This window comes from Pseudopodoces humilis, chromosome 1 (assembly GCF_049639895.1).
Source record: "Pseudopodoces humilis isolate 2021_Gansu_Grassland_sample_001 chromosome 1, ASM4963989v1, whole genome shotgun sequence".
Lineage (NCBI taxonomy): Eukaryota > Metazoa > Chordata > Aves > Passeriformes > Paridae > Pseudopodoces > Pseudopodoces humilis.
The window spans coordinates 81,675,094-81,806,414 of NC_142200.1; the positions used below are offsets into that span (position 1 = coordinate 81,675,094).

The 131,321-nt window shown below is 39.5% G+C and overlaps 1 protein-coding gene across 1 annotated transcript; it reads left to right on the forward strand.

Moving 5' to 3' along the window:
• The first annotated feature begins 6,802 nt into the window (after positions 1-6,802).
• Positions 6,803-105,182, forward strand: LOC102114740 (cadherin-6). The gene is made up of 12 exons (XM_005526476.3): positions 6,803-6,980; positions 59,186-59,541; positions 81,069-81,363; positions 82,790-82,909; positions 84,866-85,033; positions 86,578-86,765; positions 88,186-88,439; positions 94,211-94,347; positions 98,717-98,838; positions 99,637-99,754; positions 99,842-100,093; positions 103,794-105,182. Exons 2-12 carry the CDS (start codon positions 59,314-59,316, stop codon positions 104,282-104,284), a joined length of 2,373 nt encoding a protein of 790 aa, XP_005526533.2. The 5' UTR covers positions 6,803-6,980; positions 59,186-59,313; the 3' UTR covers positions 104,285-105,182.
• Positions 105,183-131,321: the final 26,139 nt, after the last annotated feature.

Genomic DNA, 131,321 nt, shown 5'->3' on the forward strand with positions numbered 1-131,321 from the left:
TAGCCTAACAGACAGAAAAGTGTATGTGTCAACATTGTTATCAGGAAAGATGAAGCTTTGGACTTAGTCCTAATCCTGAGAAGAAGGAACTGATCAGCCTGGGGTAAAAGAGTGACCTGTGGTTCTCAGCAATACTTATCTGAAAAAATTAGAAAGATACATCTGGATTGAAACCTTGGTAAGGACCAGCCATGACAGGAACACTGAATAAGAGGATAAAATTCTGGTTTGAGCTAGAGCAGAGTAGGAGTCAGGTTTGAATTTTATCCCCAGATCTAAATTGATCCACTGCATGAATCCTAACTCACTTCATCTCTTCATTTTCCTTTTCAGCATCTGCCTTTCATCTCTATTTAGGTGACAAATCCTCTGGGCCCGGAAATCTGCAAATGAATGCGTGTATGTGTGCACAACTGAAAAATACACTGTGATTTTGATGTATTAATTATTTGCATGACTTTTTTAGTGCTTTTTCTCCCATTGAACTAGGTACTGTGCAAGCTGAGGTAGAAAAGACAGTTATTTCTCCAGAGGTTATTAAAATACAAAGTATGTTCATGTCAGACTCACAAGCAAGTTATTACTGCACAGTGAGTAGCCTACATCAGCTGAAGCATAGTACCTGTTCATAGAGACACTCTTAGCCAGGAACAAATGGAAGATAATTCTTTTTAGCCCAGTCCACAGTGAAAAGGGATTGACAAAATCAAATTACATGGGGTTCTCTACCATATGAGAGTACATACAGACAGTCACTGTGGCTCGGGCAGTGAGAATTAACTGGTTAAACCATGGTAAATTACAAAGAAACTCAGCCCTTAGAGAAGAGAGAATCGATGGATACAAACAGACATGGGACTGGTAAGAACGTTAGCTTTGCACAAATAAATAATAGGTTTCATGGCCAAAGTGGGGCTTTGTGACAATAAATGCAATCATGTAGAAGAGTTCTGCAGGTTATGCAATAAATTAAAGGGTATTTTGTACATAAAATTAAGTATTTCTTGAAAAATGTTTTTATATATCTTGTAAAATATTCCCAAAGCATACAAAATTTTGACTGATATGGAAAAATGCATTATCTTCTAATTTTGCTACCATAACATTGCATGTGGAAATGGGTGGTATCTCCAGATTTTGACTAGTGCCCATGACTAAAAACTCCTACAACAGTGGCATCAGATTATCACTGATAACCTTTTGTATCAGCTCCATGGAAGCTATCAAGATTCTGACTGCAGCAGGATGATGTACAGTGAAATTTGGTCATAGACTGATTCTATTGTATAATGATTATTCAGCTAGAGGGATAAAATCTGATTTTTCATTTGCTGCCATCCCACGCATGCAGGTGTGTGTTGGCTCCTCATTTATCCTAATGATGTCAGCTTTCATTTTTAAAGACCATACTGGTTGAGGTTTAGTTGATCTCCATGGTGTTTTGCATGGAAGAAGTCTCTGTCCTTTCAAGCCTTTTCTATGGCAAGTAGAAGTGGTGGCTGCTTGTAGGAACGCTGATTAGTGCAATTATAACTTCATGTACCTGTTGAGGCAATGAAACTCCCCAGGCATTAGATGCTATTTACCCATCTTATTTGTTACACTGACATTTTTATGCTTCTGTCAGGAATGATCAATCTGACATATTGGGAATGCAAAAGGTGAAGGATGTTGTTACATTATTTTTAACAGGAGAGTTTCTTGGTTGCTTGCCATGAGTGAGGGGTGAACCCTGAAATACAAAGGTTTGGTTCAGCAGAATCTATTTAAACTATCTGTGTGTGAAACTCACCTGCCACCCTTCAGCTTGTTACTTTCACAACACAATTCTGTAATTACTGACTCCACAAGCAACACAACAACAGCTGTTCTTGTGATATTTTAATACCACTGGAATTAGGAGAGCTAAGAAATTCAGAGGTATATGACAGTTTTGAAAATATCTGTTTCAGTATGAGTTTAATGCAAAATGAAATTGTTTTTGCCATCCCTAGGCAAAAAAGGCATGGACTAAACACTGAGGGAAAAACTGGCGAGAGACCACGATGATCAGGTTTATTAATTTCAGAAGTAAAGCCATTCCTTAGAGAAAACATGCATTTCTTTGAAACAGTTTACATGTACCCAGAGAAGCAGAGGAATAGCTACCATGGCAGTTTATTGGAAAATCAAATTTCCAGAATAATTTTGAAAATAAATTTTCATATTCAACCTAGACAAGAAGACTGAAGTTCCAGTTTGCTCAGAGGAACTGCATTATTAGTGAATAAATACAACTACTTCAAGGATAAACCAAAAATCTTATTACTATTTTCTAATTACCATCATTCCTTGACTTTCACCACTGAAATGGGGAAAGACAGACACTCAAGAAACCATGAAACTGCAAGAATTTGCAGTATCAAGTTCCCTACTTGGGAAGCAGCTGAGAGGTTCAGACAGAAAGCTAAGAAAAAACAGGCAGATTTCATAATGTTTCCACAAAATCAGCAAGCTCTGATTCACATTTTGCTTCTTTGTTCTTTTGTATCTTGCAGCAGGAATCTTTTCACCCTAAAATGTCTATGGAATAGGCAGACATGGAGTAGCTCCTCATGTGGCTTATGAAGGAACCAATCAAACCATCTGCTGCTTTTCTTCATCCTTTCTAGAAAGGGCTAAAACATGTAACAAATTCAAGTTAGAACAAGGCATTCAGATTCATTGGAATAATCTCCTACAATTTTGGGGGCCTCACTGGAAGAAGGACACTGACAAAGAACAAAACTATTCAGAGACTGAGAACAAATATGCTATGCAAGGCTGCATGCAATCACTGGAATCCATGAGGCAAACCATTGTGCTTCCAGTGGCCAAGCAGACCAGAAGGAATTGACAGAAAATGAAAAAGTAGTTTGTGCTACCCTGTTTCTTTTAGGTATTTGCAGCAGACCAGGACTAGGAAGGCACCAGGGCTGTTTCAGTGCTATGGGAAGCACATCTTGCTTGAAGAATGGTAAAATGTGACATTATCTCAGCCCTTACAATTGCCTGGCTAGTCCTTGATCACTGCATACATATCTACAGGACTGGGCTTAAAGAACTGAAAGATGTGGCATTCCAGCTTGAGAAAGCAAGGCTCCCCACCTCTAGGGAAAAAAAAAACAAAAAAAAAGCAGAAAAGAGTGAAGAGAAATTCTCTTAGATTGAGGTTCCCCTTTATGAATTCAGAGTAAGGTCCCTCTTTTTTATTTGGAAGAGGCTGGGAAAACTCCGAAATGTGGAGTTACAAAGTGAGACATTCAGATTGTTTCCTAGATACTGCAGCTTGTAGTGAACCCTAAGCAGCTGTTTAGTCTTTAAATCCCACACAGACATCTTCTATTGTTTGGAAATAGTATTTCACCTGAATAGCATAGAGAATATCACCATATGTTCCTAGCTCACACTGTATTTTATTTTTGTGCTGGTGACTGAGATTCATGGACATTTTGATCACAGTTGGAAGGGTTTGGGCATTCCACAGAAACTGCAGATGTAGAAGTTGCCACTTGGGATCTTCATTCTGGCTAATTCTTGTCAGTCCATGGGCAGGATTTTTTGCTTAAGAGAAAAGCCACAGACAAGATAGGCGTTGAGACTGTATGTTTTACCTTGAGTAGTCATTCTGATTTCCAAATACGAGATTGGTTCAAGAGCTGAAAACAATGTTTGTCTCCTTTCTGGTCTTGGAGTCTTAGACTCGTGAACACCCAGTTCTTCTCTGAACCTTTTTATATTCTCCACCTCATGGCAGGGAAGTTGTTTTCAGCCAGTCTTGATCAATTTTCACAATCCTAGCTGAGCCTTTCACTCAGCTAATGTATCAGGTATACAGGACTCTTCATTGGCTAATGATGTGATCTAACCTACTAATTCTATTATCATTATAGCTGTCAATAGAAGAGGGCTGAGGAAGAAAACTGCCATCCTAACAATATTTAAAAAAAAAAATGAAAGAAGTTTTCTTCATACAGCTGTGGACTTCAAATTGTGAACCACAAATTCATATAATTGATTGGAAGATAAATATCTTTTGCACACATTATGGAGAACACAAGAGTTCCTGCACTTTTCCTTTTTAACAAAAATGCAGAAGTCTTTCTTGGATATTATTAGTTCCACTCTGGCTGACAAAATCAAAATTAAAATAAAATAAAATAAAATAAGCAGCCTTACTAAAACTAATCAGAATATGATGCATCTAGGAATGAATAATGCCCAAGGAGACCTCAGGGTTAGAGTGGGCAGTGAATCGACAATGTAATATAGCAGGGAACAAGAAAGTCTGTAAATGTGGTCTGTCATAAAGAGAGATAGACTGTGTCCAGAAAGCTCCTGTGGGAATACTCCACAAATATTCACTGAGTTCCTGACCTGTCATTGCTGAAAAAAAAATAAAATAATGAGGGAACTAGGGTAAATTCAAAGAAGAGCGACCAGAATGATCTGCAGGCTGGAAAAACTCAGCTGTGGAAAGACTAATATGGCCAGATAATGGCAGTGGTACCTAAGTGGGTTTTCAGGGTGATTTGCTCGAGTTCACAAACATATGCAAAGCAGAATCCAGTTTCTTTACACTGCTTTGCCTCTTGTACTATCATACAGAGTCCTTAAAAGAAGAATTTTTAAGAATTTAGAAGAACCAGCACAGTGGTTCTGTGAAACAGATTGAAGATTTTCTTAAGGAACCTGTTCTCTACAAAAATCAGATTCATTACCTGGTGTGCAACAAGCCAATAATTGCACACTCAAGAGAGACATTATTTATTTTGCAGTTGCACAAGCCTGGGCGCTTGGTGGTATTCCACAAATCAAGCACACAAGCTGTCAAATTTTTACTATTTATACATTTCAGCAAACAAAGGAATTAGTGTTCATTGGTGACAAGTTATATAGTTCTCTGTTAGTATCCTGTCTTCTATTGGTTAATGATTCTCTTGCTTCTCATGCTAATTAATCTTTATGCTCAACCTTTCTCTTGAGTTGTTTGGTTTCTTGGGTCGGTGGTCATGATCTCTCCCTGCCAGAATTACCTTTAACCCAGTTGGAGCTGATTTCAGCACAGTTGCTGAGTTAGCTTTTTCCTTACCTTGGGAGTTCTGCCAGTTGTCCTTGTGGCCTGCAAATTCTGCATTTGCTGTGTCCACTGTCAATGGAACATCCTTCTTCCCAAGCTCTGGTAAACTCCCCCTAGGTCCAAGATCACTGTAGCATGTCAGGCTCTAACCCTTAACAAGGCAATTCTCCCAGCAAGTAATTTGTTTTTCTAACACCTGGACATCACTTAGAGTGTGCTTGTTAGCTGTGGTTTCATGGATTAGATCTCCCTTCTTGTTGACTAGTCTTGAGAGTACACAAAGATCAAATATTAAAGAACATTCTTCCTTACAAAAATTTTACATATTCCAAATTTTACAACAAGCCCAGCACCAGTTTCAGCTGTGCTGTGGACATGATGCTGCAGCACTGTAGAAATTACAGCACAAGCAGCAAGATTGCTACCTGAATTTCTAGCGCTCAGGGTATTTAAATTACACTAAAAGCCTTGAAATAGTCCAGAAACAGGACACAAAGATGGCTTAGAGCCAGCACAGACCCATCCTTAAGACATACAACATGCAAAAATTGTGAAAGGTGGGTAGAAGCAAGGGAAGAAAAAAGGAATAGAAAAAGAAAGTAAAACAAGATGACTAGATTTACTAGCAGGGAAAAAAAATCATAAAGGTCAGACCTAAGGCTGTGGAGATGCGAGAGGCGAATGGCAGAAAGCTTCGCTTCTTGCAACATTTGCCATGAATCTTAAGGGGACACCGTGCAGCTGAATTGGAGAGGACTCTTGTCAGGTAAATAATAAACTAGCTGGCAATTTCCATCTTGTAATTTAATATACAGACGAAGAAAATGCAAAGCCTTATTTCAGGCTGTATTTAGGCAGTTGGGGGGTGGAGGGAGAGATTGTAAAAACGCATGTGTGCAGAGGGGCTCCATGAGTCCCACAGCAAAATCTGAGATTTCAGCCCGTTCTGCGTTAAGGTTAGTCACAGCCTCCTGAGTGGGGAGCCCTCTGGGAAGAGAGGGACCAAGCAAAGGCAGGCGCCTAGAAAGTGCCCCTCTGCGGCTTTCCCTTCACATAGAAACCGCCACATGCGACCACGAAGTGTCATCTCCATTAATAATTCACCGAAATATCTTGATTCATCAAGTCCATGAACTTCCTGGGAAGTGTGGGAAAAGACCAGCGGGGCATCTCAGATATCGAGAGAAGGACTTACGACCAGCTCGGAGGATGAGAAGCCGCACAGCACAAACACACAGCTCCCAACAGCGGAGCGCGCCTCTGCCTCCTCTTATTCCCCCTCCCCCGATTTTATTCCGCTTTAGCTATCGCTACCAAGCGATTGGGAAGAAGCTGGCTGCTCTCCACCTCAAGCGCGGAGCTGCTCTCGGGGGGGAAGGGGGGCTCCCTGGCACAACCCACCCCCTCTGCCCTCCCACCGCATTCAGTTGCAAATCCCTGCCCGCCCGGAGGAATCGGCTCCGCGCCCGCTCCGCGCCCCCCCGGCCCCAGTGCGGCAGCTCCGGCGGCCCCGGCAGCCGCAGCGCCGGCGCCAGGGGTGCGGGTGCGCGTATGTGCGGGTGTGTGTGCGCGCCTGCCAGGGAGCCAAGCCGAGAGGGAGGAGTTTGGCTTTTTTTTTTTTTTTTCCCTCCCCCTCCTCCTTTTTTTTTTTTTTTTTTTTTTTTTTTTTTTTTTTATTAATCAGGAGCAGTGAATGGAAACCAATCAGATAGAGAGCCCCCTCGGCTCGGGCTGCCTGCATGCCGGAGTTAAAAAGTGCTGCTGGCCGAGCGGGAGCCCTAGTGCGAGGCGGGGAGGCTGAGCGGCGGGAGAAGGGGCCGGGGAGCTGCGCTGCCGCGCCGCCGACCCGGGCGAGGCTCGGCCGCGTCGTCCCTGCGTGCCGGTAAGGAGATGCGGCTCTGCACCTCTGGAGGGGCAAGTTGTAGCTCTCACCAGCCAGCCGCCTTCTGCTTTTCCCCCCCCACCTTTCTTTCGTATTCTTTCTGCCGTGCTTATTGGGAATGCTAATTAAGGGGGGGGGGGGGGGGTGCGGACGGAGGAGGGGGACAGCACTTATTTTGCAAAGTTGGCAGCTGTCTTGCGGAGGGGTCTGTCCCCGCCGCCGCGCCGGGGTGACCCCCTCTGGGGCTCCGCGCCCTGCCCGACGCTCAGGGGCGTGTGGGGACCACGTTTGCTGGCGTTGTAAGTCAGGCGAAAGGATGCAGCGTTGTCCTGGGGACTGTCATCGCCAGCAAGACACTTCGGGCGAGGAGAGGTGGTGAGAGCGGGAGAAGGGTCGTGTGTGCTTGGAAGAGAATAACAGTAATAATTAATAATAACAACAGCAAAAGGATTAATAGCTAGAAAGTAATATTTTTTAAAGTCTGTCTCAGTTTCTTGATACTGCCGAGTTGCTGTGAAATGAATACAGGGCAAAACCCTTCGGATCATGAGCGAAATCCGAGGCAAAGTGCAGAACTGAATGTAGAGCACAGTTGAAATGAGGCGCTCCCTCAGTGAAAAGAAGGGGGCAGAGCGAGCAGATCTGGGGACGTTACAGGAATTGACAAATGTGAAGTCTTTTATTTGATAAAAGAACGGGTTGGGGAGTACTGGAGGAGGTGGAAGTAAGAGGGTAGGCGTATAGGCATTTTTACAGGAAAGAAGTTGGGTAATTGCAGAAAGCATCACTGAATTTGGTGATGTAGTAAATGTTTCTAAGGAGCTGGTAACATACTTTCTGTGTCAGCTAGGTTGAGCTATTTATGTATTCATATGTATGTAACACTACTTACATGCACACACAGGGAAAACAGTTTGCTTACTACATCTGTGTATTCTTATGCAAAAGGTTGAGTCAAGAGATAAGCAATGGCAGTAGAGGTCAGTGGCTGTGGAAAGGAGTCCTGTCACTGCTGCAATAAAATACATATTTTACGGAGAGTTAAATGCAGTACTTTTTAAGTGCAAGTGGATAGTCACCTAAGTAACTCCTGATGACATTCAAGGTTCGGGAAGTTTAACGACCGAAATTACTGCCAGCACGATGGCACAGCCACTACTTTTATACAAATCGAGAAGATAGGGCACCTTTTTCCTTTTACTTGTGTGTGGTGGGGGATTTTAAAGTTCTGTTTGCAGTGCATGAGAGATTGAATAGCACAAATTGCTTACAGAGTGTAAGGTCAGGCCTTTCTCCAAATTTACTGTTCTTCTAGCACAGCTGGAATAGAGAGTACAGTTCTTGTCTATTCAAAAATCTCTGAGGCTGGAATGCACATCCTACATGTGTACCTCATGAGCTACATGCATGAACATTAGCGCAAGGAGAACATTACAATCAAGAGCAAGGTTATTTCCATTCCCTTTTGTCACAGGACCGTGTGTAGTAGCATTCTGGAAATGACATAATTCCAAGGGAATAAAATTGCTTGATCGTGCAGACCTCTTTGGTTTTAATCAAAATAGACATAGCTCTCCCAGTCAAGATAAAGGCTTATCTCCTGTATTTGCTGGGCTGAAATCTCTATTATGCAGACAGTTCTTTGCAAAAGTACTTAAAACATTCCATAAAACTGATTAACATCTGTTCCTGAGCAATATAATGCTATGGGTAATGGTGCATCCCTATTCATTTCTTTTTTTCTAATTTCTGTTTAAAGGCAATAAGTTTGCATGTCACAGGAGAGACGGGTAGGGCTCGAAGGCTTGTGATCAAGATTAAGTAGATTCCTTTATCATGGATATATACAGTTTTAAAGGCCTGGCAGCAATGACACAATTGGATAGCTCCTTTAAAGAGCCCAAACATGCTAATAAAGACTGAAATCCTGAATCTCTTTTCCCTCTCCTCTCAGATATTATCTGACACAGCACCAGTAAATATATAATCTCGTATGCTTCTGCTGCACCATAATCTTTCTGGACATATTTCTAGTGGTTTGCAGTTGACTTCTGAGCTGGGGGAGGGAAGAGGAAAGCAGCCAGTCTTTTCAGAATAACGTAATCAGAGCAGCAATACTTTTTTTTGCCTTTTTTTTTTTTTTTTCCCAGGGAAAATGGCATTGATTCAGTCCTGTTGTAGCCCTCTGCAATTATCCTTTGCAGTCATTTAAGTAACTGGGGTCCCCGTAGGGACTTATTAGTCCCTCTAGGTATTTTAGTTTTCACACCAGTTCACAGCTCTTGCATATCTCCATGCCAGCGCTGTAAAGATTACATTTATAGACACGGTCATCATTCTCTAACCAAGTTGTTCAGCTAGAAATGTGCATCTTAACTTCTGACTCTTCTCTCCCTCCTTCCCTCCCTTCTTCCTTTGCACAGCTCTTCCATGCAAACAGTAACCTGCCGCTCTTCCATAAAGTTTGCATTTTGCCATCTGCTGTTTCAATAATATTTAGTTGAGAGACTTCCTTCAAAGCAAAACATACACGTGTTAAAAAAATGTGTTTTTTTTTTCCCCCCCTGCTTTCTGCAGAAGATCTCAAAACTAATGTGAACTTGATAGAAGTTAGGACTGTGTCTGTGCTCTCACCAGCTGAGATCATTCTCTAAATGAGCAGCCCTCTTCTCAAGGGCACATTGAGTTCCTCTGGGCAGGAGCCTCCTTCCAGATCGCTGTCCCCTCAAGTGTGCTACATCATTTTTGCTTTGACTGAAGAAGTTTTCAGCACACTGATATGCTGCTTATTAATAGAATCCTGCAGTATTTTGGGGTTTGGAAGGAATCACTGCTGGTTTTTCTAGTGGATGCTTGTGTGCTGTGTCAAGCAACATATCTGTAGTTAAATGAAATGATGGTCTCTGTCTCATGTTTAACTGAACTTTTCAGTGTGTCACCTGCCCTTTGTTGACTACTTTTAAATTGTGCTACCTTTCTAGTACAATCTTGCACCATTATGGCTCAAGATGTGCAGGAAATTACTTATGGATCTCCTTGGAAATGGTGGCTAATTACTAAAATGAAAGGTAGCTGAAATCTATAAAAAAGAGTGGGTAGAATGCATTTGAAGCAGCAGGCCCCACTGTGATGGTGCCTCATCTTACATAATGGTTACAATTCCTCTAGTGGCTCTGCTGCAATTATACCAGAATGAAGTCGAATTGGTTTTCAGTATCTTTTGATTATCATAAGCATGCGGGAAAGGCTTTGCCTTGGAAGCTGGGTGTTAGGGAGACTTCTCCATTAACCCCTTGAAGACCTAGTAAGCTGCAGTAACTGTTCATGTGTCTTCAAATGCTTTGCATCGTTTGCGGTTTACTCCTTTTTTTAATTTTTCTTTTTCCTATATAATTTCTTGGGTTCATAGCTCTTAGAAGCAGGGCTGATAAACTCAGTTGTGGTTATCCTGACTGACATGGTGGGGCCAAATTCAGGATCTTTTCAATGTAAATCTTTAAAATGAGTCCTCCATCCTGTGCACAAAGTGAAGAGTTCTGTGGCACACAGAGTGAATCTCTTCTGCTGGCTTTATGTAGGATTCAGTTTGCCATATAAACATCATTCTCAAGTTTAAATGTGTTCTGGTTGAGATAAAAATCCAGTAGCAGGTTTGCTCATGCTGCATGCTTAGTCATGGCAGACCTTTCCAAGGGGTCTGAAAAAAACTATGCTGTGTGAGGAAAAAGGTATGGCATCTTGCCTTGTTTCATTTGGGATGGGGAGAAATGAGATGTAACATGAACATTTAGTATTAAATGCAGCTTTTAGTTGTCTTTATTGCTTAAGAAAAGCTACTGGACAGATTATTAGTCTCTGTTTTAAAATCACCCTTGAAGAATGCATAATTAATACAAAACATCAGCAGAAAAAGTCATCCTCTCTGAGTTGTGCTGAGTGTTGCTGCAGTGGAATTAGGTGAGGAAAGTGCTGGATAAAAACATTTTGAAGCTTTGAGTGTGAGTACTTCATATCCAGTTGGGCTTTCTATGCCGTAAATCTCAGCCTAAGAACCACTTTTTGGTTTTTCCCCAGTGACTGGCTGTAAGTCCACCCAGGCTTAGGTTCCTGAGCTTCCCTAGAGCACTGCTGTGTGTCCTAATCCTGATCACCCCATTTCAGGCAGGCTTATCCCCCTTTGTACCCATGACCATCTCCTTATTCCAGGTGGGGCTGGTTGCCACCATTGTCTTTCACTTAATTTATTTTCCTAATTGTGCATTTGGCACTGAATGGCCCAAACAAAGACTGTAAATATTTGAGTTTATGCTTTTGTTTGTTTGTTAGCAAGAGCATTCCCAGAAGAAAATAGGATGACTGAATTTCAGGAGTGTTTATAGAGTGGTGTGAATTAATGTTACCAGTTGGTACATCCAGTCTCCTGGAGCTGACTGCTCCTTGAGTATTTTTCTCTCTCAAAACAAACCAGAAAGGATAGTTTCCTCTGCAGCGGCAACCCTCTGAGCAGCAGTGAGGATCAATGCTGATGGGGAGAGGTGAGGGGAGACTGTGAGCCCTGTCAGGATGGAAAAGGCTCAATTGGCATGGTGTCCTGCCTGAGTTAGGATGCTGGACCTCCAAAAAGAGTCTTTAAGCAAAGAAATGATTGCTTAACTGTGATGGTGCCAGAGCACTTGATAGCACCATGCTGAAACATCCAAGACAGAGCGATCTTTCTTCACACCCAGCCACAAGACACCCTCTCCATACCCTCCTCTGCACCAGGTGCACAGACAAAAAGTGCATATACATTTCCATCTGGTCTCATTCAAGAGCACTGCCAGCCTTGTTATGTTTTAAGTAACCTGTTCAATAAGGGCTTTATTCTGGCATTGTGGGCAAATATTTTATGGGTTAATTAGCCTGTCCTGTCAGGATATGTGTATATGTTTATATATAGTCAGAAAATGCTTAATTCTAGCCAGAATGTGACTATTAGATTTCATTTGCAGCATAAATACCCACTGTACCCCTCAGCTCTTCCCTAGTGACACACCGCAGTGCACAGAGGAGAGCACTTTATGAATGAGATCCGTCCTGTACTATCTGGGTACCGTAATTCCTCTCAGCTAAACTAATTTCATTATCGTGCTGCAATGTTTACAGCTGCCTCTGAGATAATAGGTAGTGTATCTTTCCAGCATTCCCACTTCTGCATCTAATCACAGAGCCAGAGCAGGAGGACCTAGGAGAAGGGTCAGCAGGAATTGAAAATTAGCACAAAAATTAAACACTAGTCAAGTTTCCCCAGGTACTGCAGGTTCGTGCCTGTCTGGTGGAAAGCAGAGCTGCCTGTTCCCTCATTGCAATTGTCAGCTAATAGCTTCTATAAGCACAAAGGCTGCTTAATCAACACGATCATTAGCATGTAGCTCTGCTTTGTTGTGAGGGTAACACCAAACTCAAAGAGAGTACTTGCCTCTGATGCTAACTCCGCTTAGCACTGAAGGTCACGGTGGTCCAGACTTGCTTGAGAGGCTGTGGAGTGGTGGCAGAACCACTTGTGCCTGTGGGCCGCAGCTGGCACTGCGGTACTGGGACCAGCCTTCCTACTGACCTCTCACTCCAGGGAAAACCCTCTCTCTTAGAAAGATGTGTTCTTCTCCCTCATCCTCTTAGATCCAATACCATAGCAAAAATAATTAAAAGCACGGTTGCTTTTAGTTTTGCCCTGAGGACTCAGGTGAAATCTGTTTCCTCACTGAATTGATTCGCTTTGAGTGCCTGTTGGTTTGTAACTTTAGGGTGTCATTAGCCTGGCAATCATTATTTGACAAAAGTATCCTCATGGACAAATAGGAAATGATACAGCTCATAGTAGTCAGCAAACCCCTCTCCCAAGAACCCACAGATACTCTGTGGACATTTGGGAGTCTCGCTTCAAGTAAGGGACAAGGTGAAGTTCATTGGCATGGCGCCTTCACTCAAAAGCTGTTCAAGTATTCCACAATTCCACATCTTCACCACTTGGCCCCTCTGTGAGGCTGGCCTGTATAATTGGCTGTGTTTTACAGCAGGGGAAGCGAATCACCGCGGAGGTGAGTGACTTGCCCAAGGTCACAGAAGGAGATCATAGCACAGCAGGGATGCTGAACCAGGCTCTTATAGCAAGTACAGCTTGCAGTCAACCCACCTGCCTCTCTCCTGCTCTCTTTAGTTGTTGTAGCTGATCAAAGAATGGATGAGGGGCGAAAAGTCAGATTTGGGTCTCTTCATCCAAAAGAAAGCCAATTATTTTTCTCAAGGACTCCTTGCATCTGCTTTGACACTCTCTCCCCAAAGGATTTTCTGGATGTTTTTTGCTTGCTTGTTCAGCCATGTTTTCTGTGGAGGGGAAGGGGGAAGCTAGGTAGCTCCAGAGCTGTCTGAGACAAGACTGAGTATCTTATTCCCAGGAGAAAGTAATCTGAGCTGTCCCCAAGCAAGGCGGCAATGACCTTACTCTCTGCATTGGCTGAGTTGGACTGGCCTCAGAGTTTCTTTACCCTTCCCTGCCTCATACATTCCCACCTACTTATGCCTGTGGGAGAGAAGGGGATAAAAAAAAAAAATCTCATAAAAGGCTGCCTATTCTGCATGCTGCTCCCTGTGGTTTGGGGCAGCCAGAGGTCATGCCACACTATCTCTTGTTCATGTTCATGCCTGCATGAATTCATTTCAAAGCACCCCTGCTTTGTAAACATCTAAGGAGTAGTATTCCTAGCACATAGATATGAAGGTGAGTCAAAGGGAAGTTACTTGAATAAGGACATGGTGTACACCAATAACCCTGACACGGGTATTGATCTTAGTGTAAATAAAATAGAGGGAGAAGTAGAAAAAGACTCATAAAAAAGACACATTAAATTTACAAGTTATGTGGCCAGTTTAGATCGAAGTAGTACCAGGTCCTGAGCTCTGTACCACCTACTATGACCTAATGCTTTTGGAGCTGGCCTGACAAACTGATCAAGCTCTACAAGAATTCAGGAGAACCTATTTCCTCACTTTCATAGTGTGGAGAGTGCCCTGGCAGATCACAGAGCAGGAATATATAGAGGTAGAATCTCTTTCAGGGAGCAAATTTCTTTTGTGAAATTGGTGCTCAATTTAGCTGTCAGGGCTGAAAGGGAAAAAGATGCAGAAGCAACTCTTAAGTCCACCAGCCGCATCCCTTTAAGCAATTCATGCTGTGCCAACCAGTTTTATAAAACCCTGTATTTCATCTAAACTCCATATAAGTCTAAATAATATGAATGCTCTTCTATGATGTTTTCCTCCTCACTGCTGATAATTACCAAGTTATTTCTGCCATAAACAAAGCATGTTCTTCTCTCTGACTTATACCTGGTCCCAGAGTTTATTTTTAAAAGTACCAATAAACTGCACTAAAGTCCACAAGCCTGATTGAATACTTAAGTGTCGTTCTGGATCAAGATGTCAGGCTTTGTAATAAAGTGTTTACAAATTTGTAATTATTTTCATGGTGACCACAACATGACCACCAAATGTTTGGATAATTTGTATCCCTAAATAATAGAAAATGGGGATGGAAAGAAAAATTGTTTAAGGAATAACCATCATTTCCCATTGATGCCACTTCAACAGTATAGCCCTGGATCATCTGTACAGTGTGGAGAAGGATTCTCTGCTGTCTGCTAGCTCCCATCAGCAGTTGCAGAGGGGATAGAGAGGACTGGACTGAGATTTTCACTTCCTGGCTGTTTCTGCTGGCATGTAATGGGAACATCCTTCCTTTGTGCAAGTGTCACTATGTGTTGCATCTCTAAAACCAATTCTTAGCTCAGATTCTTCCTCCTGGTGCTTGTGTCTCCGAGTCATCTGCACTTAAGAGGAAGCAGAGCATAAGCATCTGAAGAAAAAGCTGGCCCAGTGCATCATATTTATTAATATTTACAGCTATCAGCACAATTCTGCAGACAATCTAATCTCAGGCAGCTTTGAAATTCTGTGCTTTTCAGGACGATGTTTCCCATCAGAAACAGAAGTGTGCACTCTGACTTATAGGGAAGGATTTCTGTTCTCTTGGGGAAAAAAAGCAAACTCAATAAAACAACACAAAAATAGCCTCCCACTTTTCTCAGCACATAATTTATATTGCTATTAAATGAAATGTATTACCATATTGTAACATGTAAGGGACTCTTTTGCAGTATTTCTGAAGCAGCTCCTCATTAATCCACTGTAATTCATTTGTCAGATATCTCAAAGCTACTTGATATCGGAGTTACTTTAAAGTATGACAGAGTTTTCCTTAGCATCAGGTTGTAATTTCAACCAGGCTGGTAAATGGGAGGTCAGGGGCTGGTTGCTGCAAATCTAGAAGGTTAAAATAGGCTGCACATCCTTCTTCCCTGTTGCAATAACATCCTGAGTCCTGGATGAGCAAAAGTAAATACTGGAATTATTTAGGAAAAACAGTTTTCTTCCTCTTGGAATGGTCACTTAACATTGCGTGTTTTGTGTTTATTACAAAAGTATTTATATTTGTCAAGCTAGCATTAAAACCAGCCTTCATGTGTTGCAGACACCTCAGGCTCAGATTTAGTTTCGAGCCCTGACCCGAGCAAGTATCTGTTTCGTCTCGGAGGCTGTGGGTCTCTATGGACAGAGCTGCTGGAGCCGTGGCGGTGCCTGGGGGGTTGCAGTGTTAACAACAGATATCCTGACATGGGCAGGCAGGCATCCCAGCACTAGGAGCAGCCAGAAAACTTACTTCTGAAGGCTGAACTGAGCAAGGCAAGTGCAGAAACTAGCATGTATGAGCAACTGCAGCTTCAGTAAGTGTCTGACTGGGGCCAGCTTGGTGCAATCCAAAACACCAGAGGTCTTTTGTTAAGTCCCAGAATTAGTGTGCTTTGCTGCTGGTGATAGAACGTATCAGATTATGGCAGCAGCAGCAGTTTCCAGCTCTGGGAATGGTGGGGTCAGCATAAGTAGGAGATACTCAGCCAGATGGTGTTCAAGTCCTATTCTTCACTTGCTTCAAATGTGATTTGGTGGAGTGTTTGTTACTTTTGTATATACACTGCTGATGGTAGTGCAGGACTCATGCTTATTGCAGCTTTATTTCCAGAGTATGTTGCATTAGCGAGGACATGTTTTCAGATACCACCTGATTTTCCAAATTCTCCTTCCTTTACAGATTTCTCTTCTTCCATAGGAATGTTTCATGCTCATGTTCATCTGTTGTTTTTTAAAATAATAATTCTTTGCTCAGCTCTGTGCATATTCTAATCATAGAATGTTTTAGGTTAGAAAAGATCGCTAAGATCACCAAGTCCAAGAGTTAACCTAGCACTGTCAAGTCCATCACTAAACCATGTCTCTAGTGCCATGTTGCCTCAGGAAGGACAAGGCACACCAGGAAGCCAATAGTTCAGAAGACTTCAGTGTGTTGGAAGTAGGTGTTTGTCATCATGTAGTAGGGATAAATGATGCCTCCCTATCACAATGTTGGATTAGCTTGTTCTTGCAATTGCTGTTTTACCATAGGCTCCAAGCTGCCCAAAACAAAACAACTAAGGAGAATTCATCTGCAAACTGGGATAGGATAAATTATGACAGCATGTTCCAAGTTGGAAGGGATCCATAAGGATCTTCAAGTCCAGCTCTTAAGTGAATGGCCCATACAGGGATTGAACCTGCAACCGTGGCATTATTAACACCGTGCTCCAACCAAATAATTGAACTAAGCCATTAGAAATAAGTTGCTAATGTAAGCAAGATTAACTTGATGTGCTGCCTGAAATGAGATGTTAGAGATGATAGGCAAGAGAGAAAACTTTTCATTTAGATGGAAACAGGACTGATTAATTAAGCAGTAACGAACAGGGAACCTTGCCTAGAATTGATATGAGGCTTGCAGTGCTAATTTAACACAAAATACAGCTCCCAATTTGTTATTAAATTAAAATGGCTTTTAAAATTGTTTACTTTTTTTTTTCCTTTTCTGCTTCTGTGTGGCAAAATGATTATTCTGGCTAGTTAGAGAAACCAATCAGAGCAGCAGAAAGTGTGGGTTGAAAGAGGAAAGATTGTTCTGTTGTGTAATTAAGAAATATACACTAATATCCATGACATCATGAATAAGCACTTCAAAGTAGTAAGTATGCTCTGTATTGCATATTAAATGAAACAATTAGTATGCTAACAAGCTGCTCTGGACATACACTAAAAAGACATCACACTTCAGGAAATGACTGTTTCTTATTTTTCACTCTAAAGATCTGCTCACTTGACTGACAAATAGTATTAAGAAATAATGAGGAAGACACATTCTACCTTTTTCTCCTTTCCCCCTTTCTTGCAATTTTCAGAGCAGTTTTAACCTCAGAGACTTTGTGGTTACTCCATACAAAGGAACTTCTTCTGCCCCAATCAAATTATATGGTGGAAGTGTGCAATATTGTGTGTGATAGACAAATCCTATAGAACAAGAGGGAAAGCAACCTTGTAGCGACATTGCTTTTTTTAGTCTCAAACAAAATACACTCTTGACAGGAATGATTCCTTGTAATTTATTGTAGGATAGCTCAACAGTAGCAATTTGTCATGCGTAGTTATGTAATTTGATGGGTTCATTTCTTAAATGAATTATGGATTATGGATTACCTCTGTATATCAACAACAGAGCTGCATCTTTTATGTAAATATTCCCTCAACTTTTCCTTCCTCTTCCAATCCATTTTCCATCATACAGAGATGACTTTTTTCCATCTAATCTTTCAACTAATAAGGTGTTTAATAATTTAGCAACCTAAAAAATGAGCATATTTCAAAGGAGTTAGTATCAATGGTAGTGTAAGAGCCTCAGGCTACAAAAAAGTGGATGAGGTTACCAAAGTTTTAGAGTCAGGATCCCAACTGTCTTTCTGCTTCAGGCAGCTATTTTATTAAAGTTGGTATTAAACAACACTGCCTAAGGTCTGATTAACAATTTATGACTTCCTAAGAAGGATTAACAGAAGCCTATCATTTTTATATTTAAATCTTGATTTGCATCTAAGAGAAATCATACCCAGTTTTATATTTTCATTATTTATTATTTTTATTATTATTATTATTGCTGTCTCTCAAATGTTGCTTATGTGAATATTGAAGGCACCAATTTGTTGTGCTGATCTGTTGGTACTTCATCCCCTCACATGTGTCAGAGGGACAGCTTGCTTCTTGCATCCTGTGATGGGCTGGATCCTGCAAAAGTGATGGCTTTTTGTCTCACGCTGGGCACAGTTGCTCTTGACTGCCCCTGAAGTTAGGATAGAGGGTAATCTGCAGTTGGCAGTCAGGCTGAGACCTGCAAGACCAGGAGCTGAATGTCGTCCAGCTAACATTACTTTGGGGAGTAAAATCCATCATACAGGAGTACAGGACTAAGGCTCACCTGACATACCTTCCCCGTGGGGAATTTCCCTGTTTGACATTTACTTTGTGCAACCAGTAGCAATTCTGTCTCAGTGCCTCAGTTTTTTACAAGCCTCCCAGTCCTGCTTATGAGGTTGCTTCTGGCCCATCTCCACTAGGAGAGGAGCAGAGGGTGAGTCTGCTGCTGTGTTCTGGGATGTAACAGAGCAGGAGCTGTTACTCTTTGCTCTTACGGAGGCAGCCCAGGAAGAAGCATGCTACCAGGTGGGAAAAACGTGAGATGTAGATACCAAAATCTGATGGCCGAACTTAGCTCACTCTCCTGTACAAGGAATCAAGCCAAAGGCATGCAGCTTAGTGGAACATAGTGGAATTTATTCTACTTCTGGCTAAGATATTTTTTATTATTTTTGTTTTAATGTTCAAATAGAAAATAATAACAATGGCCTGTTCTGCTACCTCTTTTCAAACTGTCCTAATTCCCCACTGACTGTCTTTTCCAAGTTCAGCTGCTTAAGAAAGTCATGTGCCTTTTTTTTTTTTGGCTTTTTTTTTTTTTTTTCTGGCTTTTTTTTTTTCCCTTGTGTATTTCCATTTCTGATACTCTTCAGTGAATTTAACACTCATTTTACAAAGGACTGGATGTGGTGGTCATAGTGTGTAGAGCTAAAGGAAAAGATTGTCAGCTAGGGGCTATCAGCTCCACTGGCTCACAGCAAGGGAGACATTATTTTATTTTTTCTGAGCTTCTCTAGTCAGTAAGATACTATAGGCTCTGCAGAAATGTTGATATTTAAGGATCTTTACTACTTTATTTGAACTCTGTGTGTCCATGGTTTTCCTTATAATCAATAGCATGGTTTTTGTCTTAAGGGCTTTTAAGTTTAAGAATACTAGAGCCATAATCTGAAAACTGCTGGTTCTTCAGAGCAAAAACCAGCATTACCACATTCAGAGAAAGATTTCTCATTTTCCTGGCTTTTCAGGATGTGCTAAACTGAATTTAAGTTTCAAGCTGCATTCACATTTCAATAATTTGCTGTTAGAAAGACTCCAAGAACTGCAGTCAGAATATTTTCTTGTGACACTTGCCTTCAGCCTGTGCTTGTGGGTCATTATTGACAGAGGGATTTAAACAAATGCTCAAAAGATTGTGCTGAATCAGGGAGCAGTACCTGTGAAGAATAAGCCCTTTAGATGCTGGATTAACAACGTTCAAGGTTTCTAGTTTATTCTTCAGTCCTGACTAAAATTTTATCCAGTCATATTCTCAGTCAAAAGAGGACAAATTAATATTATTCCATTGACTTCCAAGGAACTGTAATGATAAATATGTGCTGAAAAACCAGACCAAGGAAGCAGAAGAAAATGCATGAATAAATTATCAACAGTGGACATGCCCAGGAATTTAGAGCAGTCAGCTCTACCCACTTTCTCTTCTCTCTCTCCTACTAAAAAATCCTCGACCATGTATCCAGAGAGCAGGAGCAATATCATGGGACTTCTGTGGCCAGAGACACAGAAATCAACAGTGCAAGTGGATAGTTCATACTTAATCTGTACAGTGAATTAGTTATCAAAACTATTCTACGGCAACACATTTATTTGTATGACATTAATGTCCACAGGTCCTAATTGTGGGAAACAGTGCTCTAACCTAATAGAGTCCCAGCTGGCAAATATGTTCAGAGAAATCAGTCTTAGCTGCAGGATTATTTGACCAAAATATGGCTAACTTCACAGGAAATCATATTATAAGAGAGTGGTTGAGTTCTATCCTATAATAGATGTGTAAGTTAAACGTGTCATCTACGCTTCTGTCCAATTAAAGCATACTTATTAAAAAAGGTAGCTGAATACCTGCTGTATTGTGATTCATTCTGTAGCCACTGGAATGGTTTTAAAGTCTTCTGTGCACAGAATTTGCAGGTGAGGTCAGTGTGATTTTTCACTCACAAAAATGGCTTCCTGGTTTCCTTAAATGAAATCAGAAATAGAAAAAAGCCCAGGTGTGACCATAACACACAATAATGTCTTATGTGAAGGAACAGCATGGTATCAGGCATAACACGGAATATCACAATTCTTTAAAGAAATTAACAGAAAGAAGTAAGAAATAAAAAATGAGGTACAAAACATTTGCTGGGAATCACAGGAGACATTACCAACTTCAGTTGTCTTCAGGATAAATTTTGCTCTGAGAATGACACATCCTTCCCCTGTATTCGTAGATAGGAGTGTTGCCAGGAAAATAACCCCTTCTTTGAGCTTTGATTTTCATTTTATTCCTATTCTGTGACTACACTGTCAGAACTACATAAGCTGTTCAACCTTGGTCAATAGCTATTTTGTGGTTATCTCAGGTTGCTTTCTGCAGCAAGGTTAACAGAGTTTGGAGGGAAAGGTTGTCTGTGTCATCACAGTTTGCAGATATGGATATGGTGTATCCATCAAAAGAACTGCAAGGTGAAAACAGTCTGTCAGGACCTGTAAACATCTCTCAACATCTGCTTTTGGATGCTCATTACTAGCTGATTTCCACCACAAGCCAGTGCTCTAAAATGTTCTCATGTGCACATCCTTTCCAGGAGAACATGTGAATAGGCTTGCAGTGTCAGCTAGCCTGAATCCAAACGTAAGGCCAAGTACCTTCCCATTTTGAAAGTTTTGCAACTGGTCTCATCTTGACATGACTGAATGAGGGAAATATATAAAGTTGTGATCTCTTAACATCTGCTCCTGCCTTATTTTCTGAATCTTCAGAACGAGCAGACACCCAACCCTACATTCACACACCCAGTTTTAAATGGGTTGCTGGTATTCTGCACTTTGCTGCTTGAGTCTTTCTGCGGCTTCAACCCAGCTCTGAAATGTGTCCCTCCAGGTTAGCTTGCATAAACATAAAGCCCCAAATTAGCATTGCAAGCAACCATTGCCCTCAAAAACCAGTGGTTTTTCTGTTCTCAGTGCATATTTGCCATCTGCTAATGCATTAAAAAAAAAAAGAAAAAAAAATAATCTCGGCCAAGTCCTTAATTTGGAGTAAATCCATGTCTAACTCTAGTAACTTTAAGGAACTGTCATTGCCTTTACCAGCTAATGAACAGGCTTCTGCAGCTGCAAAGCAGAGGATGCTTTGGAGCATTTGGGCTATGCATTGTTTCTGCCTGCCTGAAAGGATGCCAAAAAGATGGAATACGTTTACAGGAGGCAGCCTTCTGGTTATCCACTGTGCAGAATGGGGTGTGTACCTATACACTGCAAGTCTTCCTGTACTGCTTGGCTCTAGGCACAGCTCACATACCTATGTGATATAAATACTCAGCTTTGCTTTCTCAGCTCTAACCCTTCCCATGCAAAGTCAGAAGTGTGGACACTGTGCCAAAAATAGGATGCTGAATCCTAGCTCCTTGCAGAAATGATCTCTTTAAAAACCACAAGCAAAGAGGGAAAATGATCTGGAACCATCTCACCTCGTAAAGGATATTCTGGTTGTCTAGTGACTTTTTTTTCTTCTATGAGGGAAAAAAGCCCCAAACACAATTAAAAGATTAATATTATAGCACCAGTTCCCGTAGACACAGAAATGAGCATTTTACCCAGAGTCCTGCTCAGGACAAGTAGTGTGTGACTGTCTGGCTTGTGCTACACCATTACTATTCAGGCCACTGGCACTGGGAAAAAAAATACACAATGTCAACACAAGAAATATAGAAGAACAAGAATTTATAGAGAATATGATTGTATTTTACATCTAAAATTCTGTCTATTTTCAAAAAGAAAAAGAGAGACTCCTAGAATTATTTTTTTTCCCCACAGTATGGTGGGTTGATAAATCACTTTGGAGGGGCAATACTTTTGGACAGAATAAGATCCTCTCCAAAAGTTTTTATACAATACTACCTGGACAAGGTAGAGCAGTAGGTGTGTTTTAAAAGGTCTCACAAGAAATTCTGCATCTTTATTTCACAGCTCGCCCTCACATGCCTGTCTCTTTCGATAAAGTGTTACTCTGCCATTGAGAGTACCTGGCGTGCTGGCTAGTGTCACATGTATTTCAGTATGTTGATACCAATGTAGCTGTTATTCCGCAGGGGATTGGCAATCAAATGGGTGTTTGAAAGCCCTCTACCTTCAAGGCCCCTACTCGAACCCCATCTAGAGCAGATGCCAGCAGTCAAAAGCACCATTAGTACCACCTAATGGCTCTTCACAGGACTGTGTAAGCAAAACAAGTATTTTATTCCCTTTCATACAGGAAAAAAAAGATAAATAGTAGTGGGTTGTACTAATAGCATCTGTTGAGAACTTCAGTGGCACTGGCCCATGAACTAGAAGCAGAAGTGGTACGGAGCACTTAGCACTGCCAAGTGATATCTAGGCTCCTTGGTGAGGTGAGCTGAACAAACTCTTATTGCTGCTGTTTATCCATTATCTGTTCTGTGGTCAAATAAACCTTCAGCCTCTGAAGCTGACAGTGTCTACACTGCAGAAACATTGCACCAATAAAAAGATTTAAAAGGGGAAAAAAAGTGCATTCTAAGGTAGCTGACTTACCATGGGAAGATGTCCTGTGCCCTGAGTTGCTCAAAGAGTAACTGTGTTTGGCCTGTATTTTCTCATATCTGTAGAGAACTACAGGGGAGTCTCTAATCTCAGGGTGGAATTCACTTGTCTCACATTGTAGTCACACAGTGAAAGATCTGCAGTATATAAATATATACCTGATCCATTCAGGCTACGTTTTTAAATTGTAGAACTCTGACTTGTGAACATCTCCTCTTATGGAGGAGGAACAGGAAAGGAGCACAAAAGATACAGTTTTGCAACCACCCATTAAAGATACCACTTTTTAAAGAAGGAATTGGATAACTCGAGGTTTGAGTGTCAGTGCCCTTCCTTTCATGAGTGATCTCATGCTGAGTTCAATTTTTTTCCCCCCTAAAGTACATTTTATCACTGCCTTTTAAGGGCTTTATACCCCAGAGCAGATCACTTGCAAGTTTACAATGGAAAATTATTTCATGAAGCTGGTGATGACTCACTGGAATAGGTATTTGCAGACCTGGACACTGGAGTCTGAAGACTGTCTGAGTGCACAAGCCTTTTAGATATGCACCCTAACAGAAGCACAGGCATGTAAAAAAAAAAAAAGATTATATGGCATGTAATTGTAAATAGAACTGATTCCTGCCCACACACAAATAAATGTGTATACAACTAGAATGCATGTATCTATTCATCCCATACAGACATCTTTTTCTTCTACTTAAATCCAAGTCTGATCTAAAACTCAGCCTTAAGTTTCAGTTAATCAAACAAGCACATCAGTATTCTTCCAAGGAAAAAACAAAGCCAAACCCAAAGAAATTTATAACAGGACATGATCCTGTTTTCTGTCATTTAGATTGTCTGGCCAAATGACAAGACCTACAATCACTCTTAGTTAAATTGAATTATTGGTCCTTCCTCTCTGCTGGAGATCCTGGTGACATTTTCAGTGGACTTCTATGAGTTTGCAAGGTTGAGATTTCATCTCATAGATTTTAAGGAAATGTTCAGCTTATGTGACTAGAATTAATTAATATTTTATATTTTAGGGTTTTGGTGGTGTTTGTTTCTTCTGAAGTTTTATTGTGTATGTTACTCCTTGTTGTCCACTCTTAGCATTGATTTCCTTAAAGATCTGACCTGTTAAGGTAAGGATGTTATTATACATGGATTTTACTAAAAAAGTTGAAAGTGTAGCTCTTGCATGTAAAGAAGGCCTTGAAAACATGAAATCTATACTGAAGGAAAAAAATATAAAAGACTAATCTTAAGCCATCCAGCTAACGATTAATTTGGAGACTTGGAGTTGGCAATACAGTGAATTTAATTGCAAACATTTATAGCTTCCTTGCTAACTAGTTGTTTATTACATTACCAACAAACTTATCTCTCAGCTTTCTGGAGCAAGATGTATTTCAGGACTCCACTTTTCCATTCCTGTGGTCTCACTAGTTCACACATGTGCAGCCTGGTGAAAGACATTGGATGCCTTTGTCACAAGTAGTTAAATAAAACAGAAATGTATTAAGTAAAGGTGAATGATAATGACTGTAACACTTAACACTTGCATGTTCCTCTGTGTCCAAGAGCTTCACAAGCAGGAACTAATTACAATACATTCAGTTATAATGGTGTGTTCAAAGAGATGCTAAACTGTGCTCTTCTTGAAATAAACTGCTGTGCTGGGAAAGGAAATCACTAGATTACAAGATAGAAGGCAGCATTTTTAGGATAATCCCTCTGTAGCCTCATGCACCCAGGTCCCTTCCATGAGATGGCACACATCCACATTTCCCTTCTAATACCTACTCCGCAGAGATTTGTACCTTGCCTGCATTGCCTTTGCTTCAGCTTTGTTGGTGCAAAGGGGCTGCAGGGCTACAGGAACTTCTGCCTTTGTCTGTTTTAGATAGGACACAGAAAAAGGATTGGGAAAACATTTTTTAATGGCCACGGCTTTAAAGAAAGCTGACTAACCCCTAAAGCATTTTCAGTTACATATTGCAGAGCAAGACAAAAAAAAAAAAATCTCTTTGCTGCTCTGCTGTACTGCTATAGCAGAGTCATCCTGTGTTTTCTCCTTGAAGTATGTGATGTCACCAAAAATTGATTGCTTGGGCAAAAAGAAATAGGATTGCAGGGAAAAAACAGATTTGTTATGCTAACCTGATTATAGCTTCAGGTAATAGATAACCTTATGCTTTATCCTGTGGGGAAAAAAGATAGCTTTTTTAAACACTTAAAAAATTCCCATTTTTAATGAGGTGTCTAGAAACAAAATAAAAAAAGCTTTTTTTTTTTTTTTTGCTTACTTGTAAAAAACCTTCAAGGGACAATTCACATTTCAATATAATGTTTTTTTAACTTTAGCCAGTAACCCTTTCCAGGAATTAAGTCCACTGCATGGGAGAGGTGGTGGCAGATACTTTCTAAGGGGTAACTAAATTGTGCATGTTGTGCTTTCTCAGTACTGAACTCCAGGCTTTGTGCAGCTGCCCTGGAGCTGCTCCTTGGGCTCCAGGACATGGTGATGTAATTTCTGTGGCACCTCAGGGACCAAAGTCATGTTCGATAAGAGGGGCCCTACAAAGTTTTGGGCATTAAATGAACTTTGGAAATGAACAGGAGTTTCTGTTGTTTTGCCCATGCTCCCAAGCAACATGTTCATGGCATTTCTGAGCTTGTCCAGCACACATCACTGCAGGCAATTTTGCTTTTCCTTGTAAGGGATGGTGTGGAGATGAGCTTTGCTATCCATGGATGCTTCAGGCATGGATGTTCTTAAAAAAATATACAGCCACTAAACAGCAGTGGTGGGTATCTTGGTTACTGGAAATGTCCAGGGTTATGGAAGAACACCCACCCCCAACTTTAGTTTCTTGACATTAAAAATTGATCTTGAAATACCAGCCCTGTAAAATCCATTGATCTTCTAATGCAAGAGATAAGGAATTCCTGAACCTCTTCAGTGTTTATAATATAGATTTAATGAAGGTGGATGTTGCAACCTACATGGGTGGTAACAGCTTGGGTTGTATTCTTTCTGCTTCTCGTTCTTAAAGCAGCATTCAATGGCTGTTTCCCTGAGCTAAGATGCTGAATGTCTTTTGCTCCTCTCAGCTTTCTAAAAATTAAGTGTAATTCAACTCCTGTGAATGATAGCCTGCAGATAACAACCTAGCCAAAATTCCAACTGGATCTCATTTAAAGAGGTCATTATTCCTTTTAATTAAAGAAAAAATAGGAAGTTGGTCCTTTCATATTGGCAAGGAGCATGAATAATTTTCTCATTGATCTATGTTCAGTAAATCCTATAACTTACATGAATTCTAAAAGCCATTTTAAAGGTATTACAACACAATTTTTCAACAAATAACATACATGCTGAAACCTTATCCTTTTTACATATTTTTTGGTTTTGGGTTTGGTTTTTTTTTTTTTTTTAAAAAAAAAAAACCTCCTTAAACCAGTATCTATTTGACCTGAGCTATCATGGGTATCAAAGCACTAAAAACATGGAGGTTATTAGATTAATGCATGAGCTAGCATAGCTCATGATCTATTTAACTAGAAGTTAATTTTCTAAAATGCTGATTTAGGTAAACAATAGCAAACAGAAGGTGTTTACACTCAGACGAGAGTAATACATTAAAAAGAAAAAAAAACCCAACAAAACAGGGTCAAAAGCAAACAAACAAAAAAATCCCCAGCTACCCAAATAGACTGTGGAAAATGGAAATGATTAAAAAAAAAATCTCTGATAAAAAAAAACATCTGCATGCTAATCTTGGTGTTTTCAAGTGGAACAACAGAGTAAGAGGAAAAAACCCACACATTTAAAAAGAAATGTGAGAAGCAAACAAAAATATAATGATGAATGGAAAAATAAGACCAAGTCAGAAAAATTCAGAGAAAGAAACAGATTGAATCTGCGTGTTCCTTCACAATAGAGCTTCTGCTGGTGTGCCTGCATATTCAGCAGTGTGAATATTATAATTAAAGAATGTCAGCTCAAGCAAAATGTTTTAAAACCTTCCTATTAATAAGCAGATAAACTGCTTAAAAATACTGATTACATTAGGAAAAAAGGGAAGTGTTTGGGTTTTATGTTTCCATTCCTTTCATCTGCTAGAATACATTTAAATAGCAGATGTCTCTCCCAGGCAGTGTTTGATAGCGGTAGTGTTGATTTTGATGCCGAGGTGATAAGACCATCTTTGCGGAGGGGCTGAGCGCTGTACTGCAGATCCCGGCGCCGGCTGGTACCTGTGCAAGGGGCCGGGCAGAGATCCCCCAGCCCGTCAGCAGGATGGATGGGGCGCTGGTCCGGCGGGGCTGCTGGCAGCGCCGGGGAGGGCTGGGCGCTCTTGGCTGCGCAGCCCCTTGGGCTGGCCCTTATGGGTGCTGCAGACAAGGAGCACGGCTGCTGGGGAGGGCAGGCAGCGCCTTATCCCGGGCTGGGAGCCGAGCAGGAACGCGTCATTGCGAGCTCCCCGGCGCTGGGAGCTGCGGATGCGAGCTCAATGCAAATCTCTCTCATCTCAGGAGTTTGGGAATTTTTTCTCCAACCGCGTTGCAATTCAAGTCGCTGCTTCTTTCTGTACTGGCAAGGCAAAGCTATGAAGGTCTCGGAAGAGCTCAAAAAAAAAAAAAAAATTAATTTAAGCTAGAATGAGAATTAACTCTGGTTCCTGCAAGTTAGCCTAGGCAAGCCCAATCTTGTAAATAGTTACGCACATAGATAAAGACACAGATAGTCTGAAGCCCTTGCATGTATAGCCAGTTGTTTATCATTCAGAGATTTAAGGAAGATTTAATCATTACATGCAATGATGTCAAGGAAGACCATGATGATGATAGTGTAGCTTAAATCTACACCTTTTTATGTCTTTTTAAGATATTATTGCAACACAAACAATTCAAAGTTGGCTGAACTGTGAAAAAATAGCAGTTGAAAAATGCTGCTGATGTATATATTCATCCTAGGCTCGAAGAAAAACATTTGTCATTTGGAAAGCCACTCTGAGCTTGCCTTTTTAGCACCGAAAAGTATCAGAGTACCTTAAGGTCTTTGTCAGGTTCTGCATGTGAGGCTGCAATGCACTTTTTTCCCTATTGTGACCAAGTTCTGTGTTGTGAGCAAGACAGTTTACCTGAGGTGTCATTACAAAGCGTGAGAAAATTGTCATCATAAATCACCAGTGTGAAAATAAAGACAGCCTCTCGGATTGCAGGATTTCTTCCAAAATTTTCTCCTAGATATGAGGACAACTGTAAGTTAGCACTAGGTTTCAGTCTTTTTTAGTTGCTAGTGCTGTTCTGCATTTCCAGGTTTCCAGAGAGTCACCATGGCAGTTACGCTGTTAACCCAACCTTGAAGAGCAAATAACAGCACCAGCAACAGCCTGGTTATGAGTCTGTAAACATTACCTCATCCATTTCAGAGAAATTTTAACACTCTTCCCCATTCCAGACAATGACATACAAACTGCCCACTCCAGTCTCAACTGTCAAAACTAAAATATTATTAAAAAAAAGGTAATATTTAGAAATCCAGAGTAATAAAAATGCAGATAATCACAGTCTGGTGACACCCTGATTAGGCACTTTTTGAGTCAAAGACAAAACTAAATAATTGTTTCTCACTGTGTAGTGTATTTAACTTTCTTTCATACAGAAATCTCAACAAAAACGATGGAAGTTTGGAGTTTGGCAGATGAGTAGAAAGGAATGCACTCCACTACACATTTGTGTAGCAGAGCTATGCAATGCAATATGATGCACATCTAGATGAACAAAAGCTTCACATTTAATGGGTAAGATTTGGAGAGAACAGTGTTTAGCAGTGTCAGTTCTGAGCATAATTTTCCCTTCTCATCCTTTCATCCAGTCGTAGCCTTTCCATGCTGTAGTAGTTTCATGGTTTTGTATCAGAAGTTTATTTACCTCATGTTCGCAGCAAGTCTCTCTTCCTTCTAGTTTGGTCATCACTGTTTGGTCACTATTTCTTGCTGTGTGCTATTCTGTTTTAGGCTGCGTAATTAGAAATGCTCAATTTGCCCCAGTGTCCTATGTCAGGGAAAAAAACAATATTTTAGCTGTATTAAACTCCCACAAATATTTCACTTCATTCTAATTTCCCTGCTTCCAGCTGAGCTGTTCAAAATGCTAAAAAAAACCCACCCTTTTTTGTCACAGTTAGTTTACTGGGAAACGGTGTCAAGATTAGCTGTTTGTAGTTCAAAATGTGTATCAGTGAAGGAGATAGAGGGGTTTTGTTTGTTTGTTTGGGGGTTTTTGTTTATTTGTTTGTTTTACACTGGCGATCCTTTCCCTTTTACTCTCACATAGTTTGCCGGTAGCCCATCAAAGCACGGATTTAATTGTTTTTTCCCCAGTGCCGGCGGGCCGAGCCCGAGGCCGAGGCCCGCTGCAAGGCCTGGAGCTCCCCCGCGTGGCGGCCGCGGCCTGAGCCGGGCCCGGGAGTGGGGCCGGGCCCGCGCCTCCCGCCTGGGAATGCTGCACCGTCCCCCAGAATTCCAGCCCTGCCATCAAACGCCAGCGGGCCTTGTTAAAAGTGCACCGAAGCGCCGCTTTTAATTTTTTTTTTATTATTATTATTTTTTAATTTAAAAAAAACAACTTCTCATTTCATTGTTTTCCGCTGTGCCTCGTCTTGCAAGGTTTTCTCCTAGAGCACTGAGGAAGGAGAACTACTCCAGAGCGTAGTGCAGTCACACTTTGGAGGTGTGAGCATCCCCTCGGGCTGTGCCTCTTCTCCAGCCGCGGGGGCCCTGCTACCACAGCCCGTAGGTGTGATCCAGGGATGCCATGGCAATTGTAAGGTCACATCCCCTAACACAAGAGGAGCCTGCATGCACGGAGAGCTGATGGAGCAAACACAGCACGGGCAGATAGTGGGGGGCTGAAAATACCCCATCTTTCCATTGAGCATGGGCGGGGGTGGCACTCAGCCATGGGACAGGACAGCAACAAGGAAGCGGCTTAAAAGGTTTTTGACACCTGCTGAATGTTGCCCTGCTGCTACCGGCAATTGCAAGTGATAGAGCACAGTATTAAGTCCTGTTCCTGGACAAACTCAAACTATTCTCCACTGACATGTAAATGAAGTGTGCTTTGCGGCTCAGTGGCACCTGTGTGGACCTCTCTGTGTTTGAGTGTGGGGACAAAGACTTATCCATCTAAGGTCCTGTAACTGACCTGGTCTGAGCCCTGCAGAGGTGCCTCCAGCATCTGACTACAGCCTGTGCCTGAGCGAGCTCCTGAGCCTATGTGTTGGGTCAGCCTGGCACACCTTGAGTAGTGAAGAGGGTACATTTGGCCCTTCTTCACCACTTATATTAGCAATGTGCAGGCCATGGAAGATGAATTTTATTTATTTTTTTTTTTATATCAAACAGAAAAAAAAGCAAGCTAAGATGCACAAGTAGTCTCAAGAGCTGATACCATCAAACTCTTCATCGAGTTTTTCAGTGTTATTTTTTCAATGCATGTAACAAGGCAGCATACATTTACCTCGACACACTACTTCTTCTTGCAGCTTCAATTTACAGCTGGCTAGCGTCATTTCAAAATCTTGGCTTTTGAATCACACATAAAGCTCAGAACTTAGAGATTCTCCCTCAAACATCCCAACGTTTCTTCACTTTTTACTACCCCCAGTGAGAGTATTGAAGGAGCACTATATCATGCTCAGTACATTATGCCCATGTTCAGAGTCAAAGTGCAGTAATATGGACACAATTTTATCTACCCATTTCTATATGATAGTTTCTTTAACAGCTTGTTAAAGCACTGATGCAATTGAGTTGCATTAACAGGGACTGAAAATGGGTTAACAGTTTAATGAATGGAAGATCAAATACCCAAAAAAAGCCCAGCCTCCAGCCAGCTAGGTCTGAAATATCAATCTTTGGCTTTAAATGATTCTATTGTTACTCCCTTTCCACATTCAGACCCTGTTTGCATTACTGCAGATTTGTACCATTCGTCTAGTATGAATCTGCCCTCACTCAGCCCTGGAATGCTTATCCCAAAATAGGTGAATTCTCAGACTGAGCAGAGCATTCCTAGCAATTTTTGTATTACCTCCCTGCAGAGAGTGTAAGTCAGGACTTGGTCTAAAATGTCCTTTATCACCCTGTTGAATCCCTGCTGTGTTTAGCAGCTGGCACAACTTAAAATAGCCTTCAGAGTACACTAAATATTGCTGAATTTCTAGTGAATTTCTAGTGCTGTGTTCCCATAGCACTAGAAGGAATAACTTGGGACACTGAGTCCAGCTCTTCCTTATGCACAAGTCTCCACATAGTACACGTTTAGTTTGTGGGAGTGCACAGCACAGATCCCCCTTCATTACATCCTGTAATCCACCTGAGACCTGAAGTACAAGTTGCAGAAGCAGTTTAAAAATGGCAGAAACATTGCAGTAAAGGAAAGGAAGTGATCAAGGGTATGACCTGGCAGAAACTGACAGAGAACTAGTAGATATAAGGATGTCATAAAGCCACCTTTAACCTTACCTTTGCTCCCCAAGCCGCTCTTAAGCCACAATTTGGCATGAGTCAGGCTCCTCTATACTGCTTTTGTGCAGTGCTAACTTTGTAATCCTTTCTAGAAGTCCAAGGCATTGACAAAAAGATTTGTGGGACTCATTTTGATGCCAGAATGCTTTGCAACCGTGTAGGAGTTCGTACTGTGTGGTTTCTGCTGAATCATGTAACGTCGTACTGGAGAGCTGAAAAATGCATGATAAAATAGGTTGGTTTGATACTGGCCAAAAGCAAGATCTTTTTCACCATGGTGATATACTGCCCAAGTTGTACATCCCTGTCAAGATACTCCCTTCTGAAATACAGGAAATACATTGTTCTAGTCTTTGAGATGTCAATAATGACTTAGGAGTGCATTCCCTCAAACTGTAACTATAGTTTCCTTGCTTTCTTGCTACATTTCCACTAAAAAAAAAACCACAGGCTTAGTTAATATCTGATTAATTTTTAGGGCCCACTGAGAAGGATTGTGATTCTTTCAGTCATTCTGGTTTCTTTTAATGAATAATTAAATATGTGAATGTGAATTGGATTCAGAAATTATTTTCAGGAGCTTGAATTTTGCTTGCCAGCTTTTCTGTTGCTTATTAGTTCGATTGACAATGACATGTTATTGCTCACCCAATAAACTTCTATGCAATACTGACACAGTGGCAGTGTTTTTTTCATTTCTCATTTTTCCCAAGAAAGGAGCAGTGCAAAAGCAATAACAATTTATCTTCTTCAGAAGTCTAGTTGTTTGCAAAAGTCTAGAAAAGTTTATGTCCTCATTTAGCAGTATGCCTACAGCTTTGTGTTGCAGTGGAGCCAAAATAGGCAAATGGAAAGACATGTTTAAGAGCACTAATAGAAATATGCCCAAGAAAATAGTCTCATCAGGGCACACATAGCTGTTAGAACTAGTGATAACAAGGGAAAGATCTTGAAATTTTCTGCTCTAGGAAATACAGCAACCAGAAGGTCTTAAGGAAAGACTAAAAAAAAAAACCTGTTAGCAGTATCTGTAACATGCAGGAATCCTGCCCCCGCTTCCATTTCCTTCTTTCCCTCATGTGCATGCAATATGTTGTAAGGGTGCAAGTGTGAAAAAGAACACATACAGAGTTACTTGTAGGCAGTGCAGAGACACTTGTGGTTTTTCTTGGTGTATGTATTTATTTCTGATTGCCAAACATCATAATATACCCATTTTCATGGGGTTAATTGGGCTATAGGGTTTGCATCTGATATGACTTTTTTCCCCCTGAAATCCTGCGGGCGTATTACAAGTTATGGTCTCACTTGAGGTGGATCACTGGGACCTAATTTTCCCTGTAATCTAAATTACTTTACAGTGAAAGCACTCCTTATATGTATTTTTATATCCCCATATACTGTCACCATTCACTCAAATAAAACCTTGTAAAAATCAGTTTTATAAGAATATGGATAATTTCCATATGGATATGGATTTGTTGGCTTTTGTAATAGGGCAAAAGGGCTTATACTGCTTTGTTTGCTGGACAGGGAGCGAGCAGTGCAGTAGGATTTTATTAGGAGCGTTCTGACAAGTTTATATTGTTTCACATTGTATGGGCTCGGCTTGTCTTGCATGTTTGTGCAACTCTGTGGGATCAGAGACAAGCAACATTTGTCAGGTATCTGCGTTTCATTTGTTCTCATTCACATTGCTGTTGTTATTCCTGCTGTGTTATAGTCTTACAGCTGCTTTGCAGAACCTTCCACTTCTCTAAGCTTTGTGGCCCCATCCCTAAATGTATAAATTCAGGGTATAGGAAATGTGGGGTTTTTTCATCTAACAGGAATATGTACTGGAGGAACCTCTGCTACACATAATCCTGCTAAACCCAACTTTGCTAGTGCCCAAAAAGGTGTGTGTGGACAAACAGTAAACTAGGAACGAGAATTCTTCAGGGTCCCCGCTACTACTTTGGGGAAGTCCATAATACCTCAGATTTTTGGAACTGAAAGAAATCTGTAACTCTACCAGATGAGGCTCCCCACGTGGAAAGCAGATTATTTCCATAACAGCCTATTGCTGGGATCTTTGACCATTCCTCTAAATGCAGATCATCCACCAGATGCTGGCCACCTTCAGAGAAGAGACACCGGACTCCATCTGCCAAGTGCTCATTCTCACACTGCACAACAACTCTAGTCTTACATTCCATATATTTTTTTCAGTGCTTCGGGAGTTCAAATTCTGACTCAGGCTGAACTCTGCTATAATAAAATAGCCATGGCCCCGAAGTGTTATGATAATCAATCTTTTAACAAACCAGGTAGAAGAGCACAGATGTAGCAAATGCCACTGCACAGTGTGCTCTCCCGTTACCTGGAGGCGTTAGGCTGTACAGAGCATAATGTCAGCAAGCACTTGGTTAATTCAGCTCCTCCTCATCCTCAGTACTACCTTTGTAAGTGGTACAATAGAGCTCTTATTTCTATTCTTTTCAGATTTTGTTACTATGTGTTTTTGTAAAGTCAAACAAATAGGAAAATTAATGACAGCATGTGAATATAGCACAGAATAATGCTACTTAGGGACTGCTGTGCCCTTGTTTCCAATTAACCTCAGTGTTCATCATAGGTTGCAGCCAGCTGTATCTATCACAGTTACTTGGGTTGGGAGAAAACATCCATCATTATTACAGCCACACAGAGATATATACATTATTTTCCTAAAGCATCATAATCCTCCCCTTAACCAGAGAGGGCCTGGGATAGCTAGGAGGAAATGAAACACAATTTTCCCACACATCTGCTTCAGCCTTTGGTATAATCAGCACCACATGCACTAGGCAAGGTCACAAACTTTGGCAATGTTCATCACAACATGCAATTTCTCTATTCTAGTGCCATTAACTGCTCAGCAACCTCTCTTTCTCCATCCCACTGTTTTTAATCTGCTAGAGCATTCCAAGCAGGAATGGGAGAGCTTACCTTACAGACCCATTTCCAGGATCACTGCCACACACCACACTTTGAGAAAGAACCAGTACCCCATTTTTTTCAGAGGAACAGGGAAAAAAACATCACAGTGGGATGCAATTTCAAGTTTGCTGGCCAGCCCCTGAATCTGGAAAGAGATTCTGATGATATCAACATTGCAGCCATTGTAGTGTCTCCTCTGAGTAACATCCTGTTTGTAGCGACCTGTAGCTGACATATAGAGACAATGGGACCAAAAGCATATTTTTTTTCCTTTTATTTTTGAAAAGGTAGAGAGTCTGTTTTTATTACCCTCTGTTACAAAGCTGATTATTTGCAGGAGAGTGTGATCAATGATGCACTATTTCTGAAAGCCTCTTTGCTTAACCTGCATTGTTTTAACTGAATCTTTGTTCAAAACCTGTAGTTTGTTTGAAGCAGAAATGAAAGCAAAGCATATCCTTGAGACAAGGATAGGAGGTTCTTGTGAATCTTGCCTAATACTATTGCCTAATACTATTTCTTATGGTGCTTTTTGTGCTTTAATTGCTTCCTTCATAGAAGCAAACCTTTTCCAAGCCACGTCCCTGTAGATGTGATGGGTTAGATGCACTCCTGTTGGCTTTGCCACCTCTCTCCTCCAGATATTCATTGTGCTCTCCTTCCGTGGAGGGGCCCCCCCTCCCCATCTCACAAGGCAGCACACCACACTGCCTCACTGCCCGTGCCCAAGGGTCAGAGCACCCAACAGCAGCCACTTGTTTTGAAGTTGTCCTTAGATCATACAAGGGAGTGTAAAAGTGAGTAAAAAACGTTACGAAATGTTGGCAAGATAGGCCACAGGTGCACAGAAGTAAAAAGATATCCAAGTCCCTGTCTTCCAAGAAGCAACATCAGCTCTAAATAGCTGTCTCTGTATGTATCCAGCTGACGAGCTGACAGATACTTCACAGCCCTCTGGCTGAGGATTTGGTTCTTATGCAAACCTATGACTTCAGATTGCATTCATGCAAGAGGATCTGGGATTTTTATAGAACCAGATGCATCTTTTGGCAGGAGGTGTATAAGCGTGTGTGTGTGTGGAGGGGGGCACATTCAAATTCAAATTCTCCTCTCCCTTCTCTTTCTCTGTAAGGGAAATTGTTAACCAGGGAAGACATTTATGTTCCCAGAACATTGTTTGCTTTTCCTGGTTTCAGAAATGCTACTCTACTTAGCAAATGGTGTGCTGGTCTCCAGCATAGAGGATAAACAGACATCTTGGTTTGCCAACATGTAAAACAAAATATGTCACAGGAGAAAAGCTAAGGCTGCTCTGAACTTGCTGGACAATCAGAAGAGTTGGTTTACCTTTGTTCCTACCTGGCTAAAAAATAAAATAAATAAAAAGCCTGTTTGGAAAGAATAAGTTAAATAAACTTGCTGGAAACATAAAACCATTTGTTTCAATGAGTGAGAGATAAGATGCAGAAATCCATTTCTCACCTGTAATCCCTACTGTTTTTATGTGCAGTGAAAAAGGACTTCTATCAGCATGATGCCAGCCCATCATTTCTTAGATAATGATCAACATTTTCTCTGTTATGCTCTCCCTTTTAGGCCCCGATTCAGCAAAGTGTTCAGGTACATCTTTATCTTTAGGTCCTCTAGCAGCCTTCAGTAAAAGCATACAGTTTGAAAGTAAAGTGCTCTGCTAAATTGGGTCTTTCACAGAACTAAAGAGAAAGCTCACATAAGAGCAAAGCAGCTTTGCTTTCCTTCCAGTCACACTTGGTTTATTCACTTGCTCTTGCTGTGTACAGCTGTGGATTGCTGGCAGTGTGCTTGGGTGGAATTTGCAGGATTCACAGCTTCAAAAATGAGATGTGCCAGCCTTTAGAACAAGCTTGTATAAACACAGGAAACCAAAGCCTCCATGTAAACAAAGGGAGGTAATACATATACTCACACCTGAGCAAACAGACACACTCGTACATGAAGCAGAAATGCTCCAGCAGGTTCTACAGCATTCACTGTATCAGCACACACAGCTCTCTCTCATTTCTGTGTTGCTTTTCTCTTGGCTTTGTGATCAGAGAGGCACTGGGGCCAAGCCTGCTAGTTTTGCAGCACACTGTAAAATGTATGAAGAGGTCTCAAAAGCTCTGACAGGGTCTCATCTATACTGAGCTAGCTTTATAGTTGTGCTCAGGGAGTGCAGTACACTACTTTGAATTCCTACCTTATTTTTTGTTGCCCGTGTACTTTTTGTGTTTTCTGTAATTTTTGCTTGTAAGCGTGGATTTGCCAGCTGTCTTGCTGAGATCTTGGAGGGAAGGAGATGTTGTTTGATTTTTGAGAAGACAGTGAAATTTTGAAATAGATCCTGTAATTTGAAAGACATGGTTTAGAGACTAAACCACTAAGTGATGTACTATCATAGAGACCAGAAGAAGAAAAAAAAATAACATCACAGATATTTAACATTTCTGAATTCAGGCACAAAAGAGCTGCCAGGTATCTCAAGACTTCAGAGGAAGCAGGTTGCTTCATTGTAGTCTCCGCTGCCTCAGTGCCTTTCCTGCCCAGCCGCTACTTACGCCAAGAAGCAGAACTACACTTCACTGCTGGTGTAAAATGAGCTAGATTGTACTTCCTGCTCCATTACAGAGTGGCATGTGCAAGTCACCCCAGAGGTGACTTAGTGTTTTGTGGGCTACCCAGGGCCACCCTCTGTACCAGGTGAATATTGGTCTGAACACCCAGTCAGAACACGTGGAGCCTTTCAGGTCTGAGCACACTTGGCCTGCTAGTGTGGCAGGCTTCTGGATTACCCAGGTTCACTGTCATGTCCTTAGAGTTGGATAGGCTGATCTCTTGTTGAGCCCCAAGTCCCATTTACTACAGTGAGAGGTAGAAACATTCAACCATAATCACAGCTGCCTCAGACTTGACATATCCTTCTGTATGAGATTTACAAAGATTTAATGTTACTTCAAGAGACTTAAAAAAGTCCCTGAGGGAGTTCATCCACAGGAGTTAGATTCCTTCCCGGGATGCACTGAAATCAGATGGGTGCCTAATTCCCATTAAGTTAACTTGCACAAGTATTTTTATAAGTCCCTCTCGGCACTATTCCCTCTTGGCTTCCCTTCCCTCTTCTCCTTCCCCCTTCAATCTTTTAAATAAAGATAGCACTTAACATAACGATGTGTTGCAAGGCTCTTCTCAGTGCCTATAAAGTGCTTTTAAACTCTGGCAGAAGTGCCTCAGTGTACAGTTTTCAATGAAACTGGAAACAGTGGGGATTTTTATGGAGATGATGTGCAAGCTCTGTTCTATCCGATACATTCATCTCAGATTTCCCAGGTGTCAACGTCAGAAGGCTAAAAGATGGTGCTGATTCCCCAGGGCTCTCCCTGCCTTTTGGCACCGCAATTAAATCCCCTAAGTCTGATTCCCATTTCATCCGTTTCTGCATGACTGAAGCAGGAGATGTGGTTTTAGCAACAACATAACAGGAGATATTTTAGCTAAAGCTATGTAGCTAAGTCTTAGTTATACTTTGTTATCTTCAAAGAAAAGACAGATAATATACAACCAACTGCATTGCAAACAAAAAAACACAGAAAGAAAGTAGGGAAGGGTGGAAGCAGACAGCTGACAAACCAGTAATTTGTTAACAGGGAGATGAAATGCAACAACAGATTTGTTTATCAGACCATTCTGGTAACCTCTAATGCAACATTTCATCATTTATAATTAAGCTTTCCATTTTGTTATTAGACCTTAATAGCTAAATTGGCATCTTGCAGACTAGACCAGGAAATACAAGCAAGAGCAGGAGTTCAGACAGAATTCAGTCCCTTCATCAATTCTCCTCAGAAGCTGCATCAGCCCCCATTTTTCGATGTGGCTGAAGTCTTGGTTCTGTATCCTCTTCTGGCTATCCTGTGCTGGTGAAGACCTCCTCACTCCTCCACCTGCAGGCCACCTTCCCAGAACTGTTCACATAGACCCCTTCCTGGGAGCCCTCCCCACCTCCTTTGTGTTGACTGTATAGGTTTGCTTTGAGATCTGCAAGCTACAATGAGTTTGTTTCAACTGAGATTGGTTAAGGCATTGTGCAGTTTAACAATCTTCTCTCCTGGCTGGGTGTACAGCTGAGCATTTGGTGACATAAACTAAGCCAGCACAGCTGCAGCTGGGAGAGAACACGTGGACAAGACTTTGCTCCTCCATGTGAGTGCATTCAGTTGTGTAAGGTAGAGCTGCAGCAGTTATGCTCCGATCATTGAGGCAGGAGCAGGGAAAATAGACAGGAGACAGGACTTGAGCCAAAACTTTGGCTTTGTTACTATGCCAAAGAAAGGCAGGAGAAGGGTCTCAGATGCGGTGATTTTGCAGTCAGATGGGCACTGGGTGCTATAAATATTAGAGTGTGGTACTCAGCTTTAGCACAAGCTGCTTGGAAAGGATTTTGCTCTGAGAGCCCCACCAGATCACAGGGGCTGGAGGTGGGAAATGGACTTGCATGCTGTTCCAATTTGGTAGACGTGGTTTGATGTCCCAGCTGAGGCTCCTGAGGGGAAATAGGAAAATGAGGGTCTAGCTTGTGAATCATGCCAAGTGTTAGCTGCCACATTGCCTGCCTGCATCAGATTTGCATAATTTTGCCCTTTCTCAATAGCAGAAGTGCACGCACCTGGAGGGCTTTGATGACAGAAGTACAAGTGCCTGGGGAATTCTGGCACCACCAGGGTCAGCTGGCAGCTGAGAAGAGGTTCAAAGGATCTAAATACTGAGCCTCAGGGTCCAAATTCTCTGTCCAGGAACACTGATCATATTGGCTGTTTTATTTCAATGGCTGGACAAATATTACTTCCATAAGCTGAAAGTTGCTTTTTGCACTTTGAGGAACCTACTTTTTTTTTTTTTTCCCTCAAATGTCACTAATCCATTAAAAAGCCAACATAACAGCCACTCTTACTCCATTCCTTTATCCCATTCTTCCTGATGTACTCATCCTTTTAAAAGCAGACAAATTAATAAAGCTTGTTCTTAAAATTCTGCCAGTTACATAAGTGGAGACTGTTATCAGCCACATTTGGGAGAAAAAAAGGCATCAAATTACCTAATTCCAGGGCAGATACTATGTGAAACTAACATGTTTTAACCAATTAATCTATCCAACAAACTAGGTCACTCCATGACCATATTCCATCGGTTTGTGACAGGTTTTGTGAGGTAGGGAAGGAAAGAAGAAAGTAGAGTTTGGTAATTGGAAACAAATTCCATCCTACTCCTCTTGAAGCCCATGTAAGAACTCCTATGAATTTGAGTAGGCATAAGAAAAAGATAAAATCCAATGAGTAATAAAATATTATTTTCTCGTCAGTAAGAGAATTTTATTAAAATATTATTGAGTAGTAAAAAACAAACATGGAAGCTACAGAACTGCACTTGACATGAATGTCTTTTTAAAAATAAACAGACATGTTTGATTATTTGTAATCCAATATAATCCACTGTGTAATATTAAATATTTTAAGAGAATTTTTCTTCCATTTGTTCTCAGCATGGTTGGCCTGAAGCCAAAATCTTGTTACTTTTAAAGGCAACACTCCACTAAGGGGTTTGAATTTCTTTCATGTTGGCTCTTTTTGTGGCATTTTGAAATTGATTGTGCATAGCAAATTCATAAGAGAAGGGGAAAAAAACAAGAGCCACAACTATGGCAGCATATTTCTCTCATGTAGGTAAACTCTAGGTCTTGTTTCCCAGGTTTCTGCAGCAGGACAGACTACAAAATAGTTGCTAGGAGAAATAAACCTGTAAGTATGGAAGGGTAGTTGTTAAAATCCTGCTTCCACAAAGCCAAAATATAACCAGGTCCTCCCTGTGCCACTACCAGAGAAGGAGAAGCAGGTGGGTTTCTTGAAACCCTTCAGAGCTGAGAGTGCCAGTGGTGAAAGAACTTCCCTGAGCCTCAGCCTGATATAGAGGTCTGGGGAGAATACAGCTTGTCTATGGACTGAAACCAGGACCTAGTTCATTTCATACAGCTTTGAATGCACTGTTTAATGGCATTTTGGTGCCAAAAGATCAAGTAAATCAGTCTCAGCAAGAAACTGGATTCTGCAGTAGAAGGCAACAGAGCAATTTTTGTCTGGTAGTGTTTCGCTCCCTGGCAGAAAGCGTGCTCTTGCTCTGTCTGGGATGTACACCTAGCAGATCAAGTTTGTTACGTCTGTTCTGTTCCTCCTGGCCACAACAGGCATCTTGCACCCCTACCACATCCTCCCTCCCCCAACAGCCTCTTCCATCTGCCATTCTCAGTCTCAGCACGGTTCAGGGCTTGAATTTAAACATCCGGAATTAGCCGTGCCACAACTGAAAGTCTGGGGCCCAGCCCCAGTGTGTATTAATTTGGCTTTCCACTCAAGAGGTGTTTTGTCTCAAACCATGGAAACACATCGTACATTCAGATTAGCGTTCATTGCATTTGAGCCCAGCTAGCAGACTAGGACACAGGTTATATTTCCAAATATTGTTTGGCAAACATCAGACTAGAAACATGCTTTCCTAAAAGAAAATGGAATTTCTCCAACATTAACTCGTCTCCAAGAGCTGGGACTTTAATTAAAATAACAATTACTGCAAGACTCGTAATGAAATTTCTAGTCTGATCATCTCACATTCCTGCCCTACTCAGGCTTCTAAGGTGACATCCCTTTCTTCCTAAAACTTTCTGCAATCTAAAAAACGACCTGCATGAGCAGCCCAATTCTCTTGTAAGATATTTGTATAGGCCTATAACCTCTTTCGGGGATTTCTTCTTAATTTGTATTCAATCGCAACCAGCAGAGAGAATGAAAAGTGTGGCAGGGAGAAACTCATTTCAGCAGTTCTGCAGCACCCTGCAGCTTAGCAAAGGTAATTTGTGTAGTTACAGCTCTGCTTTTATTGAACACATCTGCAGCAGTCATTGGATTGGGATGTTTCCTTTATGCCTCCTTGAGAGCTAGTACATGTCCTGGGTGGAAGGCTGAATTTGAAAAATGTTCATATAGCCTGTCACCAGCTATGAGAATACAAAAGTCAGATTACTCTGATCCTATTAAACCACAGAGATACTATAACACGCACACATACACACACAGAGAAAAAAAAAGAGAAACAATAGAAAGGACTCAGGGGTAAATAGCTATTTATTTGTTATGATCTCACCTTAAAGATTTTCACATTAAGGCTTAATGTGGTTTGGTACAGAGGTGAGCTGGGGCATGGGGTTGGAGATCAAGCCTATAAATAACAGTAAGTATAAAAAACAGTTTAAAATTTTGTTCAGATCTTTTTTCCTTGTCTAAAATAGAATTTATGGATTTTGCCCTTCTACTATTAGGATGAAAATAAAGTAGGATAAAACAGCCTTAAACTGGAATTAGAAGCAATTCAGGATAGAAAGCTAATCATGAGTAAACAAGTACAGCTGCAGGCAAAGGCAGAAGAGGACTGACCCACAGCCACAAGGTTGATTTTTACCCAGCCAAGTGGATGAGAAATTGGGTTAGATATCTGGAGTGTTCATGGGCTACTATCCCCTCAGAGTGGGTGAAAGAGATGCAATGGAAGCCCTTCTAAACCCAGAAGGAAATTCTGTTTGACCAAACTAAAGTTGTCTGCCATTCCCTTTCCATCCCTCCCAGGCTCTGAAACGCTCAGAAGAAAAATAGAGACCCATTCTACTTCTGAATTTCTTCCTGCAGTTTTGCATTTTAATATCATTCCTGCTACGCCTAGCACTGCAAGTATTATATTCATATATACCCGGGGAAAGAAAAAGACATTCAAAAAGTGTAGATTTCACACTACACTACATAGAAGTTTGTCAAAATTTTGCACAATAGACCAACTGACAATTAATCTCCCTTTCACCCCCAGCCACAAGCTGTGGTTACATCCCTCCACGTCAGAAAAAGCACATTCATCCATTATCTGTCTCTTTCCCATCCCACTCACCAAACAGCTGTAATAAAAAAATCCCACCTTACAGATTACTTCAGAACACAAAGGGAAATCTCCCCATTTTGTAACAACTTGGCTAATTTAAAATGGAATGAGGATTCTTTTTCCCTCATGTTTTATACTAGTATATACTTTCTAGGACATCATATCTTGTTATCAATTTACAGCAAGTATTCATACAGATTACTACAGGGTCCTCCAGCAAATGCAGAAACAAATTGACATTACGAAGCCACACATTTTCTGTAGGGAGTCACCTTCTGCAAACCTTGTGTGCCCATAAGTATGCATAAAAATGCGGCTTCTGGGAAAAAAAAAGATTGAATTCTTATCTTGGGGGAATGGAGGAGTGAAGTTGTACTATTAATAAATCCAAATGTTAGGCTTAAAAAATTATGCAGAGTTTAAGCAGGGATGATATATTGTACTTCCCCCATTTGAGAAGGAATGGCAAGGCAGGCCAGACATTGCCATTTTTTCCTTGAAGACAACTCATTTTCTTTCATATACTTATTCAGGACTCATGACTTGAGTGCCTTTTAAGTGGGAATCCCCACAGGAACTGCATCCTGGCCCTTTCCCCACCATGTCAGTTCAATGGGTATGCAACTCCACTGAAGTGAAATGCTCTCTTTCCCTGTTTAGCTTTCAAGAGCAGTGAGGCATGTTGTATTTTTCTTTTTTTTATGACAGAGGAAACCAGCTTGTCTGTCACACCTTTTGCTGCAATTGGATATGAATAGAGACCCAGCCATCATTTCCAGATTCACTGTTTTTACCAGAGGGTCTATTTCAGGAGCTGATAAAAGAGCTTCAGAAATTCCAGACACCATCAGGAGGGACACATTGCCTCAGACTTCATTGCACAGGAACTGTATTTCAGCAGCTCTGCTCACATACTTTATCAGCCATGGGTGCATGTCCAAGGATGATCTTGCATTTGGAGAGGTGGAGGCCAAACTGCAAAACCCGGGCTGTTGTGGTGACTACAGAGCTCAGGACTGCCTAGGCTTTGTCAGAGGCCACTTCAGGCCCCCAAGCATGGCAGAAAGCAAGGCTGCCTAAAGTCACCTTCATCCACATTTCCTTCAGGCATCCACATGGACTGAACCTCTGAGATGCAGCTCGGAATTTCAGTCAGCCTTGACGAATGAACTGACACTGTCTGTTTTGGCATGGGACTTGTCCCTGTGGTGCAAAACTGCTGAGAATAGGGGTTGCTTCAAGAGCAAAAATTATCTAGCAACCAAGAGAGCAATCATAGCCCTCATGACTGCACACAGTGCCATTCCTTCAAGGCTGCTCCAAGAGGATGGCACAGGGGAGGGACACCCACTCAAATCACTTGCTGGGCTGGAACCCAACCCCTGCATTGACGGTCGGTATGTCAGAGTGCTGCTGGCATGAGATTAATATAAATGCATGAAAAGGTACATCTGAGGGGTGTGCCCTGAGTCTTCTGGCTGCATCCCAGGATCACAGCTGGATAACCAGCTGTGTCCCAGCTCTGAAGCGCTGCCAAGCTAGAAGCCTCTTCTCTGCCACTCCTCTTTCTCCTTGCTGCTACTTAATATTTTCCCTTTTTCCACACTTCTGCTGCATAAAAATTGCCCATCTGACAAAGAGTATTACAGTCAAAATCTCATTATGGGCACAGAAGGACACACCTTTTATGCAGAGCTGACAATTAGAGTTTATTGTTAGTCTAATTATTATTTCAACAGTAAAATAAAAATTAATGAAAAAGTTATTCCAGGTCCAGCTACAATGATGCTGATATTTATAGTTTGTATTATCTAATTATTTGCTAATTCCCATTAATAGTACAACCCAATTTGTTACCAGCTTCCTGGTATCTACCTCCTTTTGTTATATCACACTCATCTTTCTTATCAGTAGCAACGGTAAATAATTAGCACCTTAGATACTTCACTGGGAGGAATATCTTTAGTCATGCGTGTGCTTGAGTTTTTTATGCAGTCTGTTAATACCACTTTTTTAATTGGTGCCCAACTTTAGTTACCAGTTACTTGCTTAAGAGGTGTTGGAACATGCATGCTGTAATCTCTTTTGGGTAAAACCGTGAAATTTTACAGTGAATATAATACCAAAAATAAGTTGGATATTAGTCATCTTGTGGGCAATTGCTGATTCAGCCAAAACAAGCTAATGTAAGCTCAGGACCAGGCAAGGCTTGAAGTGGCCTGTGTTAAGGTAAAACAAAATCTGCAATTTTTTGGTAGCAATGATAACATCATGTTTCCTAAGGTGCAGGGCTATAAAAGCTGTGCTCACACTGGTACTGCTGATGCAGTCTTGTACATGCTAATTACATCAATGCTTATGTCAGTAAAACTCTCCTTAACTGTTCTTTTTCCAGCTACAACCAAATAAACTGCAGTCAAAGTGTTCCATGTTATTCCCCCAAACACCTGAGGTTTTCTTTCAATCTGCTCACATCTGATAGGGTCACACTTCCATTTTGAGGAACACTGACTTGTGGTTTTAAGCCTCCATCCTATTCTGGATACTAACATCAATGAATCACTTGAGCTATTCAGCACTGAAATTAAAGTTCATTTCCTACAGACAATAGTAGAATTACAATAGTCATTATCAATTTAGATAGTAGTGTATAGCATACAGCTTAAGATATAGATATAGATAGACATAGACATAGACATAGATACATATATATATATATATATACATATATATCTTGAAATACATATATTTATATATACACATGTAAGCTCATCACTTGGAATATGGTACTAAGTGACAATGTATCACATTTCCAAAAAACTTCAGGTATTTATAAACATAAAGGAATGAATACCTCAAACCATAAATCTTAGACTGAAGTAGATTGAATCTTGTTTTGCCATAGACTGAATGTTGGGTAATCCCTACTGCTTTACAATTGCCCATACTTGGAAAACAGTCATATTACCACCTACAAGGTAAAACAGCTTGCAGTAAATCAGAAGAAAGGGGTATTGGTTAGTGATTATGAGAAGGGAAAAGAGGCAGATAATTCTGGGGAAGAATTCCACTCACATTACCTGTGTGTACCCAACACCTGTGTGGTGGCTAAGTTGGAAGGGTTTTAAATAGGAGAAAGAATCTAATTTCTAGTTTAAAATAGAAAAATTATGGATTTATTATGCAACTGAAGAAACAACATTTCATCACAAGACAATTCAATAGATAATGTGTAAACAGAGCTAAAAAACTGCTGGTGTAACCTCAATTTTGTGTTTAAACTTGTCTTCATCCAGCAGGCAAGAAACATTATAAATGTCTTACAGCTTCTTTAAGAAGAGGTCATTAAAAGCAAAATTGTCAAGACTTATGTAGAAAAACCTTAAATCTTACAGTGTAATGAAAAAGAAATGTGCATGTATTTATGACTTGATCCATGTTCAGTTTATAATAATTTCTCAGATTTTTTTGGTGTCCATATAGTCTTCTGTTTCTGCATTAGGTCTAAAATGTCAGGGTATAAGAGGCTTAAATGCCATTGACTTGATTGCAGTAAGTGCTAGGTTTTTAAATTCCTTTGAAGGTCTGGTCTTTATGTTCACTTTCTATGTTCAGGAATGGTATCTTTACAATTCTCACAGAACTACACTGAGAATAAATACAGTAAAGATTATTAAGTGATCAAACTCCTTGGTAATTGAGCCTATGTGGGTATCTTAGGTGAATAAACACTCATGTTTGCAGGACAATTTGACAATTTTTGGCTTACATCAGTTTGCCTGTAACTAGAGGTGAGAAGAAAACAGGAAAGCAGAAACTGGGAGGACCTAAGGATCAAAGCTAAGTGACCTTGACAGGAAGAAGGCTTTTATCTCTCCAGAAGGAAGCAGCCCAAGCTGCTGACAGTCAAAATGCACTTGAAGTGCATGTAATATTTAAAATACTGAAGTGGAACATATTCTGAGTGCAAATAAGTCCAATTTTTAGAAATGTTTGAGATTTAATTAATTGTGTTCTTTGTTGCAAAAGCATGGATTTCTGTGGATCTAGCTAGCAACCATTTGGTCACTTCAAGTCATATTTAAGATCCAGTCATTTAAACTGTTGTCATGAAAATCAGGCTAACAGAAATTTTGCCAGTAAGAGTAACAAAAGTTGAAAGAAACAACAGTAGAACTAAGAAATGTTTTAAAAAAATTAGGAGTGACTTGCTGGCTCTATTGACACAAAATTCTTAACAGTTTCAACAAGACTGAGGCTGATTGTTTCTGTTCACTGCTTTCTGTAAGAGTATCAGAGAAGTTTAGATTTGGCTCAAGAAAACACTTAAGATACATGGAGTCTGTCCATTAATGGAAGAATAGATGATTTACTCCTCTCTGATGTGAAGAGAGATTGTATTGGCACCTTAGGTGGTCACATTTCTTTTCTTACTGGAAATAATTTTCTTCAGCATTAACTGGTCAGGGAAATGCCTGATGAAAAGGATTTTCTGAAACAGAAGTCTCTCTTGTCCAGATAAGTATCTCCTTGGGTTTTTCTGGTGGTTTTTGTTTGTTTGTTTGTTTGTTTGTTTCTTTGGTTTTTTTTTAAACAGGGACATCTGTTTATAGGCATAAAAGCTCAAATTATACAGAAATTATTTCTTTTAATTCTGTTCCTCCCAGACTAATTCTCCAGTGATTTTGATCTTGGCTATCAATCCTGCCAACTCCATGGAATTAATTCAGAATCAAAACCAAAAACTGTAGTGAGCAAAGGCCAATTTTGCTGTCTTCATTGGCTTGCACAGAGCAATATTCTACTGAATCCTGGACTAAGAGCAGCCACTTGAATCATACATTCGATATTTTTAGGATTAGCCCCTTCAGTTGTCTCAAACATAAAAGCAGAGCTGTCCTAGAAGCTTCTAATCCCCAATTTGCTGCATATGATGATCACATAGTTATTTAGCATTAACAATGCAGTTAAGAGTTGCAGGATGGCTCCAGTTCCCTTACACAGAAAACAATAGAAAAGAGTCTGTCTGGAACAGATTTTAAAAATAAAGCACCATATTAAAGTCTCCATTGCACAAGGGGAAGATTTCAGTAATTCCATTATAGACTCCACTTGCAAAAAAACAAACTCTTTATATCCCAAAGAGATTCCACATATAATTGCAAAGAATTTAGCAATACCAGAAACACCAATTGTTTCAAGTCAGATTGCAGTCTTTCCTGACTTCTGTTGATGTTGTTTTCTTTTTTTTTTCCCATTCCTAAGAAGAAACACTTTTACAGGGATTAGATCACGTACATTTTATTGGTTTCAATGCCCAGAGAAAACTCCTCACCAGAGGAATATGCTTTAAAAATACAAGAAAAGGGGTTAGTCACCTGTATAGTATTTGATTCTCATAACGTGTGTATATGGAGCTGTATGAACCAAGTGGAAAAAAAAATAAAATTGTGCCATTGAAATTTCCTGAGTATTTCTAATTAAGCAACTCATTAAGGTTTTTCAAAGAAATGGTGACATAAGTGGCATTATTAAATACTTCAGAAGCTATTCAGTCACAAGTAACATTATTCTTTTATACATTTTCATATTCTGAGAAACATAAAATTACTAGCAAAAACATATTAAAAGGCCCTTCTCAAAGAAGAAAGCCACCTCTCATATTAGTGATTTGAAAAGCAAGTATGCATGTTTCCTATTCATGAAACTTGAAGAGTTTCAGAAACATCACTCACTGTTCACAAAACCTCAGTTAAATAATGAGTCATCATGGCTGGAAATATACACTGAAGTGGTGAAGTTTATTGCCTCACCTGAAGTTACAGGTTGAGTGTAGCTGCTTGTGCCATGCACTTGAACAATGAATAAATATCATCCTTCTGGAAACAGAATGTCCTACTTGTCAAATTGCTAGAACATCCCTGCCAGCTTGGCATGGTATTTATTCATCCTGAATGATCCACAAGCATGCCTTATTCCCATTTTGATACTCATTATTCAGTCCTAATAACTCTGAAGTCAGTCAGAAATGGTCAGGCCCTCTTACTGCTGCAGCTGCTTCCTCATGCTTGTCCTCCTGGGCTTTCCTTTGTCACCACCCTCTGCCATCCAGTCTAGCCCTGCTTGAGAAGATTTCCTAGATCCTTAACAGGATCACAAGTAGGATCAAAAGATCTAAAAAGGGAGGCCAGCCCATCTTCATAAGCTCTCTTCTCTTTTGCTACAGCTTCTTAAGCTGTGTAGCTAATAAGGGTAACATTAAGAGTCTTTTAGAGAATCTGTAGTGTTTTAGTGTAGCCAGTTACTATCATGATCAAAGAAATAACAGACCTTTTCATCAAAAAAGCGACATGACCTCCTAATCTACAGTTCTTTTAATAGCACATTCATAATGAAATCAGTCTTAATGGGCATCTCTGTATTTTCTAGTTGACTTCTCATGTTGGAGCATATTTGCACAAATGGAGTTCACTTGCCTACAATGAACTGAGAATTGCAGGCATTTCTGATTTGGTAGCACTCTGCACTCATTTCACATTGGTAAATAGCCATGAAAGTCTATGAGAGACAAGAAAGCTCCTGACAATCAAATGCAAAGTCAAAGTTTAGCTATTTCAATCATGCCCAGGTTCCAGTACCTTATGTACCACCTCGTTTGTTTTCACCTAACTTCAGAGTGGGAAACTAGCATATGTTTCTGTCAAGAAGTCAGGAAAAATGTACTGAGCACTGAGCCTCTAGCAGTGAGGAAGATGCAAGCAGCAGCTGGTGAATAGAAAACTGCTTAAGAAAGACAACTGCTTTTCTCTACCACAGATGAAGTGGGGCACAGTGGGAGCAGGGGTAGCGAGGAGAGTCCCTGTAGCAGGGAACTGTGAAACGTAGGCAGAAAAGATGAGGATCACTAAAAGAAAAAAAAATAAAAAGAGACAGCAGCCATCCCATTTGGCACTGTGTCTACCCTAGAAATGTGAAGTTACAGACAGTTGTAAAAAAAAAAATAGAAAAGAATAATCTCTTTTGTACATAGGAAAAGTGCATAAGTTCTAACACGCCTAAATTAGAGTTGTGGGAACTCTGCTTACCTGTTTGCCATCACTTACTAAAATGGTTCTGTTGTTAGAGTATGTGGGTTTCTTCTGAAGGAAATAAACCAGGATTTTAGCAATTAATATCATATTTCACAACAATATACACTCTGCCCAAAGCACATCCAAAACACCCCTGTCAAAGAATTTTCTTTTTCTTGTGTCTCTTATTGAACTGCCTAATTGCTGCTGTCAAAAATAGTCAGTCTTTGATGAGGAAATATGCCTGTGCCTATTGAAAAAGACGCCTTACCTCCTCCTTGCTTTTATTCTTGGCTATGCATGTGGCAGAATAGCCTCTGCCTTCATTATCACACTACAATACTTGAGGGAGAACTGCAATGCCACTAAAGCATCTGCAAGCCCAGATTTTTCTCCTGTGTTTGGAGAGTATCGCTGACACTTTGGCTTTGAGTAATTGCTGATCAGCACAGAAAGGATCTGTTGCTTGTGGTTCTGTCTTATTTATGGGAGTTTGTGGATAATTTTCCTCAGATGGAATGAGGGTAAATACCTAATAAATGGTAGGCTCACTGTGCGTGGAATAAAGCAAAATAGGGTATCTACCCTAGAGCGAGAGAAACAGTTTTAAGAGAGAAGCTGACCAGGTTTTTCTTTAATGCATCCAAAGATTTTTAATAGTTTCCTTACCAGATATTCTTGAGTGGTGGCATCCCATACCTTTCTCAGACTGGAGTCTTGTTTAAAATAGCTCAATTTTTTTTTTTTTTTTACAATGAAAAGCCTAAAATGTTACTGATCAATTCTAAGAGCCTGTCTAGGAGACTTCCAAATTCCAGTGCCTAAAAAGAAATACAAGAACATGTATTCAGACCATGTAGCTATTTTAATGGGAGACAAAGCACTTTAAAATAGGCCCTTGATGGTCACCTAAGAGTCTTTCTATTATCTGGATAGGCTCCTTTTCAGACATCAAATTTTGATGCATAGTGTTGACTGAAGTTCTTTTTGATGACACACCTGCTTTGAAGAGCCTGCTAGTTCTAACATACCTAAATAAATACATAAAAAGGATTAGGGAAAAGCACAACCTTATAATTTGATAGTAGCTTATTGCATGTCTGAGAAAACAGTAACTTGCACAACTAGATGACGACACTGCAGACTTACATCAAGTACTGCAACAAGAAATAAGATTTTCCTGCAGCATTTTCATCACTTCAGGATTACTTTAGGTATTGCTGGAAACTCTGGCTGTAGTTCCGTGCACATCTGCTACTCTCTGCCATTAAGGTATTCATCAGGAATAAAAAATATGCATATCAAATATGCATAGCAGTAGGAGCACTACTGATTTGTACTTCTACTAAACGTGGTTGATTGCTTGGCTGTTTCAATCTTCTATTAAGGAACAACTTAACTTAATATAATTTACAGTATTAGTCTGTATGATCTGCTAGTCACATACCTGTCCCTGGTTTAGATTAGTACACAGCATTAGCAGGGTGCTTCCTGCTGCAGGGGGACATTGAAATGCTGTGGAAGCCTGTCCCCACATCACCTGCAAAAGGCAGAAGAAGCTGGACACCTTTTGCAAGACCAGCTCCTGCTCGGTGTTAATGCCACCCAGAGGTAGCTCACAAAGAGGACAGGATCAGCTAATGCTATGTCTGTCCTTCCTCTCCCATAACACTCCTTGCAGAGGTGACCAGCCTGTGATAGCTACATAAGGTTGCTGCTCTTGCCTTCACACCAGGGAATGTCAGATCCTTTTCCAGGTGCTCCAGCTACAGTGTCCATACACCCTCCAGCTCATACCAATGTCCAGCCAGCATGTGCAGCAAAGCTGCTTGTGGTGCTTAAAGCACAGGCAGGATGACTTGGACTGGCATCAGAAAGGAAGAATAATAACCTGGTGGTTACAATACTGCTGTAAGCCTCAAGAATCTAGGTCCAGGTTCCAGCCCTACCACAGATATTCCTGAATGACCACAGAAATGTCACTTAATGCAGCCATACAATGAAAACAAGATTTCCTTTTCTGCACCATTCCTCTGTCTTGTGTGTTTTTGTGAGAATCTTTTTTCACAATGGATAAAAGATATGTTCCCAGTGTGGCTAACTACAGAGACTGAGAACAAGATGACACTAAGTGACTCGATCTTCTCGAGTGTGGCCCGGCTAGCTCAGTGATGAGGTTTCTCTTCACTCGAGTTTTGAGCCAGCATATGTTTGTGGGGTTCACTGATTTTCTTCAAGAATCTAAGTCTATAGAGTGAGTAAAGAAATCAGGGGCGGACTCTCTCTCTGGTTTGCATTCCACAGTCTATTTCTGTGAAGGGGAATCCAAAGGACGAGAGACAAAGGATTTGGGGTCTGGGGGGTCTCTTTTAACAGGGTTTCTCAGAGGGAGGGAACATCAGAGAGAAAACCAATTATTTTTCTCAGTTAGTACATCTTACAAACTTTCTACAAATCAAGGTTACACACGCCAAGATAAGAAATAACAGACACCAACTTCTTCAAATGCCCACAAAGGTGTGGGAGTATTCTCCACAGAGGGGCAGAGGGGAGAGAGGGGGGGCTTGGCTTCCTGGCAACACAGGGGGGAAAGAAAGGGAAGGCAAGGTAAGCATGCCCTCTCAGCTTCCATAGCTCACAGGCATTCTGGGACAGGAAAAAGTTACAAACTTCCGTGTTGGAAAAAAGGGTTCTCTTCTCTCAACCCCGTGCTTTCTTGGGCTAAAGAAACTTCAAGCAGCTGGAAATGCCAGCGGGGTCCTCTCTTTACTCTATCCGGCCTCTCGCCGTGGGGCTGAGGAGAGAAACTTCAGTAACCATGGGAACTTGACGCCAGGTAAACAGGAGAAAGAGAAGCTGGGGGTGGGGGGAGAATCACAACTAAAAGATGGGAAAAGATACATTTCAGGCTATCAACTACAACAACTAAGGCTCTTTTCAAATGCCAGGTGAAAAAAAAAAAATCTCTGAGAACAGACAAACACTATCATCAGTTCACTCACCAGCTATTGAATAAATTCCTACAGTCATCTTTTGCCATGGCCATTCACGAACTTCAGAAGAATATACACTTCTCACTTCCCCTCTTCTGTCAGTGTGACCAGAGGCCTGGTGCTCTCACTAGGTCCACTAGGATTAAATCAGTTGTATTGCACAAAACCACCATGTTAATAGTTCCCAGTGCAGGATGGGGGTAGTAATCTTTGTATTTCTACTGCATTTAGTTATTTTTATAGTTCTGCACCTTTTTTCCTGCTGAGAGAACTGAATAAAAAAATGACTTTGAAAGACATTATAATCAACGGCTGCTGGCTGCAATTACATTGTGTACTTGATGTCTTCATAAAGTACCTCTAGTTTAAGCCCACAAATCTTTCAGTTTGAATTCTCTCTTGGCTGTGTTCTGTTTTTTTTTATTTCAGTGGTGTATTTGCAGGAATGATTGCTAGAGTATATGGGTTTATATAACAAAGATATAAAAAAGTTATCAGAAGATTAAAATTTCATCATCTATCTTTACACTGGAAAAGTGACATTTTGTTCCATTTATGACTGATATTTACAAAGGCAAGCCTTGTGGACAATAAAGAAAAAAAGCATTTGGGTTTCACTGCTGTAAAAGCTTATTCTCACTTGAAAAATTATTAGATTAAGACTTTCAGATTTAAATGGTCATAAGAGAGACATAATTGTAAAGTAAGCTAAAACTTAACAACAGCGTTTTAAGTCCAAGTCAATTATGTCCAAGTCTGCAGTGTTACAGCTTCTGAGCACATGAAACTTAGCTATTACAAAAAATACCCAGCAAGAAATTCTTTGCTATATGAAAATGTATTAATATGATTTATTAAAATATATTAATATGACACTGAAAAGAAGTGAATATGATAAATTTGGAAGCTTCTATTTTCTGAAGTTAGCTGGAATACTTTTTTAATTTGTGCAACTAATGTCACTGTAACCTTTCCCCCTCCATGGTAAGAAAGTAATTTTTTTTGCAGATTCTCCTTAAAGACTTAATAATTTACTTGCAGTCTTGCCTCCAGGCTAGCAGAATCACATTCTTCACACTAGATAGTATGGCCCCAAGGACACCCTAGGGTCCTGGCTTCTCTGACTCATTCAGATTCTCCTAGGGACTTGGACATTGCTCCTTTGTCTTGGTTTTGCAGTAAGGTAAAATGCAAGCAACAGATCACCAGATCCTTGTCTAGAATGCCTCATTCCATACCCCAGACTCTCATATTTGACACATTAAATGCAGAAGTCACTATTTAGCCAATTTTCTCCTCCCCCATTAATGTTTTCCTCACCTTTGGTTCCTCAGGCTTTGACAGTAAGTTGTCGATGTCTTCCCCTGTTGCAGACATGACGGATTTAACACTTGCACATGATGTTTGAGCCAGGGGAGAGTCCTTCCAGCAAGACTACATGAGTAAATAGAGTTCCTCTTGCTGCAGGGTCTTGCTGGGGGACTAGGAAGTGACTCTCCTGCATAGGGAAGCTGTGAATCCAGATCCTGCAGTCCAGGTACTGTCACTACCAGTTGGCTCTGTAGAATTGTTTGGGATTTAAGCAGGCTCAGTTTTCCTGACAGACTTAAATGGTTGGGTTAAGCATCTAGAAAATGATGTCAGAATATTGTTAATGTGTTCTCACATCATCTACAAAATTAAATATAAATTAGGGTAGAAACCTCATTTTCTTCCAAAGATACTGCTGGTAAGCACTTAATATGATGATGAAGCCAGGGACTAGTTTGTATCTTTCTAGCAACAGCTCTAAATTAGACCTGATTTGGGGGCAGTAAAGGTACATGTACATAGTGTAATCTGCTGGAAAGAGAGAGGAGGGTCCATTCTCTATCTTTGTGCATCTTTCTCTAAGAACTTAATGAAACTCCGTAAAGATGGAGGCAATTTATTGTGTCCCAGAAATAAAGACACAAATAAATAAATAAACATGCCACAAGCCCTAAAACGTTTCCCATGCTCAGATTCCTACATGCTATGCCAAAGCAAATATTAACTTTGACCTCCTCATTCAGTTTCTGTGTGAGAATAGCAGTACATTAGGAGCTCTTCAAAGCACTGCTGATGTTCCAGTGTACTAATGGACCTTAATCCAACTCTGCAAAGCTTTGTATGCAGCACTGGAACAATGAAACTGTACCTTGATAACCAGAGAATAAAGGATCTGCCAAACTGTCACTTCTGTCTGAATAAAGGTTGTATCAGAAACTTTAGAGAAGCCAATGGTTGCTAGCCTATTTAGAAGCTATTTAAAATCTAATGATCAGATGTATAAATTCATACAGAAATACAATTGAATGCATGGGTTCAGAAAAGAAATTATCCTAAAGTCCAGACTCTATAATATGCTTTATAAAGCATATTCCTTTGAGAGTCTGCTGATGGAGTGAGTACTATGGGGCTGAACAGAAAAGAATGAGGAAAAGCTGTTTTCCCTCTCCTTGCTGATGCCTCTCATGGGAAGGCTCTTTGCTAGTCTGGTTTATTTAACAACCAGCTGGGAAGACCATTACAACCCAGAGTGCTGAGCAGGAGCAGAGGAGAGAACCTCTTTGGGGCTCCTCATGTCAGGAATCTGTACCTGATGCCTGTCATTGTGCCAGAAGGGCATCTCCAGGGCAGAGCTCCCTGATTCATAGGAGTAACTCCAGTAGATGCACTTCCCTTTTGATTTATAGTTGAAATACTTGGATATTACTCTGCAAGGATGTAAATTTGCACTGAGTTCTCACATTAAGACATTACATTAATGAAGTATTGGAGAGGGTGAATAGAAAGGCTGACTATGCCTACTATCACCTGGGGGAAATAATTTTGAAATTGATATTTATAGTGATTAAGCAATTGTCTGAGGTTTAAATCTTTCAAAGAAGTATGAACATAAACTTCAGATCTGCAGCTTGTCACACTGAAGAAAGTTCTGTGGCTGCAAGTGACATTGCTTTTATCTTAACAATGACCATAGCTAAAGTGAGACTGGGATTTTTTTAAGCTTGGATGTGCACATTCCTTATTTTCTTGTAAAAAGCCTAGATTTGCTATATATTTGAGCTGGCAGAGCTAAGCTAGTTGTCTGAGGCTGTTGTACACTAAAATTGTTTTTCATTCTTGACATTTGATTACACAGCAAGTTCCCCAGCCACCTGACCAGCTGGTGGGTGAAAGAAATGCCACGTTTAAAGTGCCTCTTTTTACCTGTCTTTTTACAATGTGAAGAAAACAAATTTTAGCTCCCCATCCCTGGGTCCCATCAATTATATTTGCACATCTACACTTAAAGAAAATAAAATGTCCCCGGTAAATGTCTTGTTTTCAAAATAAAGAGAGATTGCACAAGAAAAACTATTCCATTGCAGAGACTTCTCTGGTGCATGAGACACTGGGACTGGAGCACAAAATGGCATTTAGGAGCCACAAGAGCTCACCCTACTTAAGGCTCAGCTCAGAGTGACGTGCTCTGTCCTTTTTTATTCACGCTACTGAATTTCTCACTATGACCCATAAAAGAGCAATCAGCACCGATAGGGCAGAGGCACCCTGCATTCAGCTGGTACTTACCCCAGTTGCACGCTTAAGCCAGCGTCTGTAAAGGTGTGTCTCTCTTGCCACTCACAGGGCAGCTGCTGGGGCTTGGCTGCTGTGCTGCATCGTGAAGGCTATGCAGTCAAGAAGGACATTACGGGATCATGCCCTTATTTCAGCATTTTGGACACATCTCTGTGGGGAAGAGTAAAAGGCTGTATTTCACAGCTATGATATCATTCTTGTAAGCTATAATTCAGCATGAGCCACTATAAAACCTTTCCCATGACATCAGAGCTGTGATATATAGCTGACTTCAAGTGCAGAAAATTCCCCCACAGGAATAATTGTTTCCTGGCAATTGGTGTTTGAAGGACTGATCCTTTAAAAGGCTGGCACAAATCCCATCTAGGTAATGCTGCTCCAAGCAACACTTCTCAGGAAATGTTATGTGCAGGAGCGGAGATATGGAGCCCCCACCACAGGATCTGGCCATGGAGGTGGTGGGATGAGCGCTACAGGAGCCTGCCAGGTGATGATTTTCACTCCCTTATGCCTCAAAATTCCATACAGACCTCACCAATAGCAAATTAGTAGGTTTGCTCATGTGCTGTACTCCCTACCTCAGACCCTGCATCCCCAGTCAAGGAAGACATGTATACAGCCAGAACCACTGTCTAATCCATCTTTCCACATCTATCCTCCAAACACAGATCATCCTTATGATACATCCATCTTGATACATGGCACTTCACCAGGTCTTCACTTCCAGGGACAGACCTGTCCATGGAACAGTACCTAACTCACCTGGGAAGGTCCCAACCTCCCCCCAAAGCAACATGGCAAGAAAATGGAAGTAAAAAATGTCATGTGAGACACAACTTCCTCTTCCATATCACATAATGGAAGATGTCCATTTGAATACAGTCCAATGAGAGCCAGAGTAACAATCGATGTTCGCAGAGCTGTGAATGACAGGACCCTACATGGGTCAGAAGGAGGAGAAAAGAGACTGTAGATACGGAGAGGGTTAAAGCCACCTCAGGTCTCCCTATCCTGGTGCCTAAATCTGCTGAATCTGCTGCCTGTATCCTGCTCTAGCAACCTGCACTAGTTTGCCACTGCTCCATCAGTTGCACTGAAAGCATTTGTTGAACACATTGTAAAGCTTAGTCATGCCAGCTTTTCCTGTTCCTCTTCTGGGAAGGTTTTCTTGTGAGCACAGCTCTGTTCTTGCTGTGCTCTCTGTGTGTATGGGTACATGTATGTGTGAATACAGCCGGGGTCTGTGTCTCTCTCACAAGCTCTCAAAGCTGTGTGTGGACACAGCTCCCATGACCTGCAGGACAGAGTTGTCTTTCCCTGGCTAATAAGAAAGCTAAATACAGCCCTTCCCTCTTCTCCAGAAGAAAGTACACTGTGTCAGAATTAATTGTTCTGTTTACATTCTTCCTCTTAATTCTAAAAATCTTATTCCTTCTCACACAGAAGTTACCTATTAACAGAGGCTTTTACCTTTTGAAACAGTAAAATAATATGAACAGTTTGAACAGTCCTGTTCCATTACCTACTGTTCATATAAAAGCTAAGTGGTATTTCTTTATAGAAAATGATTTACTAACAGGAACTCTAAGAGTCTTGAGGTTATTTCATACAATTTATTACCAAGAACAACGACAGCAAGAAGAGTTGCTAACCCAAGGCATTTGCAGGTACTGTAGCTGCTTTAGCATAGCTCAAAGGCTAAATTCTGCGTAATGTACACCTTTAAAAGGACAAACACATATTATAGGAGAAAAAATGGTCTTTGGTGTAGAATATGATCCAAGTAGTGTGTCATGAAACGCAATGAAGCAAACAAAAATTTTCTCTTCAATTTTGTATAGTCAGATTGTCATTCCACAGTCTTTATTTACAAATACTGAGAGGTGCTGTATTGAATTTTGAGCTGGTTCAGAATGATATATTGGGTTTTGATCAGAATACTGGAAAAAAAAATAAAACTTTTTTTCAAAGAGCATCATTGAGAAAGCAAATGAAAATTAATCAAATTATCCTTCTCTAGGGTTATAGATCTGTATGAACTAAAAAAATTAATGAGGTGTTTACAACAAAAATACATATTGTGGAATGTTTCTGTCAACTAATTCTGATTTCTTCACATTATAAAATGTTCCAAAGCTGTTCATGAGTCAGTTCATTTTTTATGACTGGTTACCTGAGACACATAGTATATTTCCTTCCTTTTGAATAGAAGCTTTCAGCTTTTTTTAAAAAAGGAAGAGCTGTCCACAGTACTCTGGGATACTGTATCTGTAGCTTTTGGCAAGTTGAAAATTATGCAGTATTAAAAGATAGAGATAATTTTGTAATTATTTTGTAGGTGCACCAATATTTAGTATTAATAATAGTAGGAAGCAGTAGCTAGTAAAAACCCAGAGGTAGCAATGAACTGGCTGTGGTTTGTTTTCTACTTTTAGAAGTTATTAGTGAAAGCATTTACATATATAACTATATGTTTAAAGATTCAAAACTCTGGCAGTAGATAATGAGAAAAACAAAGTGTCCACTTCATTTCCTATGCAGTAACAAATAGGTCTATTATGTGTGAGATATTGACAGATACACACATTTATTACACTAACCTGTTAAGTTGGGCCTTTCTAAATGGAGTCAATTGCAAAACTCCTTAAATGTGAGGGAAAAATCCTGGAGTTAAGTCCAGTCTCTTCAGTCCATAACTATAGCAACAGAATGCCTCCTAGGTAGACAGCGTGCAGTTTTGCTAGCACTTCTTTAATGTAATATGGTAACCTCATCAAGACCCCCAGTCAGAAAATAATCAGCTACATCCCAAAGTTCAGGCAATAAAAAGAGCTTGCCTTTATCGATGGAGGGAAGCAAATGGGGTTAAAGGGGACCCACACGCTCCCTAAAAAACATCATGACTCCTTCCCTATACTCAAAAAAGATTCACTCAGACCATTTGAAGGACTATTTGCAACATTTTGAATCAGAAACAGCCCAAGTTTTCAACAGTCATTATTACTCATCTACTTTGTTGACTTAGTTGCTGCAGTGATAAGTACCTTTGGAAATGCTAAAAATCTTGTTCTTTTTCTTTTCAGAGATCCTTTGAGACTGCAAAGACTATTTAAAGAAGGAAGACGGCATGTGATTGGATTTAGTGCTGTAAAGTAGGTTAATTTGAGGACAAGACAAAAAATCATTATTTAGACCATCTTGTGTTGCCGTGATGAGAACTTACCATTGCTTCTGGCTGTTGTTTTGGGCTGGTCAGCCCCACCAAAGTTTCTTAACTCCATTATCCAAAAGGACTAGTGGCTTTCCAGAAAAGGAGAAGGTTTTGGTGTTGTCTGGAAACAGCAGGCAAGATCTCCATCGTTCCAAAAGGAGCTGGATGTGGAATCAGTTCTTTTTGTTGGAGGAATACACAGGAACTGACTACCAATATGTTGGCAAGGTAAGTTTCTTTTGTATGCATCTGTGTTTTGATTTTAGAAGCACTGGAAAGCCAGCAGTAGCAAGTAGGGAAGAGCAGTGCCTGCTACAACTTCTAGTTCATGTTCTTGTGTGCCCAGCTTCTGCTGAGGAGTAATTCAGTGGAAAGGTTAGTGCGCTTCAGCTTCAGATTGTAATCAACAAGTCTTCTTTTAACCAGGAAGTCCCATGGCAAATCATGGGCAATTCTATTAAAGATTTTGCATTTTATTTTGTGGCTGGAAATAATGCAGCTTAATTATAGGCCAGATTTTTAGCTTTATACTGGGATATGTGTTTTCCCTCATGCTCACTAATTTTGCTGCAGTCAAACTATATAAACCAGGAGAGGTTAGATCTAAGTTAGGATTCACAGTACCTACATTTTTGGTGACAATTCTTTCTACTCAACAAAAGGTAATTGTTTCCGTTTTTATTACCCACTACACACAACAATGCTGCACCCATTTTCTGATGAGGTTTCAGAGTGCCACTGTGTGACATGACCTTCACACCACCAGCCATGCTACTACAAAGCATGGTTGAAGCACACTGTGTATATATACTAAGAAGCAATAGGCAGCTGAATATTTCTAATCTCAAAGCATGCTGTCAGCTGGGAAAGGGTCCAAAAAAAAAAAAATTAAAAAGAAATGTCACAGCTTAACTCTGAGAAGGTCCACCTCCCTGAGCAGCTGACCCCCATGTAGGTAACAAACTTTATGCGAGCTGTAGAGCTAATGCACCTGTGTTAAGAGCCTAAAGAGAGTCTATCCTGCCCAAGGTGCCACAGTCTATAGGAATATGTCTTGCAAAATGCAGAAATTATGCTACTGATAATGACATTCAAAGCAGAAACAATACAACTTGGTTTTGCAAACTAAAATGGGGTTGTAGCTGATCTAGTTTGATCTCTCAAGCCTCTTAGCAAAGGCTGCAGATCACAGTGGTTTGACATCTTATCTCCCTTTGCAAGTCTCTAAGCATTCCCATGAGAGATGGTGGCTGCTTTTCTTGCCTGCCAGTCAGCTGTCAGTCAAAGCTGGATGCAACACTCCTTTCCTGCTAAATGTCTGCAAGGCATGATTCAAATGAAGAGCTACTCAGCTGGTGTAATACTCATAGAACTCCAGCCAGGATAATCAGCATTCATGAAAGGTACCATTGAGCCCAACCTACAGGAAAAGGCCAAAGGCAGAGAGTCCTCAGAGAGAAGTAGAGAAGGAAGATAAGAGGGTAAGAAAAGATACCAAAACAGAAGAGAGTAAGAGGAAAGATCTAGAAAGACAGAGATGGAAGGAATGGAAGCTTTACAAAGATGAATCAAGATGGAAAGGAGGGGGAAATGACATTAAATGGGGGTAGAAGATAAGAGTTGGGGGAAAGTTTACCTAAAGAGAGCAAAAACAAAAACAGAAAATGAGACAGTGAAGGAAAAAACCAACAGGTGTGAAACATGGAGTCAAGGGATGAAAAAAAGGCAACAAATTGAAAGACAGCAGTCTTCCACACACTCTCCTGTTTTACAGTCTGCTGAGGTTGGTCAGGGTAGTGGGGATCTTTTTGTTCAAAGAGAAAGCATATGGTCCTGAGGTGATCCTACAGTCTCTCACTGTCATTGTGAATTTTGACATTAAACCTGATCAGCCCCTCATTCTTCCCACTGCAGAATTAAAGTACAAGCTATTGACTTCAGAGGGACCGATGGGTAAGTGAATATTTCTGCAGGATAAATTTTTTGAGAGACAGTTAAAAAATGGTCTTGTTTGACTAGAAAACCAAGACAGTTTCAACAGGAGTCAGAGAGAGAAAAAAATGTACATTATTTTTAAAAGTTTTTCTTCCACCTATTTGTACTTTATTACACTTTCTGTTGTAAAGCACAGAAACAACAGGCAGTGTATAAATGTCATTGATTTTGTGTTCCTAAGCCATTCACAGGTGGCCTTTCACACATCTTTCAAATGCCAGGACTGCTCACACTCTTTTAACTGAACAATTAGCCAAGAGGCATGGAAGAGCAGCCTTTTATTATTAAAGTTGAAGATTGGTGTGAGGGGAAATGATAGAAACATCTAAATGTCTCCAAATGGAGGTAACTAGGCAATTTAACTGAGCAATTAAACTTGATTGATGTGGGCAAATGAGGATTATGAAGATTTTTATGAAGCATATTTTTTTTCTCAGAGGACTAAATGTTAACCTTAAATATGGTCTTAAAAATGGTAGGAATATAAGGAAAAAATGTGAACAGCAAAATCTTTTAAAACAATAGCAATATATGTATATAAAAGGGAATTGTGCTTATGTTTACTGTATAAACAGGCAGACATGAATCTTCTGGGGCTTTTGTGTTTAGTGGTTAAAGCTGGTGGGCATTAACATCATAACAATAAAAAAAGTTTTTATATAAGCTACAAAAAAAAAAAATCTTTTACTCATGCTGGTTTCACTTTTGCCTCTTCATTTTTTTTAACATCTGTTTAGTCCAAACATCTACATCAAAATTTGAGATGTAAGAAGTCTGTTGTGAAAGATTCTGAAAAACAACATTATTTGTATGAGCTGCCCAAATTACAGTTGTAAAATCCTGTAACTGTTTAAACTACAAAAAACACACTTTCATCATAGTAGTTTTAGAGAGTAGGGAAAGAACAGAGAAAGGGAATTAATTCAGATTTAGGATAATAAAAAAGAAAGGTAGTCTCTCTGAAGACAAAGCTCAAGGCAGTACTGAAGACAATGCTGTAGCATCATCTGAGTCACAGACCAGAGCATTGTTGTTGTCTATAACCCTGTGCACTCTATTCATTGAACCCAGAGCTTTCCATCCTCTAGGAGTTAATTGTCCAAGCACATATGAAACCTTTTTTTGGTATCTGTGGGTGCTGTCAGCTATTAAAAAGTGTTCCCAAGTTCTGTATGCTGCAGACTTCATTGTCAGCCCAAACATGCAGCTGTATCTCACTGGGCAAGGATGTGCAGCTGCCAACAAGACGCTCTCAGTGTTATAAATACAAGTTGATGTTTGCTGTTGTGCTGACACCAGATCGATTGCTTTATTACCCCTCCTTGTATTCCTGGATTTCATTCCTGTATATTTGTGAAATGAAGTCTTTTTAAAAAGAGAAGAAATTCACGCCTCTAGTCACTCTAGTCTCAAACCTAATAATAAGGAACTTGAAGAAAAGTTCTAGAGCGGAATTATTCATTGCACTTCTGAATAACTTGTGAACTATAGCTATGCATTGAAGCGTGACTGATGGGCACAGTGACATTTTAACCTGAAGATATCTTTTCTTCTGGTTCAGAAATTATAGCACTTGGCAGGGACTCAATCCAAAAATAAAATAAAAGAATTACATGAGCATAAAAGTAGAGAAGTGTCTAGCACTATTACCTAGCCAAAATTTGCAACATCTGAGTTGGGTTTTAAAAGATACCTAGTTCTACATGCGGCTGCTTAGAACAGTTTGAAAGGTGAATGCAGCTTTAAATCACACGTAAACAATTAAGTGGTGTATAGTGGTATATGTATATTAAAATATACACTGGGTTTCCTAGAGATATTATTATATTCTAGGGGTAAAAAAAATAAAAAATGAAAAATTAAAAAAAATAAATCTGCCCTGTTCCAAGACTATGCTCACAAGTATAGTTACTATTTGTATGCACTTGACAGCTTTGACATGGCGGTCCCACTGGCTACATAAAATCCATGTACTGGCATCCATCACTGAGTTTAGAGCACAAACCTAGAATTGTTGTTACATAGAGGGATAGGATTCCACTTTCTTTAAGATTAAAGAAAGATCTAAACAAGTCTTAAATCTTACTCATTAACCCAGGGACAGCTCCGGCAGCCTGAAATGGAAAGGATCAACTTGCTTTCCTGGTAAAAACGGGCACAACTGTGGAATCGTTTTGCAATGCTCTGGCTGGCTGGTACTAAAAGGAAACTTCCAGACATACTTTTCATTTTTGCTGTGTCTTATTGATGTTCATATAGTTCAAGCAGTATGCTCGCCTGGAAGCTATCTGGTGTTACTACCTGTACAACCCATCATAAACAATCAGCCTCTGCTGACAACTCCATTTTTCAAGGAAGATAAAGTCAAGCTGCTGCTGGTATGTGGCTTGGCAAAGCAAAAAGGGTACTGTGTTACTGTAGGCAAACCCAGAATCTTTTTGTTTGGTGTTGAAAGAACCTCTTGGAAAGATGAATTCCCCTCTCTCAAGGAATGATTTAAGGTACTAACCCTGCTTTTGAGGAGGGGATGAACTAAATTTTATCACAGTATAGTTTCAGCAGTGTTTTTCTTTCTTTTGTCTGATTTTACTTCTGGCTACAGCTATTCTGAAGGCAAGCACAGCAGTGTATTTCAGCAGAAGCAAATGAAATAAAAGGCAGAATCTTTCCAAGCTATTGTAAGTGGAGGGACTAAGCAACATACTGAGGCAAAATTATCTGGCTGTGAGCACGCACAAGGGGCTATTTAAACAAAGGAAATTACTGTCATGCAATACAGTCCATGCTTTTTCAGCATTTTAGGAAGTAATGGGTAACATTACTCCAATGGTTAAAAGGTATCATATCTTAATTGGATGGCATGATAGCTAGCAAGAGAAATCTTCACTTTCTCTCAGATTCTAGTGTGCTAGTGTTCTGTGCTTACCTTTAAATTTTTGTTCCCCAAAAAAGCAAGGTTTGAAAAGTCAAACTAAAATTACTCCCCCATCTGACCTTTTAACCTCCTTTATGCAGCTTTATTGGCTTGCTTTATTGACACTTGCTCAGTATTTCTTTTCCTTGCCTTGTAACTTGCACCATGATACATGCTTGATGCCTTCAGTTTCCTGTTCCAAGCACAGTGACTATTTGTTGTTTTTGCGATGCCTAAAGTTAAGTTACCCTTATGACTTCTGTTTATTCATAGAGTATCTCAAAGTAATTTTTCATTCATTTTTGATTATTAGAATAGCCTCTCTCAGGGTCTAGATTTTGCATTCTGCATCCAGAACTATGTAAAGCTGTAAGCATTACACCTTTTGCATGTGACAAAACAGGGAGGTTAAGTGCCATTCTGCACAGCTAAAATCTGAGATTTCAAAACCGAGATTGGAAAACCAAAAAAAATCAGAGTTCTTAACCCCTTTCCCCCTACCCCTCCCTCATCACCCCCCCCCCCTCCCCCCACACACACCAGTTTATATGATTAGATCACCCGCCTCCCTCTTCAATGGGCCGAGTACTTGTCATTCTCTTAAAAAGTAGAACAAATGCTCTGGCACACCTGCGCTTCCATTATTCCTCATCCCTCTGTCATATTTTATGTTCCACCACTTGACTTTCCCAAGTGCCCTTCATTTCTATATTGAATTGCACACACATACACATACTTGTCTTGTATTCCTCTTTGAAAGATTTACTGGTGCTGATAGAAGTTCTCTGTACTGTCAGTCTCTGCAGAATAGACATAACTCCATAATGAGGGACAGTTGAGAGGTTAGAGGCCCAGGACGACAATCCAGAAACAGCTTGCAGGTTTTAAACCATCATACAGGGGCTAAGAAAGGAGATAATGAGCAATGGGTGGGATGGGCAAGGATGCTATTCAGAAAATGAACAGGCAGGAAATACAGCATGGATAATGTTTACGATCATCATAATTGTGAATCTACTTGGCATCATCCTTGTATCCAAATATATTACACAGTATAAGAGCCTTACAACCATCTGTTTCAAACAAACCACATTTCCTACATTATGGCACATGATGGTACTTACAGTGTAACGATACAGAACCTCCTCCCCTTCTTCCCATTCCACCTACAGAAGCAAGCAAATCCTGGGACCCTCAAGGCAATGTTTCTGTTAATTCTTATTTTTCATTTTTGTGTCCCAAACAAAACAATTTTGTTTTCCACATTCTAATTACCCACTTATATTAGTGCTTACATTTTGGATCATGTCTTTTCACAGATTATCCTGTTCTACTCTTGTTAGCAGTCTGCACGTGGTCCTGAATTGTGTGTCCCTAGACTTCCAGCTATATAAAAACAGCTGAACATATTAATCTTCCTCTTTAGGGAGAGGCTACATGTGAAGTTCATGCTTGATTATGGATTATTTAGATCGCTGTTATTTGGAGCTGCAATTACTATTTTCTTACTAGTTTGTTTAGCACAGTGGCATTCTCATTATGAAGCTGCAACATCATGAATATAAATTTTGAAGGCTACTAAAAAATAAAATCCTTCTTTCAGGCCTAAGACAACTATTGTTATTCCACCATTTGTTGTTTACAGTTGGCTTACCAAGTACAGTAAACCATAAAGCTTAGAGAAATCTCTTTATTAAATTAAATATCTTGTCTGTACCCCCCCTTTTCTTTTGCTGCCATTTCCCTCACTAGTGAAAATCAGTTCACAGTGGGGCAGCAGCAGGTTGAGAGCTGTGGCCAGTCAGTGTAACATTTCAAAACACAAACTGAAAATGTGTTGTGATGTGAATGCCTACTGTTGATCCGTATGCGCTAATGCAGACTGTGGCTTGCTTTCACCATTAATGGGGTGAAAGAAACCTCAGCATGCACTTGCAAGTACTTCAGGATGCAGTGAAGCTTGTAGTTGTCATGAAAGTCTGAGGTGGCAGATGAAGGAAAGGAAAGAATTGCCCTCTAGAAGGAAAAGAGAAGGAAAAAATATCCATCCTTTCTCTCCTGTCTTCTAATTTCATGAAAAACCCACCCCAAAAAAGAAAAACAAAGGTTGTGAAGAAATAAAATACTGAGTGAGCTGGGAGTTAAGATCTTACATTAAAGGACAAGGAGGAAACATTAGCAAATGTTTATGTTGGAATTATAATTCCCACTGTTTTCTCGACAGTTGTTTATTTTGGAGTTGACTCATTTGATGAAGACTGCAGTCCTTCTATCACCAGCTTGCTTATGCCATGAGGTACAGGGCAGGGCTTCAGGAGAGCTCATCTGAAATGGCCTCTCTTTATAAGAATATTGTCCCTCTGGCATCATTTCATACTTTGTCTCTTTGTGAAACATCAAGTCATGTTTCACATTAGATGTCTGCTGGAACAAAGGATGTTTTAGTGTGTTGCACAGTCTCACATAGTGATCATTTAGTCATCTTTAGCATATTGGTCATCTCTGCCCATTCCATATCTTCATGTTGGAAGGCAACATCAAGTTCAGCCAAGTCATTTGTATAACTTTTGTGTTTAGCATCATGTTGTCATTAGTGGAAGGTCACGTTCTCCCCAAAAGACGGGACCAACAAAACATGTGTACCTGTGGCTCTTTGACATCCTTCCTTGTACCTAACAGCCCTTGCAATCAAGCTGATCAGGGCACTGGCAGAGGATCTAAAAGGGCATGTAAACCGAGGTGTCAGAGCATTTATTCATAGTTCCTTTCCACTTTGTGTAGTTTTACACATTTCAGGTCAGTTGCTTAAAGTACAGTTAATGCAACTTACAACAGCTAAAATTACTCACAGAACGGGAATAACATAACCCACATCTTGGGAATATCAACTGCCAAGGGGGTTTCAGGCCAAGGGGGTTTCAGGCAAGGAGTTAATGCCTGTGGAAGAAAATTCTTGCATGTACATTTGTGGTATTTGTAAACTCAGGTGAGTTTCACCCTCATGCTACTTGCAGTTAGATCCTTTTAGGATCTACACCATTCACCTTATAAATATATGTTATTTTACCTACAGAAATATTTTATGAACAATTTCCTTTAGAATTTTTAGACTGATAGTATCACAGCAATTATATGTGCTTCAGAGAGAATTCTTTCCTTTCATGAATACTAGATATTATATAATTAGGAAAGCATAGACACAAGTATTCTCACCAAAAGAATTCCAGGTTCTCCAGTCAAAATTAATATGCATTCCTAGATAGGCTATGCTGGATCTTGAACCTGAATTGGTGTGACTTACTCTATTTTCATAATGTAAGTACTTTCCCCAAAGACTATGGCTTTTCAGACATTATAGAAAGAAATATTTCATCAATGTCACCATCCTTAGATGCATCCAATTTATTTTTTTTATTTTTTTTTTTTTATGGAACTGAGTATGTCCAATTTACTTAAAAGGCTCCTGATTTATTGGTTGGTGTCTGCTGTGGATAATGCTTCACTCAACCAGAATTTTCTGCCTGACTCAAGGCTCTTTGGGGCCTGTGGGCAAAGTGCCGTTCCATATCGCTGAGCAGTTCTCCTTTATTCGTGACGAATGGGTCCAGCATAACACACCCTCTGGTCAACTCATCAATCACCTGGGTGAAGAAGTTGTCTTAGGACATTCTGCAGAAACCTGGGTTGCTTGCACACAGACATATTGCCCTTCCAGCAAACATAAGAATGATTAAAGTCCCCCAAGAGTACTATGACCTGCAATCACAGGGTTTCCTCCATCTGTCTAAAGAAGGCTGCATCTGCTTCATCTCTCTGAGCAGACAGTCTGTGGCAGATACCTAATGTAACATCTTGTCTTGGCTTGTCTTCTTATCCTCAAGATCTCAACTGATTTGCCACCTGTTCCAAAGCAAAGCTCCACCTATTTGTGCTGATTATTTGCTAATTCCTGACCTGGCCTCAGTAAGGATCTACATTCTGCTGCAGCATTCAGGTCATGTGAGCTGTCTCTTCTCAGCCTCACTAATGGCACTTTGAGGAATGCTTGTTTGAAAGGAGAATCTACTCAGTGCTAGACTTGCCTGATGTTTCTCATAAACTTTTTTCTAGTTGAGGAGTTTTTCTCAAAAGGGTCCTGTTGAGAGATAAATGTATGGCCTTTTATATTGTATCTACTGTCTCACAAACCCTTGATTATATGATAACACAAAATTCTGTTTAGAAACAAAGTTGGAGAACATGACAGAATGGAAATATTTCTCCTTTTCCCAGCTTCTGACTTGTAGAACTAAGTGACAGAAATGAAAACAGATTAAAGACTAAATTAAACTTGTGGATATGAATTAGTATCCTTTTTGCTAAGTCTTCATTTAAATCTGAATGTGGGTTCTCATTTGTTTTAGTGTTTGTCTGTATCCTCCCTTCTCCATCCCCCTTCTTCCTCTGACACACACACTTTTATGCAGCATATAAAATTCATACACATATTTCAAGGTTTGATTGTCAGCATCAAGTACTCAGAATATCAAAGGGTCACCTTTGTCAGTAAGCAAAGGATGAGCATTTGCTTTCAAGCGCATCCATCAGGGAGTAGTCAGAAGCTGTTACTTGCCAAAGAAGCCTGATGTTTTATTCAACTATATCCCAGTAAAAACATTTCTGGATATTAGGCCAAGGTTTTTATTTTTTTATTTTGTTTTGTTTTGCTGTTCATCTTTCGGATAGATTCTCCCCTACCCCCACAGGAGAACAGAGGTTTTCATTGAATCAGAAATGTATGTGCTTATGTACCTTAATTAAGGTGCTGTATTTGCTTACAATTTAATTATGAAGCATTTTTGAAAATTCATGATTCCAAAGAAAGTATTTTGTCTGATTAAATAGAAAATTCCAACCACTGATAAAGAGTAAATGTCCCTTGGTAAATTCCCAGAGAAATCAAAGATAAATAAAGCTGGACATATAATACAGACATTTCACTACATTTACATATATATTTCACTAACTATACACATCACATAATTTAAAGACTAAGGCACATACACTAAAATTATTATTGAAGTGCATGTTTGCTGAATGTACTCTTTAAAAAAAAGAAATTTCTCCTAATCTCAAGAGAATAGTTGCTGCCATCTTCTACTATATGAATTCCCTTTTCTAACTGACTAATGCAGTACAGGACAGAAGTCCCATAATAGTCAGTGGAAGGATATCAGGATATTGGAATTAACTTCCTCTGACTTGGAAAAAACCTGTAAAGGAAGTTGGTGTTCTTGAATTGTAGGCACAGTTCTAATAGAAAAATTGAGGGGCTTAGGTATGCGTTCCTTTATGAGCTCATTCTATTCCCACTGAATGTCATTACAAGTCAGGCACTTAATTTTCTTTAACCTCACATATGACAACACACGTATTCCTTTTCAAGGAATTTTATAGATACCTCAAAATGCTAATTTAGCTAATACAGCCAACCTCAGAATGCAGAAACCACTCTGCATACCCATCCAGACCTTTGGTGACAGTAACCGTCAGATGGGGGATAATAACAAAAATGTGAGAACAATTAGACTTTCTACCATTGCAGCTGCTTTAAGGATGGGCCATCCACCACATCCTCTAAATATAACAAGCTGTGGCAAAGCCACAGTGTTGCTATTCTTGATTCCAGTTAAATGATATTTAGTCCTTCCATAAACACAGAACAAATTACACCCAAGATTCTCAAATCGTATTATAATCATTACATACAGAACTGGACATTGTAAACATTTTACTGCAGGGAGAATGTAGAAGCATCAAATAGTGATCTAAAATCAGACAAGATGACTGTGAAAAAGGCCATATTAAAACTTGACAGTGTATTTGTGGCTACAAGCCTGCCTTTCCCTTACGTATCTTGTGTTTTTGTCAAAGAGATACTCTTAAAGGTGCTTCACTCCTTGTTTGTATGTTTTTTGTATACCAAGAAAATCATCACTGACATATCAAACTAAGTGTCCCATTCAGTCTTTAAGACTCAATGCTGGAAGCCAGTGACTGACCATCCAGTTAAGGTGGAAGATTTGCAGTGCTAGCAATGTCTGTCTCGTAAAATGACTTGTACAGCTCTTTCAAGAGTTCAGAGCCTTGAATTTTCATTCCTGATCACTGAATTGTATGTACTAGATAAAATATTTTTTTAATCTATTCTAATATTCTGCTCAGCTATTCGAGAGAGTTTTCCTAGTACCTGAGGTAGGTTGTGAGAAGTCTGAAGTTGGGTAAGCCATTTATACTTTTTAGTAAGTTAATGCTGATGTCTCAACTAAAGCAAATCCTCACGTCTACCACGTTCTCTTGCTACCCCACAGTTTGAAAACACTGGCAAGAAGAAACAATTCTTGTTTTGACAAAGAAATCCAGATGTTTAAATAGATGGGCCAAAAGCATAAAATAGGGATTTTAAACTGCCTTGGCCTTTCTTGAGAGAAGAACAAGATCTTCACACTTTTGTGAGGGTAATTATGCAAGTCTGTATAATGCTCTATTGTTATCATCACTACTGTTTAGCTGAAGAGAGCTCTTTGATCTTTCAAAGGCATAATGAAACCCAACTGCTTTAAGTAAAACTGGGAAAATTCAGTATATAACCATGGATTTTTTTTTTTTTAATTTTTTTAAGCAAGAGGTCAGTTATTACTCAGAGTCAGAATTGTTTTGAGTTCTTTAGAGTCTTAAAGGAAGACTGCTTCTTTCTAGTGTTATACAGTAGTTCAAAGAAAAGCAAGAAGTTTGATAAAAGGACATGAAGCTCAAGGGCCCATATGTATAGAGATCAGACTTGACACCATGGTCTCTTGTTCCTAACAAATTAAAGACCTATTTGTCTTTGTAAAGGCAAACTCTGTAAATTCCTGCTATAATTTGGCTTAGAGATAATAGGAAGAGGAACAAATAAACTGCATTACCACAGAAGTGCTAAGCAGCACTCAGCTCAAGAGAACATGGAGATCTCTTTATCTAGTTTGAAGCTTTGCCAGATATTCATTAAGATCTGATAATCAGTTTCCCCTAGAGAGAAGGGCCGTCAGAATAAGGTACCTTGCTAGTTTGGTGTACTGCAGCGAAGGATAAAAGCTCTTGTGCCACTGTCCCTGTTTAATCACAAGGAAGAGCAGAAGCAGCTGGGGAACCCAAGAGGGAGAAGACTTGAGAGGTCCCAGGCAATGTTGAAAGGACTGACATATTCCAGTTGAATTTTTGCAAAGCTCATTAGCTGTGGCTGCATGTTTGCACATCAGGTTAGAAAACCCATTTATGATTTTGAAGGGTGTGTAATAAAGGTGTGAGTCACCAGAGTGTGGATGTTCATTCTTAGCTCCATATATTTAAAACAGAACAACAAGTTCCCAACTACGCTTTGGGCAGCCTGTTCCTTAAACCAAGGGAAAAACTCAACATCAGCCAAACTGTAGTCCCTGTCTGTCTCAGGACATGTGGCCTCCCATATGACCCTCACAGAAAGAGACTTCCAGCCTGCCTGAAGGGTGTGTGAGCCTCAGGTTCCAAAGTGAGAGAACTTGTTACATCTTGTGATCTAGCGACAAATTCTTATTCCATTCACCTTTATATTTCTTATTATTTTTATTTTTTTCACTCCAGCGCCCTCTATTCTTATTATAGTGGCTTTTCTGTATTCTATTGGTTTTGAAATCAAATGCCACCATCTTTTATACTCACTTTGCCTTTTGACTACCTGGTTGATTCTGAATCTTGAAATATGCTTAGTGCTTTTTGATCTGTTCATTTTCTGAATTTGTTTATAAAACTGGTTTTAGCCTCTCTTGGTGTCATTCATTTACAGGGAACTGATTGTCACTGCTACTTTTGCAAATGAATAAGAAAGTTCACTGACATTTTGATACTCTCAAGAAACAGAAAGACAGCATCACTGTGATGTTTTTTTTTAAATTCTCCTGCAATTCTTAATATCAGGACAATATGTTTCGCAGATGATAGTGCTGTTGCTGAATGTTTATAGCTTTTTTCCCTGTTTGCAGTGGGTGCAATTTTGGCTTTTTCATTGTTATTCTTGAATCTCATGACTGCTTTCTTTTTTGTTTTCTTTTAAAAAGCCAGTGTTTAGTCTAAAGGTTACCCTTAGAGAATATTTTTGTTTTTACCCTTTGCATGTTATGCACTGAGGTGATTATCTTATTAAAGCATTTGACTTATGTTTAATAGTTCCAGCATTGAATTCCCATATCCTTTACCCTTTTTTATTATTATTATTTCAATATTTACTGAATTTTTCTGCTAATCTGCCTGTTTGAATGCAACCAGGGTTGATACACTTTTTGTAAACAAGGCAGATATGTTCTTTCTATAAAAACACAGCCTGCTATATATTATTATATTAATAGGATTCCACAGCTGAATGTGCCAGGTTTTGAGATATTCTTGGGTTTGCTATACTAACTCTGATGGATCAAAAATGTAAGCAAAATCAAAGAGACATAGTATATTTTTCAATAACTCCAAAGAAACCAACACCCTAAAATGCAGGAACCTCCTATAACCTCAGTAATTTTTCAGTGCTCTATTTCATTACTTTTTATAGATTTAATGTGTTCAGTCAAGATTTGGACTACTCGATAATCCTAATAATCCCTTCCAACCCAACATATTCAGTGATTCTATGATTCTTGATTTCAGTCTTACCCTTTATTATGAGAATATGTTACAGTAGAAAAGAGAGGTATTGAAAATGGGAGGAATAGAAACAGGAAAAAAATGCAGTGTTCATGAAATAGGAATTACTAAGAAAAAAATCTAATAGACAATGCATGGTCATAAAATGGAAGGAGAAGGAACAGAAGAAGGTGAAGAAAACTGAATGTTTTAGTCTGGAAGAACTAGTTTGATACAGCAATGAAAATAGTAGATCTTTGTACTCATTTCTAACGCAGATAGGAAAATATTAACATTGTTGTTCCAAGATCTATGTCCACTTGTACAGAAGGAAGGCCAACTGAAACGCAGCAATTACAGAAAATCAGCTAGGAGCATCAGCCCTTCATCTCTGGCCTTTTCTTCACTGGAATCCACTTTTCTCTTTTTGGAATCCACTTGACTTGAAAACAAGATACTGAGGTTGTAAACAGGTTTTCAGCTGAGAGCTCAGAAGTGCCTGTTTTGCAAGCAAGGATTGTATATAGGCTAGGGGTCTAGCAAAACAAGAAACAAAACCAAGAGCATATGGAATTATTATCTGTAAATGCAGGATGAGGAAGAATGTATGTATGTGGGAGGAGGCTCTTAAAAACAGAAACATAACACTGGCGCAAGAACAGCAGATCCAGTTTGGGACACAAGATCTTTTCTACTCTCCAGAGCAGCTATTTCTTCAAATGGGAACTGTGAACCTGTTGCAGTTTTTTCTTTGCTAGGTATGGCGAGAACCAAGCAAGATAAAACTACATTAATAAACTCAAACACTCAGGAATCAGCCACACTGAACCACATTCAGGTTTACTATATTAACTATAGTATAGGAACTGCACTTATCATACTAAACCAATCACTTACTAAAGTTAACCAATTCAGTTACTCCGTAAACTGTGACATCCAAGGGCAAGAAAATGATGAAAAATGAAGACTACTGATGGCTTAGGACAGCACAGATTAGTGATGAGATACAGAAGAGTGTGAATCAACTTTAAGTATCTATGGTAACAGTTTAAACACAGTCCCTGTGTGAAAGCATTGTTCCTGACATCTGTACATCAGGCATCGTGATGCTGTGATCTGCTAGCGCAGGGTCTGCTTGCCTTTCCTTCTAATCTTATCAATTTTTTTTTTTTTATCATTTTATTTTCTTTGAAAATGGCAGTGTTTGAATCTTACTTCAAAGCCTGTCTCTCAATTTTTGAGGCTATAGAGTATAAATCTTACTATAATCAAATTGCTTCATATAAGAATGGAAAGGAATCATCTCTTCGAGTTAGTGTAAGCACCAAGAAGACTTAGAATCACTGTAGCATCTTTCTCCATTGTCTTCAAAATTAATTTTAAACATCTACCCATCCAATCATCAGGTTCAGCAGTCTAGCCTCTGTTTCTTCCCACTGGCCTCCTTTAAATAGCTCTGTAGGCCATCAACTTATTAGAATTTAATTTTATAGAGGAATAAAGGTGTCAAAATCATTAATCTCATGTACAGTTTGAAGAACAGTAGCTACATCAGGCAAATAAACCTACTTTTGTGCCTTGACTAGCTGGTCAACTGGCTGTTCCATAGATACACATATAAACCACCAACAACTATGGCCCATGATGGCTCTTCTCCAGGAAGCATGTAAGGAACATGAGAATTAGCACCATTTTGCAGTTTCTAGAAGATGTAAGGACAAAGGCCAGAGGAGGAAGTATCCAGCACCATGCAGTGAGGTGAGTGATATGAGGGAGACAGGAGGCTTTGGCTAAGGGCTGAGACAGATAGGTTATGTGCTCTGTGGAAGGATCCAGAGCTTAACAGAATTGAGACCAAAAAAACATGGCACACACATCCATAGGAAATGTGGCATTTCTGGTGATGCTGGATCTCTTAGTGAACCTTCTGGAATATCTTCTGGAAGAAAGGATCTTTTACGTCTTGAAATAAATTATCTGTGAAATAAATTATCTGATGATGTGTGATATATTTTGTGTATATGGAGGTATATGGAACCCGTATGTAGTGTTTGGGGGTTATCTTTTGTGTGTTAGAAAGAAGTGTATACTTAAACTTCACCAAAATACATATAAATACTTATTACCTAAAGTGCAAAGCCAGTGACATTTTCCTTTTAACAAAGAGTCACCAAGTAGAATAAAAAGTTTGGTGCTGATTATTTGATGATAATAAAGTAGCTGGTTATTATAGTAATTGAGGGGTTTTGTTGATGCTGTAGAGGTAAGGAGCACCAGGAGAGCCAAGGAAGAGTGCAAGGTTGTTATTACTTTTACTATTACAGTATTAGCAGTCTCTTTTCACATGCTTTGTTTTTTCTAAATGCTTCAGTGTATATAGTGTAAATGCACTGTGTAACCTCAAGCAATACATGCAGTTGAATTTGTTTGTTACTAGACAGTATTTTGGTGTTTGGATGTAGTAAATTCAGAGCAAAATCATGTGCTATGAATATTCCCAGGAGTAAAACCATGTTTCTCTTTGTTAGCTAACATCCAACTGCTTGCTTACTATTTTAATAGTTGGTCTCTATTTCATTAATGTGTTAGGAGACAAAAATGGGACCACACCAACCCCAGAATATCAAGTCAATCTTAAAAATGCAAACAAATAATAAGATGCAACAGACAGCTTATTTGTGCATAATTGTAGGTTGATGGTTCAGTGTGTACATCCCAAGGTCAGTTGACTTTGATCTTTGCAGAGTTTCAGTACCTGCTCTGGAATTCGGCAACAAGCGTGTAATATTCACAAAAGGGAAAGGAACTTGGTCTGTAGGGTGAATAGAAAACCATTTTACCTACTGAATTGCCAGGTGTCGTAACCAGCAATATGACATTAGTGGGAGCTAAACTGCAATTTACAGCTGTCTTTCATAACCTAAAGCCACTTCATAAATGAGATTAACTATGCTGTTTAAATCAGTGTTACAGAATGAGGTAGAGGAGGGGTGTTATTTGACTCTGGAGGATAGTCACGGCCTGCAATTTCAATTTTTTGGAATTTAATTACCACAGCTGTAAAAGTACATTTTCAGTACAACCTTGTTACAAATATCCATGCTAGAAAGCCACTTCTCTCTGGTGTATTCCATTTAAACACTCAAAAAAGTTAGTGGTTAGTCTTAACCTATTAATACGTCTCACTTCCATTATTCAGTTTTGGTCCTGATGTTTCATACCAAGGTGAATTTAACATGCTGAGAGAAGGACCCCGAGTTCACCACCCAGGCCTGACTGTCCCTCTCCTCATGCCCAAGACTCCAGGTCAGCCACATGGCCCTGGCCCAGAAACACCACAGCAGGGCCAGTCTCCAGCTCCCGACAGCCCTGCCCAGCCATCACCATTCCCAGGAGTTCCCAGTACCCAGCACTGGGGCTCTCCTGGTCACCTGTGGCTGCCCTGCTCCTGTCTGGGGTGGTGGGACAGGCCATGGCTGCCAGGCCCTGCCATTGCCCACCTGGGGACATGCTGTTCCCTGTGCCACAGCAGTTCATATCCTTGCTGCAAAAGCGCTTGGAAGATGCCCTTAAATTCTTCCCATTTGCTTTGCTGAAGGAATTCCTGTGTGTAGAATCCAATTAATTCTTAAAATCCCGGTAAAATTTTCCTGGAGTATTACTTTTAAATGAAGCAGTGCTATCTGTTGGAGATGAACACAAATGCTCTCAATATATTCAGTCCAGAAATAAATGAAAAAATAAAATGTTTGTGTAAAAATACTTTGAGCAGAGATTCTGCTTCCCTTTTCTTTGACATTGTGCCAAAGACAGTCCATTGCCTCTACCCTGGGAGATTTTGGAAAGTTCTGCCAGAGGCACTGTGGAGAACGAAGCTACTCTGGATTGTGGCTAATTTTAAGAAAAAAAAAACCAAAACAAAAAACCAAACGGCTTTCACTTTAAAGTAATTATGCCTATGACAACAAGCAGAATGCCTAATCCAAGGAGCTATTTCTGCAGTCCTGAGCGCACTTAAAACACCTCTTCCTTCAGGAGGAATGCAGCCTTCCCCATGTCCAGGCAGTTGTATTTAAATGGTTTGGCCCAGGACATTTGGGAGGAACAGAAGAAAGAGGCTGGAGAGTTTTTATCTGACCATAAATCATTAAAAGCAAACCAGATGGTTCACTTTACAGTGGTATTAAAGTAAATTGAGTAAAAGTATGCCTAAGACATAGTAAAATCTTTAATTTGTCATTCATCCTCAGCCTTAGCCAGTGATTGATTGGCAATGTCAGGAGTGTCCAGATTAGATTCTGAATGAATCAATTCATTATAATATTAATACAGTGCAATTGCTGATGCATTTACTTTTTATTGCTTAGACTTAGTTCTTCACCATTTTGCTTACCTTTGGGGTATTGCTCAGTTCAGCCACCAACTGAAATGAATGCCAGTAACACTGAGTTCTGACAGAAGTAAAAAATCTGTCCTAAAGTGGAGTACTTAAAAAATTGGCTGTATGAACCTTTTCTTGAGGAATGGTTGTATGATACAGCCCAGATTACATGAAGGCTGTGTCCCAAACATCTTATTCTATCCCATGACCGTTGCCATGGCCCTTTTATTTGATTAACTTTATGAAGAGGATAATGGCCACCTTTTTGCAATACAGAAAAGTAAAGAGAGTGAAGCTATAAGATCTTGTATTGGCTAGCAGCAGTCCTGCTAAAAGCATCTGCAATGTAATTTATGCACATACTTCATTACAGCAAACTTTCTTTGCAATGAGGTATCCGGGTAGTGAAAAATAACTCCAAAATAAAAGGAAAATGGGGTTGTTATTACCACTCATTTCATCCTCATAACCTCACACTGGTGTTAAGTTTTATATACAAAACCCATCAACTGTATTTTTAAGTACATCTCACCTCCAGGACTTTCTCTAGGACTCAATTTGTACCATTTTTTTGTCCTTTAATTTTATTTGCAAATTTATCTTTTAACATGGTAACAGTAGCAATTTCCCTCTTCATCTAGGTCACACAAACAAAATATTACTCCCAAGATAAACTGACACTTAACAAAAAATAAAAAAGAAGATTGTCTTTTTCTGGGTAGAATTTCCTACCAAACAAACTGTCAAGGACAGATAAAGTAATCTAAAATAATAATTTTTTTTTTTCAATATTTTCTTCATAAGGCAATGTTGCAAATTTGTCATCTGTGAGAAACTTATCTAGAGATCTGCTTGACCTTTTTTTTTTAATATATAAAATCTTTTTTTTTTTTTTTCTGAATAGAAGAGAATGAAATTCGAACTATTTTGGTAATGTCATTATTGTCGCAGCAATTAAGCAGGTGGTGTGATACAGGTCTGTCCCACAAAAATCTTTGAGCAAGAGCTATCCTCCTTTACTGAAAACAAATAGATTTCAGTCATACTCTTAGAGACCCTTTTGTGAACCAGGTTGATGAGGCCACACATGATGATATGCTGTACATTCCTTGTTGGTTTGAAGAGCAAGTATTCAGCCAGCCTTAGCTCTCTGTAATATACATAGAGGACATGACCTCCCGCAGGTCAGACTCTCACAGTAAATAACCCACATACAGCCTGGGTAGCTGTTAGCACTTAGTTTGTTCTGTCATGTCTTAGGTAAATTGTAAAACTAAAGATACTGAAGTTGGAAAGGATTTTGTCAGAGGGAGCATTTCTCAAAAGAGCGGTTTAGGTGGTGGTCTAAAGATTGAACCATGGATGAGGATCACCTCATTCCTAGTGTTGGTGACACCGAGATGTACTTTGTCTCAGTATCCAGAGTCATGGCTGGTCTTACATAGGTTGGTTAATTTTGGAGGAGAAGTGGAAATTTAATAAACAATTGACAGGAAAAAAATCATGTAATTTTCCATTTTTAGTTCTTTAAGTAGTCTAGGCTAGTTAAAGAATATTATGGAAAACTATTCCCAGTGGTTCCAACACCTTTTCTGTCTTGACCTTTTTTTTTGCTATTTTGTTCGTTGAAACCAAGTTTAATTAAAATGATGATAAAAATGAACTTGGGAGTTCAGCCTTTACCAAGTCTCAAAACAGCACTATTCCGTGACTCATACAAATTAATGATTGTCTGTTACTGAGGGCTGTTTTTGTCCCATTCTGATACAGACAAAGTTAAACAGGTTTTCAAGGCAAACAGAAGTTGAATTTTTGATGTGAAACAATCATAAAAATACACGGTTTTAAAATAAAATTATTTTCATGCCTTTTCTGTTGCAGGTTGCCTTTGAGGAAAGTTCTGTTCAAATAACCTATTGAAATTACTTCCTGCAGTAGACTTCTAGTCTGACTTCTTAACAAGCTGGTCTGATAGATGTTTTTTAGAGTCTGAAGTTATGTCTAGTAAATAATATAATTCCTCTAGGTCCCCTGGTCAAGGAAATTGGCCAACTGAATAGGACTCAAGAGACCTAAATTCTATTCCAAATTTCAAGGTTAGCCTTCTGGGAAACTTTGTTGTCCAAAAAATAAAGCAAATTATATTGACTGGTTTTGTGAAGGGATGTGAAATCTGTTTATGAAAAATTCTGCACAGAACCTACTAGAATATTGCTATTCTTATTATCAAGAGAAAGAGCTCCGTGCAAAATTGCACAGAATGCCCATTTTCTCCCTGAAGAAGAAAACTAAAAAGAGTGCTTCAGCATGTCTGCTAATGATTAACCATGTCACAGTTACAAATATTTTGTATTATTGGACAGTCTTGGAATGTGTGGTGATAGAGAGTTTTGCCCTTAAAGGCAGACTTTTTGCACAGAACATGCTTTCTCTAGGGATCACTGGCATATGCACACACAGTGGAGCACTGTGCCACCAAGTGTGTTGTCTGTGGATTTCTGATTTGAGCAGAAAGTTGGAGGAAACCCAAAACATAGACCATATGGTCATGCTGGAGGCTGTCCTTCCAGCATGGTAGGGGCATAGCCAAGCACAGCTGGAATCTGTGCCAAGATTTTTTAAATCTACAAATCTTACTGCCCTCTGCATTCTATCCAACAATGCTAAGTGCTTTGCAAAACAGTCAACCAGGGGTTTTCTCCCTAACTCTTTTCAAGAAAAGATAAGCAAAGAGCTGGCTGAGAAAATCCAGTTCTCCTGATTCATAAACATGTTTTGTCTATGAAAGAAACAATTTACAGTAATCTGCTACCTAACAGATTTTTTTTTTCCCCATTAACTTCATTACCTATGCTCTCACGTTAGAAGCCATTTTAAGGTTTCAATTTTTTTTATTTTTATTTTCTCTAAGGTAACGATAAAATAAGTGGTAGTTGAGTAGCCTGGATTTTAAAGCCAGGGGAATAAATGAGGCTTTATCAAGGAATGCCCATAAGTATATGATTTAATCAGTTACACCCTTGGTGTCACTCAACAGCATTCCAAGAGATGTGGAAATCATCTGGGGAAATAAAAGATGATGGTTCAGGCAGCTCATGTATGCTAATTACCATCATTCTCTTCTTTCCCTTTCCCCCACCATGTTTCAGCTTCTCCCATGCTCCTTTAGATAAGGCAACTGATCACTTCCAGTGCTGTAATGGTCTGTTATATCTGCCTGTCTCTGCCCTTAGTTTGCCAGATCTGTGAATGCATGTGTTTATCTGCTGTTTGTGTATGTATTTGGTAGGTTATTTTATTGTGCACTACATGATATATTACATAATGTCCATGGGGAATAAGAGCCAAGCACCCAGAATTTAACTCAAGAAGCGGCTTGACTGACCACTTTTTAATTCTTTGCTTACTGCCATTCCCAAACCCACTGTTTTTTCACTGTAGGATATCATTGTCCTATGTATTCCCTGGATTCCACCTAAGCCACTAGCATTTGGATTTGATTGATATATATTTATCTTGGAAAAGTGTTGTCCAGCTTCAGTTTGTGGTTATCCTCAGGCAATTTCTTATAATATTGAAGACCATTTCAATTCTGACATCAAGACACAACTCTATCTATTCACTGCTTCTACTGTAGTATCAACTCATTTCCCAAAAACAGTGTACAGCCTTCTGGCTGAGTATTACTGATAGGAAAGCATATATCATGATATCAGTTAAAGTATCTAGAATTGTGTCCCAATTACTTATTTATTTTCCTTTTTTTTTTTTTTTTTATTCCCATTTCACCACCAGCTGCATTCAGACCAGGATAAAGGAGACGGATCACTTAAATACATCCTTTCTGGAGATGGAGCAGGAGACCTCTTCATTATCAATGAAAACACTGGTGACATCCAGGCCACAAAAAGACTAGACAGGGAAGAGAAGCCTGTGTACATACTCCGTGCCCAGGCTATAAACAGAAGGACTGGAAGACCAGTGGAACCAGAGTCTGAGTTCATCATTAAGATCCATGATATCAATGACAATGAACCAATGTTTACAAAGGATGTTTACAATGCCAGCATTCCCGAAATGTCAGATGTTGGTAGGTGCTAACTAATAACTGATTTCAGTGTCTGGTCTTGCTTCTTTCTGTGGAGTAAGTAAGGGCCCAGAGTTTACAGGTGTTGGCTAGAGACATCTGCTGTTTGAGTCTGGACTAAAAGCACCTGAGACATAAAAGAAAATAAAAATAAAAATTCAGGAAAATAGTGGCAACAGTTTGCTAGAATCAGAGGTGTCAGCTGGATGAAACATGCTCCCTCTGTTGTACCACAAAAAAATGCAAATTAATACAATCTGGTTTAATGCCAATCAAAGTGAGTTGAGCTCTGTTACATGGTACCTGAGTTTAATACATAATAGTAATATGGAATTTCATGGTCATCTCTGTCAATACCACTCCTAGATCTGTTCAGCAAGCCTTATTTAGTTCAGGAAGGTAAACAAAATGGACAAGGGCAGGTACATAAAGGGTTGTACACACTTCTGTCACCCACTGGTTCTGAGTTATGCCATTAGCTTCCTCTGACCTTTGTTGTTCTTTCCATACAAAAGAAAAGAGCTCCAAAGTCCCTTGAAGTCCACTGAAATCTTTCTACTGATTTAAAATATATTGAGCTGTAAAAATTGACAAGACAAGAAAAAAAATAAAAGAACTTCTCTGGAAAATGATTTTAAGATAAGATCTTTTCCTGAGAAGCTGACAGGTTTTGATTCTTTGATTGTTAGGGAGGTCATTTTGATTTCTTTGTCAGAGAGCAATGGATGTTTGAATTCCAAGAAGCACATTTCTAATTTGAAATAATGTCCAGGGAGAGAAGCATTAATTAATCATGATCAACAATGAGATTAAAATTAAGCTCAAGCAATATGAAAATAAAGACTTCGGGGCATATGGTCTCCCCTCATTCATAGGACTTGTTACATTAATGAAAACTCATCTGGTGAAGTGAGAACCTAATATTCACATTTTAATATTTGAACACTTTATTCACAAATGGTTTTAAATGCCAAAATCTAAGCTAATTTTTTATGTTTCTTAACATTCTATCTAAGATTCAACACCACTTCTTTCTCTGGAAGACACATGAAGAACCATATTTACATTCTTATGTCAAATACCTTACAAGTATGAGTAGATTTGCAAAAGTATGTTCTTGACCTAGATTCAAATTCTGAACACTTACAGTATCTAGAGAGGGATACATTTCTGTTTCCTTCATGAGAAACATGATGAAGGATCCACATACCTGATCAATAACTATGTTTGAATGAGTTGAGAATAAGGCAGGTATCATTTTGAGTTTATGTCCTTCATGACCAGAGAAAATTCTACAAAATAAGAATATTTCTAACTTCTTGCCACAAGTCTGACCTGAACATGAATTATTTTTTTTCTCTACATCATAATCTGTCTTGGCCATGAAAAGAATCTATTAATTTTTGTTTTCTTTAATTTTTCATTTCAGGTACCTTTGTTGTGCAAGTCACTGCGACTGATGCTGATGACCCTACATATGGGAACAGTGCTAAAGTTGTCTACAGCATTCTCCAGGGACAACCATATTTCTCCGTCGAATCTGAGACAGGTCAGGGGACCTTATCTGTCATTCTGTGACAATGTCTGTAATTCAAAATGACACGCTAAGCCGAGCTAGGATATATTGCCAAAAAAACTTTGAGGAGATTACATCTTACTCAGTGCAAAATCTGACAAATTTAATAGAGCGATACATCTGTAAACATGACACCTACATTATTTTAATCTTACCAGCAAGGTCTAATAAATACAATTAGTACTGGATGTGAACCAGTTTTCAATCATTTTTAACAAGCAGTGGGTACAGAGACTGCAGTGGGTGCTTAAATTAAACCAAATAGGTTGGCTTTTAGATGAAAGAGAGAAACAGGTGGGTGTGGAAAAAAGTGCTTAATCCTCATAGATCTTCATAATGGCTAAATTAAGACTGAGGGTTTGTTCAGGTGAGGTTTTTTTTTTTTTCTCCGTCTGCTTCTTCAGAACTTGTTTAAAGTCATTATAATTTCTGTACATATGCAACATATCACTTTAATGCTAATTTTATGAAAGAAATCTTAATTAAGAGTAATGATAGAAGAGGTAAAATTGACTGTTGCGCTAAACTAGAAGATCACAAATAGAATCCCAAAGTTCTGAGTTCTGTTTTTGGAAGATGTTTAAATTATACACAGTGACTGGAATTTTTAATGGTCTGACTAACAGACAGCTTTGGAGCCTCTGAATGTACAACATATGTATTCTGGCTGACTGAGTCTGTGTACCATTGACTACCTGACTACATAGTCTCTTCCTAAAATTTTTGACTAATTTTTCCAAAAATAAACAAACCATTTAAAGAAACCCCCTCAGTGTTAACATCTACTGTGTTAGGTTGCTGGAAGCTAGGGAAATCAGTTCTCCTCAGCATCCTTACAGGAAAGAAATAGACTATCCCAGACAACTCATCAGGTTTAGGATTGTTTCTTATATAAATCTTAGCAAGTCAGGCAGGGAACAGGAAGGAGAGACCATATGTCTCAAAGTGAAACTTGAGTTGAAAGGGTGTACACAATTCTGAAATAGGGAGAGCCAAGATCAAAGGGAGCTTCACTTCAAGCATAAGGTATTAGATAACAGAAGCCAGGATTTTTGCACTGATGCCCTCTTTCTGACTTGGACAGTACAGTATGTGCTCTTCTAGAGTGATAATAAGGATAAAGTAGCTGGGAGTTCACCAGTAATAAAATTCTATCAAGGGGTTTGTGTGGGGGACGGGAAGCTAAGTAAACCACAGTCTTGATCTTGCTGCCATGGAAATCAATTGCAGAACTAGAGTGAAACATGTCTCTTTCAAAGCCACTGTGAATTTTGTCATGGATTTCACTACTTGAATTTCACCCCTTTCACCTACAAAGCAGTCAGTTCTTACCTTGAGATACCCAGTAAGAATGCAAACATTTTGCTTCATGGTAAATCTGAATGATTGAATTTCAGTAGTAGTTGGCCTTATAACTGGTATTTGTGCCTTTGAAGAAGGAAGTAACTGGGAAATCATTTCAATCAATGTATAAATAGAAGTATGTATACTCAGGCATGTTTGGATGCTCATAACTTTCTTAATTAATTTCTCCCATTTATTGTTGCAGCACTCTTTAATGGTGTCTTGCTGAAGTTTTCTCTTTTTTTTACCATATCTGTCAAAATAATGAACAAACATCCTTTTTCCAGTTCAGTGAGAGATTTTAGCATGTTACTGAAAGAGGGTAAATAGTTGTGTAAAATAACATGGCTTACAAATAAGTAGAACATCTTTCTGTGGGTACCGCTTGTACTGTGTCTGTCACATAGGCAGGAGCCTGAGATGTGACATGACAAGTCTGTAATTTAATGAACCATCTCATAACAGTAAATATTTGTACTGGGCAAAGTTTACTTACTACACAGAGATTGTTTTGTTCTTTTAATAAGAATTTCCATCAAAGTCACTACCCTTGAACTCCTCACTCTTTAATTTTCATGTTTACAGGCATTATTAAAACTGCTTTACTGAACATGGACCGTGAAAATAGGGAGCAATACCAAGTGGTCATCCAGGCTAAAGACATGGGAGGCCAGATGGGTGGATTATCAGGAACCACCACCGTGAACATCACGTTGACTGACGTAAACGACAATCCACCTCGCTTCCCCCAGAGTATGAAATATTTACATTCTATGTTCTAACACTAAAATGGACAAAAATGGTTCTTGTTTTGGTTTTTGTTCACCTTAGATATCATTTATTCTATTGAGAATTTACTGAGTATCAAACTTCATTTAGGAAAGCAAAAGAGAACACATAACTAAGCAATAGCATCATGCCAAGGTTAATTGCAATAACTGGGAAATTAATATTTAATATTTTTATTCCAGTTGCAGTTGACAGTCTGAGAAGTGAATTAGTGTGCAGAAACATCTTCTATTTTTCCTACCTATTAAATAACTGATCAATGTAATCTGTATTTCTTGTTCACTACTATTTCTTTCAGACTTTGTGATTGATTTTATTTTAAGGTATCTGTTGTAATCTAATATATTTAAGGTTTGAAACAAATGAAGTATGCAAAAATATCCCAAGAGCAATTCTACAGAAATTAGTATTTATGACCAGAAAGCATTTGCTACAATGAACTTTCCTTTATTCTTTGCACACAGAAACAAAAGCACGTACATAAATATAACAGGTATTTCTGCCTATTTTCTTCCCCTGTCTCAAATAATTTGGTAGATATCAGTGTCATGCTTACGGGAATCAGTTGTGCAAGCTCTCTTAGAAAGTAATTTCTATTAATGACCATTCATTGCCATAAGGGATTCAAAATGATTCAGCTTTCATCCTCTTCTCTTTCACTCTCTCTTTACTTCCTCCTTTCTCTCTATTTTTTTTTTCCTTTTTCACTTTGTCTAACCACTGCTCTCTGTATGATGCGTGTGTATCACAGTGTCAGTGTGTGTCAAAGTCAAGAGCAGCTGTTACAGAAAATAATTGCAGATACTATCAGACAAATCAGTGAGCTTTGGCAGTTAAGTCACTGGGAAAGTTATTGGAAGCAATTTGTCATTTAGGTTCAAAGTCTGTTCTTAGCTGTGGGCAAAGAGTTTCCATTTAAATTAGAGCAACTTAAGAAGAAATGTAACACTCTGCACCCAATGAGTTAATTATACATCTCTGGACATAAGTGTCTTTAATGTAAAAGCCAAAGATACAGCTTCATAATACCAACATTCCAAAAGCAGAGGGTTTTTTTCCAGCAAAAATTCAGTGTAGTAGATTTTTAATAGGTATTTGAGCTGGATTCAGCTCTGGTGTTACTAAGCTGTTCTAGCTTCTGAAAATTCTTAACATTTGTCCTTTGTCCTTTAAAAAAATACATTTTTCATACACACTTCTGGTATGGTCAACAGAGACCATGAGAACATCCAGAAAAGGATATCTGTTGCTAAAGTTACATGTTTGTAGCAAAGCAAAATGCTCATCCTCTGCACGAGAAAACAGATAGAAAAATAAGTAACTTTTACCCACATGAAAGTACGGCAGAAGCTGAAGGCTTTTGCCCCAGGATGGCCTGTAGAAGCAGCGACTCACTAACTCACCTGCACACACCCAGCGTGGACAGTGGCCTGAGAGATGGTGTCCAAAGCACCTTGAGACTGACTAACCAGATTTCCTGACTAACCAGATTTCCCTCTCTGCTGTAGGCACATACCAGTTCAGAGCTCCTGAGTCTACGCCACTCGACTCCCCGGTTGGCAGGATAAAAGCCAATGATGCTGACGTGGATGAAAACGCAGAGATTGAGTACAGCATCACTGAGGGGGATGGATATGACATGTTTGGAATTACCACAGACAAGGACACACAGGAAGGAATTATAACTGTGAAAAAGGTACATACTTAATCCCAGCCTCTGAAACAGCAGTCAAACCTTTAGCTAGAACGTATTTGGTTTCCATTTTTATTGCAATGTGCATGTTTTACTAATTTGAATTCTATCTGCCGTAAATCTCTACATATGTAAAGTTTCTTTTATGAAAGCAATTGGTATCCTTCCTTTTATACCTCCTTTAATAAACCAATGCACAAACTTCGGAGGACCCGAGAGAGAAAATTACTTGAAGCATGGGGTGCAACTGAGAAAAAATCCTCCAGCCTGAATATACTCACAGAAAAACTCAAGGAAGCTCCACCATCCAACTGTGATTTTCTCCCTATGATGCTTACAGGTTTTGCTCTCTTAGTAGATGATACTGTGTTAAAACCATAGAAATAATGAGTATCACCTTGACTATTTTTCATTATAAGATGTTGATTCTGCAGCTATAATATATTAAAGTACATAGCAAAATTTCTTTTGACTCACAGTTTTGTAAAAAGTTTAATATGACTATCAGCATGGTTTTGCTGTAGAAAAAAAAACCCAAAAACAGTGCCTTGCGAGATCACAGTGGACATCATCTACTAGGTTGCACAGTGGTTGTCAGAAAAGGTTTGAGAAATATTGTTTACAGTGGGTTATCAGGCAAGTTTGATAAGGTTACAGATATCATCCTTCATCAATTCAAGTTCAGTCATCACTAGATAGACATTGTGTAGATTTTCCGAACATGCACTTGCTTGTTGATATCAGTACGACACCTGTCATTACTTGTTTTTTAGGAGATGCCTTCCAGGGTCTGATTATGATATCAGTCCAACTCCGTTTGTATTTCTGTCTGTTGCTGACAGAAGCTGTGAATTTTCTACAATGTAATGGAAAAACGAGGTGACTACTCTGGTCCCACATTTCTCCAAGTAGTAACGAAGAGTCTCTAAATGCTGTTTCTTCATAGTCTTAACTATGTGTGTGCTATAGTCATACCTGCCATAAAATCATGTTTGGCTTTGTAGGTGGTCTTGGATATCCAGATGCCACAGTGTTTCATTTCAGTGACGGAATGCCAGTATCTGAACAAGGAACACCTAGAAAATCTTCCTTCCTTTAGTGTGTGGTTCTTATGGGCAAGAAATAGATAAGAAATCAAAATGCCAAAAAATGACAGAATAACAGACATGAAGAGTTACGGTTGTATGAGAAAACTGCTTGGTGTTTAGGAGTTGCAGGCATAGAAGTCTTTGAAGAAGTTGGTTTTATTCTAATGTATTATCTGGACATTGAGCCTTCTCTCCTTTCTGGCCTTTTAATTCCAGTTTGGGCTCCTGTTATGTAGCACAGGCCTCTCTGTGACTTTCCACCATTCACCCTGCTCATCTGGCTGAGAATCACAGCAATCTCCACTGACTTCTTAAACTTCTTTTTTCCTTCCCAGGCACTGGATTTCGAAAGCAAAAACTTGTATATTCTCAAAGTGGAAGCTACCAATACTCATGTGGACCCTCGATTCCTGTACTTGGGGCCATTCAAGGACTCAGCTACAGTCAGAATTCAGGTGGAGGATGTAGATGAACCCCCCATGTTCAGCAGACCAGCATACATAATGGAAGTGAAAGAAGATGTTCCATTAAACAGTGTAATAGGAACAGTAACTGCTCAGGATCCAGATGCTGCCAAGAACCCTGTCAAGTAAGCATATACTACTTCAGCTTGCCTGTAAATTTTTTACAGACTTGATTTTGCTTTTATCATGTCAGCGCAGACAAAAAAAATCCTCACATGTAACAATGTGAATTGTAGGGCATGCTTGAACATGGAGTATTTTATGTGGTAAATGATCTCTCACGCTTGAGCATATTTAGGTATGTGTGAATGTGGTTGCATGGCCTTTGCATCTTGAATTATATCCTAATCTCTTTAGTAACTGATGTATGTGGTTATTTCTACCATGAAAAAATTTACTACAAGAAGACCACTAAGAAAATCTTAGTACTTTCCTTCCACCTTTAACATTTTCCAGTGCAGCGCAGTGCATCCTCTTGGCAATATGACAGGGGGCTGATTCAGCACCCTTTTCTTCTTCAATCTGTCCGGACCTGCTTAACAGAGACCACATTCATATTTTCTAAATCACAAATAGAAATGCCACAAAATCAGCTCATGTGCACACCCAGGCTCTGACCTCACCTGTATCGGTGCAAGGCTTGTAAGATAAGAGCTCTCATGAGCTTCATAAATTAAACTTGACATGAATCAATTAACTGCTCTGAGAGGAAGTGGAGGAAATGTTAAAGTTGGAGTAGCTATAACTAAGTCTTCTTATTTTGTAAATTGTGTATCGTTTCAATGCATACTGGAGTACTTAAGTCGTACTGGATAGAGTATTAAAGAACTTTAAAATAGTTGTGTTCTTTAATTAAAGTTCATTGCTAGTGACAAGGCAGCAAGAGGAGGAATTGAAAAATGCAGAACTATTAAATCCAGGTCAGTTTTCAGCAGGTTTCTGAGTTGGGCACCTTGGAAACTCAATAGTAGCTTTTGATCAAGTAGAACAGTGCGGGTTTAATAAAAATCTAGTTCATCAATACTTTACACTTCTGCAAACAATTATCTTTCATCAAGATTTCTTACAGTAATGAGGAAGTTTTAAGCTCTTAGCTCATCTTGTGAGAGCAGTAAATATTATAATTTTAATTTCCTAGATGAACAAGCCTAATCTAAAATGTTTCTAGCAGAAACTATCTTCACTGTGCATAGCATGCCCTACACATGAATTCTTGTTCAAGACTAAGCCTTCTAACTTTAATTAAAGTTTTCTTAAATTTGTATCATGACATGCAGCAATTCTCTGGCATTCTGGGCCAGCAGAGCATAGTCACTTAAAGAGCAGCATAATGCTTTGCTGACTTTGGTGAAGCCCCAGGACAGAATGAACATCTCTTCTAGCACATTTGCATGGGCATGGGCATGCTAGCATGAAGATGAAAAATGGGTTGGGGTGACACCCAGGCCCCTTGCAGTCTTGCTTTTTCTATATATAATGATACTGGGGAGTAAGGGGAGTGCTTCCCTCCTTCCCTGTGGTGATAACTACAACCATTTGCATTTCACACCAGCACCAGCTCCTAATTATAAGTGATTTACAGTGGAGAGGGACTATGCTGTTCATTGTTGAGTACTGCCTACCAGCTCTTTGCTGTTAATTGAATGTGTGTGCTAAAACGTATCTAACTTTCAAAGGGCAGTTCTTTAATACCGTATAAGTATTTTGCATATTTTAGTATCAGATAGTTATTGAGCAAAATTTAGTAGAAGTGTCAAAACTGATGCAGTGCAGCAGAAAACTTGTTTTCTTCTTACCTTAATAGCACACAACAGACAAGTGCAAGGAGAAGAAAAATAAAAATCAGAAAGAGATTTAAGAATAAAGTATTTAAAGTAATAGAAATAAACATAGAAAGAAAAATCATGAAAAACAGTAAAAGAGAAAGGGAATCAGCAGAGAGCAGTAGCCTGAGAGATGTTAACTTGCAATAAATGTAATTTTACGGTGCTAATATCTTGGGTATCTGCTAGAATTTAGGAGCATGGGTTGAGCCTGCATCTTTTTGACAGGGTAATTTTTTTTTTCTATCATGCAATAGAGATGCTAAATCCGATTTTCACTCTGAGCTTCGGGGAAGATGCAATTAGACTGTATATATATGACTTGTCACTTGCTTGTCAATTTTTCTTGGCAGTTAAAAATAAAATCTTTAGACACTTGATATTACAATGAAAACCTTCCATTTTCTCCTCTACCCGAGTGAAGATTTCTCTTCTTAAACAAACTGAGCCCTAACTCTGTTAGATGAAAGCCCCTTTGATCTTCCATTAAAGGAAACCTTCACAATATCATTATGAAAATGCATTATGAAAAATTCACACACACATCCCTTCCTGACCCACAAATCTTCCTGACTTGTGGTTACATTAGACAGCAAGCTGCTGAGCATCAGAAGACAATGAAGCAATAGCAAAACATGAGGCAGATATTTGCCCTGGTTATAAGGCTGCATAACCATTTGTGACCTGTGTATTGGTAGAGCTAAATTGCATCAGTCTAAGTCTTATAGGTAAATTTTTCTCTGATATGACATTGAGAAAATACAAAAATGTGCCAATACATGTTTGGCTATATTTGAATATGTGTCCAAGTGAAGTAACATTAAGATGCTCCCGAATAGCACTCTACAGTCCAGAGGTATTATAAAAAAAAGTTTTGCATTCTACTTGTGTTTGATCTACACAGAAATAATATGAACCTCTGCATACTGATAAAAAAACAATGCTGAAACTGGCACTGCTGTATTGTACATCAGATCTTTTTAAATTGCTAGCTGAGTTTTTTTGCTATAGTAACTCCTCAGAGGCATAATGAAGTTCATCAGTCACTGGAACTGTCTTCATGCTGTGATTTGATTTACAAAAGTACCCCAGATGAAAATGATCTGCAAACAAATGTAAGGCTAAATTTTGTTTGTGTATTTTACTGACAACATATTTGCATGTGTTAGATTCTCTTTTTTACCCTTCCCTTCTTCCTGTTATGTACAAGGAGTGACTGGGATTTACATTGATACTTTTTAAATTCCTAGCTTGTCAATTCCTCAAAGCTTAAAAGAGATGAAGTCCTGAAGTCTGACAAATACACACCCGTAATTTCATTAAATAAATGTTAAAATTAGTTTGATGTTGTCGACTTAATTCTTACTAGGTTGTGATCCAGAAGTCAGAATCAGCACCAATTCAACATAATTAAAAATCCTTGATCAAAAGAGACTGGATTATGCAAACTGAGAAACAGAAGTGACAGTCTAGCTTATTAAAATCATCTTTCTAGACCAGATTTAATGGTATAATTGGAATATACTTTAAATGCACTGACCTTGTATGTATTTTCTTTGGGATATGAAGAAATAAAATTAACATTCCATTAAGAAACTGTCTCTGCTGGTTTTATTTTTATGAGTTTGAGTTTCCACTTTACAAATGACTGAATATACATATAGATTTACAAATACTTGTACTTTAACATCTTTAATATCTTGAAGAAGAAGCTCTCAGTGTTACAGCCCTGGTAATCTTAGAAAAAGTCCAGAACCCTTTTTTTTTTTTTTTCTTCCAGATACTGTACCACAGATTGAATTTGAGAAATCTTACAAAGATAGTGATTGCAATACACCAAGGCATTAAAATGTGCTAAGACAGTAAGATATTTTAAGTCCATTCAAAATATGAAGCTGGAGTGGAAGTAAAATTGAAGAAAAAGTCCTCGATGAACAGACAGCTCTTGCCTAAAGCTAGTTGCTTATTTAAATGTCTTGCTGAATAAGACTCTGAAACCTAGTATTACAGTTAGCTGGAATAGCTAATCTATGGAAAATCCTGATATTTCATTTTAAAGAATAATTCAGAATCTAGATTTAACTGCAGAATGGAAATACCAAAGTCTTTCAGCTGAAAGGTGTGGAAATGAGCTACAGAATATCTGAAAATAATTGAATTCACAAGATACCAACATAGTATCATATAAAAGCACGATGAATGAAAGTAAAAATGAAATGTTTGCCATATCAAATACTTACTTTGTCAAACTATAAGCATCAGACCAGTTTGTATAAACTAATTCCCATTAAGTATTTCAGCCAAGTCAACAATTTCACACGTGCTGTTTAGATTTGGACAAAAGCAGCACTTTTCAAGCCGATGTTAACGTCATAGTGCTGCATAAAGGAACTAAGTTAGTGACACCACAGCTGACTTCCTGCAACCAAAATTGCAGTATTGTCAGTGAAGTGACAGCAGTGAATGAAAAACAATTCTGAACTTCTGAAGAATTAGCAAAGTGTGCCCCATGTGCAAAGAGTGCATGTCCTACTAAAATGTGTCAGCTTTTTGTGCTAGTACCTTTGAATGTCATTTGGGTGCTTCCGTAGGAATTTACCATGGAAAAAGGAAAACAATTTAGTGCAAATAATTAATACTTGACATTGTTTTGTTTAGAAAGGTAAGCTAAACTTAAATTCTTATTTTACAAGTCTAATTTGCTGTAGGCATTATATTCCACTTTTGTTTTTTTGGTTTGTTTTTTTGGTTTGTTTTTTTTGCAAAGAAGGAAAAGAAATCCAATTACAAGAAAATTAGAAAGTTCATTTTAAAATTTTGGCAGAACCACATTTCAGCTAGTTTCTTCTATTCCTTCTTTCATTCAAGGTCTTTCTCAGAATTTAGGAGACACTGTACAGGCACTAGGAAATCTGTGTAGAATAGAGGACGTGTCTTGCAGCTGCTTCTAGGACAGAGCAGGGGAGAGAAATTTTTCTTCAGCCTCTGCATTCCCTTGAATTCTGTGGTGGCAGTAAACTCTGCCAGTCATTCCCCCGGCCCAGTTTTCATCTGACTGCTCACCAGTTCAGCTGTTACCTCTACCCTTGTCTGGACACAAGGGACAGCAGCAGCTGCCTTGTCTCCATCGACGTGGCCTGCAAGGAGGCCAAGGGAGCATGCTGGGCTTCCTAAGGATCTGTCCTGCATTGTACATGAGCACACAGTTGGGCTTGAAACAAGAGCAGAATAATGCAATTGCATTCTTGCTTTGGCAACATCAGAGACATACTTCTGTCAAAAACCTCCATAATTTATGCAAGATTTTTCCCTTCAGGAGAGATGAAACCAAGTCACAGCATTTGGATCAAGGTGGTAGCGCTCTCTCCCGGGAATTGGAGAGTTCTACTTTTAAACTTGGATTTAGTTCAGCTGAAAAAGCAAAAGATCAAATTTAAAATTTGAATCTGTATTTAGACTCTGAGCTCATCCAGAGCTCGTTAGCATGCATTTTCACATATAGATGCCATCAAGCAGGGCTGAGAATGTTAGTCTTAATGAGTTACAACAAACCTTTGTGTGGTATGTGGAATAATGAATCACTGTTCCGTGCTGACTTGGTTTGGGCGGGCAACTTTTTTAAGTGCTGGGAAGTGAAAGGTACAAATGCACCCCAGCTGTTAAATTTTGTATCAGAAATGATTTGGAACAGTTGAGATATCAAACCACAGAAAGAGGGTTTTATAAAGGAATAGCCAACTCAGCCTTAAAATAAACTTCATATCTTTCAGGACACAGACTTCACATTTTTCACTAAAAACAAAGCTTTGATGATTCTCAGAGGTATGTAAATTCCGCAGCAATTCATTTATTCAGTGACAATACTCCACCTTCTAAATCAAACCTCCAATGTGTCATTATCCAGTAGCTCAGAACTAGCTCTTTGTGTGAATACATAAAGGCTCTGAAGCCTGTGCTGAAAACAAAAGGAAACCCCATTTACTAGCTGTTTCATGTCTAGTCTTAGAAAATGGTTTTAGAACATAGAAATTAAAAGGAAAGCATTCCTCTAACTCCTGTCTCTGTATTTGCAGGTACTCTGTAGATCGCCACACTGATATGGACAGAGTATTCAACATCAATTCAGGAAATGGTTCGATATTCACTTCAAAACCCCTTGACCGGGAAACACTGCTGTGGCACAACATTACAGTAATAGCAGCAGAGATCAGTAAGTTAAACCTAAATACAACTCCTGTCCCTGATGTAATGAATTTAGCCTTCTAGCTGAGTGTGTGGAAAGCACAGCTGGGCACATGTCAGGTTTATGGATAGCCCACTCAATACTAATGAAGAAGCAGTAACTCTGCAAGAGGTCATCTGCAGTTTTGTGTTTATTAGGGACACAGTTCATGAAGAGGTAACTTAGCAGGGAGAAAAGGTGACAGTTCTGTGTTCTCTGATCAGTTATAGCCACTTTAAATTTTGAACATGGTTGTTGAATTCTGAAACTGGCATGTAGCAAAACAGATGGTTTAAAGCCAAACTGCATTCCTTGGCTGAATTCAGTCTCATTCAGACTGGATGCTTTCAAATAAGGCTAAAGTGGCTGGGCTGAGCTGGGTGCCCAGATATTAGTCAGTTTTATGCATCTCTATTTTTCACTTTGTGTGTATCCTTTGAAATTACAAGCCGCAGCTACAAATCAGTCTGTCGCGTAGTTTAGGATTGTTCCAAAGTAGTAATCTTGTGATAATACTAAACATGCTGATTTTAGAAGTCTAAATGCCAGGGGTCTAAGATAAGGATGTGTTCGAGATGGCATTAATAAACAATTTGCTTTGTTTTAATGCATTATCTGTAAGTACATCACATGCTGGAATATCAGAGAATGCAATTCTATTTGCAGAGTCACAGTGCCTATGTTTATGGTGGAATGGTAGATTAGTTTAATATAAACACCAGTTCTGTGACTGTCACAATTTCTCTCTGCAACTCAGAGGTTAAAAAGCTGTTGATTTTTCTGAGATAATGTAAGCTCTACTTTCTTTTTTTGTATGTGTATATGGCTCGATTACCTTTCCTAACAGTGAGAAGAGTGTTAAAAGCTCAGGATTACTTGACTCAACTTTCTTTATTGTGTAAGTCTTCTTTAAAACTGAAAACCTGAAGAATGTAAAACAACGCTACTGAGGCAATCAAATGGGATTGTATGAAGGAGTAGTGGGTATGAGCCTATAGGAATGACAAGATATTAATAGTTTTCTCCCTCTCATGAAAGTTTGCACCTTTTAATGATAGGTATTTGATTTCAGCACACCAAACACTGAACGCTAGTCACGTGGCTGTGTTTCTATTAAGTTCTTGAAGGCAGGTTTTAGGGTCAAAAATTATACACTATAGGCAGCTCCTGGGTAGAGCAGAAGGGAAAAATAAAAGCCTAAAAAGGAAAGAATAGCAAGAACATTTAGCACAGACAATAGCAAGAACACTTGCATTGACCCCAGCTGGGCTGAAATAACATGCAGTGTATATTAAACTATCTGAAAAACAGCTTAGCATCTATAGGAAGTATTCATTTGGTTCCTTGCTTCCTCCCTTAAGCACAGACCTTCTACTGCACCAAACCCTCTCAACTTAACCTTTGTGTCTGACGCAGGCTTAATTACCATTCCTCTTAAGTCTGAATCCTTTCAAGGTGCAACAAACTGCTTCCCAGGGTGTGCTTTCCTAAACCTAGACCAGATTTGGAATAACAAAGGTAGATGTCTTCCAAAGTCAATTTTTTTTTTGGTTGAAATGTGCTTTTCTGATCCAGGACACTTCACTAATTTTAGGCTCAAGAGACTGGACTGGAAAGTACCAGTATTTATTGTTCCTGGCAATCCCAGAAATTTCTAGCAAGGCTACTTAAAGTCCCATTCCACTAAATTCCTTAGAATCACTTATTATTCTCAGTAACATTATCTCATCAAGCTCCAAGTATATTTAATTGATCTAAAAAAATTATCCAATCAGTTTACAGGCAGGATGCACCTTCAAATGGGTGTGCGCTCTCTTTGATATAGGAAAAAAATAATTATAAAGTCATAAAGAGAAACACCTTTCAGTAATGACTGCTTTTGATTTTGTTTTACAGTTAAAAAAAAAATAAATACCCAAGTTGTTTTGCCTTTCTCTAGAATTGTCAGTAAGTATAGATTGCTCCAGTTCTAAATGTTCTCCTTTTACACCAGTATGAGCTGCAATTGCTCAGCAGCCCAGAGAATCAATCACGCTGTGACTGCTGCACATAAATAGTTGGTGAAACACCGGGTCAGTACATCTGCCACAGTCAGACAGCAAACTGGCATTAAAACGTGGGACACAGGTCTAGTGAGTCACAGCTGCAGAATTACAGCTGATTTACCAAAGACAATGCCCAGAGTGTTTTTAAATATTTGTTACTTAACACTTATGCGTAAGTCAAACACTGGCAGGACTTTGAGGCTGTATTCTGAAAAAAGCCACCACTTTAACAGTTTTCTTGCTGGCACAGCAGAAAACATATCCCTACACAGAGAAATAGATTTAAGCTGTTTGTTGAGTCTATAGAGATGGAGCCCAGCAGTAATTAAAGGATAACACAAACAAATGAACCTACATGAAATAATTTGCACAAATAATTTGAAAGATGATGACACAAAATATCAAAAAAAAAAGATATTAATTTCCATTAAATCAGAAAAGAGGCATATGTTCATAGAGCCGAGAGTTTATATGAAGCTTCTCTTTATTACAGTATGATTTTAAATTGTGAGAACCTTAAGCACCTAGAAGTAAAATGAAAATATGTAGGTTTAGGTTGAAAAAGCAGGAAAGAAAGCAATTCTCCTTCTTCAGAGGAGAAGAAATATGTTTGCCAATATATTTGAATGTATTTTTTAGAAAAGTATGCCCTACAAAATAGTCTTGCCAATAGTTCTGTGACTTCAAATGAATGCCTTTGATTTCTGCCTGTTATAAAAATTCAACTCTTTTATTGATGTATTTTAGCAAAGAATTCAGCCTAGTCCATATTATACATAAACTGTTATTTTATATATCGAATGAATTTAGCCCAATGGCTGATATTAGAAAGAGGTTTATGCTTAATGGAATCATATTAACTTCAATGGGACTGTGGAGCCTTAAAGCACAATATTTTGTCCAAATGACTGAGCTCTGTAATACAAATAAGCAGTGCCAATTTTGGAGAAGGCATTTTCACATTTATAAAAGGATGATAAACACATTAATAGGACTTTTATTAAAGTCAACAAGCTACTATAATGAATGCTTGTAGAAGAATATAGAGTCTTAGATCTGCTATATTTTATTGCACTATTTTTTCACTTTAATGATAGGTTAAAATGCATTGATAAAATGTATTAACATGGGTAGGAAATCAACATGGGAAAATTCAGTTTGAGCCCTCATGTAGGAGAGTGTAAGGTATTTGTTTTAAATGAAACTTATTTCAATCACACTCTCCCTCAGATTTCTCTCTCTCACATTCCCATACCCACATACTACTAGGTGGATATTATGTGATATGGAGCACAAAGAGACAGATCAATGGCAGAGTCTTTAGGGTTTCTTTCAGTTAGTGACAACAAATTCCTTTGGGGCCAGATCTTGTACGTTTTAGGAGTCAGTGGTTGTTATCGTGTGACCTTTTGCCTCAGGATCTTGCCTATTTCACCATACATGGTACTGGGTAAGATTACTGCCACTGTTTTTCTTCCTTATTCTGTATATTGTTTTGACTATAGTCTGTCCCCTCCCATCAGGAAAAGGAATGGTCTATATGGTATGATGCACTTCCAGATGTTTTTATTTTTATCCAGAAAGATGACAGTATTTTCATTAATATTCTATGTTCAGGAATATCTTTGTCGATTTCAATCTCTTGGCACTATGTGGTCCTTATAGGGGAAAAAAAAAGATTGTTTACATAGGGGGATCCACAGGTGCTTATGTTTTTCAGCTGGTATTCAGTATACACTTCAGTATTTACTCTAGAACATCAGACAAAACAATTCACAACAGGATGTGATCAAGCATCTGTGATCACAGCTGCAGTTACTATTTCTATAAAACAATGATAATTATGGTTGCTTAAGGAACTATGCACAGAGTATTATATTTAACAAGTGGAGAAGAAAAAACCCACTCAATCTCATCCTCATGGTTCTTGCTGTTAGAGAGCTAAGGAAGAGAATATGTTCTAGATACTTCACTGCCACCAAACAGTATCAGTCAGGCTAATAAATAGATTTAATTTAGTTCCAGTATTATATTTACATATATCACACATACATTCATAATCACACTTGGAATGATCAAAGGAATTTGTAAATCCTGGACTCCCACTCCATCTTAACTCTATAGTTTACACAGAATTAGAGTAATGAAACTATGTTCATCCCATAATACACTCACCAGAAAGCAATAGAAAGTAAGTGAAGTGCTCTGAGTGAGAAAAATTAAGACGAGCCTCCAAGTCTGTCCTTTTCTTCCACTGCACTGAGTCAGTAACTGGGTTAAATAAAATCTCCATTCTGGTTTTGTCATTTCAGACAACCCAAAACAAAGCAGCCGTGTCCCAGTGTTCATTAAGGTTTTGGATGTAAATGACAATGCTCCAGAGTTTGCCATGCTTTACGAGACCTTCGTCTGCGAAAACGCAAAGGCAGAACAGGTGTGTTGTCTGCTCATACTAAGGAAATATTCCAAATCAAATGAGTTTTGCTGCTACTCTTGCATTACCTCATCAAGTGGTGTACTTTGCACTGCATCAAACTTAATTGCAAAATTAAACAGTGGCTGCACAGTATCTGATTTCACTCAGTATTCTTCCAGCTGACATGATGGTATGTTTTTGAATGTTATTTTCTGTACTGCACCTTGTTACCCCTGATTCATTTTCACTCTTTCATCCTTTGCTTTATTCAGGCACCTCCACTGTCTCCTTCAAAAACAATTTCACATCTGTAAAAGTTACAAGTCCTGTCTATCATACAGCTACATCCTGCTAGAGACCACTCCTATTGTAAAGTAGTTCAAAGTTGCAGATTATTTGGAAGATTCAGCCAAACAATTTCTGTGACATGAGATTTGGATAGACAAATATAAATTCAGCTTGGACTTTCATCTTTCACCTTTCATCTCTATTCGTTGTCACATGCAAAGGTTTCCTAGCCATCTGCAGTGGCACTAATCCAAGCCTTCTGGTGAAATCAACATGATTTTCCTGCCAGCTTTCAAATTCATTATGTCACTCACTGATGGCATAGGATATAATAGTACGGAGACCCTAAACATATATATATAAGCAGCATGCAGATGACTTCTCTTAAGCTCACCATAGCAAGATCATCTGCCTTGAAGAAGAAGAAAAAAATTAATACAAGAGATTGCTTTTACAGCTTTTTTTAGAGTATATAAATAAACATAAAATTCACTGACTTAGGAGATAATTTTGTTCTTATTGTTTCAGCTGATACAAACATTAAGTGCTGTTGATAAAGATGACCCTTACAATGGACATCAGTTTTCATTCTCCTTAGCTCCCGAGGCAGCCAGCAGCTCAAACTTTACACTACAGGACAACAGAGGTGAATTTCTAGGAAGACTTTTCTTTATTATCTTATACTTGCTTTCAGTCTTCAGATGAAGATTTAATGCATGCTTTGTGTTCCCAGACAACACAGCGGGGATTTTCACTCGAAAAACCAGATATAACCGGCATGAAACAAGTACCTACTTCTTGCCAGTGGTGATATCAGATAATGATTACCCCATCCAGAGCAGCACTGAAACAGTGACTATTCGGGTGTGTGCTTGTGACCATCGGGGAAAGATGCTGTCCTGTAATGCAGAAGCCTTGATTCATCCTACTGGTCTTAGCACTGGGGCTCTTATTGCCATTCTTCTCTGCATCATTATATTACTTGGTAAGTAGCTCAGGGACATTTTGTTCCTTTCATGGTTATTTTGCATTGCTAGAATTATTATTCCAAGACTAGGACATCATTGTCTCATCCTGTACATATATTATTGTATTTCCTCCTCTGAGGGCTGCTACAGATGGGGTGTATAGGGCACGACCAATCTAACCTTTGTTATCTGAAAGTTAGTGATATATGAGGAAGAGGAGACAGCTGGGTTCCACACTCTGGTCAATGGAAAGAGACACCAGTAGAGAGACACGCATACCATGCCATGCCGTCCCGTGCCGTGCCGTGCTGTGCCGTCCCATGCTGTGCCATCCCGTCCCGTCCCATCCCATCCCATCCCATCCCATCCCATCCCATCCCATCCCATCCCATCCCATCCCATCCCATCCCATCCCATCCCATCCTTTATTGGTATCTGAGGAGGACCAGACACATTATTCATAACCCTCTGCAGGTGCCCATCCCTTTTTGTGGACCATAGAAAGAGGGCAGATAACTTAGTTTTGAAGAATTAACTTCCCATTTCTTAACTGAGGAGGAACAAGTCTCAGTGCTTTTTTGTCTGTTGGAAAAGGATGCTGAATGATACTGAGGGACTCTCTCAAAGGCTCCAGGTCCTCCATTTCAGTCACCTGTGATTAGAAGGAGGTTGGATCCTGAGTGTAGAGGATGTGCAGAGCTCTGGCTATGGCACTTACAGGTGGTCAACCTTTCTTCTAGATATATAAAAATAAGGACAGTTTGCAACATCTCTCACATGCCTGTCAGGTTCCACCCCTCCTGTACTGCAAACAGATAGTTGGTCACTTGACCATTATCTGTATCTGTTCATCTGGGGATAACTGTGCAATGCAACACAGGCTGTTCTCTGGGAGATGTTATTAGGATGTTAGGAGGAAAGAAGGGAGTCAGACCAATTTTACAGCAGTAGGGTCAGGCAGGGGAGAAAATTCTTCCTTCATGATCCTACTTCTTTTTACCATACTCCTATGTTCCTTGGACATGCTTATCACCACTGCAGAGTCATCCTGATCTTTACTTTTAACAAAATTTCCCTCTCCGATAATGAGTCGAAGATGAGGTTGTGGTTCTCAGACTCTAACAATATTGGCTTGCTCAAATAAGCTCTATCCCATTTTCAGAAAAGATTCCCACAATAACAATCTGATCTTTAATTCACCATTAAATTCATTTTTCAAAACATGGTATCATTGCCCCTAAGGGCTGAGCTCACTTTGTATTAAGTTCCTTACCAGAAAAAGTAATGTAATGCTGCAGGTAGTCCTGCACTCGTTAGTACAACTGTGCTCATTAATATCAATCTGACATTAAACGATTTCCTGTTTTATGTCAATCGAAAATAATTGATTCTGTGTGCTAAGCAGCACTTTATGTCAATTACTGCTCATGCCACCATGCACCATAAGCAGATTTTCAATTAACTCAGCTATATAATTTTCTATTTTCAGGTTGGTTGCAGGGTTTGAATGTGCAGCCACTACTGAGTGAAAAACAATACTCTGGGCAGACCTGAACCACAGCTCAAAGTTTAGCAGCAACAAAGAGTGCCTGTAAATTGCTAGGTTTATATGCAGTTTGAGTAAGTTTAGCATCTTCTCAGGAGGTTTCAGATACTGCTGAACACAGACATGCAAATAAAAGTGATGTACTTCAACATGTAGCTTGTGATGGGGTCTTTTTCCTGCAAGTTCAGCACAAAGCAGTAAAATCCATGTATCAGATGTGTGATGTATTTATCATAGTCTCATCCTTGCATGTTCTGGGTAACACTACTTTTGTAATGAGATACTTCAGCAACTCTGATGTAAAATCTAACATTTATGCTTTCATCAACATCTATGCTTTCTCAGACCATTCTACCAGTCACTGTTCCAGAAGCCCATTCCAAATTGACATTGTTTTTCAAGTTCTCCAAAATGTTCTCCAGCTATCTCTCTTCTTTCATACACACCTTTCACCAGTCATCCCACACACAGTGCCACAGCTTTTTGCTGTTGAGGAAGAAAATAGTGAAATAGTGTCTGTCTAATTTTTGCACAGCAGCATGAAGACGCATCACTCAAACTAGGACCCTTCTGTGACACCATAAGTAAATCCTCATCATTAGGCTGAGATCCCAATGCAGTCTGAACCACCCCTCCTAATCCTTCAACTTCACCATCCATTTCCTTTCAGCTCATATTGATAGTCAATCTACAAGATGCTCAGGCATACATACAGACAGTATTTTGCTGTAAGCAATCCTGCAGGGGAACTCATTATTAAAAAACCCAACCAACAAAAACAAACAAACAAAAAAACCCAAAACCCCAACCAAAACAAACAATAAAAAACAACCACACCACACCATGCCACACCACGCCCCCCCGACCAAAAGAAAAAAACCCACCAGAATTTGTCTGTCAGAGGAAACTAAGAATGAGAAGGTTCAGTGGAGTGAAGTTTTGGGTTGGGGACGCCCTTAGTCATTGATGTTGACCTTAAAAGGTTACAACTGAGGAAAGGACTGAAAAAAAATTCTTTAACAGTTACTGTGCTTGACTCACATGCCATTTTAGAAGCAAAGCTGACATGAAGCATCATTGTGATCCACCTTATCATCTCACATCAATGAGTTTCGGCATTTCTGCTTTGCTTTGCTATGAAAAAACTGTAAAGACAGCACGATGTGTCCTTCCTTGGAGTTTGCACAGCAGAGCTGAAATGCTGGGCATTGCAGACCTCAGACTACCAAAGCAACACTGACAGCAGAAATACATCCCTGCTCCTTGCTGCTGTTCATTTGTCAATATTCAGCCATTTACATCTTAAAGTAGAATCCAGCTAAGAAATATGAAACTAGCTTCTATAGAAAAGTGTTGACCATATCCCTTTCCACGTTCTGTGTCCTTCATCACTACTGAAAATCATTATTGACTAAAAATTCTAAAATTTGCATCAGGGTCATGGAAGGAGTTCCTTCCCTCCAAATAAATGAAAAATATGTGTATGTGAACACACACTTTAAAATTAAGGACATAAAAGATGCTCTAGAAATCTGCTTTTGTCAGATTAAAAAATACCTTTATCATATCTCATCAGTCCATTATTTAATTTGTGTACTGTTCAAGGTGATGTATATTGTAAAAACATTCCAGGGACATTAACAAAACTCAGATTTTGTGCTGGCTGAAAATCCACTCCATATTCCAAGCTTTTTTCCCAATGGAGGATAGATTTACTTATCTTGAAATTTGGCTTTGCTAAGCTCAGTAGATAGCATCCTTGTCCATAGCAGAAGTTGCATAATGTCCAAGGGGTTCAACATAAATAACATCTAATGTTACTTATTCTGGAGAGAGTGTTTCTTCCTTCCTAGCTCTCATGAAACTAGTTTCTCAAGGTGACAAAATTAGTATATGGCTCTGGGTAACAAATATCCTACTGGCAAAAAAGACACTCTGCTTGGCTTCCTGCAAGCTTGATATCTCCTTTCTTCTGTGCATGCATGCCATTTCGTCTCCCAAGAAGCTCACAGACAGAGCAAGCGCAGCCTGAAAATCTGATGTGCACATTTTCAGTTTTTCAAAACATCCTCTCAAACTTCAAACTCAAGCAGAGGTGCAGCATTTCTTTTGGGCTTTAATGGAGCTGGGGATTAACCTTCTTTCCCTTTCGCTGTTGTTTTTGTTTGCAGTTACCGTGGTGCTGTTTGCAGCGCTGAGACGGCAGCGGAAAAAAGAGCCTTTGATAATTTCCAAAGAAGACATCAGAGACAACATTGTCAGTTATAACGATGAAGGTGGTGGAGAGGAAGACACCCAGGCGTTTGATATTGGCACACTGAGGAATCCCGAAGCCATAGATGATAATAAATTACGCAGAGACATTGTGCCGGAAACACTTTTCATTCCGCGGCGGACTGCAACAGCACGAGATAACACGGATGTCAGAGATTTTATTAACCAAAGGTTAAAGGAAAATGATACAGATCCAACAGCACCCCCGTATGACTCATTAGCAACCTACGCGTACGAAGGTAATGGTTCTGTGGCCGAGTCCCTCAGCTCCTTGGAGTCGGTGACTACAGACGGAGATCAGGACTACGATTACCTCAGTGACTGGGGACCTCGGTTTAAAAAGCTGGCAGATATGTATGGCTCAATGGACAGTGACAAAGACTCTTAATATGTTGTCTTTTTTTTTTTTTTTTTCTCTTTTTTTTCTCTTCCTCATTCCCAGAAACAGCATCGGGATATGTGAAGTGGCTATTTCTTTCTGTTTCTCCACAGCTGTTTGAAAGGGTTCTCTGTTCTACGCATTTGAATTGTCTAATGACTGCAGTCTGTGTGGGTTAGCCATCAGAAAACTTTCTCTAGTATCATTTTATGAGCTTCCAAGAGGCAAAATCCTTATTTTTTGAGTGCATCCAGTTTACCAAGCCAATCTTACAGGCACAGCAGTAGTGGAGGAAAAAAAATGGATCAGATGGGGAGCAATATTTTTACTTGTTCTGCTTATATTGTAAATTGGAGTATATTACTGTTTAAGCTCACTTGCTTTTTACTTGTATTTGGACTGTTCAGCTCAGACGACTGCTCTGTCGATTGTGTATTGCACATCCCAATGTAATGAGGTACCCTAGTTTACCCTATGTATTATAGTCAAAAGTAGTGGTGATGGAATGAAGGTTTATTATACAAGTAGAGTAAGCTGAGAAAAGAACATCAAACACACATTTTACTCATGAGGAGGGTAGAGAGGCTTAATGGTCATTTAAACCTGAGTGTTTCTCTAGAACTCACCATTGCCCCATTGCACTGAATCATACTAACACACACATATATATAGCTCATTGACTGCTCTGTATATATTCTTTGGACCTAGCATTGCTGGAGAGATGTGTGTGTGTGTGCACGTGTGTGTGGTCAATAGCCCCAACATATAATTCTGAGATGGTTTCCCCGTTCTAACCCAGGCTTGCTTTGCGATACAGGGAAAGTCATCAAATCCAGCTCCAGATTAGGTCACGACTCAGTGGAAGGAACAGATCATAACTGTGCTTTTGTTTGCACTTTCTCAGTCAGCCTTCACCTGCACATCAGTTCAGTGATGGCCACTGTCCTGGGGACATTGGAGTCAGGATGTTCATATCCAGCTACTCCTGCCTGTTCTCATGTGCAGGTGGGGAGGAGTGACCTCAAGGTGACTTCCACCCTCTGGGGCAAAAGGAGCAACTGCAGAAGAGGAAAGTTCTTTTTTTTGTCCTGACCTCTGGATGTCCAGGGTTGATTCCTGACTGACTCTCTGCCCAGTTCTGCTATCTGTAAAATGGGGAAATAATGCCTACCTCATTAGGATGTTGCAAGAACTATTTAAGACATTTGGAAAATGCTTTAGAAATGGAAAACAGTGGCATTCTGCCAGAGGAAATAACTTTTCATGCTTTTGGGTAGTTGTTTCCCTTTATTTTCTTCCAGACTCAAGCCCTGAATGAACAAATAAGTGAGAATTAATGGTCATTCCAGTGGCCTGAAGAGGGGGTTTATAATTATAAGTCATTTTTTTAAAATAAACTACTCAGCAAGGGTTGTTAAAGACATCACCTAAAGGTAGCATTTTAACCACAAGTCTCTCTGTGTGTGTTTATCTGCTTTGCCAAGCTAAGTAATTTTTGTCCAGGTGTGGGGTGGGGGAAGTTGCCATAATCTTGGGCCAAAACAGTTTTCTTTATAGCTTGCACACCACTCAGTGTTTCAGTTGGTTTTTCAAACATGTAGTGGCTGCTCTTCAAATCCAGCCATCTAGGAGAGGCTCTCTGGAGAAAACCCTAAGGGGCTGCCATGGGGCATATCCAATTCCAGGAGTTAAACACCACCCTGTGTTCCAAAGTAGGGAACCAGCCCATGGCACTGTGCCAAGGAAAGAAGGAATTACTATTTTTAAAATACCTCATGTGTAACTATTCTCATTTATTTCATGAAACAGTATTTAATACCAGAATTACAGGAATGATTCTATTTTCCTCCTCCCCCAAATTTTAAGTGAACCATTTTGAAAATTAAACAGCTCTGATTTACTTCAGAAATAAAAAGAGATGAGGAAATAAGTTAATAAACAGAAAACTAAAAGCAATTAAAAATTAATCCCTGGAATTCATTACTCCTTGTGAGTTAAAGAGAGCAGTAAGGGTCCCAAGTATTAGACTTTGACAACCACAATGACAGAATTTTAGGTTTTGTGGACCAGCTCAAAGGGAAGAGGATGAACCAGCCATGCTGTGGCCCCAGCTGTGCAGGAGAAGACTCGCTCACGGTGAGGAGCACTGTACTCCTGTAGGTGTAGAGCACAGCAGCTAATAGCTTGCAGATGCCCAGCACTATAGATTGGATGCTTTCAGAGCAGAGAAGCTCAGAGTTTCCTCAGCCTCCTGGTGGAGGCCTCTCAAAGTGTTTAAGTCCAACAGAGTGTGGTTCCCAGCTCCATCACTTAGTGGAGGGCTGAGCTGTTGCACCTATCACAATGACAATGGCATGGCTAGAGCCTTACTATATCCTCTTCAGAGCCCTCAAGTAATTTAAGAAGCTCTTCATGGCTGCCTTGAAATTGGAACTTCTAGGAAGCAATCTGTCCAAAAACTGGCTCTGGCAGACGGAAGAGACCATCTGGATTTCAGATATGCCGAGGAGCAGCAGATGCTCAGCACCAGCTGCCACAGGTCCCTCACTTCGGGCTGCTCCCCTCACACAGTCAATAGGGCCAGCACATCTCTCCAGAGGCTCTCCCCAGTGGCTTCCTAACACATCCCTCTTACTCTTCACTCTGTGGCTGCCTCCAGCAAATAGCCCCAAACCCAGAATCCAGCTGGATGCCCAAAGTGAGCCAGTGAACTGTCCGTTCCCTTCCTTAGGCCTCAAGGCCTCTTAGGCCTGAGTCTGTTGGCTGGTGTGCGGAGGGGAGGGCAGGGGTGGCTGTGAAGCCACACAGCTGCTCAGCCCTGCGAGCCACCTCCAGCTCACTGGGAAGAAGGAGTTGGTGGCACTTGGCTGCAGAGAGTGCTGGTGGCCTGAAGGGGCTGGGCCACCCTGCATTAGTCACTTCTTGGGTGGGATAATGAAACAGGAGGATCAGTGAACTCCTTGTAACTATTTTCCTATGTTTGTACAGTGATTTTGTCTGATTTAGTGATTGTTAGTAGCAGTCCAAGCGCAAGTTTTGAGTTGGCTTGGGGTTTTATTCCTTTTAATTCAAAGCTGGTTTTATCTTGTCCATTGAGTGACACAGTAAATAATAGAGAGTGGCTACTCGTGCCTGCTATGTAAATATATTATATATATAAAATTATGTTATGTCACCACAAATATGGTGCCTGAATAGCAAATGCATTCTTCTAAGAAAATTTGAGGGAAACTTGCATCCAAATTATTATTTATGCATCTAGGTTTTAAGGTCTATTTTTTTTTTTCCTGCAAATTGAACAGATTTAGCATCTCACATAAAGCCAAGGAGAGTTCAATTCTTTCTTTTCTTCTTGCTTGGCAGTACCACAAAGTGCAATTTATAAAATTAGTACTGCATTCTAAATATTGAAAGTGCCATATTGCAGTGAATACAAACCTTTGCAGTAGTATTTCTTTGCACTTTGTTGCATGGTGGTGTGCTACATGATAGAAATGAGTATTTAACAATGCTTTCACACAGCGCTGCAATTGTCATTTGTAGATAACCGGTTGTTGGACTATGGGCTATGAAGTGGCTTTCAAGGCTGTTTTAAGCCTCTTCTTACAACCACACCTATTTCAGAAGAAAAATATTATTAGGCAGTTCAGCTAAGCCAGGTAGAGAGATAAAAATGCAGTTGGCTTTTAATTTGGGAAAGCATCTGACCTAACAACAGGAAACATATTAAAAGATGTCAAGGAATTCAGTGGAGTCAACATGAAACAGGGATCTGGGAGTCTATGCCAGCCATGCTACTGCTACAATACCATCTCTACACTTGAAATGGGATACAGAAACTATTTCACCTCAAGCCCCAAGAGAGTCACTTTACCCCGGAAAACTGGCAGGAGTTGTTTTTGTTTTGTGTTTGCTGGGGTGTTTTGGTTTGCAGGAGAACTACTTCAGGTTAAACCCAATTCTATTCCACAGCAGCACCAGTGTGGGGAGACACAGCAGCCCGTGCCTCCAGTGCAGCTGTGCCAGAACATCTCAGGACATCTCTCTGTGTAGACAAGCACTGGGAAGAGCTGAGGCAGAGACTTGCAGAGAGCTCTGCACAAGGCTCCACCAGCAGTATCACAGGACTCAGATGTGTTCCCAAACCTGACATAGATGGAGTTGTGTCTAACCATGAGAAAACCAAGTTGTCTGTATTTTTCAGTTATTTCTGTTAAAAATGTGCTGGAAAAGACACACAGTAGAAAAACATGTCACCCATACCAACAGAAATATTTTCTAAATTTTTCCTAAGAAACAAATATATTTTTCTGGTCTTACTTCATTCTGTGGACAGGTGTTTCTTCACTGTTAAATGTGAATGGAAGAGGCAATGTTCAAATAATCCAGTTTAGGAAGTTGCAGTCATTGTAATGTAACATTACAAGTTACAGTTTTCCATTTCTCTATTACAAAAACAAAACAAAAAAAATCCCACAAAACCAAGAAAATTAACATCTGCAGTACCACAAAAAACCAGAATAGTCATAGAGAAGTATAACAGAGAGAAATGGCTTTTTAAATGTGTATCTACCAATGTACACTTTCAAAACCAGAATTATGCATGTTGAGCAGAACCAGGAGTGGATTTCTAACACTTTCAGATTTACTGACACGCCACAGGGAGATCTGCATGGATAGGGAGAAAGAAATCTTTTTTAGGCCAAGCAACTTTAATCCAGGCCATTTCCATGTAGCTCTCTTGGAAAGAAAGGCACGTGTTAAATTTCTGCAGCAGAACTATCTTGATGGTCTTCTGCAGGGTGAATTTCTGACAGTGGTTCTGAGTAGGCAACTCTTTACAACCACCACTGCCTAAGCTCTACCTGCCACCATCTCTTAGGAAGGTCTCTCCATGTTTCCTTTGGCTATGAGAAGTATTGAAGTGTTTCAGAAGGCCACTGTCCCAACTGGATGCTGCTATCCCCTGCCTATTCGCATTTCAATTAACTCTTCAGTCTGAGCTTCCTCACCAAAGGAGAGCTGACAAAGTAACAGTCATTATGCTACTTCCAGTGAGTATGAACTAAGTCATAAGCTGTGAAAGGCAGGATTTTTCCAACCCATATACACCTGTGAAACAGCAGCCTTGTCCAATAAATGTCAAAGCTGCAATATTTTTTGCTTTCACTTCAGTCTTTAGAAAGAGTTCTTTTCCCAGAGATTATTTCTGTACTTAAAGAGGAACAAAAGCATATTTAATGTCTACAGAGTCATACGTTGCTCCAGAAAGAGAGAAAAACACAGAACTTCATCACAATGCTTTAATACCAGTCTCTGCCCTCAGCAGTTTTATTTAAGCCAGCTGAAACAATCTTGATCCTGCCTATCATTTTGCAATATTACACTTTTGAGCCCAGACCTGTGTTTGTCATCCACTAAAACAGTTTTCTGAACAGTTCATAAAATTCAGTGGTAGGTATCCAAAAGCTGTGGCTGGGGTTATAAGTACAAGTGTCAGAGAGCTGAGCATTTCAGGAAGAAGAACAGGAGGTGAATTGCATGGGGGTGTGAGGAGAGGTAGTCAGTCACATGCAAGGCAGGCCCATGGCACTTAAAAACCACAAAGCTATCATCTTGTGTGTAGAGTTACTGGATTTCAAAGCAGTTTTTACAGAACCTGCCCTTATCCTTTTTTCTTCATGTATCTTCTGCTTTCTTTAAAAATAAATTTAAAAAGGAAAAGGAAAGAAAAAACTTCAAAGGAGCCGCTATGTTTAAATTTCTCCTACCACAAAGTTGATTTGACAAATAAGGCGTAAGTCCAGCATATAGAAAAATCCTTTCCATTCCCATGGGCTTCTGACTTTTCCTATGAGACTGCACTATTTATGTAAATATACTTGGAGACACTTTCTATAAGCTTTTAGTTTTCTATGATCTATTATTTTAACGTTTATTAAAGATACAAACTTATAGAACTATTAAGCATTCAGGTGAACACAACAAAGAAGGAACACTGCAAACACAAAATGGTTCTGGATTTTGACACAAAAAAAACTCTTGAGAATCACTGTACCGTTTTAATTCTGTGATCTCTTTCATTGCTTTGAAAAAATTAACCTTAAAAGAAAGGCCTTATAATAAATGCTATGTGCATCTTAACTGTGTTACTGAGCGAAATCAATCTGGCAAACTCCTATTGCGATTTGTGATTTTTTTAAACCCTTTAAAATAAATGCTTTTTGGTATTGATTTTTTTTTTTTTTTTTTTAATTAAAAATACTTCCAAGCATAAATTGAAAATGATGCCTCCACCTGGGAAGATTTACTCACTGGCATGCTCCAGCCACTCAGTCTCTCATGATGTCATTCCCTGGTTGTGCCAAGGGAGCCTCAGCACTGGATGGATCTGGTCATTGCTCAGCAGGCAGGGACATTTGTGGGTGACAATTTTGTCATCCAAGAGGTTTACACCTAGAACTTCCCTGTATTGCAAAGAGACCCATGCTGGAATGATTATCTCTTCTGCAACATGGATGGGCAATTTATTTTTGTCAGATGGAAAGTGTGCACTCTCTCCCTTATATTTCCTGTTCACTGTACTGGCTTCATTTTTTGGGGTTGGGGGGCAGGGGGAAATGAAATTTAAGGATTTGATGAGAAACCAATTTGAACAACAATTTCTCACAGACAGAGTGAATTTGCCTTTTTGCAAATTGATTTTTGTAACAAGTTATTTATATGATATTACTTAATAAATTGTTTTTTCTAACTTGTTTTTTTTTCTAATTTTCTCAAGCTATGGTATGTATTTACAACACTATCATAAATATAATCCTTTAAAAAGATTCTCCAATCACTTTAAGACAAAGGGCTAAATTGACTCAGTCTTTGAAATTCCATTCTTAAGTATCTGGCTTGCACCATGCTATAAAAGCAGGAGGATCACTATTCTGTGATCATTGAGGCCTCCCAAGAGTAGTGTAATTCCAGAAGGTATCGTTTAGTGATGCTTTCTACAAGGAGGATATTAGTCTATGATCACAAGCCTAATTTTGACTAGCCAAGGTTTGCCAGGAAGGCAGCAGAAGATTTGTCAAGGTAAAGCATGCAGAATGCCTTTATTTAAGCATATAAAGATCACATAATTTATAATAGCACTGTTCAGTTATTTGTCTTTCATCATGTGAGATTAGAAAAAAAAATGTAGTCTCTTTGCACTTATGGAGAGTCCAAATGTCATTTGCAGTATCTTTTTACATAAGAACAACCTCCAGAGAAAATTTTTCATTTTAATACTCCCTTAATAGAAGAGCTGTCTATATCTCCAGAAATTCCATCATATTTAAAGGAAAAGGACAAAGAAAAGGGTGGGAAAGGTCACAGCAAACTAGTACTTAATCAAAAGTATTAGAACGAACCACAAAATCAAACAGTTTAGCACTCAAATCCATGTGGGGTTCATGAAAGGACTGAGTGAGTTCTGTAACAAATGATAAATCAGCCCAAATATCCACCTGCAATCTTTGGTGGAGCTCCAGAAGAAAACCTCTGTATGAATAGCCAAAAAACACCGAGCTTTTAAAAACAGTAGGAGATCACAAGGATAGAAATACAAAAGTCTACACAGTTTTTATTTACCTCCTTATATGCACACCAAGCCAGGGAAACTGAGCACTGCACTGAGCAGGGGGATGCACCTACTGCCCACCCACACCCTTCAGCAGGGGCACACACACACACACTCACAGGTGCCAGCACAGAGAGGCTGCAGTGACCCCATCTCTCATCTCTGTTACTTTGTGCATCAGAGCAGCCCTACAAAACATCAGATTGAGCTTTTAATCTTCTAAATAATGGCAGTAGCAGCAGAAGACATCCTGGGTGTCCAGACTCTGCAACCCTCCACATGTGGTGAGAAAAGAACCACTTTTATTTACATGATAGAGGAATCTGTCATATCTCTTGTCTTATTTGACTTACTATATCAAAGAGTACTTCAGTCATAAAGAAAATTCAACTAAAGGATAGCTTTTCAGCCAGAAAATGTATTTGGTTTTCCAGCATTAATTTACCAGGTTTATCTATGTAAAATTACACCTCTCAACAATGAGCAACACATCATCCACAACCCCTGCAGATATTCATCTGTCATTAAGACTACCAAAGTCATCACAGAGATAAGTCAGCTAGACAAGCCAGACAAGCCATTAAAGTCAACAGTGTTTTACATTTTTTTAAGTTCTTGTTGAATTTGTCTCCTCCTCCTCTGCCTCTCTGCTCCACTCTTGTGACACCCCACCTGGAGTGCTGCATCCTGCTCTGGGATCCCCAGCACAGGAAGGACATTGGCCTGTTGGAGTGAATTCAGAGAAGGGGACACCAAGATGACCAGAGGAATGGACTTCCTCTCCTGGGATGAAAGGCTGGGAGAACTGGGATTGTTCAGCCTGGAGCAGAGAAGATGTGACCTAATTGTTACCTTCCAGTACCTGAAGGGAGCTGGAGGGACAAGAAAGATGGGAAATGATTTTTTACAAGAGGAGGTGGGGACAGGACAAGGGGAAATGGCTTCAAACTGAAAGAAAGTAGGTTTGTTTAGGTTAGATGATAGGAAAAAATTCTTTACTGTGAGGGTGGTGAGGCACTGGAGCAGGTGTCCCAGAGAAGCTGTGATGCTCCATCCCTGGCAATGTTCAAGGCCAGGCTGGATGGAGCTCTGACAACCTGGTCAAGTGGAAGGTGTCCCCACTGCCTCTGGTAAGGGGTTTGGAACTAGATGTTCTTTAAAGTCCCTTTGAATCCAAGCTATTCTGTGATTCTATGAATTTCAAGGACAGCTCAGTCAAGAGAGCCGAAGAAAAGAGCAAACATTTAAGATGCTTTAATACTTGCATAAAAACTGCAGGAATGATCACTTAAATGAGCAGCCAAGTGAATTCAGTGTTGGTTCTTCCAACTTTATTTTGTATAACATTCCTTTCCATGCTGTAAATGAAATTTGAGTTTGTTGGATAAGGAACAAATTTTAAAAAAATCCTAACATACTTTTATCCAAAATCTTTGAAGCTTTTCCTCTTTCTTGCCAATACTAGTACATTTTTCTGATTGTACTACAGACCGTTATTAGCAAATACCCACTCTGCATTTTTCTCAAAACCAACTGCTACAACTAGTAGTTTTTCAGCAGATGTCTATCTCCACATCAGATCCTCAAGCACCTCTGCCCCTCCAATCAGAAGGGCCGATTCCACTTCCTTTATTCCCCGCACAGAAGCAACATGAGCATCATCAGAAGTCCTCAGTCACTCACTATTTCTAACTGCTCCAACACTCATTACACTTTTTTTACCTTGGCAAACCAGAAAGTGCACAAAACCATTTTTATTTTTACTAGTTGTGGAGACACTCGTCCTGATAGGACCTTATCATCATACCCTACTTTATTTAAGCAAAAGAGAAACAAACTTACCATGATCAAAAGAACAGAGTGGAAGACTGTATGCAAGAGGACATGCTAATCTGAAAATTCTAAAAACCTTTGGGGCTGTTTCTTCTTTACATAAGGAAAACAAACAAACAAAAACCCAAAACCAAAAAAAATCAAGCCAACAACTCTCCCTTTCCCCTCCCTCCCCAATCAAGCAAAAAACTAAAATCCCAGGAATCCCCTAAATATAGTTTTCCTTGTACCCCTTGTTGGAATTTTGCCTTTCTTAACTCAGAACTTCGGCTGGCTGGCTGCTCATGCATGCATCTTAATTAATAACCAAATGTATAAATCCCCTCCTGATTGCTTTTACATGTTTTTTCAAAACATCTGCTTCTACCTTCATTGTTAGACAAAGCTGCTCTCTTCTACAGCTCAGCTGGGGAACTTATTTCCCTCTCTCTCAGAGTGCAATTGGGTATTTCATGTCAATTATCTTAATTGGAAGCAAGCTTAACCCATTTCCCAATTACAGCTCCAGCTTATTAGAACAAACAAACTCTCAAACCTCCTCTAATAAAATAAACCAAAAAACGCCCCCAAAGAACAAACCTAAACTTTAGTAACGAGACATTGAAAAGAGGACTGAATAAAAGAGCTCTGGTAAGTGAAAAGTGAGTAAGCTGCTGTAGGGGTGTGGGTCTGACTGGCTTGATCTCCAATGCAGTATTCCCTTAAGTCTGTTTGTGGGAGCTCACAGAGAGAGGACTCCTCAGCCTGGCACTGCTTCATGTACTTTCATCCCCCACACACCAAGGTGTAGCTGTCAGGACAAAAAATAGAGGCAGGTGCATCTTCGTTTTACCACTGCCGGGCATTGCGATGGTCTAGCTTTCTTTAACTGTTTGAGTACAGAGACAGGTTCTCTCTACCCCTCCTTCCCACACTGCTCCCAGACTTCATCACTCGTGTTCAAACAGACATTGACTTAATGACCGCTGCCAAAGACTAAAAGCCTAAAGAGAAAAGTCATCCAAGACAAGAGGGCCAAGCCACCTGCTCCTGCTATGAGTTATGGCTTGGTTAGCCACGGCTCTTCACATGGCCTTCTCTCTCTCGCTTGCCCATTTTCTGTTCCAGTGTCAAACGCACACCAGACTTATCCTTTATTACACATCTGTGAAGATAACAGATTAAAAACATTCCATTTGGCTTCCCAGGGATGTTATCACCTTTTGGAGTAGCATCCACCTTTTAAGCATACACTGGATACTAGTCTAAGGAGCTATGTGTAGAAATTATTCCACATTTTATACTACCTATTTGCACAGGACAAATGGTCCAAACATTTAGGCCATGAAGTTGTAATATTCTTTCCCACCTGCAGCATCTGCCAGGTACTGATCCAATGATGAGTGTTTTCCCCTTGCCAAGATTACATGTTCAGAGATATTGATTATGATGATATTTTGATTTTGTTGTTTTCTGGTATTGTCAACATTTCTCTAAATAATTTCTACAGTTGTTTTTTAGAAACAAATAAAAGTCAAAATATACTTTTGAGATTCACCGCTCTTATATCTTGGTATTTAATCAACCTGTAATATCATATTGATTACAAATACCATGGAGACAAGATATTGGTGCTTGTCTTTAGAGCAAGTACTTCATGTAGCTCTTTATTGCAAAAAGGGCCTTTCAAATGTTTTCCTACCAAATATCCATCTGGCCCATGGGCTCTCTCACTTTCACAGTCAAAATTTTATCATTGATCCTGGCAGAAGGGAGATGGGACTCCTGAAAGGCAGTGCAGCTTAACTCTTTGAAGAACAGCACAAAGTGCAGCATAGGACCAAAAGGGACTCGGATCGTACATGTTTCTCCTGAGAACTATGAAATTAAATAAACATGTGTGAACAAAGATCTCTGGCAGGAAGGTCATGACACATAAAACATTGTGCCAAGCATTCAGCATTCCGTGTTACTGCTCATTAACCCTTACCTTGCAAAGACAAAACAAAACTCTCATTGTATGTAAGCTGAGACATCATTGAACCCTGTCAGCTGTCTGCTTTCTCCCTCTCAATTCCTCTCCACTGGAAGGTCATGCCTTTCCTGCAGGCAATACTTGCTTTGTGCCAACTCTGGTCTCCCCTCCTGCATCCCCAGCCTCCAGACCAACTGGACCAAAGCTGAACTGCAAACTTTTATTTCACTGAGCTCTTGTTCTTACATCTCCTTTCTTTTATCCTCTACCTACATACTTTCATAAACATTTACACCATACATTAACTATTTTTATATACATATATATAAAAATCTTTTGTACTAATGGTTGCAGTCTTGCTTATCTTACTTTCCCTTATCTTTTTAAATCCTGACAGGTACTTTACCCATGCTCTGATTTACCCCTGCAAGTGTGAATAGACTATTCACATTTCATTGATGCAGATAGTTCTGGGCACCCACTAGGTACCTTTTAACAACCAGTAGACTCCAAAAGCCTATTTCTATAAGTCTAGTACTGTCAGCAGGAGTTCTGTCATTTCTGGAGCTAATGTTGTGATGAAGTGAGAAAATGCAAACTCCGAAGATATTTTGATTACTCAAGGGAAAACACTTCCCCATCTAGGCTGCCTTCCCACTGCCCAATCTCTTTGGGACAGCAGTGAGTTAGAGGCCACCAGAACACTTTCTATTCTCCTTGGCAAATAAAGCACATATTTTTGTTTGGTGTAAGGGGTTTTTAGTTCAGGAAAGAAAGATACAAATATCATTCTTCCAGCACTGAAAGAAAGAACCAAAAAGTAGCTTTAGGAAAACCATTTTCCTATGCACACAGACACCAGCTAGTGTTCTCTTCCTACCCCTCCATTCCCTTACTATCAGCCATGGAAGAGGGAGACAAGAGTCTGTTTGTCCTAAGTACAAATAGGGTTCCCACTGAAGGAAGTGTGAAGAAGGGGGCAGCTAGAGAAACTTTGTTCCTGACAGAAATATAACTTGGACTGTCATAAAGTGTTAGTGTCCATATTGACATCTCTCCCATAAACCTGAACCATTAGTATCAGGGGCAGGGGGGATCAAGGGGAGTTCAGAGATTTAAAGACTGCTCCAAAAAACATGGTGTTAGCTTCTATAACCTGAAGGCTCAGAAACTGACTTCAAGTTTCTTTGCATATGATGATTATTTAGTCTGTCTGTTCAGAGAAGCTAAAGGCATTAGTCCAGGTGCATAAAGTGAGGAAATGTATATCAACCTGGGCAAGATTCATGCACTGTGTTCTTCAAGTCTGGAACACGGATTCAAACTCTAATCCGTCTGAACTGTCACTTTAAAAAACACTTCCACACTGCTGAAGATATGCTGATATGCTTCAGGTATGAAAGTTGTGACTAAATGTAGACTTATAACAAATGTACTGTTAGGCACTGCTGGTTTCAGTCCTCAGAAACCCTGCTGCTTTACTGCATCAGACTTCTCATCTGTTTGCGGTGGCAGCTTCAAGTCATTTACTATAAAGTCAGAATAAGAATACCTAGAGCAAGAAGGTTTGGAGAGAACTCACAAACGTGAACATGCTCTAGCACATAATAGGAAATTAAGCAGAACATAATTTTGTCATTTATTGCAGAGGGGTACACCAGTACTTTTGTATGAAGCTAATTTCGATGAAATGAGCACTGTAGCTGTCCCCTCCAATGGAGCAAGTTTGTAATTACAGAATTAATTGCTATTATTGTCCTGGATTAATGCAGTACCCTCCTTTGCTGCCAGTGGTTCTGCACTTGTAGGAGGATGCTTGTCTAATCAGATGTTGCTTGCCGTGTCATGGCTTTATGAAGTTAGCCTTGTTCTGATGTAGAGTAATTATATTTAAGTTGCACTAGGCTGTACAGTTTAAATGAATAAATGACACTTTGGCACATTATGGTTGTAAAAGGTCTTGGAGTTAGTTTTTTTAGAAGAAAAGAGAAGAAGGAATTTAAGTCCTCGGTCTCCTATTACAGTTAGTGCACAGATCGCTGCATCTGTGCAGAACAACAGAGCAAGCCAAGGAATAATTTACTGTTATCAAAGAGGAAAAAACATTGACTTTACCAAATATTTAGTGTTACTGAAACATAGCCCTTTCATGCAATCTATTCTGTACCTGAACAGCCTAAAAGTCAAACACATGTAGGTGTTCAGGTTCTTTCTGTGTTACAGGTAATTCAAACTCAGGAGTGACTTCTTTTAAAAACGTGGTTTTGTCAAGTTAAAAAAAGGTCAAACTTCTTGTGTTTTCTCATATTCACTTCTATATATATATGCTAGAATAAATAAGTCTACCAGGCATAAAGACACATTTTATGTCTCAGACATGTTGATAATTCTGTTGAGACCTAATGTGAATTTGTATTTTGAGTTTCCTTAGGTCTGGCTGAGTTGAAAGACTTGATCCTTAATTTAAAGTAGTTATTTATTTTTAAAATAATTTTAGTCACTCTAAAGAAAAGTTCCATAAGGGAAGCACTATCAGTATTTTTAACTGAAGTGGCACAAATACTATCTTTCTAATATGGTGCCTACTGTACTTAGGGCTTGAGCTACAATAAGCACAATGCTCCTTCCAATTCCCCATTGAAAAGAAAGGTGATTTTCTTTATTCAAACCTCTTGATCCAAGAAAGAAAGGGAGAGGAGATAAATACAGTTTTTTGTAGTATCGCTTAGAAGTAAAGGTTAATCGCAAAGTGCCGAGCTGTTTTTAGATGTTTCAAAATGTAAAACAGATGAATTCACACCTTTCTCATAAATGGACTGTTCTAGTTAAAATTTTGAGCAATGAATTCCTGGCTCTGCTTCTTTTTTACAGAGAAAAATAACATAGTGGCCTTCTGGGGCAAGATCTTTAAAGATTTTCGATGAGATTTATGTGGCAGAAAGAGCTCTCAGAGACAAATCAATATAACTAAGTACAGCACTCTCATACAATCACGCTGATCAGGAAAACTGGCTGCATCATCACAGGGTTGTCATTTTCTCACTTGCACTGTGTGAGATTGCCTAAGGTTTCTCACAACACTGAAATCAAACCCTCCAGTTGACAGCAGCCAGTGACAGCAGGGGGTTCAGGGCAAAGGAACTGTATCTTCTTGAGCTTGTGCCTTGTTAAACACATTTCTTTTTCTGACAGACTCGAGATTCCCATTTCTTGGCACCATATTACCTGCACAGACACATTCTCAGGTTGCATCTCTCCATCTATTAGATAATTTTTATAAACAAATGCAAGGTCAAAGATTTCAAGCAAAAAATACATTCTTAACACTTTCTGTACATCCAACACCTTTCTTTATTTGTGGTATTTTTAATCAGTCTGTTTGCAGTGAACAGAAAGACAGTGCCTCATCTTGAAGTGCTAAGATATTTCTGATCCTCATTTCTTCACCCCCTCAACATCAGATGAACCAGTTCTGTGGTGTGTTTTTACTTGGCTCCTTCTACTTCATGCTAATTCCCGCTGCACCCCGTACCCTGAGCACTGCTCTGCTTCTGTTCTGCTGCTGTTAGGGCACTGTCATGTTGGTGCTGCTGGGGAACTGGTCACAGCAGGGCTCAGTACTGCATGGAGAAAATGGCACTCTCCACCAGCAAGCTATAGGTAGCAAATATCTGAAGGCATTCAGGTGTAAACCAGTAAAATCAGGAAATTAGGAGCTCAGCCTGCCTCGCCACTTCTGAAAATCCTGTTAGATGTCTGCATGCAGGTCTTATATACACTTACATACTGTAAGTATGTAAACCTGTAAATCTGGACTGGCATCCCAGAGGCTGGAACCATCTGAAGGAGGACTTGCCCACTGAATGCCATTCCCGACTGTCCTAGCTGAGCACAGACTCTGCTTGTTCAAATGCATGCACCGGTCTCACGTATGTACACGAGTTATGCAGAACCTGTGCAGGTCTGGGCAGTTTTAATATAAGATGTGCACCAGTGAGCTATTAAAGAAACGGGAATATAAACTCCTATTTGCCAAAAATGAAGGCTAAAGATATTTAAATGTGTATGTGCGTGTAGCGATGTGGCTTAGCAATACAAGCTTGCTGCTGATGGACATTAAAAGCACAAAGCAGTGTGAAAAAGAGGTGCTATCCAGTATATTTTATGGAAATGTCCCTCACAGATTTTTAAGGTCAGTTCTGCTACTTAGCTATTAATCTTAAATACATGAGAAAAAAATCACATGAAAAATTAGTCAAAATGTTAGCTATACTGGTAAGAAGAGGTGGAGAGCATACAAATTAGGGAGAGAGAAGGAAAAAGAAAGGAAATGAAAGGATCGACACAGGGGAAAAGAGAAACCTCAGGAAGAAAATGAACATTCCCTGTAAATATCTTCAAGGTAACAATGTAAATGAAGGAAGGAAATTACACCAAGTCTCAGAAGAAAACAGAAAAAGAGGTAATGGCCATAAGCAAAGAAAGAAAAAGTTCAGCCTAAACATGAGCAAAACTCTAAGAGTAATTAGGCTAGTGAAAAATTCAGAGGTAGCTGAGGTGCAATTAATGCACATATTCAAGAAGACTGGACTAAAAATAAAAAGATGAAGAGAACACATCCATTAAAGTAGAGAGGAAATAAATTTAAACTATTTAAGTTTTGAGAGGAAACAAAGAAGAAAGTGTTCTCTGGCACCCTATTGGTGATTTTTCTCCACAATTTATTTAGTAAACTTAAGATTGGCACAGTGATTAAATTGTGTTGCTTGCAACATACCTGTTTTCTCATGGCACCTGCTTGTTTGTAATTTCTTTGTTTTGTTTTTGTGACACCTGACATCAGTGCTATTCTTTATTTTTTTTTCTTATGTGACTTCTCATCAGTTTCAATTCAGCCGTGGCATCTCCTCCTCTCATCATTTTGTTTCCTTTCCATCCAGCTCCTTCAATCATTCTATAGACACAGATGCTGCTTTTCCAGTGAGCGCTGATTTGACTGCATGCTCCTTCAGTTGCACTTGCTCCAAACATTTTGAGTCCTGCCTTGTTCTGAGAGAGCCTGTCGCTGTTCAGGTGTAGGTGACTGTTAATAAAACTGTGCAAATAGATGACCCTAGTTTGACATGGGTCTGGTTTTCAATAGGCATTTTCCTTCTAGAGACATCTGTGTTTCACTAAGTACATTGTGATTTAGTACATAGCATAGGTGCTGTTTCATCAGCAGTATCTCCTTGGTGTTTTGACAAATTGCAAATTCATGCTTTTAAAATCTCAGTTACCTGGATGCCAAGGTTTCATTTCAAGATTCGACTTTCAGCTCAACATAGATGCTCATTAAAGTCAAGGGAAGGACCCTACTGACTCAGATGAGTTAAGAAAGAGACCTTATACTTCTATTCAAGCTTAAGTAACCCTGAACATAAATTTGCCATTTGGATCCTTTACTGTGCAGTCAGTACAACAGCTTCCACTTCTGCTGTCACAGATGGTATTCCAATTCCACAGTCTGTTTCAAGCCCTCACACAACTCTCCATACCTTTGTATGCAAGTGCTCAAAAACACAGACATACCCTCCTAATTCCAAAAGTCACAAAGTGCTTCTTCCTGCCTTTTCAGATGGATCACAGAATCTCATTTAAAAAAAGAGTTGGGCAGCTACGTAGCTTTGATGACCTGTGCCAAAAGAGCTTTGTGGTGTCCTAGGAGCTCTTAAGTTTTTCCTGGAAAAAACACTTGAACCAGAGTTTCCTAGAGTGTGGCTGTAACAAAGAGAAAGAAGGATAGAGCCATTGCCGTGCTATGGATGCAAGGGCAGGTTGGCTCAGCAGTAAGGAGTTTGTGCCTGCCCAGGGACACTGTCAGGAGAGAAAGAAAAGACAAAGTTCATAGTCCCTTAACATTTTTCTCCTTATTTTGCCATTCTAAAGTTGCCCTTGCTGGGGTTAATTAACAACTATGAATGCCAGTGCTACAGGAACAAAATAGATTGCAGTTTTTACCCCTCTCCCACATTTTCCATAGCCGTGACTGGACCTCAGGATGTGACCTCTGTAAATGCTCTCTCATTACTTTCCTACTAATTAGTCTCATTTCATTTATGAGTTATATTAGCTGGGGATTTTATATGGTTTAACACATTAGAAAAAAAAGCTTCTTGACATTTGAAAATACTCTCACTTTGGAGAAACTGTCAGTCCTCTTCACATCGGCACGTAAGGGGATGGTTGAAAGAGTCATCTGGGGATAAAGAAACGTTCTCCTCACAGCAATGGCTATGCAAAGTGTTAAGGAGGCCATGCCATGCTGGCTTAATGTGAGCACTTGTGTCTTATAGCTATATGCCACAAATGTTTAAAGCCTAGATTCAACTCATATAACTATGGGCGTTAGACTGTTCAGATAGATAAAAGAGGTGTCACCCTTTGCTTCTCAGACAAGAGGGGGTGACTCATCCTGCCTAAGCCATGAACTAGTCTCTGGAGATGTGGCTTTCTCTCTGCACTTATCACAGCAGGGGCCTGGGGAGGGGGGCATAGCTATGACTTCAGTGTCTGCTGCTTGGTAGGATGTGATTCAGCCTTAGAGTTTAATATGATAAAAGAATTTACAAGAAGTTCTTGATTTTGGGGTATTCTGTTTTTTCTACAGGTGCAACTGACTTCAAGTTCTAACTTCAAACAGGGCCTGCAGAAGCTGGTTGTGCTCTCTGCCACTCTGTGTGCATACACGCATGTAAGCTGAAGAAAAATGTCACCGAAAATTCATCCTGGAGCTGCAGAAGCCAAATCAGCACATTTCCTCCCCTATGTTGGCTAAAGCACTTAAAAAAACAGAGGCCATTCTGCAGAGCCAGGTACACTCACAGCTTGCTGGTATTCACCTTTAGCAGAATATCAGGCTTCCATCTGTTCTCCACTATCACCTCCTCAAAAATGTGACTGGGATTAAGAAGGATTAAACTTCTGATAGTGCCATGCTAGAAGTCAAAAGAGGAGCTTCTTTACCTCTGTTCACTGGAACTTCTTTTGAAGAGGTGTCTCTTCCAGACTTGCCTTCTCTACACAAGCCTCCTTGTACGGAAAATTTGCTGAACAAAAGAAACTGAGTTAAGGTGAACAACTTCAGTTGTATTACAAGTTTTAAGACATAAGGATGTGATCTATTCTGAAAGTCCCTGATGATTTATTTAGTGGGCATATTTTTACATTGTTTCCTCTAACATCAGAGAAAATGTGCCTTTGGAGAGGCACAGCTTTTATCTCATCCCTTTTAAAATCACACCACAGATCTCAAAAGAAAGGCTATGACACGTCAGAATTTAAAACATTCACCTTATGACTGTCACCCAAAGTAGATGAAATATATGCCATTGAGTTTTAAATGACTACTTATGCTGCCAGTCACAGTCAGATCCTGAACTGAATGATGTAAGTTCCCTCTGTTTTCCTGAAAGCAATGAAGCTGAATCTTTTTATACCAGAAAAGGATATGGCCCTTAAGGTTCAGTGTCTCCCAAATCCAAAGTAATTTTATCCACTTTAATAATTTATCGTCATAACCTATTTTCCATTAATTTGACTATGCTTTCGTTCCTCTCGGGCTTGGTACTTACAGCATAGCTCTACTGCAAAAAACAATGTTGTGAAATTAGCACTTTCTTACTCAGCAGATCCCTTTCCTGTGAGAAGTCAGAAAGAGTGCTGCTTAACTTACCAAGAAAAGCACTAAAATCTCTCTTTTGTCCCTTCCCTGCTTTCCACCCAAAAGGACCAGTGGAGCCAGGGGGTAGCAAACAGGTCAGGATTTTTGGCTCTTGTATTTATGTGACAGTCAACCAAGCTCCAGGGCCACCTGGGCAGCCTGTGGGTCTCTGGGTTGTGACCAGCATGACCCTCCTGCTGCCAACAGTGAAGCTGTAGCTGCCAGCAGAGCTTGCAGAGCTGCTGCCACTGATGGCAAGTGAAAACAACATGATTTCCCACTTCCAGCTGATGTGCTCAGCTCAAGAGACAGAGAGTCATGTGTTTAAAATTAATCTTAGGCATAAGGATTGCAGGACAATGGCCACTAAAATTCTAAGGACAGGAAAAGAGATTAAGCTGTTGGTTGATGTGCTGTAAAACATCTCAGGTATGAACACTTCTGTGCTAATCCTGAGGAATTTGTTTAGCTAAAATAGATTCTGGAATCAGATTGGGGGGCCCAAAATCAAGTAAGATTTCTGAAGAAAGTCATTCATACAGAGACCAATAAAGTAACATTGGAATAAGATCTCTTGAGGAAGACAATACATTTTTGAGGCAATACTTCCCCAGTGTATCCAAACTTCTTCTTTTCTACTTTTTCAGGTAAGTCCTTTATAAAACTCACACTGCAAATTCAAGATCAGTTTTCCCTAAGAAAGCATATGCAATACATTGTAAAAATAGGAACTTTCAAAATAATTTTGAATTTTTCTTTGCCATAAGACATCATTCATTACAAGAATGTTCTTCAGATTTAGACAGTCTCTAACATATGACTAAGTCTGAAGTCACTTTGTCTGTCAAAAGGTAAAGGGCAAATGAGTTATCAGGGCAGCTGGGTCATCAGAATTCATTCTCTTTGGACCCGATGTAGTAAAAAATATCCTCAGTCTTCCAAACAACTGAAGTCCCAAAAGGCCACAAGTCCTAGCCTTGCAACAGGCCAACTTATCCAACACAAAGGTCAGCATCATTAAACAGAATAAACAAACCAATCCTAGAGCCAGAAATGACAGATCTGCCTGGGAGGGAAAGGAGTCATGCAGCTGTCTCTCTGGGCCTCCTTCATTTCCATACTTGCACAGTCCCAAACATCTTTGTACAAACCCACACCCACACACTTGCTCTCTCTCTCTGTGTTTCACTCCATACACACGTGTGCACACTTATGCCCCTGTACAGTGGGTGCATGAATGGGACCAGGAAAAGTCCCCTCAAAATCCTGGAATCCATGAGATAGGCCATTACCAAACATTATGGAAGCAGCTGATGGAACTAAGCCCTTCTGCTCATATATTGTCCTCTGGACCTCTAGCCTTACTCCTCCTTACTGACTTTCAGGAAACTGTGCTTTGGTCAGGGGTTAACAACAGCTTGTAGAGTGGACAACTTGTTTCTACTGCCAGCTCTCACTTCCATCTCACCAGTTTCTGCCAGTCAAGGCCAGGCTAAACCCCATTCTCATTCCTCTGCTCGCCTTCTCACCGTGTGGAAAAGGCACAGAATGTGTTCCCACCACCCTGGTACTGGCACACAACTCCCAGCCCGCACCTCCAGCTTCCATTGCTGCCCTGGAGCCAGCCAATCCTCCTGCAGCAACCAGCACACATGGCAGCACAAGACTAAGAAGAGGGAATGCTTCTCTCTTTTTGTGATGTTTACCCAGGCCCCCTTCTACCTATCTACAGTCCAAAAATCTCTCAATTAATTTTCAAGGAACCAAGGAGGTAACTTAGGCAATTTGAAGCCAAGTACTTTTCACAGACGAGAGCACAGCTGTTTGCCTGCTTACTTCCTTCTGTCACTACGCTGGAAATACATCCTGTGCTTAGTCATACTAACCTCTAACGGGTTTGGTGAGGGTACAGGCCTTAAATAAACACAGGCATTAACACTAGGCTGTGAATCCAGAAGGGAGACTTGCTTTCTCCTGGTGTGTATAACAGAGCCAAACCTCAGCTCCAGCACAAAGTGACAACCATGCTTCTTCCTACCCGAGTGACGCCTGTCACACGCTGCCCCGAGGTGCTGAGCAGTGAGTGGCCTTGGAGCTACGAGCTCCAGCTGCCACAGTAGGAGCTCAGCAGCAATTGTGAATATGCTGGCTTTGGAGAGAAGGAAGCTCCCAACACGCAGGGCCAGCCACTTGAGTTTTCTTTCACTTTTTAAAATTACTTTTATTAGCTTTCAGTATGAATGAGATTAGGTAAAGCCCCATTCTAGGCTGCTGTGCATGAAATTTAAAATACCCATATTAATGCAGAAATAAACCAACTAAAACATCTAAAGCTAAATGCTATAAATAAGTAGCTGTGCAGTACGAAGACAGGACAAATCTCAGCTGGGACTTGACAGATTCAGGTTTTGTTCTCATTTCTACCCTTGACCTGTTCGGTGACTTTGAGTAAGTCATTGCTTCCTTTCTATTTCTTTCTGGGTCAGGGACTGCCAGTCATTTTGTGTTCATAGCAGCTGGCATGAAAAGCACCAGTCGTAGTGAAGATCTCTGGACACTACTCCAATAAAACCAATATCTAAATACCTGTTAAAAAAATAACACAGAGAAGCTTTATTCTTTCCTTGGTAAAAAGGTATATTGCAGCAATAAGTGAAAACTTCAGATGTTTCATTAAGTAAATAAATATATATACACATAACTGCATTTGCACCATACACACATATTCAATATTCCCAATTAAAATCTAGAAACTATCATAGCTTTACTAGATTACTCCCCACCTCTGTATCTCTAAGATATTAACGTTTTATTGTCTCACTTCTATTTGCTAAATCTTACCAGTAAGATTTATTTTCTAGCTTTGCATAAAACTCAACTCTGAATGCATTTTTTTAAGCCATCATTATCCCAAGCACAATGCACAGAATTGTATTTACGTTAAAATGAAAACTTATATTTTTCAGTCTGTATTTGAAAGTAGTTAACATTTTTCTATCCATATCAATCTGCTTCTCAGCAGTCAATGCTGAAATAAGCCTTTTTTCTAGTGTTTTAGGCAATCTGTTCTGCCTTTTCTTACCGCTCTCTCCTCACTTACACGTATAAATGTCCATTTATAAGCTTCCAGCTGAAATAGATGCCAAATTTAATCCAATTGCATAAATTCACAACATAAGCTGCAAAAAGTACATCACTGCATGCCTCAAGAATTCACAGCCTCTCTTAAAACGTCTGACAGAATCCCTGAAATTTTACTGGAAAGATTCAGTGCTTTATTTCCACGGATGCGCAGCAAGGCTTTTTGTTCTTGCTATGGGCACTTGATTTCTGATTTAAGTGTTGAGGTATGACTTGCAAGAGCAAAGAGTTCAAGGTCATTTATTTTCCAGTCTCAGTGAGCAAGGAATTGATGCCTTATCTGCTGAGCAGAACTAAGGGTCAGGGAACCTTGAAAAAGAAGGTAGTTGTGATACAGATCATATTAAGAACAAATAAACAACGAAAACATTGAAAAATAATAATAATAAAAAAAAAAAAAACAATGGGAGCAACGGGAATGGGAAGCCTTGAAACCTGTTTTGGGCTAAAGCCATTGAGTTCTCTCGAAGTTTTGAGGTCTTACAAGGTTGGAAGTGTCAGACTATTTTGGATGTCTGGTTCAAAAACCAGAAAGCAGTAACATATAGATTGATTTTCATAGTTAATGTATAGACATTAACCGAGATGGGATACTGGTTGTAAAATCTGACACATTCTGACAGGTGGAACCCACATTTAAAATGTTTGGGTTTTGGAAGAAGGAAGCAGACAGCAGCATTTAATGACAAATTTTAAACATCAAGAATAAGGAAAAAGATTTTTTTTCTCCTTCAGATGGTATGATATTTATTTTTTCTTAATGATAAAGACACATCTATTTGACAGTGTTTCTCATCACAAGAACAAAAGGTAAGAGCCGCAATTTTGGATGATTTATTCAAAGAGGTCATTAAAAATTCTTATCTTGCAGAATTTTATTTTTTATATAGAAAAAAGAAATTCATAATTTGATACAGAATAGTATTAGCATTTTCAAATGCTGCTGGATTGAGAAATGGCTGCTTTTTGTTTGTCAGTTCAAGTATCCCTCTGGAAACAGCTGCAATATTTGAATTGTAATTCTAGTTGGCAGCAAAAACTGGTCACCATGTCAGAACAGTTCTGACAGAGTAAATGACTGAAGGAGGAAACCTGCAGGGAAGTAATTTTATTTTTTTTAGAAAGAAGTAACTTTATTTTTTTTTAGAAATGTTGTCTGAGTTTGCATCAGTGGGGTCCCATGGGTTCCCCTGACCACCATCCCCATCTTTAAATAAGTAACAAGCTACCTCCAGTGACAAACACTTACCCATCACTGCTTCATCGCTTCTGGACCACTGATGTATGAGGTGCTTCTGCCACCAGTTAAAGTTCACAATTTGTCAGCTCAAGAGCCTGTCCTTTGCTAATGGATTACTTTTGAAATGTCTGCTCTAAGTGGAAGGTTTCATTTATTTATTTATTTTTTTCTAAAGAGGTGTACGAACAACACACTGTTTGGGCTCTGCTTTCTTATAGTAGAGTCCCCAGTCTTCTTAATCATTTGTCTTCCAGGTCTCCACAGGAAAAGGCGATGTCAGTGCTCAGCCTGACCAGCCAAGTTCTTTTTTTCTCCCTGGAAGACCCTCTGAGGCATGGCAAGAGAACCATAGCAGGCTTGTGAGGATGATTCTAAAGCCACAGACTAAGGCATCCACTGGATGAGACATCATTGCCCTTCCAGAGACAGCCTGAGCCCTTGCCCCTAGTGACAATTTCATCCTTTGCATCTCTTAGTAACAGAATAAATAGTCCCTCCAGAAAAAGTGCTGTGAAGAGCAACAAAAAGACACAACTGACACAATTCAGGTACAGTTGTATTTTAAGCCACAGGCAAATCACTTATACCCTTATTCATGAAAGGCTTTGAAATCCCTTTGAGGAATGCAGTGAGGATTTAGGCAAAGGGAAATACACTTAGTTAGCAAGACTCTGGGTGCAAGTTGGTGCTCCCTTTGTCACCTGTAGCAGGCAGGTGAAGGGCCTCTAAAGTAAGCCTGCTCGCTGATGGATAGAGAAATATGCACAGCTGGAGCATGCAGCTGGTTTAATCTTAGGGCCACAGAAAGAATGTGAATCTGAAATGTAGGAGTGGGTAGGAAGGAGGAGAAGCAGGGTGGATGTCCAGATCACAGAAATTTCTGTTGCAATACCATCCTCATCAAAGGCAATGCACAGTGGTAAATAATGCAGATGAACAACTCCCTGAGCTCTTACAGGGCTTTACAAACTTCCACCAAAAAGAAACTTTTTACGAGTGAAACACTTATTTCATTTAAATATGTAGCCTGTATAATCAGAGCCTTTGAAGTAGGGAGACAGATGATCAGGATTTGCCTTTTGATCTTTCCAAATTGTTTTAGCAAGTAACAACTATGCCTGAAGTCTTTTCTGGGAAACTTTATTAGCAACGATGTTTACAACAATCTTAGAGACCAAGGTCTCCTAGTACTGGTGTTAAATAATCCTCCAGAAACTGAAATCTTACAAAGCAAACTTAGGGTCTACAAATAACATCATGAATTTCATGTAAATTCAGTTAAAATCCCCAATCAAAACAGCTACAGTTCTATTCAATGTTCTGTACATATTCACATAAAAAATATTCACAGGATGTGTTGGAGTCACACAGATCAGTCTTGTTCTCTGTTCATCTACTTGTACCCAACTCAAGTCAATGGATCTTGCAAGAGAACCTCTAGCTCAGAGAACAGATCAGGCTCTGAACTAAGCTCAGGACTGACTTTATCAGTAAACCAGAGACACCTACAAAAGAGCAGCACAAGCTGCCTAGCTATAAGCTACAGCTGTTCCACTGATTAGCATGAGTGCAATGATAATTTTTACCAAGGTAACCTGAAGAGGCTTCCTCTCTCTCCTTGGTGTCTGTTATAAAGGACTGTACTCACATTTCACATTCTACACAACTCCTGAAATTAACAGGAACATTCACAGCCACTGCTTTTAGACAGCCCATGCACAGAAAGACACTGCGGTTTGAATAAATGAAACAGGATTTTTTTTTACCTTTTATATTTTGTTCTGAAGACAAGGAAAACAAAATTACTTCAGGCAATCTTCCTAGCTGACGCTTATGCAGCAAAAAAAGGGAAAATAGCCCACTTGTAAAAATACAGTTATCATCTACATTTTATTGAGGAAAGCCTAAAACTAATTAACTGCAGTAACAGGAATGCAGGAATTATTTTAAAAGTTTGGTTTTTTCCAAGCAATTTCTGGGACAAATAAGAAAAAAAGAACAGTCCTGGGTTCCTCCCCCCCCCCTCCCTCCCCAAACAGTCTATCAGATAAATTCAATCTATTTTAATGAAAATATTTATAAGACTGCAATTTTCTTACAGCTCAAATGTGAAATTGCATATAGGAATAATGAAAGTGATGTTAAACTATGAAGTAACAATTCCACTGGGGTACTTTGATGATGTCAAATACGTTGAAATTTGCTGAGCAATCATATACCTGAAAATGAAGTAATTTTCTATTCGTTAAACATACAAAACTGGCCACAGTTAAGGGGGAAAAATAAAATAATGGTTTACACAGTTACACCTGACCCTCTAGCACCGCACCATTTCATCTTACTGCTAGAAGCAGATGGGCAATTATACAAAGAATTTGAAATACAAAATACTTGTGGACAGGGGACTTGCTGGTACTCTTCAAGCTTCCTACTCTTGAGAAGCATTTCAGCTTTTTATTTGCTGACTGAAGCTATAAGAAGTTACAACCACTTCTCAAAAGTCAAATGGCAGCAGCACTCAGCAGAGAGCAGCTCCCTGCCTTTACTTTGTTTTTATTCCCTCTGTTATGTTTTAATGATTTATTATCACTCTCCAAATTGCAGAATGTGGTTTTTTCTTTTCTATCATCCTCTGAAATGGATTTTAAGCATCAATCCATTAGGAAAAGGCAAATCATAGAGGCTGGAAGAAATGAGGTAGTATTGTGGGCTCAAGTGTAACCCCCATCTCCCCCCCCTTATTAAGTGCACCTCACATTGCAAATGTAGAAAAGTATGCTTCTGAAAATACACATATTGATTAACTCAGAAGTGAAACTTTGGGAAGACATTTGTGTAGTCTGAATTTTTCAGCTTCATTTGGTGTCTGCTTTAGCACCTGCAATGAAGTGGTTTTCCTGATGTCCATCCCACACCTACAGAAAGGTGCTTCTGGGCAGTGTGGCTGTTGAGCAGTAGTTTCCTTCCATGAGTTGTTATGAATTCCTTGAGCTGGACTTGTGCATCCATGCTGCCCCATACTTTAACACATACAACTGTGGGACATCAGAAAATGCATAAAGGACTGGCCAAAAAAACATTTTTTCTCTTTCAGGAAGAAAACACACAGGTAAGAAAAATAAGGGAAAATAATTTGTTTCATCAGAAAAGACAGATAAAAAATACCACACAGTACCTACCAAGGGATGTATTAACTGAGAGCCAGCTTAATGGAAATGAATGGCTCGAAGCAGCAAAATTAAAGGAACAAACAACGCTGGTAACCGGTGGGAAAAAATGCCAACAGACACAGTAGATTTTCCATTTCTGGTGCTGTTCAGAGCTTTTATAGAAGAAACATCCATCTGTTTAACAGATGCCATAGACACCAAAAAAACCAAGGAAACTGGGTGACTTAAAACTGCATACCACCTTTGAACTACACTTTGGGAACAAATTCTACCCTTCTTTTGACAAAAACTGTTTTCAATGAACCTCTCTGTAACAGCACCCATATAGAGTTTCTAAAACACCATTTCACAGTAATGGCCACACTGTGGCCATTAAAGCAGACACCAGCATGAT

Coding starts and splice junctions, on each gene's coding strand:
- LOC102114740 (XM_005526476.3), top strand. CDS start 59,314: ATGAGAACTTACCATTGCTTCTGGCTGTTGTTTTGGGCTGGTCAGCCC. Junction 94,348..98,716: donor AGTAATAGCAGCAGAGATCA/GTAAGTTAAACC, acceptor TTGTCATTTCAG/ACAACCCAAAACAAAGCAGC. Junction 100,094..103,793: donor CTGCATCATTATATTACTTG/GTAAGTAGCTCA, acceptor TTTTGTTTGCAG/TTACCGTGGTGCTGTTTGCA.